Raw genomic sequence first — 144,179 nt, 5'->3', positions numbered from 1 at the left:
TACAAAACGACCTAAACAAAACTCTGGATTGCTTCAAAAACTGAAATATAGAAATTAATGGCGTTAAAACAATTCAAGTCAATTACTCGAACAGAAAGTTAACCATAGACTCATTAAAGATTGGAAACTCTGAAGCGAATACTGATACGAAAGCTAAATACTTAGGCATTACAATTGACTCAAAATTAAACTGGAAGAACCATATAATAAAAAAAAGAAATGAAATTAAAAATCGTTTTCGACAACTGTAGTGGCTGCTAGGACCTCAGTCAAAGCTCTCGCTGTAAAACAAAACTTTAATTTATAAAACGACAATTGCGCCCATTTGGAAGTATGGTATAGAAGTTTGGGGCACAGCTTCTAAATCCAATTTGACAATACTGATAGTCGAAGATAATTAGGACAATAACAAATGAACCATGGTATATACCAAATGCTGACATTCACCGCGACCTAAACATTGACACAGTTGACGAAGCCATACAAGCTGCGATCAGAAGGCACATAAGCAGACTTCTGACGCACACAAATCCGACGATGAGGAAGTTTCCTGCTGAAGAAAAATTCAAAAAGAAGAGACTTAAATGAAAAGCACCAACTGATCTTTTATAATATAATATAATAATAAGAATTAGATTTATGTACTTATCTAAATTATCGTAGCAAATATTTTACAAATGAATTATATATTCCAAAATGATCCTGAAGAGCATAGCCTTACAGTATCACTTAACTAACTAAATATCTTTAAAACAAATTACTTATTGTTAATATAGACAGGAAGCAATAAAAATAACAACAAAAAACAAAAAAAAACGTAGCAAAAAATTATTGAGCTATAAAACTGCATACTTCAAAGTTCTCCGAAAAATCTGATTAAAAAATTTTGATGAAAATTTATAATTTTTTTTTAATTTGCATAAAGTTTAAAACTTGGCTTAATGTGGTCTCAGCAGCTGAATGAAGTATATTTTTATAAAAACAATAGAGTAAAAAAAAAAACAATACAATTGTAAGAAGTTTTAACGAACGCTCGCCATTTTTCTATTTGGAGGAAAACAACCAACATCGAAAGCAAAAAACAAAACAACAAACTTGTCAAAAAATAAAACAGCTTTTAAGCTACTTGTAGCGAAAATTAATGAGCTTTAAAAAATTTTATACTCGAAATTCTTCTAAAAATTCTAAATAAAAAATTTAAAATTTCGATGAATGTTTTTGAAATTTGTTTTTTTTTTTTAATTGCACAAAGTTTGAAACTTGAATGAATGTAATATTTGAAGCGCAATAAACTATATTTTTACAAAAAAGTTATTACAATTAAAAAAAACAATAAAATTGTAAGAAATTCTAACGAACCCTCCACATTGTCTTATATATGGAAGAAAACACCCAACGTCGAAAACAAAAAAAATCGTTAAAAATTAACGCGATTTTGAAGTCACTTCAGGCTTGCTCTTTATTATAGTGAAAATTTATGGGCTTTCAAAAATTCCGTATTCGAAATTTTTCTAAGAATTACGAATAAAAAATTTTAAATTTTGATACAATTTGATTTAGTTTGCACAAAGTTTTAAACTTGAATGTATGCAGCATTTGCAGTATGATGAAATATATTTTTATAATATACTTCTACTCAAATATGAACGAGACGTTATCAATAAAACGGTCCGCGGATGACATATGGCAAAAATAAATTTTTTGTTTTTTGGTAGGACTGTTATAAGCTTACATGGCTACTGTAAACAAGTCGAGCTCGAGTGTGTTCTTCGAATTTAACGATGGAAATTCAAGTTGAACAAAGAATTTGCTTGAAATTTTGTTATTCCAACAAAACTTCGGCTTCAGACGCCTTAAAAATGTTGCAGACAACCTATGGGGACTCTGCTCTATCGCGTGCACGTGTTTTCCAGTGGTACAAATCGTTCAAAGAGGGCCGTACATCAACCCAAAAAACCACGCCAAAGTCGCTCAAAAATTAAGGTTATGCTGACTGTTTTTTTCGATTACAGCATACAAAGCATTTGAACAAAAAAAATATTACACATATTTTCTCGATATATTTCAAGCCTTTGACCGCGTTTGGCATGATGGCTTACTCTTTAAAATAAAAGACACTCTACCAATAAATGATTACAGATTTATTAATGGGCGCTTCGAAAATCGATATTTCTTTTGGCAAACGCAGAGCTGTCTGAACTATGGGAAAGTTCAGCTGGTGTACCCTAAGCCAGTAATACTGGCTACATCCCATAATGGTTATACGCATACGAACTACCAGCTTCTGAAGAAACAATAGTCGAACAGTACAATTGACCTTCACGTCCCGTGTGGCCTCCCAAAAACACCAGAAAGAACTTGATAAAATAACTCATTGGTTGAAAGAAAGTATCTTTTACACTAAATCGAAAGACTTGCCCACCCGTTAAGCTCAATAATATAATCATTCCCCAAATTAAGGTCACAAAATATCTCGACATTCGCCTTAAAAGCAAACTTACATGGAAACCCATATTTTCACCAAACGGAAGACTCAAGGAATAAAGCTCAGTGCCTCTATGTATTAGTTACTACATAGAAATTCTCAGATTTTTCTCGAAAGTAAGCTCTCACTTTACCCAGCTATCTTGAAATCGATGTGGACATTTGGCATTCAACCTTGGGGTACTGCAGCTAATTTCAATAATGAAATACTTGAATGAAGCCTCCCTTCCTCTTCCTCTACTACCACCAGCTGGTACCGCATCGAATATTTTCAGAGCCGGAGCGTTTGTATCCGTTCGGACGATATGACCCAGCCAACGAAGCCGCTGGATCTTTATTCGCTGCGCTATGTATATGTCGTCGTAAAGCTCATACAGCTCATCGTTCCATCGCCTGCGATATTGGCCGTTGCCAACGTGCAAAGGTCCAAAAATCTTGCGCAGAATCTTTCTCTCAAACACTCCAAGCGTCGCTTCATCGGATGTTGTCATCGTCCAAGCTGCTGTGACATACGTTAGGGCGGTCACTGCAAATATCTGCAGTGAGAAAAAAATTGTTTGTGCATCAATGGGCTTTAGAGCTTTAACAAGGTCGGAAAACCCCTGAACCAAGTTTCACAAAGCCTGCGTTTGCTGATATCGTAGACATCTCAGATCAACGAGCTCTCTATCTTTAACAACTCCGTATGACAAAGCTTTTCGAAAAGCTGGTGGCGCTTACGTTAACAATTCAACAAAAAGCTACGAAATAATATTTCTCAGAGCTTCTGCAAGTTTATTAAGCTGTCTGCGTCTGTTCTTACTAAAACAAAAAAAATAACAATTATTGAATTGTACTCTAAGCATGAAAAATTATGCGCGCTCTAAACCAGTGCACGATCACTAAAGCCACACAAACTCTCTTCAATACAAATTACATATTTTGTAGTGCTAAATTTAAGAGAGTCCACTGAGAGTTCCACACTCATTTCAAAATCAATGCATTCCACATTGCTAAACTTCAAGAATTTTCCTGACTGTGCGTGTGCATATGTGTGTGTGTACGTGTAAGAAGTTAGACGTTTTGCGAAACTCTTTGTTGTGAGTACAAACAATTTTTTCCATTTCCTGAGCCAGTGTTAAGCCCCCACCTGGTATCAACCAACTAGCCAAGCGTTTGTGGTAATCAGCAGCAGCAAACTACTGTACGTTGACTGATTTGTATTTTGTTTAATGATTTATTTTTGTTGTAGGTTGCTCATTTGGCTTCTGTTTTTGCTACTTACAAACACATACACACACAAACAGACATTTATACATTCATATTTGTTGCCTTGCACAATTATTGCTTTTTTAGAACTCTTATTTATTTCGCTTTTTGCTTTGTATTTAACTCTTTTTCTTTTTCTATTACATTTTTTCTCTTTCTTTTTCTTTAAATTTTATTCATTTTATTTTTTTGTTGTTTCCTTCGTAGTCTATCTCTTTGCCATCTGTGCGCTTCGATAGCCATCATCATTTACTCAGTCAACTGCTACTGAGCGTTCGACCCCACCGGCTGTGAGTGTTGGTTTGGTTGTCTGTGTGTATGTTTGTGTGCATTTCTGTTTGTTTCCTCGCGCTTGTGGTTAATTAGCCAAAGAACTTGCTACAACTTGTTGTTTGGTATTGATTTTCAGTTGGTGAGGAACATCTTCAGTGTCAAGGTCTCGCAAGTTCATAAACGGATGGCGGATTGTGCAGGCGAAATAGTCGAACTCAAAAAAAATTGAATGCCTTTTTATTGATGGGCGTTTGCAGAGAGTGCTGTGAAGTATATACAAGTAGAAAAATAGTTGAAAAATATAAAGAGAGCTGCAAAGTAATAAAACAAAGTAAAAATGCAAAACAGAATGTAGAAAGAACAAGAAACAAAAAATTGTCTGTTAAAAATAAAGAAAATTCTTTGCTGAAGACGGGCATCAGAATATACATATTTCTTAAATGTGATAAGTTCCGTGGTGTAATTTCAATAATCAATGAACACAAATGCACATTTCAAGTGCCATAATTGCTACAAAAGTTTTAATAAAGGCTCAAAAAACTGTGATAAAATTCGATAAGCGGGAAATTGGATTCTTCTAATAGCAAATATTTCATTAAATAACTTATTTTTTTTTATTTCAATGGAATCTTTAATATATATATTGAGATTGACATCAACTAATTTGAAGAACAAACGTCTGATCATCAAAAAATTCTTGAAAACCTTTTCATTTAAAGGTGGCTGCAAAATTAAAAATAGTAGGGGGGATCGAGATACAACTAACTAAAATAATTTTTTTAAGTGGAACTTCTTAGGCGTCGATGGACGAGCGAGAGTGGAGAGTAAAATTTCAAGGCCATGCAACGTTTTGGACATTTTCGTTCCGCGAGAGAGAAAAAAGATGTAACGTAGACGAAAAGGAGAGAGAGAGCTATACCTTATATATATCTTAGATACACTTTAGGCTATTTTTCCTGAGTTTTTCCTTGTGGCTGCTAATTTCTAGCGGGAAATAACACTGCCTACTTTTTGGCGCTTTTTTGTGGGTGCAAACTTGTAAGAAATATATTTTTGGTGCCTGCTTTTTGGCCTTATATTTCCTTGGTGGCTACTGTTTGGGGCGTTTTTTTATCCTAATGTTTTTGGCGCCTTTTTTGGGGCCTATTTTTTGGCGCTTATTTCCGTTTCCTGGCTAGTGCTTGTGCGTACTATAAAGTGCTATCCATTCCGGCGTCGGATTTATTGGTATTGCCTTGCGATAATTTGTGCCGCTGCTGCGGTCCTGGAATCGCTGCGTTTGTGCGGATGATAAACGCTCGGCGTAGTGCACGTTGTTGACACGGTTTGTGTCCGGCGTTTACCTACACCGGTCGGCCCTTCTTCGTTTTTTGTAAATTTTGTCTATTTGTATTCTGTGCAAACGTTGTGAATTTATTTAGATATATATTCTTTCTCTCTCTCTCTCTCTCATTCTCTCTCGGGTCTTTACCTCTTTCTTTCTCTGCCTTGAAAGTTTCGCTTCTGTTATGTGTACTAAGCTACACGCACTGTTTTTTGTTTTATTCGTGGCTGAGGTAGGCCAAATTTACAGTGGCCGTCGTTTACTTCGTTCACACCACTAAACAATCCCTTCTTTGCGAGCGACACCCTTCCCGAGACTACTTTCGGTATAACTTCAGCAAGGCCCAGAACGGCATCCATAAAGTACCAATTCTATTCACTCACTTCCCAGACGTATTTGTAGCCAGCTTTCATGCTATAGACTCGTTTTCTTGTGATCTGGCTGTTGCACTGGGGTGGATTCGAGGTGAATGTTTTTTTCCGTAGTACGTTCTCGATTTATATCTTTGCCCCATTCCAGCTGTGCTCCCGTTCGAGCATTTTGTGATTATGTTGCTCGGCGCGATGTCTGCTTCCTCATGGCATCTCATTTCGCGAGCCATCTGTCGCAACTGAAAAAAGTGCACTCAACGTCATCGATCGGTGCTTCGCATTATATGCACTTGAGTCCACTTACCTTGCCCATGCGGTACAGATATCTCCGGAAGTGTCCGTGGCCCGTGAGCAACTGAGTTAAGAAGTAATCCACTTCCCCGAGGTTCCTTTGGACCCATTTGCCTATTGATGGTATGAATTTCGCCGTCCATCTGCCCTCGGTTCAGTTTCCCATCCGCTTTTCCAGCGCAACATGGTTTGGCATCTATGTTCCTCGACACTAGTAATGACGTATTTCTTCTTAGAATTCCACGCTTTCAGCTGATCACAAAGACTGCAGGGCCAGACACAGTGCAGTAGGCTGAGGCAACTCTAAGTGCCGGTGCTCGTTGCACAGACTACGCAAGTATCTACAACTTCAAACTTTCTACAAAATTAAAGTTAAAATAATGAATATTAATACAGCTGTGAAAATAACTGACATAAATAGTTTATTGAAGTGGCAATAAGTTGCATGAAATCAAATTCCCAGGCATTGGAAACAAGATTCAATTATGCGCTTGCACGAGATATGGGAGCATTGCCACTATAAATGGTTCTGTTGAAATCCATGTTAAAGATTCAGAATGCCGAATTCAGAATTCTGGAGGGGAATTGAGAGTAATGTTATCTGAAAGGTGCACTTCCTCGGGGCATAAAACGATTAAGTGTATAAGATCAAATTCGCCTATATATAAATATGTGAGTACTGTGACACATGAGATGGGATATTTTTGGTGCTGTATTAGGTTGTTCAATAGGTTTTGCGATGAGATAACACAAACACACATTTATGGTTTGAAATGCACTTTATTATTTAGTATTGTCTCCCTGAACATCAATGATCTTGTTTCTACAAGATTCCAATTTATGAATTCCATCTCTGTAGTGAGAATATGGAAGAGGTGCAAAATACGCTTCCACAGCTGTTTTGGCCTCATCATTTGATGAAAAATGCTTTCCACGCATGCATTTTTTTGGTCTGAAAACAGATGAAAGTCACTAGCCAAAACTGGTGAACACTGAAATCTGGTGGATGCTTCAACAATTCGAACTTTCATTCATGGTCTTAAGCCATTGTCAAAATGCTCTTGTGACTCGTTATATAGTCCTGATGAAAAGTAATTTTTCTCTCTTGCAAACTGGGTCTTTTTTCACGAATTTTTTCCTTCACCTGGTCCAGGTAGGTAGGTATGTAGGGTGGCTGTCGCAATGACACACTTAGATCTTTCATGGATACATTGAGATACCACTGGAACTTATCCTTACCATATGGGTTCCTTTTCAGACCATCCGGTAGCTTTAATAAACGAGCAAAGCTTCGTTAGTTTTAGATACGCTATGCCCGCTACATCAATTAAAAATGCCATGTCAAGAGTGCGAAGCCTCCTTGTCGCTAAGCTTTCACACTCACATAAAAAGTGTCTGACTGTTTCCTCTTCTTCTGTATTAAGACAGCTTCTACAGAAATCGAAGTACGCGAGTCCTAACCTTCTAGCGTGGCTGCCTATCAGACAATGACCAGTTAATACCCTTATTATTTTTCTTGTAGTTTCTCTGTTAAATCTTAAGCAGCTTTTTGATTGACCGCTGTTCCATTTCGGCCATGTCTGTCTGCTTAGTTCGCATGTTGAGAGGTTTGGCCAACTTTTATTTATCTTATTGATGGTTTCCCTATCTATCAGTATGTAGTTTACAAGTCGCTAAAGGTATTGGTATCATCGTCTTATCTGGTTGGAGATCGAGCGTCATACCAATTCGAGCAAGTTCATCTACCTTGCAGTTCCCTGCTATATTCCTGTGGCCTGGCATGCAAATAAGCTATACTTTGTAGTATTTTGATACGTTATCTAGAAGTTTAAAATATTCTATGCCTGTTTTTGACGAATGTGTTTTAGATTCTAGCGCTTTTATTGCTGCTTGACTATCCCAGTATATGAAGACCTCATTTGTGGATAGTACTCTCGTTTTTATTACCGTAAGTCCCTCTTTTATGGCAGAGACTTCCGCTTGAAATACACTGCACTGATCAGGTAGGCGAAAAGATTGACTAACTCCGAGTTTTTCGGAGTAAACCCCTCCACCTACTTTGTTGTCTAGTTTTGAGCCATCTGTATAGATGTTTATATCATTGTCCCTAGCACCTGGTCTAAGATGTTACAATAATATTGAGAATTTATTGTTTTGCGAGTTTACAAGTAATCCACAAATAAAATTCCTTTCGCAATCCAAAAAAACTGATACTCACACTTTCTTGGCTGGTTTCTGGACGCGAACTCTTTCGCAGTTCAGGTTCACACCACTCTTTAGCTTCTTGATTTTACCTGGAATTAAGTTGGTTTACTCAAGTCTCATCCATAGCGATGAATCGATTCACAAAATCCACTTTATTCCTTCGAAAACGCTCTAAATGTTGCTGAGAAAGTCGAATTCAAATGCGTTTTTGTTTTTTATTCCATTGTTAGCGAATGCGTCCCCCAATACATCAATCAAAATATTGCTTACACTACACAACGAGATGCCTATGGCTTCTACTAAATCTCTGTCAGTCCCTCGACGATTTTCTAATACGATTTCTTGTATGTTTTCTACGATTTCCTGTATTTTCTCTACAATTTCTGGTGTTGTTGCTGTTTTTGGACGTACGTGACTTGAATCGTCTTCAAGGCTTGTACGACCAGGCTTAAATTCAGCTACCCACTTTCTACTGTACTAATTCATAGCGAAAAGTCCTTATACACTTTAACCATTCACTCCCAAATTTCCTTTGCTTTTAAACCATCCCAAAATAAAAATCCAGTCACTGCACTTTCGTTGTTTCATTTGTTTCATACTATGACACGTCGATACTAAATGGCTTGTAAAATATCATGATTTCGTAAGCTTCACTGAGGAAAATTGAAATTAATTTTCTCGGGTAGAGATAGAGAGTCAATCGCTCCACTTATCAAATCAAAAGCGAAAGTGAGGGAGAGAATAGTCCTTCTAATATCGAGAGTTTTTAGAGTAGATTTTTGATTTAGATTTTGCGCAAGCCCCGAATTTTATAGGATGGAGTTGCATCAGAGAAATTCAAAGAACGGAAATCATAACGCACAAAGGCGCACTGCCCCAGGCTGTCAAAGAAAGGAGCAACCAGTGATCTTATTCGTATAGCTGTCAAATTATAGAGAAAATGCTCAACAATCTCCTTCTCTGAAAGGTCCCCACAGCTTCATCAATGCGGGTTAAATTCCCTCAGCATTTTGCATGCTTGCAGGATCGCAAAGACTTCTGCTTGAAAAACACTAGCAGTATTCGGCAGTTTAAAGGAGATAAATTGGCTGATTTAGGGAAATCCAATGCTCCGACTCTCGATTCCATTTTGGAACTTTCAGTGAAGACAGAGGTGCAAGCTTCGGTGCAGATTTTCCCCTCGATCCAATCCTGCCTATTTGGAAAGATTGGCCTGGCACGACCCTCAAACTCTAGTTTGCGGATAGAGAGCTCTGTTCGAAGTTCGGAGAAATACGGTGTTAACTGCCCGAAAAGGCTACCATGTCCCTTGAGAGATTGACTCCAGAGGCCAACCTGATTAAACTGATTACACTTTGAGCTGCGATTCAAATAACGGAAAAGTCGATGGGAAGTAAGTGCAAAACGGCATTCAGGGCAGTACTGGGAAAAGTTTTACTTACTCCGGTGATGCCAATACATACAGTCCGTTGCACCCTCCCCAGTTTAGTGATATTATAGCCCTTACGCAGAGCTTCTCAGCAAACCATCCATACGTTCAAATTAACAAAACCACTACATTAATCATCCAAAGCACGACCTGTGGCTTGAGTTCCCATTTTTTGCAGGAGTAGAAGGCTATTCTGGCCTTCTTTACCTGATTTTCAATGTGTAGCTTCCAATGGGGCTTGGAGTCAAGTATTACTCCAAGATACCTAATTTCCGATGAAAACGTGCCAACGTGGTCATTTAATTTGGGGAGTCGAAAGGATGGAGGATTATATTTTCTGGTAAATAGCACTGGCCCCGTTTTGTAACAGAGTTGACTCGGAGGCCACAATGACACGCATATGGTGCTAGAAAGGTGATATTTTAAGCTTCATTTAACTAAAAAAAAATTAAATTCGGGGAAGATGAAAAAAAGTTATAGCTGTTCAAAAATTAGTGAAAATAATGAAGAAATTCGCTATATTTTGAAATTTTTGTATAAAAAAGCGTAGAATGCCACGCAAGCCACCAATGAAATTTGTGAAGCTTAAAGAGATGATGCTCTATCAGTTCGTGTAGCACAACAATGGTTCGCTCGCTTCCGTTCTGGAAATTTCGATGTGAAAGATGCACCTCGCTCCGGTCGACCTATCGTTGAAAAAGTCGATGAAATTATGGAAAAGATTGACCAGGACCGTCACATAAGCTGCCATGACGTCGCCGAGGCACTAAACATTCATTATCAAACGGTTTTGAACCATTTAAAAACGGCTGGTTACAAAAAGAAGCTCGATGTTTGGGACCACATGAATTGTCTGTGAAAAATTTAATGGTCCGAATTAACATCTGCGATTCTTTGCTGAAACGAAATGAAATCGAACCATTTCTGAAGCGAATGGTAACAGGAGACGAAAAGTGGATCAAATACGACTATAATGTGCGAAAAAGATCATGGTGCAAGGGTGGTGAAGCTCAACAAATGGTCGCAAAGCCAGGATTGAGGCCTCGAAAGGTTATGATGTGTGTTTGGTGGGATTGGAAAGGAATCATCCACTATGAGCTGCTTCAGCCTGCTCGAACGATTGGTTCTACACTTTACTGTCAACAACTGATGAGATTGAAGCAAGCAGTCGAAAAAAAACGGCCAGAACTGATCAGCAGAAGGGCGTCGTCTTCCATCAGGACAACGCTAGGCCACACACAGCTTTGATGACTCGGCAAAAACTGGGAGAGCTTGGTTGGGAAGTTTTGATGCATCCACCATATAGCCCTGACCTCGCACCATCGGACTACCATTTGTTTCGGTCAATGCAGAACTCCCTTAATGGAGTAAAGTGGGCTTCAAGAGAAGCCTGTGAAAATTACTTGTCGCAGTTTTTCGTCGAGAAACCACAAAAGTTTTACACTGATGGAATAATGTCTCTAGAAAAAAAATGGCAAAAGGTGGTCGACCAAAATGGTACATATTTGGTTTAATAAAGTTCATTATAAATATAAAAAAATGAGTTGAAGTTTGATTAGACATACGAAAATACTTTTTCGACCTCCCAATATAATACAGTTAGAGCAAAATTAAAAGGATATATTGACTAGCTTTGACTATTTATTTTTTTATTTCAATTATTCTTTTATAAAAGCACAGGGCTCATACTACAACAAATACCTTATAAAGCAAAATTTCAAACTGTAAACTGTAATTTGTAGAAATTCACCAAATTTTCATCAAAATTCATTAAAATCGAATTTGCGCTTCTGATACAAGGCCAGTCGAATAATGGTGATAACTGGACGTGTTTGTCTTAATTTGTAAATTAAAAATCAGCTTGCTCACTTAAAGCAATTCTTTCAGAGCCCAAGTTATCCACACAAAGAAATGGCACTCCAAGAGCTTATCAACTCGCACAAATCAACTGGAAGCAGATGTCAGATAAAAAAAATGGAATGCACCGACAGCAGGTCAATGAGCACAAATCAATTTTATTGCAAGAAAGAGAACAAAAGGAGGACACCAGTTAATAATAAAGTTTTGTGAAAGCCAACAAAAGGAAGGGGAAACAAATAATCAATAAGTATGCAACACGCTTAATAGGAAGAAGAAGAATACGAAAGAAAAAGAAATAACAGATAAAGAAACACATAATAAATTGACAGGAAAAGAATCACGGCAAAGAGAACGAAACTGCATATCCAATTACGAAAGTAGCAACATACATTTTTTTTAAAGGCACTTGCATACATGCACACACATTCCTACATACGACTTGAAGTATGTTTCCATATGTTGGCAGCACTTGTGTATGCCAGCTAGGAACGTACACGCACACATATACATATATACGCACAACAATGAGCGTATTGCATGCTGAGTTTTCGCAAGCGAAAAGTTTTGAAAAATAAAAATAAAAAAAAACAAAAATATTTGTGAAAGCGCGACTGCCGCGTTGCGCTCTCAAACGTAGCTTTGCTCGCTTACCAACCAGCGGACGACCTTAGCGTGGACAGCTGCTGAGAGCCAAGACGCTGCGACTACCCATGTGGTGAAGAAATTGTGTTTATTTAGCGAACAGCTGAGTGAGGTTTCCACTAGCAATGACAACAAGAATAAGATTTCTTTTTATTTTGTTTTTGCTTGAAAATTAGCATATTTTTTGTTATTGTTGTTGTTGTTGCAGATGTAGTTGCTGTTGTTGTCTTAGCACCGTTATATGCGCTTAGCGTCGTATGAGCGCTAGCTTATTCAGCACCTTTCATCTGCTTGCGCACAACTGTGCGTGCCGGCAGCGCTGCCTACGCCAAACTCTCATCAGCAAAATTTCTTTACTCATTCACCGCTAATAGCTTACACATATTCTCGCTACCTTAGTTGCCATTTATTACCAACATTTTCTTACATTCTGCCGCAATTGCCTTAAAACTCCCATTTGCTTGTTGCTAAACTCAAAACGCCAGCGACGAACCACCTCTCGCCCAACCCAACACGATCCACACTTCGGCTCCACACATCAGCTCCACACACAGCCTTCCACTCATTTCTCACTTTCTGCTATTCTTTCTGCTTTGGCTCTAGCGCTGTCTGTCACTTCTTCCGCGCATCTGCTTTGCCTCTTTCGCCACCTCTCGGCCTGTTTTTGTGTGCGTTTGTTACTTGGCCATGGCCGTGGCCGTGTCCGCACAAAAGAACTTGTTGCTGTCCGCCATCGACAACTACAATGCGCTGCTAACGTCAAAGGCGACGCGCACGCTGGCGCTCAGCACGTAGCCGGCTGTGAGCTGGGGCTCTTTTACAGCGCCAGCGTTGGACGCTTCGCTGCATTGCTGGCCACCGTGTTTCGACGCGAGCTTAGTTTTGGCCACTGCCTCCTTGACTTTGGTTGGCATTTAGTGCTGTGCACTTCTTGGATTCAACTTCAGTTGCTATTTTACATTCGGTTTTGACTGTCGTATTGCTGTCGCAGAATCTCAGAGACGATTAGCCGTTATCACTATTGCCCTCAGCGCGCTTATGAAAGTTGCTTCCCACAATTGGACAGTCAGTTGTTATTCAGTTGCTCGTGCGACTCTTACCCGAACTGTTGGTTGGCATTTTGTGTACGGTTAGAAAGTGATTTTTTCTTCGCTTGTGTATTTTTATAAAAATAATACTTTTCTCCAACAAATTTCGCATCCAAGTGAAAATACAAAGTGTGAGTTGCGTTTATGAATTTTGAGTACTCAAAATCAATGTTAAACGTTGTTAAAAACGGAGTGTAAAAACTCGCATAAAGAAGAATTATGTGTATCTGATAGTTTAAGGATTGTGAACAAAGCAAGGATATGCAAATGGATTTTAAGTCAATTGAACTTCGCAATTTGTTTTGTTTTAACGTGAGTTTTGCAAGTGTTCTTTTTTGTCTGGCATTATGAAATTAAAGAATGAGAATATAAAACTGATTTTCGTTTTGGGTTCGCGTCTTAAGTCTTTCGTTGATTGAATTTATCGACGGCTTAAAGGGAAAACTTGCTAATATACTTTCTTTTAACATTTTTTTTTAATGCAGGAAGTAAAAGAAATAAAAAATGTGTCGTTTCCAAAAATATCCAACTATCTCTTTTCTTTTTTTATCGTTTCTATCCAGTGGTAGGCAACTTTGCTAAGCACAAAATCTAATGAGTACCAAAAACTATTTACAAGAACTTTTCATACACATTGTGAAAATCGATTTAATTGGATTTGTTTCAACCTGGAATATGCGAAATTTTTTACTTTACTAGCAATTTTCCACTCTAAGCTATCGATTTATGGGCGCGTACCTGTTTAAGTTGCAGAACAACATATTTTCTTAGAACTATGAGTTGAATTTCCGGGAAAAAGGGACGGTATCTAATTTGTGGTTATTTTTGGAACAAATTTTCAATGCATTCCATATAATTTCTTTGTGTTTGTGTCTTTAGTTTTTCGTAGGAGGAGTTTGTGAATATTCCACGTATTAGCAAACATCACTTTTAATAAATTTCTTCTTAGCTCAATTGACTTTTATAGAAGTGGACTGCGTAAAAATATGCTTTTATTAGTTTATGCTGCAGTATTTTCATCAATTTTGAATTTAATGGTAGGCCCTTTTTACACTGTTTTTTAATACCAAAGTTCGTATTTGTAGTTTCATGGAATAACTCAGTTTCTAAGCAATTGTGACAAACTGTGCTCCCTATACTGGATTTTTAAAACGTTTTAATTAGAATGCTTTTGTGGTTTTCATGTAATATTTTATTTAGTACATTTTATTACATTTTTTTAAATATTTATTTTAGTTTCTTTTTTTTGTGTTTTTTGTTGATGATCTAATCAAGCGATTCCATAGCAACTGATCCAATTAAGTTTGATTAGATCAGATTTGTGGGGGGTTGTAAAAGTCTAATCACTCAGTCAGGAAGACCATTGCACTACACCCGGATAAATTACAATAGAAGGAATCTCTATTACTAAAATGAGTATAAAAAAAATGTAATAAAATGTACAGGATAGATACAGCTTGAATAATTAGGCGGAAAAATTGGTTTGATGCCACTCTTCCGCAAATCTTTTGGATTCATTGATGAATCTTAACCAATCCAGAAGAAAAAGAGTATGAATTTTTTGCATACTCAGTACATCGTACCCCAATAGCCTCAGACTGATTCTAGAAAACGGCGGACAGCTACAAAGAAATTCGCAGCACTATCCTCACTCTCACAACAGAACAGACATATTGGGTCGCCACTGATTCACATGGTTGCTGACCACAGACGTTGTGCAGTGTGATGACACCTACCAGTACTCTCAGGTCCTTTCTACTAAGGTATTTTCTACTAAGTTCTAAGGTCGCTAATTTCCTGTTTGGTTCTTTCGCAAAGCACTCGGCTGCCTCAGACCAACGTCTTCTAGACGTAGACCTTATGAAGTCGTCAATTCATAGTTGAATCGATGCAGAATTGGTATCTAGAAAAGCTTCAGTGCCTGGTAGTCCAATTATGCTCGATAATGAAGTCATTGCAACAAAAAAAAATTGTTTATTCATAAGCTGTGTATAATAAAAAGTAAACGGCAAACATTTTGAAAAAAGTTTTGTAATTTTGAAATTTATGCAATTTTAAACATTTTGAAGATATTTTTTAACGAAATTTTTCTAGTTTTTTTTCTTAATAAAACATGTGGTGTGTGAAATGTATTTAAAAAATTTGTTTTAAAATCTTTTGCTGTTTGTCCAAAATTTTAGAGGAAATATTTTATTTGTTATGTTTCAAACACAACCCGTTTCTCAATTTTTTGATTTTTATTTTTTATTAAAAATTGAAAAAAATGCTTAGTTTCATGATGTGATCTCCATTAATCTTCCAATTATATTCAAATGCATTCAGTAAATCAGTACAAAATACTGCTCTATAATATCGCACCTGATATAAAAAACCGTGAATGTGGAAGTTCTCCAATTTTGAGTTTATAGGTTGTTGCTATTGTAGAGAAAAGTAAAGAAGTCGAGTAAATAATGAATAACGAGAAAATATAACAGGGAAAAAACTGTCTGATATTCAAAAAGTCTCTCTTTGTTCAACCGAATGCATGAATTTCAGTCAATGACTAAATCAACTGGAATGCTGCTGTCGTGGCAGTCCCAGGCCGGATATAAATCCGGTTCGTTCCGCTACCGTGCAACCGACTGCCGTGGGAACGAGTTAATGGGTTGTCTTAATTGAGTTGTCTATGTTTTATGTTATGCCAAGACTTAGAATACTGAGCATGAAAAGAAATCACAAATCACCAGCTTTTCTAAGTTTGATTTCATTTAAATTTCCACACATTTTCATTTCTACACATCCAACTTTCTGGCATAGCGAGAAAATATGGCAGTTTTTCTCACTGCATGTCAATCTCTCTGCGGAGAATTTAGCTAAACCAGGCTTAGTCAGAAAAAAACCGTCATCTTTGACTGCGCAATATGTACGAGGGAGTAACAAAAATTTAGTCAGTTCACTACAAAGAAAAAGCGAAAAATATCTACGCGTTATGACGCTTAAATAATTCTGATAATTCCAAGGCAATCTTAACACGAATTAACAATAATGGTAATGACTCATGTTAATTAATTTAAGACTACAACAGAGTCTCATTTACTTCGTTAATAGAAGATTTCGGGCAACCTTTACAAGACCTGCTTAGCACAGAAATATGTTCAGTCTGGAATCTCGAAAACAACTTCGAGACGGAGAAAAAATTGTGCATTCTCGCTCCATCTGCTCTTTGGCACTCATTAAATAGTTTCACAAACCTAAGGCTAATCGCATACTTTTCTGCGAAAGTGGGGGAGTTTGAATAGACATTTTCCCTGTTGCATTTTCTTGCATATTTTTGTGTCCGTTGTGACTGTTTGCTGCGAAACTTAAATGAGATATGAAATCTACATATATCTACATTTTGCAAGATTTCCGTCTTTTTTCTGCAATTTCAAAAGGCCATATGAATTTTCGCTACCGTATGAGGTACTTTTCCGTAAACCTAGACTCTAATAAAAATTGTCTAATTCATCCACTAGTATCTCAGCACGTTTTTCAAGCTTTTGTTTTACATAACCTCAGCGTTTTATCACATTTAATAATTCAGATATATCAGTTATGTGTTATTCTAAACAAACATTTATTTAAGATCGTATTCTTACTATTTTGAAAAATGTTTTTAAGTAAAGCGAAAACATCTGAGGTTCAGTAATAAGCTCAGTGGATGACCCATTCAAATTTGTGTGCCATCAAGATTGGACGAGAGTGATCCTGTAAATCGCACGTAAACCAAAAATTGATCCATAGTGATACCAAATGTTTGTCTGTAGAATTTAAGAACTTTATATTTTGCATTCAATACACAGTTTAGAATAAAGACAAAATATAATCAAAAAAGATAAGCAAGAAGAAAAGTTTAGGTAACACAAGTACGTCGGGATCCAGCAGGTCTCTCCGTATCACAACCATAACATTAAGTGAACCTTCGGACCATCCAAATTTTCAGGGAAGGCAAACAAGAATCTTTGCATCTATTGTAATGTCCCTAACACTCAATGTGCTCTGGATCACCCAATTTGTTATTCTTGTTTAATTTATTGTGGATCCTATTAGCCGTATTATAAAAATTCAAAAAATAATAATATATACAGATTCAACCTGGCTAGTCACTTATACAAAATATGCTGAGATGTCCCATCGGTCTACAGCTGTAATCAGCATTCTGCTTCAGTAGACAGAGTCATCAGGTGCAGTTGCAAAAGTAGTCGATAACGATAAAGTGAAGTAATTTATCGACAACCTCACATAGGCTTTTTGATTTAATGCGCACTAAAGGGATGTCCAAAATATTTAACTTGAATCAGGCATGCAAGATATCTTAAGGCCTCTTCTTTTGGCCAAGCGTTAGCAAGTGGCGAATAGATCAAGCAACTGGTATAAATAAACATATCTTGGAAGCGCTGCCCAAGAGCTGCCTAAAATGGCATTTATTTGTAAAATAGTGAATTATATCAGTTCTCGTACTCGCTAGTGGCGAATCTTATTCAATAACTTTGTTGTTGCTTTCACATGGAAACTTGTCGTCAAGTGAGCCGTGCAGAGGGATAATGAGGAGAGAATTGGCGAATAGAAGAGGCCTTTAGCATTCGCCACATATTTGAAGTTCGTGCCTTAAGTCTTTAGAATAAAATGAGTTTTCGAATGCAATGAAGTTTTTAAAACTGAATTCACTTTACGAATTATGGCTAAGTATAACAAATAAAGCTATATGAGCAGCCTAAAGCTCGTGAAAAAATTTTGCCTCGTTATTTAAAACATACTTTGTGCGAAAAATTTTTTTTAATTCGAATTAGTGCTTTTCCAAAGCACTAGAAAGCAATTTTAGGACGAATAAATGTAAGGAATGTTTTTAATTTTTATTTTATAATTGAAAAAAATCATAGTTTTTATTTTAATTTTAAAAAAATGTGTTTTTAATTTTTTCTGTTTTTCAATTTTCTTTTATGAAATGAAAATTTACCAAAAAAAAAATTTTTAATTAAAAAAAAATTTTAATAAATATAAAAAATAATGAAAAAAAATTAAAAAACATTTCTTTTGGTAAAATTTCATTTTATAAAGAAATAAAAAAAAATGTTTTTTGGCAAAATTTCGTTTTATAAAAAAAAAAAAATAAAAAAATTTTTTTTTTGTCAAATTTCATAAAACCTTAAAAAAGGAAATATAACAAATTTTTTGTGGTCAAATTTCATACTATCTACAAAAATTGAACAATTTTTTATGAAATGAAATTTTACCAAAAAAAAATTTTTATTTAAAAAAAATTAAAAAAAAATAAAAAAAATTAAAAAACATTTTTTTTTGGTAAAATTTTTTTCATTTCATTTTCATTTTATAAAAAAAAATATAAAAAACATTTTTTTGGTCAAATTTCATAGTATCTAAAAAAGTTAAAAAACAAAATAAAACAAATTTTTTTTTGGTCAAATTTCATAGTATCTAAAGAAATTAAAAAACAATTTTTTTTAATTCAACAAAAAACTATTTATGATTTTTTTCAATTAAAATTAAAATTTAAAAAATATATAAGTATTCCTTACATTAATTCGACCTAAAATTGCATTCTAGTGCTTAGCAAAAGCTCAAAAATAGCACTAATTCGACCAAACAAAAACTTTTTTTTTTAATTTTTTGTTTTTTCTTTTTTTGGTAAAATTTCATTTTATTGCTTATAAAAGGAAAGGGATGAGTATCAACATATTTGGGCTACTGTTATGGGAAAAATTGGCTTTTTTTAGAAAAACTTAGTATTATTTCTTATTAAAGGAAAAGGAGGAGTTCTTCGGGTTACATCTACTTGTTTTTATTGAGATCTGAGGTTCATATGTTTATATCATAGGATTGGTAGCTAATACAGCATTTTATGTAGCAAAACTTCTCAAGACAATTCGCTGCATTTTCCTGGTTTTTATAATTAGAAGATTTGAAGGTTGGTGCATAGCTTTGAGCGAACATTTCCTTCAAAACTAGTTTACTTTACTATTAGAGCCTACTTTTCTATTTTTGGTAACAGCGAGCAAGAGCTATTTTGACATTATTTAATTTAGATTAACCTCTTTGAGTATTGAGTCACTCATCCACCCAATCCCAAAATCTCTGGAATGTAACGAAATATTTTGATGAAGAGTTTTAGTAGGTTTTGAGACTTTGCGAGTACACACAATCGATATGATAGCAGAGCTAATTTTTTGAAATATTCTCTTTTCATTTCGAGCAATAAACTAATATTTAATTTCCACATTTTTCTGAAGTAAACATTTTATAGTTTCCATATGCCTCAAAAAAAGTCTGAATTTTCAAAAGCAGGCTCTCGAAAAAATTTCACATTCACTGTGGCTGTACAAATGCAACATCAAAGTAAGAATCACTCGAATAAAGGCAAATAATAATACATAAATATTGTAATAAAGAACTAGCGGAAACCGCAGTAATCACTTTACACTGCTACTGAGTAGCAATAAAACAACAATAACAAAAACATGAAATTTCATACCAACTAACATTAGCAACAAAGTAGCAAAGAAAGCCAACCAACGAGTCAGGCTGACTTAGAAAATTGGCTAACTGGCTAAGTGAGTGCGCCGAAAGAAACTAAGGGCAAGAACAACAAAAACAATAACAGAAACAGCAGCGAAAACTTGTAACAACAAACACGTAATTATAAGAAGCAATAACTTTCCGCAAAACCATACAAAGTAACAGTGGCAGTGGAAAAACTCATTTGTATAACAGTGAATGCAAAATTACAAAAAAAGAAAACAGAAAAAAATAGAAACCCAATACAAACAAAACGCGGAATATATAAAGAAATTAAATAAAAAAAGTGAAATGTAAGGAAGCCAAAGCAACGTAGAGAAAAGTTTAAGAAACTCATTAAATTATGACAAAAAATGTATTTATGCATCACTAAGGCACGAATAAGCATATGCAGGCATACATACGAAAGCATATTCTCGTTACAAATTATGTGTGTGTGTATGTGTATGTGTACATAAATTAGAAAATAAATTAAAGAACAAAGTGTGTGTGCAGTCGCAGTGAAGTGAGTTTTGTGTAAATAAATTTAATTTAATTTATTACACAAATGAATGCAGAATACCCGTAAATAAAATGAAAAACAACAAATGTAAAGAATGAACCCAAAAGCAATGACCTAAAATAACCAACGGAAGTTTGAAGTGCTGCCATACAAAATTGGTTTGAGGGAACAGTAAATAAGCAAGAAGGCAAAAAATTCAAAAAAAAGAATAGAAAGCATGAAAAATGTATTTTGCAACCAAATAATCAACAATATTATGGCACTATTTCATAGTTAAATTTAAAGAAAAACAAAAAAAAAAAAAATGCTCTATAGTCTGTCCCTGTGCTGGGGTATAGCAGTCTGCTGAGTTATTATTAAGAATTCAATCGTGTTCACCTTACTAAAGCGATTTTCTTCCTGTATTCCATATCTTTGCCTTCAGTACTTTCTTGCGCACTTTCTAGGCTCAAAAAGGATACTCTTCCCCCAAATATCGTTGAAAAGAAGTTACACTAGGTTGCTACACAAAAACTAAACAGCAAACATTCTCAAAAAGCTTCCAACCATGGGCCCAAAACCCAAAACCGAAAATTCCTTCAAATGGAAATACTTACTTGCTTAGCTGGCAACTTCAATCTATGGCCAGTTTTGGCCGGTACCGAAATGTTGCGCCAAACGCCTCTGATTGTGCGCGTTGACGCCCGTCAGAAACCCCAAGAGCGGACAGCTCGTCATCGAATTGGTCTTTCCAACGGTAAATAGAAACACCTTTCTTCTGTTCAAAATACTCACTTAAGGTTGTCCAGCTCTACATTACTACATTTTATTCACGAAAGAGTGAAAGTTTAGCTGCCATAGCTTTAGAACTCTTAAATCTTAACTGATAAACAATCATATAACCCAATAATTATCAGCAACTCTTCGCCAACACTTTCTTTATCATCAACAAAGCAAAGTTTGCTCAGTGTTTCTTAAATTTTCGCCTGATTTTGGGTCCTCATACATTTTTGATTGAAGTACACGAGCAGCATTGATTCAAAAATACTATTTCTCTACAGACATGAAGAAGTTGGAAAAACTCGACTTCTAGCATCTAACCTTAAGCTGCTCTAATTTACAATCACGTAGGAGACATCCTCCCGCCGTAGCCGAATGGGTTGGTGCGTGACTACCATTCGGAATTCACAGAGAGAACGTAGGTTCGAATCTCGGTGAAACACAGAAATTAACAAAAAACATATTTCTAATAATGGTCGCTCCTCGGAGTTCGGAAACGGCTTGAAACTGTAGGCCCTTCCATTTGTGGAACAACATCAAGACGCACACCACAATAGCTCGGCTAAACACCCAAAAAGGGCGAGCGAGCCAATTATATATATATTAGGCCGGGTCGATTTGTGGGGAGGCAAAAAATCGCCCATTGCTATGTGAAAATCATATTCTAGGGATCAAAATAAGAAACTTTGCCGAAGGAACCATACCTCTAAAACGAATTCTGATGTCCCCCAATTTGGGTCGAACTTTTTAGTTTCTTTTCTATAACTCACTTAAATTAATTTTTTCATTTACATATGTTCTGACTAAATAAATTTCTTAAGAGAAAAAATAGATATTATTATAAATAAATAATAAATATTATTATAAATAAATAAAAATAAAGAAAAAATATTTAGTTGATTTTTTCATGTAAAGGCCAAAAATGGTGATATTTTGAAATTGGGGGACATCAGAATTCGTTTTAGAGGTATGGTTGCTTCGGCAAAGTTTCTTATTTTGATCCCTAGAATATGATTTTCACAGAGCAATGAGCGATTTTTAAATCGACCCGCCCTAATATATATAGAAGACACAGGATCCAAAAAGGCGCCGGAACCGGGCGAAACAGCTTTTTTTTCTCTCTCCACCATTAGCAAATGGGTAGTAGACCAGATCCGTCGACATTGAGAAAAAAATGCATTGAAAAAGTTCACCCTGTATTTAGAGCTTATGTTGAAGAGATTTCGGTACCATAAAACGAATTTCAGTAAACTTAGAAAGCCGCGAAAATTAAGATTACCTTGGCTTGCAGCAAAATTTAATTTGGTAATTTTCCAAATGCTTAATTTTTTCGTATGAGATGGTAAATATTTTAAGTGTTCTTTTTGGTTATGAACTTTCCAACCCAGTGTTAAAGCGAACTTTTAACGAATTGTAGAGTACTTCATTTTGGTAAAGCAAAAATGATATTTAAATGAGATACAACCATCTGCGCAATTTCTAATAAGACACATTTTTTTGTTCTTCTTCTTCTTCTTCTTTTTCTGCTCCTTCTTCTTTTTGTTCTTCTTCTTCCTTTTCTTCTTCTTCTTCTTCTTCTTATTCTTCTTCTTCTTCTTAGCGTCACAATCCTTGGTGAACCACTACTTCCTTCATAGTTTCTTGCCATCGATTTCGATTTACAGCCACTTCCCTCCAACATTGCACGCGCATTTTCCTAAGAATAGCTTCCACATCTTCTAGTCACCTTTTAATCGGGCGTCCTCTTTTTCTTTCTCCAATTGGGCGAAGATCGAGCACCTTTCTCGTTGATCGCTTCCTTGGCATTCTAGCCACATGTCCCAGCCATTTAAGTCATTGAGACTTCATAAGTCTTATTATAGTTTCTTTCTTAACTATGTCTTCCAGTTCGGCATTGTGCCTAATGCGATAAGTGCCATTTGCAAGTCTAAGCGGACCGTAGATCTTCGGAGCACTCTTATTCTTTTAAGGTCCAGAGATCCTTCATTTTTTTAACCTTTTAACCCAGTCGCAGCTGAATAGGTTGACACTGGCTTACAAGGGATATAACATTAAACAATAGGAATATTGTTTTTGTAATAGTGAACGTCTATCGGTATTATATGGCAAGCCGCCGAATGACTTTATTCCACGAAAAAACTTCTCATAAAACTACATATACATATTTCAATTCAAGCCTTCATAAAACTGTTTTGTCCTGGATTTGTTGTTGTACAAAATCAAATTGCACATACGCTTGAAACTACCTTACAATGAGTGAGTCGAATTGCTAAATATTTATTGTGATATCTCACAAAATCATTCTTTAATGAAAGAGAAAACTCATATCTTCCCTTTCCGCTATATAGCCAACCTCACTGCTGTCATCTACAACCTAACCCTATACCGGCTGAAAATTCTGGATTAATTTAAATATTTTTTGAGGTCTATTGAATGTGCTGAACCATATTTGCTATCAATATAGATAAGCTATAAGTGCCGGATATAATGCGACGAAATTTTTTTTAATAAGGCCAAATATGCATTATTGAATTTTTTTTTGTTATATGAGTGAAATTTTTTTTATTTTTTATTTATTTATTGAAAAGAGTAATAATTATAAATAATTATTCCACTTAAAAGGTAAGAGAAAAGGAACCAGCACTGGATGCGGGCTGTACATCACATTTGGACATTTGCCAATTTTGTCCACTTATTTAGATTAAAGTACTCTAAAAATTTCGTATATCAAATTAAATTTTTGGCTGGAAAGAAGTCAAGGCTTGTAGAAAAATCCCAATTTTTCATCTTTGCATCTAATAAATATAAATATAAAAAATAAACTAATAAATAAATAGCAGTATTTAAACAAATTTTCCGTGTTTCTAGAGTCGTCCGAAAAAATTTAAACTACGATGGAAATCCGCAGTAGCAAATATTAGTCATTATTTTTGTATAGAGAAAAGAGACAAAAGCACCATCAAAAATTAATTAAAAATCGACAAAACTTTTTAAGCTTTTTAAACTTATATTATACTTTATTAAACCACTGCATACTAAACATTCTGATTGAAAATTGTTTTAAATTTTTACTGAAAATTTGTTCAATGTTTTTATATTTTGCAAAAAGTTAGATTCTCAGAGGCCCGAAAAAAGTGATGATATTCAATAACTTTTTTTTTTGGTAGCTAATTTCATTATTATTATTAAGCTAAATTATTTTTCAAAAAAAAGCATTAATATCATGTTTCGACTTGACTTTAGCCAAAGTTCAAAAAACAAACAAAAAACTAATAATTGTAAAAGTTATCGCTGTTTGTGTGGAGCCCATTTCTCCAGAAGTCCCTTGCGGTGATCATCACATGTCCTTGGAGATGCATCTAAAATCAATCGGACAAGAGATATTAGTTTTATGAATGGATAATCTTGTGCCTGATCAAAGGTTTTTCTTCAAAATTAACAATATGGCGGCCTCAGGAAATAGTTTTCAGATTTTCGAGAAAAAATCGACAATTAGTTGTTTAAAAAAAAATCGAAATTCTTTAAAAAAAGAAATCCTTCCATCAGGCACGAGATTTTTATATTTTTTAATAGCAGTATACATTTTCTTGAAATCTACCAATCGGTTTTTAAGTTACAGTGATCACCAGTTCAAAAAACATAGTTTTCAGAAAAACGAATTTAAGGGGACAGATACCTGTAAACGGCCATATTTTCCCCGATTTTCATTAAAATTATTTAAAATAAAGAAGTCAATATATTTTTTTCAAAATTGGCATACAGTTTATCTATACATTAAAGTAGTATACATTTTTTTTTTATTTTAATCATTTAAAATGGCGGATGTACACTCAATTCTTTCAGGAAGGTCGCAGCGGGGCTTCTCAATCGGCGGGCATTGTAGCATCGGTGTCAGTGACCTGAATACAAAAATGCAAAACAATTTTGTATGTATTAATGTCATAATTTCTATTTGAATTTAAAAAAAAATGGGGAAAAAAATTCACGCAATAAAATGCTTAAAAAATGAATTTTGGGAAGAATTTTCCTACCACTTTTGCTTGGAAAAATTTTTCGAAAAATTGTAAATTCACATAGAAAGTAATATCATAAGAAAGATGTGTGCAAAATTTCAGAGAGATCGGCCAAGAACTTTTCGAGTTATCGAGTTCGCGAATTCGATAAATATAGTTTTGAGAAAAAGTTTGAATACATGAAAATTCTACCTCTCCCAGGGCTCGAGCGCAAAGAATAGAGTCGTCACGGTTGACGATCTATAATATAAGAAATATTTAAATTTATGGTCTAAAAATATTTTGACATGTTCTTAAAGGATTAGACTAACATTTTACGAAAAACAAATTTTTTTTTTCGAAATTTTACAGCTATATTTGTCCCTTTAAAGTTTTGCAAACGCACCGGAGCGTCCGAGCGCACTTTGTTAATTGTTGAACAACTCGAAAAGTATTTGTCGGATTCACTTCAAATTTTCACGCAATATTTCTAAGATATTATACTTTAATATAATGCCAAAAAAATCCAATTTTTTGAAAATAACCCCTTAAGTTATATGGTTTTTGTTATAGTATGTATTGTAGTATGAACTAAATTAAGAAGAGAAAAATATATAAATATCCAAACCATTCAAATATACCGCACTACCATTATTGCGAACACATTTGTGTGTCCCAGAGCTGTCAAGGGGTTAAAGTATGCAAACTATTCCTAACTATTTCAAGTTTTTTTGTTTCATACCAGTTTCTCATTCTCTTACTCGGGATAGACCTGTACTCGGCCTGTTAACTACTAACCAATTCTCCACTTCTCTTGTCAACTACAAACCACCTCACGCACTTCTAGCCAATTGATCAGCAGATTTCCCAGCTATCGCGGGTATTGCAGAAACTTAGCGATGCCCATTAATGTAAACTATTTACTTCACAGCACTTCATTGTTGGGGCAGAGTTGAACTTATTGATCAACTTTTGGGTGATTGATAGATCTTCTCTTCCATGGGTCCTCTTGTTCGTTTTATTACTTTTGGATAACAAAATCAGCTTCCAATATCGGTTTTAAGCCTTATTCAGAGAAACATTTTTGTAATTAATAGTTGATGAAGTCATTTTTCCAGAAGCACTGAACCATCTGTTCTTTAGAAGAAGTGGGCTTTGGTTATGCACACCATTGTCTACTCTAAGTGATATTTTCTGCTTGTGTGGCAGTTTTGTATTTCCGATAAGAAAAAGACTTTTTTACTGTATTGGAGTGACTACAAAGCATTGAAAGTCTGAAAGCGTGGGATTTGGCTTTTATCTCAATGCACTAAAAATCCACACCGGCTCCGTTTATCTCCTTCCATGGAACGCAGGTGTTACTTAGTTTAAATGAAAGCAGCCTATTGCCTTTCTATGCGCGACAAAAAGAAGGATGTTTGTTTTGAAATAGTAAAAAAAATCTTTAAGTTAAATATTTGTGGAGCGAGTTACAGAAGAAAGAACTTTTTTTGACTGACTTCATTGAAATTTAACAAAGTCATGCAAATTTCAATATGAAGCGGAAGCTTGTAACTTACTACTAATATTATATAATTTAAACTATTAAAACAGATGGTCTTTTTAACCGATAGCAAAGCAAATTAGTATAATAAACAAACTTGCATTTAAAGTTATTTATATAGCAATAGTGTTGCCAGAGCAAAAACAAGCCCGTACACGCAAAAAAGTAAAAAGAAAATCAAAGAAGTGAAAAAACTGAAAAATACCTCACCAACAAATTCTTCTATGTACAACGCCAGCTGAGCAACACATCCGCATATTTTCAATCGATTTCTCATCTCTCAACCATTACGCCTCCTCTGCATTCGCCCGCACACTCTGCATTCCACCCCACAGCTACTTCCCAAACAGAGCAAAGTGGTCCAGTTCTGGCAAAGAGCATCTCGCAGTCAGTCAGCAAAGCAATGACTTTGAGCAACTTTACGCGCATTGCTTCACACTAAAGTTTCGCTGCATAATTGCAGTAACCAGCAGCAATATAAGAAAATAAAAAGGAGAAAACAATAACAACAACAGCAAAAATTATCAGCAAGCAGTTAAGGCGGCCAACCAGTCAGTCAGTGGCAAGGAACTTACGACCAACTAACTGCATTTGAGGCCACAATATTTTGCGCCTCACTACAGGCAGGCAAGCAGGCACGCAAGCAGACTATCAAAAGATAGCCCGTGGCAAAATTGAAAACACAAACAAATAGTTGGCAGGGAAAACGTTAAGCAAACTGGCGCGCATGCGTTGTAAATTGTATATTTAAATTGCCAGCCAACACAAATGCACACACACACACAGGTGCAACGCATTTCATATATCGCCGCATTGAAGGCGCAAACAGCGAGTGCGGCCTCAGCATCACCTGCGTCAGCTGCATTTGCCAGTAAACCAACAACAACTACTACAACAGCAGCAACAACAACAACGCGCATAGCTTAGCACTTTGTCGTATGCCACAAGTGCCAACACACAGTTACCCGCAGAGCTTTGTGGCACAAGTGAAGTTCTCCACATTGGATCGCATCTTCTACGACTTTTGTTGCTACCAACGCTGCCGCTTTATCTTCCTCTTGACCTGCATGGTAAGTGTTCAAAGACTGTAAAATTTTTGCATGGCATTTACTACCATCATTTTGTTTTCCATTTTTTATTTGTATTCTTCTTATATTGCCTTGACTTTGGCCTATAGTCAAATGCATGCATGCATGCATGCGCACACACTCGCACATACTCGTACATGCATGTGCAGGTAAAAACAAAAAACTTTAGAAAACAAGCACGCAAGAAATGTGGCAGAAATGCAACGCAGGAAATTGCAAAGAATTGCCATTATAAGCCGCATTTGCATAGCTGCATTTACTGCTGCCGGTTTTCTTCATATTTTTTTTTTTTTTTTTTGTTTTTGTGTTGCTTCCAAACACGTTTCTTTGGTAGGTCGACTGAGCTTTGCTGGAGACCAAATGCGGTTTGGTAAAGCAGCAAATGCTGGGCTGTAAAGCAGAAGAGTAACAAACTGGGCAGCTGGTTTTTATATTTATTCGATTAGTTCGTGTTATTCGGTTGCACAGAAATGTTTTCAGTTATTTAGTCATATATTCCAAGAATATTTTCAATTTAAAATATATTTTATTGTACTAAAATAAAAAAAAAATATTATAAAATTTTAATATGCAAACTGTGCAAACAGCTGGCGCCGAAATCGGCACTTAAGTTAAAAGAATATTCTAACCTATTCACTAACAGGCGGGGTCATGCAAGAATTCTACATGAATACTCCTTCTTACCTGTACATCAAACGACTGACTTTTGTAACATCCTTTACCACAACTTTCCCAACGAGAGAAGATTGGGAAAATGGGGTAGTGGACAATAGAAGTGGAATCAGTGTCTATACGGATGGTTCCAAACTAAATGAGCAAGTAAGCGGAGGCCTTCACTCTGAAAAAATGAGTGCCAACATTTCATTCCGGTTACCGGATCACTGTAGTGTATTTCAAGCTGAAATTCTTGCTATCAGCGAGAGCCTGCTAGCCCTAAATAAAACTTTCCTCACCAAAAGAGATATAAACATATATTCAGATAGCCAATTGTCCCTGAAAGCTTTAAAATCGGCAAATATTAACTCGAAGACAGTAAAAAAATGTGTCGACGTTTTTTTTTTTAATTTTTTTTCTGCTCTGGGTGCCTGGTCATAGAGACATAGAAAGCAACTGCAAAGCAGATGAACTAGCGAGGTTGAGTACCACATTACCAATCTAACCAGACAAAGCGAACTATACCTTTAGCAACTTGTAAGATGCTTGTAGATAAACACGCTATCAGAGCTGCCAACAGGCTATGGACTCAGTCTCTGACCTGTGCAACAAGTAGAATGACGTGGCCAGAATGGAACATGGATCGCAAAAATCAACTGTTGAAACTGATCAAGAAGAGTCTGCTTGGCAGGCATTCCAGTAGATTGGGAGCACCCTATAACGACTATTGCCGAAACTGTAACGACATTGAAGAAGAAGAGACTATAGAACACTTTCTATGCGGGTGCATGGCTCTGGATAGAAGAAGGTTCAATATTTTACGGAAAAAAGTTCCTTGAATAACTTGGCAGATATCTTGTTAGATATATTGAAGCCAGGTGGGTTCAATGAGGACAATGTAGGTGTGTCAATCGACAACCACTATACCTACCTATCTAACTAAGTACAAATTAATTTTTCTATGCCAAACTTACGAAACAAGCTGACAAACAATTATGCAGCTGCAGTTTAGTAAACGGCTTGTGTCTGCACGAGAGCTGCTCTAATTTCATACATGCAGCAATTTTAGGAAACGTGTTTAAGCTGTCACATAAGTCATTCTTTAAAGCAATTCTTTTTATAAAAAAAAATTTCATATACAAGGCGGCGCAAAAGTAACCTTGCGATATTTTTTGGCTGTAATTTAAAAAATAAATGAAAAACTTTGATTCTTCTTGTGGATTATTTTTATTTGGTCTTTTAATTTTTTTTACATCAAGTCGAGAATATGATGTCATGTAAATGGCCGCCGCCACAGTTGATTGCCATTTGAGCCCTTTTTATGGCATTTTCCATCACTTTGGCCAAAACATCCGGCGATAGGTCCTCACATTCTTGACGGATATTGTCTTTAAGAGCTGCAAGAGTCTGAGGCTTGTTGACATAAACCCGCGATTTCAAAAAGCCTCACAAAAAGAAGTCTGGAGCGGTCAAATCAGGCGATCTTGCTGGCCAGTGCAAATCGCCAAAACGGGAGATTAGGCACCCGGGAAATGCATCCTCCAGCATATCGGTTGTGGCACGTGCAGTGTGTGCCGTTGCACCGTCCTGTGAGGACCACATGTTTTCCAATCCCAATTCATCAAGTTGCGGCAAAAAGAACTCGTTGATCATTACTCTGTAGAGCTCACCATTCACAGTAACCGTTTGGCCCGCGACGTCTTCGAAGAGAAAAGGTCCGATGACTCCTCCAGCGAAAACAGCACACCATACATTGACTTTGAGCGGGTGTAATGGCTTTTAGTGGATTATACGCGGATTTTCAGTGCCCCAGAAGCGTAAATTTTGCTTATTTACGTACCCGCTAAGATGGAAATGGGCCTCACCACTCATGATTATTTTTGATGAAAAATCATCTTCCTCTTGGTGGTGATTAAGGATGGCTTGAGCGTATGTTAGACGCGATTGGCGGTCAGCAGCTAACAGCTGATGCACCGTCTGGACTTTGTACGGAAACATCTTCAAATTTTGTACCAAAATTGGTTGTAAAGACCGTCGACTGATACCCATTTGCGTGGCACGTCGTCTGGTCGATGTCGACGGCGCTTCCATGACATCCTCGGCTACAGCAGCAATATTCTCTGCAGAACGGCTACTCCGGAGTCTGCCACGCCTGGCAGCATCTCGTGTTGTGCCAGTCTCTTCGAGGCAAGAGGCGAGAGGCTAAACGGCGCAGTGTTTCACCAGTAGGCGTTGGACGGCGAGGAAATCTGCGACGGAATTCACGTTGTGCCAAAGTCACCGACCGATTATTGGTCAAATAAATAGTCAACAATATTCCGCGTTCTGGAGCAGTGTAGCGTAACATTGTTTATTAACGTGTATTTCGCATGTGTTTACTACACAAATGTAAAAACAGAACTGACATTAGGGCCAATCGCAAAATTTATAGCATTTTCTGATAGGAGGATTACTTTAGCGCCACCTGTTATAATAGTATTTTCAAGCGCTCGTGATGTGTAAATATATTAAATCAAAAAGAGTAAAAGAAGTATTCACACTAAATCAATACCAATGACAGTGAGAAATTAATTAAGGAAATATTATTTATTCTTTTTATCATTTGATTTATTCTACTTCCATTTTTACTCTACGATCTTATTGCTCATTTCAATCTTATCGTGCGCTTTATGATCTTCCAATGAACTCTTTTCCTTTGTGGAATGTTTTCAGTATTTTAAATAGAAAAGGAAATGTGTTATTTTACGCCAGGCTTAACAGTAATTACTAAATGCTCATACCCGTTACTACACATCTCAGTGAAGCATACATGAATATATGTAAATGTATGCTCATGCCCAGGTACATCACTCATTTACAAGCAATTGAGCAAATTTCTTTGCTACTTCATTTAAATATTTGAAATTATATTGGAAGCTCACTTAGGAACACTGCTCATGTGCGTTTATTTGAAGCTGGTGTGTTATTTCACACTTAAGTAAACTTCGCAAGCCAACAGGAGGTAAGAAATTGGTTCTTCGTTAATTTCCTTCTACTGAGTTTGCGAACATTTCACAAGCAGGCAGATGTAAATAAAGCGCTAAGAACAATAAGACTATTACTATCTACTGGAGCATCGTCCTTATAAGCTTTTGGTAGGAAATACTCGTCCCTCCCCTCTATTTAATTAGAAATACACTAACGAGCAAAACAGAGCGAATAATGGTTTTTTTAACCTTCCACAGATACGCCTATTTTTTTGACGTAAACAACATAATGGGGTAAGTTTCCCCCCAATTCATAAACTTGTTTCCCTAAACAGAGTTAAAGTTTTTATTTACACTTTTGATTCTATAAAGATTTAGATAAAAAATGTATGAAACTTTTTATCAGTAACAGGCTTTGCGTTCTAAAGGAAAAAAATGTATCGGAAAATTATCTTAGACTTCAGAAAACTACAATACAAAGTGCGTTACATAATCACAAGACAACTTAGGTATACAATTTCTGAACTACCATAAGCTCGCTTTTACTTTCCAGAGAAGTTTTTATTTCTATTTCGCAGAACTGTTATCCTTTTCCAAGAAGCTGCACTTTTCCTAGTCTTTTCGGCGTTTCATAATGATAAGACAGTTGTCAAAACTAAGCTTCTGAAGAGATAGAAAGTGCTGATTGTTATTCTGGATGACTTTAATTATAATTTAATTCAATTTAACCTAAAATGCCGTGGGGTTCAATATTGTCAGAAGATGAGCGTCGGCAAATATTGGCCTACAACGATTCAGGCTTGTCAATCAAATTAGTTGCAAAAAACATGCAGAAGTCGTTGTGTTATCCGGAATTTTTTACGGAGTCCTTAGAATTACAACATTTTGAAGCCCTTTGGAAGAAAATTATTACTATCAAGTCGAGAACAGCGAGCAATCATAAGAAAAGCTTCTAACTCGATTAAGTCTAGCGCCAACTTGGCCGCTGTTGTTCAAAATAAGGTTTCAAAAACAACATTTAAAATTATCAAAAATAAGTGGTGGTAGCAAAAAATCAGCCCACTTTCTTATAACTGCTTGGGTGCACCAGGCCTTTTCACTTTCAATGACATAAATTCCTGAAATACGTTGAATCTGGTCTTTTTTACCTTTAGTGATTAAAAATGTCGTTACTTTCTTGCCATCTAGACAAATCGCCAAAATACAGGTAGCACGTGCACCATCGTAACCGATAGAAAGAACGTAAATTGAATTGAAGAAGCCTTGTCGTGAACTGTCGTTTGCGCTTCTTGGCCTAGTAATACCGCGGTCTCATCCATAGTGATCAATTTGGAGAGTTGGTATTTCGAAGAATCGATGTCATCAACAAAAAACTTAAACGCAAGTGTACGCTCAACAATTGCATTGTCTTCCAGCTTAAACAATGTTGCTGATCTCCTTAGAGGCAGTTCATATCATTTATGGAAGTTTTCCAATCAGTGTGACATTGCTTTAAATTCTTCTGTGTGGGTATATCAAATTCAATTGCTGTTTCATGGGCAAATTTATGAATATCAGCCCGCGGGCGAACAAAGTCATTGCTCTGCTGCCTGTAATCCATTCGCAGATGCAATCTTATAACTCAGAAAATAACGGCTGCCGACCTGATCTAACTCTGCGTTTTTTCTCGTTTCCTTCGACCACCAGTTGACACAGATAATCGTAGTCTGCACGCCATTTTTGAACCATACGGGGATCCATCATCTTCTCTTTACAGAATACTACAATATCTGTACCCCTGGAGTCTTCCACGATTCCCTTTTTATACTCGATGGAATATGTCCTTCGTTTTTTACTCATTTTTAACGAATTCTTTTTATCACATTATTCTAACTAGGGCTTAACTTCTGCTCAAATATGAATGAGACGGTATCAATTTAAAATTTCAATTTCAAACAAATTCTTTGTTCAACTTGAATTTCCATCGTTAAATTCGAAGAACACACTCGAGCTTGACTTGTTTACAGTAGCACAGAAAACAAACTATGTGACATATCACGCTGAAATTTGTCATGTAAGCTTATAACAGTCCTACCAAAAAACAAAAAATTTATTTTGGCCATATGTCATCCGCGGACCGTTTTATTGATACCGTCTCGTTCATATTTGAGTAGAAGATATTTTTGAAGAATGTCTTACTTTCGGAAAAAGGCCCAACTACCGATATGCCCCCACTACCGAGGATTTGTATTAAGAATTCGTAGAGTAAAATCGGCGTTCCTAAAATAAAGCCAAAGGTATAGTTCCTGATGATAGAAATCAACAAACTACAAACCCTCAGTTTAAATCTTGGTATAAAAAATACCTGCTTGAAGTGGCTCAAAAATTGCGCTGATTAAACTGCATACTTGAAAATTTTCTAAAATTAATTCTGATTAAAAAAAATTGAAAATTTTTGATAAAAAGTTTGTCGAATTTTTACTTAATTTGGAACTTAAATTTATCTAATTTTTGCAGGAGTATGAACTAAACTGGTATAAAAAGACTATGCAAACTTAAGGGGTTAGGGGTGATCGGAGGCACGAATAAATGATGATTTAAAAAACAAAAAACATAAAAACATAGCATTAATAAATGAGGTTTCGACTTGACTTTAGCAAAAATAAAAAAAAATTATAATTGTAAAACTTATCGCTGTTTGTGTGGAGTCCGTTTCTGCAGAATTCTCTTGCAGTGATCATCACAAGTCCTGGGAGATTCATCTAAAATCAATCGACCAACAGAAATTAGTTTTATTAATCGATAATCATGTGCCTGATCAAAGCTATTTTTTGTTTTTCAAAATTAACAATATGGCAGCCTCAGTTAGGAAATATTTTTCAGAATTTCGAGAAAAAAACCGACAATTCATTGTTTAACAAAATCGAAATTTTTGGAAAAAAATTCTTCAATCAGGCACAATTTTTTTATATTTTTCGAAAGCGGTATAAATTTTATTGAAATCTTCCAAGCGGTTTTTAAGAACAGTAATCTCCAATTCAAAGAACATAATTTTGGGAAAAATGCACTAAAAGTTTTTGTTTTTGGTCGCGCGTCCTATGTTAATTGTTGAATAACTCGAAAAGTATTTGCCAGATTCACTTCAAATTTTCACACAATGTTTTGAAGAAAATCCTAAAAAATCAATTTTTTTGAAAATTCTGACTACACCTGACCCCCTCTTTAATTTTGCAGTGAAGTTTACATTAAATTATTTAATTTGAATATTTGCAATCACTTTTGCTCTCACCAAACACTTTTTCCACTGTTTTTACTTTTTACATTTTTTCACTTTTTTCGCTTTTTATACTTTTTCAACTTTCTTTACTTGCTTTACATAAAAAATAGTTTCTTCCTTTGTTTGCATATACAAATTAATAACTGTTTTAATGGTTATTTGTGGTCAGCCTTTCCGTCTGTCTGCAATTTGTCTTTTCCATTTTTTAATGGCATTGCTCGCGTTTTGTCTAGTTGGTGCATTTACAATAATTGTTTACACCCTTGTTGTTATTTTTGCACCGTTTTGTTATAGTTTTCACTTTCTATCAACGCCAACACACACACACTCGCGCGCACACAAACAAGGGTGCCACAATCAAAGATGGTATCTAAGAAAAAATAGGAAAGCAAAAATCACTGCCAAACAAAAATATGAGAAAAATATTCAAAGTACAAAAAAATATGGAAAAAAATAAAACTAATAAAAAAATAGAAAAGTGCAGGTCATAATGACCGCTCTGGTAAACCAGCAGGCGAACGTAAAATAACATAAATAACATTTATGTATGCACGCATATATTTGCTGTATATATGTAAAATGTTGTACGTTCGTAAGTATAGCAACTCCGGTTATTCATTCATCATAATGGAACTTTCGCTTTTCGCGTTTGTGCGTTGTTCTTGTTTATTGAAATTTCATTGGAGACCACAGGGGAAAAGCTCGCTATACCAACCATTGAAAATGAAAGACACTTATAGAGTATAAGCCCAAAAGAAAAAATTAGACGCATAAATACTGTGGCAAAAGTTGCAACACACTGAATAATAACGAATAGAGAAGAATCGAACTACAGAGAATTTCATGAACAAATTTCTTTCGAATTTGTTTTTGTTTTTGGTTAGCTCACAAACAGTGCGACAAAGAGACATATTTAATATATTTTATTATTTAATGTTTTATTGCTTAGTTAGCAGAATTCATGAACACGTTTTGAACACTTTTTTTTTATTACCTAATTTGACATAAAAGTAAAATGTAAGAGGTAAAGTGGAAAAATGCTTCAATTTCTCTGCTAATTTATTTTTAATTATTTTTTAAGTATGAAAGTGAAATTAATATATTGTAAAGAGTTTTATATTTTTTTCTTAAGTGTTCAATTTTTAATGTTTAGTGTTCATTTTTCCCCAAATTTTCTTGAGCAAAGTTATTCGATATTATTAATTACATTTTTTTCTCAATTTAAGCTCTAAATATATATTATTTTAATTTTCTGGTATTTTACTGGCAGGTAGATACCTATAAAATGAGACTTTTTTTCAATTTCAAACGTTTATTAACAAAATCTTCAAAATAATAGCCATTGCTAGCGACACATTTTTCCCATCTCTCAGGCAATTTGTGCATGCCGCGCCAAAAAAATTGGCCGTCTTTGGCCGCAAACCAATCCTCGAGCCATTTTTTGGCTTCTGAGTGAGAATTGAAGCGCAGCTCGGAAAGTGCGAGGCCCATCGATGCAAACAAATGATAATCGGAAGGCGCCAAGTCTGGGGAGTAAGCCGCATGCACCAGCGGTTCCCAATTGTACGTCTCCACCAATTCCCGGGTCGCTCTTCTTCGATGTGGCGGTGCATTGTCATCAAGAAAAATTAGTTTGCGTTAATCGACAGGTTAGCCAAACAGCTAATTATGGTTTTTCGATTATCGTTATGACATGGATTACCGAAAAACAAAATCGTTAAAATAGTGGTTAAGGAAGCAAAAAACAACGTCAATATCGGTAAAATGTGAGACTGAGACCAAAATGATCTATTTTGCGCCCCTAAGTGCCTAATTTTCATTATTTAGTGTGGCGAGGAATCGAATCGGCTCCTTAGGAGAGAGATTTAGTAAGTCTTCATCCTGGTTTTTGTTGTTGAAATGGTTGAGTGACTCCACTGAAATAATCCTAATTAGTGATCAGCACCGTTTTACTACCACCGTCCTCGTATAACGATGTTTCTTTTTTTTGTTTTTTTTTTTTTGTTCTAAGTCAGATCTATTCAGTGAGGTCCAAGTATAGCAGCAAATTCTTTATCTCGATGTCTGAGATCTCATTAGTTTGCTGCAAGAAAGGCTTACCAAAGGAGTAGAGTCGTACCCTAGCTAGCCCTGCACATTCACATAAGTAGTGGAAAAGACTTTCCTTCACCCCTTCCGCTTGACGGCTTCTGCAGATGAGATTGAAGGGGAGGTTGAGTCTAGCTGCATGATCCCCTACTTTCCAATGGCCTGTAAGGGTGGCAGTGATGCGTGAAATATTTGGTCGAGAGCATCCTAACAGATTATTCGTACTTTAGATTTTGTATGACGACCATCTGTTTTTTGTTGTAATGCATGTAACTAGTTATTTGCTTCCATCTTCTTTCGGCTAAGACATGATAATGTGAAGCAATGGATGATTTTAATGTGTTCAGTGGGATGGAGACTGCCACTGACACTGCTAAGTCCTTGTGTCGAATTTTTTCTTGCTAGTTCATCCGCTATCTCATTGCCCCGTATGTTCCTGTGACCGGGAACCCATATCAGAGTGATTTCAAGCCAATGACTAAGCAATTCCAGCTCCTCTCTACACTATAAGACTTGTTCGAATGAAATGGAGTTGGAGTCAAAGGTCTTTATAGCTGCTTGACTGTCTGAGGAGATAGCTATTCTTGCACCAAGTTCCTTGTAGAGTTTTAGAGATTTGCATGCTTCTCTGAACGCTAACAATTCTGCCTGGAACACGCTGGCATAGTCAGGAAGACGAAATGACTGAGATAGGTTGAGTGGCTCCGAATGGAAGCCAGCTCGCATACCACCATCCAGGTAAGTACGAATCCAGGATTTCATAGTTAATGTTTAGTTATCTATCTAAATTGAATAAAAAGTATTTTAATTTTGTTATAAACTTTTTCTGAGTAGTGTAATTATTTGTTTTTTTAGTATTTTTTTTTCTTTTTTTTTTAGTTATCAAGTTTTCTAGTTTCCTTCAACTTTACTGCTGGCATAATTTGTTTACCTACCTTTATTGGTACCTTCACTTTTTTTGCGTTAAAATTTTCACTTTCCATCGAAAACGTCACTTTAATTTCCTTTCGAACAAATATTTCTGCAATTCCACTTAGTCATGTCGTCATACCTCGAGCAAGTGTACGGCTAACGACTCTTTGGCAGAATTGAAATTCGTTTCGAATTTGTTTCAACTTTTGTTTTCAGAGCTGTTCTTTCATTGAACCCATCATATATTTCGCCATTAACCAGAAAAAAATGCTTTCTTCTTGGCATTCACTTAATTTGGTTAAAATGATGCGTGAAATTTTCAAGCCAACACACCCAAATGAGGAATGCCCACTCAGCTTTCAGACGCCGCGCTCAACAGCAGCAGCAGAGCAGCAGCTAGCGTGGTTTATGTGTAACACTTGCGAGCGGCGATGCAGCGGAGTCGAAAATGCTAAGTGTTTACTTATACAAATAGATGTAGATGGGCCTGTGAACGCGTGTGTGTGTAAGTGCTAGTGAGTGACCTAAATAGCGCGTAGTTTTACTTTTTTATTCTTCCACGAATTGCTAGCTGGGCGGGTATACAAATGCAAGCACAAACACTTACACACGGCTTTTGTAAGTCGACATAAGTTAGACATGCGAGTAAATACATATAAACATATGTGCACATGTGTACAGCAGCAAGTGCTTAATGCTGCTTATTTTTTTAATTTTATTTTTTTATTTTTTTTTATTGCCAGTAACTCCAGCACGCACCCTAAAACATGCAAATTTCCCATATAAATTAGAATCGGCAAAAAATTACTACAACAAACCATTTGTCGAGTAGTGTTCGATTAAGAAAGAATCAGAGAGTAAAAAAAAAACATACCACAATCCAACAACAACCAGGCAACAGGCGCTGAGGAGTGTGCCTGGCAGCGTCAACTGGCTGTCACAGAATTTGTGTTAATTTGCAAACATCAATTGTGGCTTGTGCTAATTTCTGTCCTAACTGCTGTCTTTCACTCTGCACACTAACACACACACACACAGACATACGCTTCAACGCAGTCACACATAAACAGGCACTCTTCGATTTCTACCATTTCTTTCGATTTCTATGTCGTGTTCCAGAACGTGACCTAAATGCCAAGAATGCAAATACGAGTACATACATTTCGTTGTATGCCTAATGCATGTAAGTATGCGCTATTTATTTAGTAAATATATATATATTTTTTGTGGTTGCTATCAACTTAAACAAATTGACATGAAATCTACACATCCATTTGGGATGAAAGTGTTTGGCTGATTTGGCGATTAACCGATTAACCGATTAAGACTAAAGACTTAAGCAACAAACTTGAATCAGTGCTATACTTATGTATATGCTATATAATATATGTATGTATGTACATACTCGTGCCGCACTAAAATGGACTACTTCTTCAAATTTGGGACGCAACGCCACTTAATTTTTAGTTTTTAACCCAAATTTGCCATCTCTGGTAAATACTTTCACCGCTGCTTCTTCTACGCAGGTTGCTTGATGCGACTTTTTCGATTCGATTTCTGTTTATCTTCTTGTAAAGATTTTTACTTTTGCCATAAAATCGGCAATACTTTATTAACTCGAGTGTAATGACTATGAGCAGTAAACCAATTATACAATTTCAATGTCATACGTGTGAGCATTTAGTGTGGAAAAGTGGCACAGTATGTCGTGAAAAGTTTTGTTGTGCAATCAAATTGGGTTGCTTGCATAAATTATTGATGGTTATTCAGTTTTCAATGCAGGCTCTTTATATAGAGAAAACAATTGTTTCCCATATTCCACTGAAGAATATTATTTTTTCTTTTTCTATATTTTACTCCCAACATTTGCCCCCAAATGCGATTTTCTGGTATTTGAACTGAATAAATGATTAGCAGAAAAAATTTACTTTGCATAATACACTCCACTAGTGAACTCCAGGATTGTACCTCGCACTGGTACACACACGATTCAAAGACGGCAGAAGGCATAAGCGCTAGAATATATGGCCCGAAAACCAAGCATTCTCTGCTGATGAGTAGTTTTCCATGCAGTTTTCAAGCGGAGATGAATGCCATTTGTCTATGTGCAGAGATTAACTTAAAAAATTGTTAGTGCAATATTTTATATTTCTCTAATAAATAATAATAATAATAATAATAACTTAAAAAAGAACTTACGAAATAAGCGATTTGCCACTCGGAGCGACTGAAACTGGAGCGAGAAACTGAATCTGGACTAATTTAGGTCCCAGGACACAAGGCTATAACTGGAAAGGAAGTAGCGGTCGAATTGGCAAGAGAGGATGCGACCTCGTCATCAACACAACATTACGCTTACGAGTAAAGAGCATCACGCTTAGCTCTTTACTAAGGCTAAGTGAGGCAGCAAATATATATTTGCAATGAGGATACGTCAGGCGAAATCTTTACTGGAGGTGGCCGCGTCATTTGCAAGCAGAAGAAAAGCACATACGCTCAGTCGAATCCAGCTCTATCTAAAGCTTAATATGAGATGTAAATCAGATTGAACTACTGTGATGAGTAGAGGGCACAAAAAGCCATGCGTAATGCCTGAAAGAAAAAATTTGTAATTGCTTTTTTCAATAAATGGTTTTATTTCTTTTTTATAATTATCTATGAAATATTTTTTTTCGTAATCAATTTTTTTTTCTTATTAAAAATAAAAAAAAAATATTTATTTTTAATTAGCACTTTTTTATTCAGAAAAATACCCCTCTTCTAGTTTCTTTAAAAAAAAGTATTTTAATTCTTTTCTTTAGTGAAAAATTATTTTTTACAATTCAACTTTTTAAAAGTTTTGGTGTTTTGTTGAATCTTGTTTCCATAATATTTTTTTAATAAAATTGATTTCCATATAATTATTTTGAAATAATGCCGAATTTTTTTTTTTAATTTTAGATATTTGTTTTTAAATTCATATTTGTTTTTATTCAGAAATTGAGGTCTTTTTTGATTTTAAATAAATATTATAATTTTTTTCTTGTAATTGTTTTTTTTTTCTAACTAATTTGTTCGTTTCTAATTTAGGAAAGGAGTTATTTTTCTTATTTTAAAATAAAAAAATATTTTTTAGTCAGTTCTCTTATTATTCAGAAAATAAGGTATTTTTTATTTCTTTTTCTAAAATTGTTTTATTTTAATTTTTATCTTATTAAAAAAAATTTTTTTTTTCAATTGAATTTTTAAAAGTTGTGTTGTCTTGTTGAATCTCGTTCCCATAATATTTTTTTTAAGTTTATTTATTTTTTAAAATCGATTTCCATATGTTTTGAAACAGTGCCGGTTTTTTTTCAATTTCAAATATTTGTTCATCAATTCATATTTGTTTTTATTCATAAATTGAGCTATTTTTTGATTTTGAATAAATTTTATTTTATTTTTTTAATATAGTTTGATTTGAAGAAGGAGGTATTTTTCTTATTATAAAATTAAAAAATAAAACTTAATATAAAAAAAGTATTTTTTCAATCCTCTTTTTATTCGGAAAATGAGGTACCTTTCTAATTTCTTTTTAAAGTTTTTTTTACTTTAATTGTTATCTTCACTAAAAAAAATATTTTTTTTTTTCAACTCAATTTTTAAATTTGGAATTCAAGTTTAATTCCAATTTAAATTTTTGGTTGGCTTATTAAATCTTGCTTCCACACATTTGTTTTAATAAAATTGTTTTCTGTTTGTACTGAAGTAATGCCGGATTTTTTTTTTTATTCTATTTTTTTATTGAAAACTTAATATTATTTTTTTAATTCAGAAGTTGAGGTATGGTTTTTTTAATATTTTTTTATTGTTTTTTTTAATTAATTGTTTTTTCGAAAATTTGATGGTGTTGAACTACCATGCTTTAAATAGTGAATGAATCAAACGAATTTTAAATGACAATTTACAGTATGCCTGAAGTGAATGTTGTGGCAACTACCTGAGACGGCACCAAACTTCGGCTAAGCTAGGCCTACTTTTACTTTTACGCACAGTAAAGCATCGAAAAGAAGAAAAATGGTAAATTGCTGCAATGAGCTATGTTAGAATAAGAATTCGAAATATTAAATTAGAGTGGCCAGGTAATAAAAAGGAATAATATCAATTTTCAAAGTACAAAAATCAACGCGATTTTGAAGCGAATATTAATTTTGCGAATATTACAAAAAGATAAGATGACTTAATTATGTGAGCACAAGTGTATACTCGACTTAACCACCCATAATTCAAACCTTTACGAGTTTTTCTCATATACATCCGCTACAAAATTATTAACACAACGCTATTTTTTTATAAAAACATAGTTCACACTACAAGAAAACCCATTGAGCGCAAGTTTTCAAACTTTACATCAAATATTTCAAAAATTCATCACCACTTTGAAATTTTTAACCAGAATTTTTATGTGTAGGTTTTAATCCAGAATTATAAAACTTTCTGATAACGAAATGAAAGTTTCAGATGATTTTAAAATAGGGTTGATTTTTGCAAATTTTTTTCACTGAGGTGTTACGACTTTTCTTCCATACAAAGTGAAGGAATATTTACATTTATATTTAGGCACCGTAACATTAGGGTTGGTTCATTCTATTGCGCCACAGTGTTTTTAGCTGCATGAGAACTATCGATATCTACAAGTATGACCTAACAGCTGCGAATGGCAAACTGTATTGACGTTGCTATTCAGTACAGATTGGCAAGACACCAAATTGTGAAAATTTACTTTGAAAAAAGTTTATCTGTTCGCGAAGTTCTTAGTGCACTGGCGACATCATTAATACTTATTTCTTTCGAAATGAAGAACGAGCTGGCGTTACCGTGCTTGGCTAGCGCTATCGAGCCATGCAGACTGAGCTTTTGTTTCCAAAAATTAATCAGCTAAACATCGACGACATTTGGTTTGCACAAGACTGTGCAACCTGATAGAGAGAAAGTGAACTACAAGAGAATGGTTCCCCCCGCAGGCTACGAAATAAAGAAAAAGCAGAAGATCTGTAAATTTACTCAAAATTATCGTTAAGTTTTGACAAGTTTGCTGCATAGTTAAATAAAAATAGGTTAGTGTTTCTTTAAGGGGGGAAGCTGGTCTAGAATTTTGAAAAAATCGAAAAATTTTTTTTTGTCTTAAAAGGTGCTTTAGGGTCTTAGAAATAATATACCAAATGAGGGATGCCAGCAAAAATGTCTAAATGCCCAAATTTTTCATTCGACGGCAGTGCCTCGCAGGTATGCCCCGAACGCTATTTACAACTTTAAACGCGTTTTTCTCGAAATCACTTTTTTTAAACTGGCCGAAGACATAACTCGAACAAATCTTTACCGATTCTTACGAAATTTTGACAATACATTAGAAATACCTTTCTCCGGAGACGTACGTAGGATTTTTTATTTATATTACATAGTTTTTTTTTAATCAACAATTTTATGTCGTTCTTTATAGTGAAAATTGTAACTTTTTGTTCAAACGTGCACCATTTCGCGAAAAAACAAAATATCGAAAAAATCCTACGTACGTCTCTTTCTGTTATTATATAGAAACTAAAAAAATTTTATTTTTTGATCCAGGACAAAAATTAAGGAGTTTACGTCTTCGGCAATGGACCCACTAGAAAAAAAGGCGCCTTAGGAGAACTGCTGGACAGCGGCCATTTTGAAATTAATTCAGACGAAAAATTTTGTATTTGTACCATGAAAGCTATATTATTAAACCTATTTCACAGATTTTCGATTGATTCCTTTGTTGAGTCAAAATAAATTCATAAAATATGCCCATTTTTTGCGCTCTAGACCAGCTTCCCCCCTTAATTTAATGTAAGTTGCTGCGCTCTTGCAACAGTCTTTTAATCTGTGGACGAAGATGGTATAATTATCCGGAAGCGGATATTTTTCTAATTTTCTACTTACAAATCTTTGAAGGTGAACTAAGTAAAAAAAACAATTCTTATTACTCGAATATCCACTAAATATAGGCAGAAAAATGTTTGAAATTTCACAAATGAACGACGTGAAACCAAATATGAAACATTATACACGAAATGTCAAACGGCGGAAATAGGAAATGCCAGAAAGTACTTTTCCTGACTACAAAGAGCCTGCAAACTGCTTACATATACAGCGAATATTCAAGTTAACGCCGTTCACTTGAAACAGAATGAGGGAGCAAATATGCAGCCAAAACGAATGCTGGTAATGCTGCTGAGAAAAAAGAGATAATAAACCACTGCCACGACAAGAAACCGTAAGATGGGCAACTGAATGGATGGCTGACAAAACCAGCAATCGCCATACCTAAAGGTGAGGAAATAGAAGAGCAGCAGCCGCGACTCATTTCCGTTGCAATTGTTCTATAAATCAAAGGAAACAACAACAGCACAGCACAACAGCGGGCCTCATCAAGCGGTCAGTTAGAACAACAACATGGGCGTATACACCATACATACATACATACATACACACATGTGTCGGAAAGAAGCGTGATTGCAAGAATAGCAACAACAGCCAAAGCAATAGCAACAACTATTGCTAACAGCAACAGTTGACAATGTCAATGACCGTATTACGCAAGTGGCTTTCACAAAGGCATATAAAGGCAAAATATATATTTACACAAGCCCAGCAGTGAGCAACACGTGCAACGTAATAGGGATGCTGCTGATATTACACACACACACACACACAGACCAGCACGCCAATACGAGGTGACATTCTCGTTTGCGGCAAAAGAAATTCTATACAGAATACAATTTTTTTTTATTATTATTATTTTCTTTTTTTGTACTTTTTCTCTTTGTTGCTCATTGCTGTGCTGCTACCTCTTAGCCATGGCACCGCCGCAGTCGCAGCATCTCGCGTTCAGTTATATATATAAAGTACAACAAAACCATTGCGGTGGATGTGCTTTTATAAAAACTTGTGGATAAGTGGATGTTGTTTAGCACAGCTGCATATTTGTGAAAGAACAACAACATAATAAAATGCTGCAATAAATACAGAACATTTTTAGAACGAACGACCGCAAATCATCAATGAAAACCATCATTAGTTGTTGTGGTTGAATGCCATTAGAAGAGCAGGCATTTAAATAAACTTCTAGTATAATCACTTGGAAAAAACAAAAACAGTTACAAAAGCAATAACAACAGCTAAAAGAGCCAAGCTATCAAAACAATCAAGGCAGAGCACACATCTTCTCGTATCTGCAAGCAGACGCTCAAAGGCAGATGTGTAGATAAGAACTAAGTAATACGAGCACCACAACAATAGAAATAACAACATAAACAACATAACAACAATAAAATAGAACAACACTAAAATAACTGATCATGTAAAGCGCTTGTTCTGCTTCTTGTAAACACACACTCGCCAATACAAACAAGCGTACATTTGTGCTCTCTTTGCTTTCAACACTTTTCCAGTATTCTCACGCCGCTTTTATTCTACACTTAAATAAAGTGTTTGTCTTCTTCATGATTCAGTATTCACTATTGTTGCTTCTCTTATTGTCTTCTAATGTATCAGTGTGAGCGGCACCCGCTCCTGAAGTTCATTTTTGTTTTCTTTCATAAAAGCGACCTCCCGCCGCGCATTTTTACCTGTAACGGTTTCTTTTGTATACAAATGGATGCGTAATTCTTGTTTTGTTTTGTGAGATTAAAGAATAAAAATTACATAAAATCTTTTCCTCTGTAATTTAACTTATTTACATTTGAATGCAACTGACATAATTTTTTTAGGTGCATTCCAAAAAAAAATCAACTTATTTGCCGATGATTTTGAAATTGAAGTATATTACATATATACAAGAGAGGTTCAAAACGTACCCGTGTTGGAAAAGAAGACACCATTTAGAAAGATACACTTCTCCCAACGCTTCGGCCATTCTTTTAACGATTCCAAAAACTAAAATTTGTTGAACTCTCCAAAATACGCATCTGTCTCGGCGATGCCTTCCTCGGTTGAACTAAATTTTTTCCCCGCAAGAAAAAATCGAAGTTAGCCACATCGAGTGAATATGGGAGGTGCGGCAGCAATTCATAACGCAATTCATGCAGTTTGGCGGCGACAACTCCGGATAAGATGATGTGCTGGAGCGTTATCGTGGTGAAACAGCACCTAGTTTTTAGCCAAAGTCGGTGGTGTCTCCTTTAATATTTTGTGAAAGCGGCCCAATAACTTACTTTAGTTTTGCCCAGTAATCGTTCTTCCTTTTTCTAAACTATCCATGAGGATGTCGCCATTTGCATCCCGAAAAATCGTCTCCATATTTATCCATATGCATATTTAAGTAAAAAATACATAAGATTAACCGATTAACTACTTTTGTCGGTTTTTTATTTTTGTTATCGATTTATTTTTTTTCAATATTTTCATCAGTTATTCTGATCTCAAAAAATTGAATTAAATACATTTACAAACCACTTTTTTATGATAAAATTTTTGTTCCTTTTTTATTGAAACGTAACAAAAAGTAGCTTAACATTTCATTGTATTACACCTAGAAATACTAACCAGTAATATTTTTCAGTATAACCAATTGATAACATGCAAACAATTAAAATTTTACAACATTAACTATGACTCTTGGGCCACTAAGTTTCGAGGCTTGGTTCTTCATAATCTTCTCATATATTTATATGGCTTCGCTAAGTGCTGAAGTGCTTCTGGATTTATGTGCTATTCTAGCCTTTTTTCAAGCTTTGCGGCAAAGATAGGTAGGGATAAGGGTTGTCAGCACCCTTTCCACTGACAAATCGTTGTGCAGATCGGTATTCCTTATATACCAAGAAGCATTGACCTTGCCTCTGAGCACCTTATTTTGTTGGCGTTGAATGATTTCGATGGTTGATGCAGCGGTGCATCTCGACAATTGAACACTGCATGTCCATATTGGCTTTAAAACTTGATTGTAAAGAAGTAATTTGTTTCATATTAACAGTTTAGAGTTTCTGCCAATCAACCATTTAAGCTTTTTTGAGGATATGAAGATTATATAATTTCAGAAGTATTCCAAAACGGCTGTCAGAGCAATTAATTGGTTTGTCGTCATGAACTATGTTTTTTAATATTAACTTCCTTAAATACATTAAAATTTTGCATTCAAAGCGATACTTTATATGAGTTTTCAATTTTATCTTATTTGTTTTATTTCTAATATCGCTTCCTTAGTTCGGTTATTGGAGTTTGAACAATTTTTTTTTTTTCAAGTCCGCGCCAATGTGGCTAGAAAATTATGACTATAAAACTAACTGAAATTCGCATGCTTTTTTGCATAAAAGTTATCTATGCATGTATGTGCATTCGATTTGACCAAGCAATACAATTTTTAATGTATTTATTTTTTATCGACTTTTTTATTTTATTATCGATATTTTAACCGAAGAAAAAATTGTCGTAATATACCAACCTTGCCAAATAAATAAATTTTTAGCTGACTACTAATTTTTATCGACATATTAATTGTGTTCTCGATTTTTAATTTCTGTTATCGATTTTTTAATAGATAAAAAGTTCTCCTAATAAGCAAGCATAACCAAATAAATATTTTTTTAACTGACTACTAGCTTTTATCAACATATTAATTGTGTTATCGATTTTTTTATTTTTGTTATCGATATGTTAATCGATAAAAAAGTTCTCCGAATATACCAAACTTAACCAAATAAACATATATTTTTACTGACTACTTATTTTTATCGATATATTAATTGTTTTATCCGTTTTTTAATCGGTTCTTTAGAGTCCAAAGGATTTCGTTATACTGCTTGCATATATTTATAATTCCTATCTGCAACCAGTCCGCTACCGAAACGCAGATACGCTTTCTGAGAAGCCTTTTCATGAATGCACTCAGAGGTCTGCCATTGCTAACAGAGGAGTGACCGAAAAAAATGTATCATTCAAGGTTCAATTAATGGTTCATGTCTACCTTAAGCAAACCATCTTTACCAACTGAATAATAGTACATCATAAGCCCACTAAGCTCAGGAGGCCAACCATATCAATTAGACTATATTATACAAAATTGTGGCCTTTTGTTCCTCCCTGGAACCATAGGAAATAATAATAAAAATAATACAATGCATAATTTTATGTGTTTTACTAAATGTGCGTCAAACAAACTGTAATTATATAACACCGAACTTAAAAAAAAATTTAAAAAAAGTACCGCCAAAAGCTGAGGAAATTAACAAAACCCCAAATTGACTACCAAAAAGCACTTCTATTTAGGCCTCATATAACCATATAACTAAACAAACTGTGGGCAGTCAAACCCCACAACTAACAAAAATATCCAAAACAGCACAAAAACTTTCTTTTACACAACCAAATAAGGTGACACATTTTTGCCAAATACACACACAATGAAAGAGTAGAAACATATGACACACTTGCATATAAAATTTGAAAAGCAGCAACACTCTTAGAGACCAAATCAGAAAGCAACAACAAATATTGTAGACCAAATGAACTAAAACGAAAGAAAATGGAAAAAAATTCGATGTGAAAGGTGAAGGTGTGTTGACTAGGCTGTCGACCACTGAAATGAACGAAGTGAATAGCTGATGACTCAAATTAATGGCGCAAAGCAACCGATGAAGTGATAAAACACTTTTGATTTTCAAGTGTGAAATTCCTGATGCGTCAGCAAATGAGAAAGGGCAGCCTGTGTTTATGTATTTATTTAAATTTTTTAAATATTAAAATCTGATGGACGCAGATGCACAATGGGGAGATGAAATATCAGCTACATTGCTCAGTAGCAGTGGCTCCAATATCTGATACGGAGGTGGCATGCAAATGCAGGGCTCTGTAATTTGTAAGTCAGCTTTTAGACGAACACCCAATATTGGAAGAAAGCTTAATCATGCACTTGGCAAAGGACTCACGCGTCGATTGGCCATACATACTCGTGCATAGAACAAAAAAATATATACAGAATGATTATCTTAGCGATTAGTTACCAGTTTTAAGAAAAACTAAATGTAGTTGTACTGTACAAAGAAATTTCAACCAAGCCATGCAGCTTTCTGCTTGCTACAATCTTGAAATATTTTATCTTAAATTCCTCTATTATATGTACTTACAACCACATCAAATTTTTATTTCTGTTTTTTTTTTATTTCATTTTCCATTACTTATCACTTAACTTTTTAATATCATTCGAATACATTTTTAACTTCACATAAATGTCTGCAAATTCCTTTTTTATGACCTATCAAATTTGCAAAGTATATTCATATGGAAAGCAAAACAATACAAAAATATGCCCGGCAAGACTTCCGAGATTTCAACGTAAAACATGCCGCTCGTTTGCATTAACGCCAATAACTTTCACCTACTCGCAGTGCTAAGGCAATACAACAGCAAGAGGCATACGCATACACATACGTACTTACGTCTGTGGTATAGATGCGTGCGCGTGTGTGTAGAAACTGCTGCGCTTGCTCACGTAAAATTTATTCGTGTGCTTTTGTTTGGGTGTTTTGCAAGAATTTTGCTAAAAAGAAACAAGCATTCAAAAATATTTAAACATTTTTACAATTTCACTGAAGTCAACTTTTACAGTGGCTCTCGTGGGCGTTAAATTATATTTCTTAAAGCGAAAGTAATGAATTCCTTCTAAAGGAGATAAAGAGCAAGATAACAAGCACCAGTAAGCAATAGAGCTGGATATAGAGATTTTTCATAACATAAAAGCAAAGGAAAATTTGAATGCTGCACTGTTACTATTTTTGCTAAATTTGTGTACTAAAATTATGGCTAAAATTGTCTGAATGGTGGCATTTTTCTTTAGAATTCCTCAGATTTAATTTTAAGATTTCAACACTGATCACAATTGCTGATGCTGCTATAAAAACAGTGATTTTACCCATAAAAGTGATTTTGTGTGGCATTGTGAAATCACATCGCCCATTCGCTGCAAGTGTGCCATAATCCAAAGAAGCAAAATTTCGAGAAAAACGGCTTCAAAACTTTGAAATTAATTTGTTTTGCTTAGTAATAATAGCTAATGACACGATAACGCCATGAATTTTGTACATAGCACAAAGAAATAGCTGGTGATTATTTCTGCATACTTTCCTAAAAAAATTTAGTTTTTTGTATTCTGGCGCTCTTGCAATAAATGAGCAGGTTGTGGCTGTGGCTCAACATTTGAGCGGCCCGGTGATTGGTCTCTGCGTTTAGTATTAAAGCTAAGTGAGAAAACACTTTCGGTATAGGTAAAATAAATAACAAATGACCTTTATAGAGTTTTATTAGAGAAATATTGTTGAATAGGGTTGCCAACCCATTTTTTTATAAAAAGCAGGTGTTAACCCCTCATAGAGCTTTATTAAAGAAATATTGTAAAATTATTTCAAATTATTCAATTTATTCAATTATTTAAATTATTAAAAAAAAATTTAACTTCCAGTAGAGGTGAGCAATTTCAATTTAAAAGTTCGAAAACTTATTAGGGTTGCCACCTATTTTCATTGTAAAATCGAGGTGGCAGCCCTAATAAATTTTCAATTTGAATTTAGAAGTTTGAAAATTTATTAGGGTTGCCACCTATTTTTATAATAAAAATTTCAATTTTCAAATTTCTAAATTCAAATTTCACACCTCTACTCGAAACTAAGTTTAATGTTTTAGTTAAATAATTTGGTTTAAGTGGCACTTTATCGAATACTCTCAGAAATTATGCCTTTGCCGATAAGCTTTTTCCAATACCGTTTGTTTGGTGTGTACTGCTTTTAGTTGAACTTTTTAAATACTTAACCAAATAAAAGGTTGGAGTGAACATTACCTGGCAACCCTATACAATTATAGTGTACGTCGATAAGCCATCAACAATTCAAGAGCTAAAGAATGAGATAATTCGGCACATTAACGGCATAGAACCTCAATTATGCCTCAGCGTCATCGAAAATTTGGACCATCGGTTGGAGGTGTGCCGTCGAGGCCATTTGGCCGATATTTTGTTTCATGCGTAATTGAGCCGTACTAATATTATCATAATAAAGAGAAATGACAATAATTTCCTAAAAAAATTTATTTTATTCAAAATCAACACCTGCCCTTGAAACTTAACCACCCTTTATGAGGAATAGCTCTCTCTCTCCTTTTCCTCTACGTTATATCTTTTTTCTCCCTCGCGGAACAAAAATGTTCAAAACGTTGCATGTCCTTGAAATTATACTCTCCATTCTCGCTCGTACATCGACATCTAAGAAGTTTCACTTCAAAAATCTGATTGCCTCCGTAGAAAATGTTCGTCAAATCTCTTTAGGATACAAACTATTTGCTAAAACATGTGACCAGATAAACTGGGAAGGTCAAATAATATATAGATACAAAAGTGCTTCAAAATTGTTTGAACGGAATTAATCGCCAGAGTTGCACTGTATGAAGAGATATCAGATTTGCAGGTCTCTCACTTCGTTTGATGGATCACTATTCCGTCTAATAATTCCCCGATGCCAGTAGGGACTGAATTCTGGATATGCATATTTCGAAAATGTTGCTGAATATTTCACCAGTTTTCATCGACTTATGACATTATAATAAATTACTACGTTCAAAAAACATTTCTATATACTCTACTAATTAGAATTCAACATCATCATTCTCAAACCATAATTACCTAAAGGCAAGCCTATCAGCCCCTAAAACTCATTAATAATCACTTCACTTTCTCATAGCATTCGGTTCACTGGGTTCACACAAAAACAAGATCTTATCTTCATCTCCGGCAGGTAAACAAATTGTGCCACTGCTGATTGCGCTGTTTCTTCTGCCGCCGCTGCTGTTGCTGCTCTGGTTGCTGCTACTCTTATTGCCAGTCACTACCGGCGACAGCAACATTGAGGCCAATGCCTGCCAACTGACACCGGCTGTATGGTGACGAGCACGACCTAAACACGCAGTTAGCTACAATCAGCGCCAGCTGTAGTCGATCAGCGAGCGTGTGTGCCGTTTTGTGGATTTTTTGTTGTTGTTAATTTATACAATATTGGGTCAGAATGAAAGTTTTTTGCATTTCGCGAGTTGTTTCTATCCGTTGGGTATGTTTTCATAAATTTTTACTTTTTCAGTTAAGTAGCGTTGGTATGCTTTTGTTATTGGCATATTGTTGTGGTTTTATTAACACATTTTACTCGGATTAAAGAAATTGTTACTACATTAACGCAACTTTCGCTTTTCACTCAGGAACGAAAATATCCAAAAAGGGGGTGCCTGTGAATTTCAAGCGTGATTAATTCTTCATTTACGGCCTGTGCCGGAATATTTTGGCATACATTTCTAAGACTTTTATTTATATTTTTTTTTTTTGTTTTTTGAGCAAAAAAGAGTTTTAAAAAATTTCCTTTGGAACTCTTTTGTGTGTATATATGAGTATGCATGCATATATGAGAATGTATGAGCACCCTAAAACTTTTGTTAATTTTAGTTTTAGTTACCTTTTTAAGGTTGGGGACTTTCCATTAAAAAGGTATACTCGTATAAACATTTTATTACAAAAACATTTCCCACTAATTGGACTCCTCACCATTCAATTTCCAAACTCGTATCTGTGTTTACCGGTCACTGGACGATCGGCAGATACGCGCAAAAGCTACGTTTACCATTTAACCCCCATTGCAGAGGCTGTGGGGACCTTTCAGAGAAGGAGACTCTAGAGCATTTTCTCTGTAAATGTCCGGGTTTGGCAGCTAGACGATTAAAGTCACTGGGCGCTCTTTTCTTCGACAGCCTAGGGCAGTGCGCCAACCTAAATCCAATCAATATCCTCTATTATATCAACAGCTCTGGCTTAATCAACTGGCTGGCTATAGATATCTGCCTATTTTAGGTCTCATAATGCTAACAAAACGGCGCTTTAGTGCTACTTGAGGAGTGCCAGACCGACACCTCAACCATTTTACCTACCTCCCTACCTGGCTATTTAAGCTGGATACTTAAATGAAGCATTTTCTTAATATTTTGCTAGAACCGTATTTACCTCAACTCTTAATAAGAATGTTGGGATATGTACGATCAGCAGGCCGACTGTGACAATTTTTCGAAAAAAATTCTAGAAAAAATGTTTTAATTTATTTACATAAAAGCTTACATAATTAACTTTGTGTTATAAAGCCAATCCCCAGTAGTTCATGTAAATATTTATTATATTCATATTTTTTTTCTAAAAAAAATTTTTTTTAAATAAAAAAAAATTTAAATAGTTAAAAAAATATTTTTTTTCTATAAAAAAAATTGATTTTTGGTAATCAATAAATAAATACAAATATTTTTGTGTTAAAAGAAAAAACTCTACCAATACTGGAAATAAAAAAAATATAAATAAATAATTGGTGCGTGCACTTCTGTTAAGTGCTTAGCCAAGCTTCTCCTCCTGTTTGTGGCGTGCGTCTTCATGTTGTCCCACAAATCGAAAGACCTAAAATTTTAAACTGACTTTGAACGGCAAATGGTTTTTTATGAGAAACTTTTTCATGGCAGAGATACACGCGAAGGTTTGCCATTGCCTGTAGTAGGAGGCAGAGACGGCAAGGTTAAAGAAATTTCACTTTTGATGCTTTTTCTGGTTACCATAGACCAGTACAGTGGTTGGTAGCTATTATTATTATTTCTGCCATGAAAAAGCTCCTCATAAAAAATATCTGCCGTTCGGAGTCGGTTTGAAACTGTAGGTCCCTCCATTTGTGGAACAACATCAACACGCACGCCACAAACAGGAGGAGGAGCTCGGTCAAATAGGGTGTACGCGCCAATTATATATATATATAGCTATTATTAATTGCTCTTTGGAAATTGAGGACGAATTCTAAAATAATTTTCGAAACTACATTTCACTTAGAATATTATTTCTTTTTTTTCTTTAATTCGTTTATACCTCAGCAACCAAATACTGGTGCCGAAAAATTTGAGCAACTTTGACTAATTCTTTTTTATTTTTTTTCTTTTTCAATAGTCCTTAATTTTGTTAAAAATTATAGCTCATTACTCGTACCTAAGAAAAATTATGTAATTCCAATTTTCAAAAATTTTATATAAAAAATTAAAGAAAAAACACACACCATATTTCACAACTGTTAATTAGAATTTCTTATTACTATTTCCCAATTAGAATTTCTAGACAGATTTTTTGTGTGCGGCTGTATATCTTAATCAATTTTAGTACAACAAAAAGCAAGTTTGATATTGGGGTTATACGCTGTTCGAAGAAGTAAAAAAACTTCAGCTTTATTTTATTAAAAGAATTTTCAAATTACCTGACTTCACCCCGAATTATGCAATAACGCTAGAAACTAACCTAGAAGATAGCTACTTATATTCGTTAGAACTACATATAAAATACATTAGGAAAACTATCTATAAATACAACAGCAGTAGACTCCCGCACAAACATACACAGTGCATATTACGAAAAAACGTGCTTTGGCTCAAACAACTCAATGACTTAGGTATGGATTTCGGCCTAAAGCTTGAGGAAAATATAACTGCTACGGACTGGCAAGATCGTTGTACCCAGCTTTTATCAAACATTAAACTACACAATTTAAACATAGCAAAATAAATAGCAATGTCAAGCACCACACGAATATATAAAGGCTTAGATCACTCAAAAGCAGAATCATACTTTAGAGAAGATATGCGGTTAGATGACATATTTAAAGCAAGATGTGGATTGTTAAAACTGAATGCAATAGCTTATAGAAACGCGGTAAAAATTTGCACACTATGCAACTCGAACGAAGAAGAAGATATGTATCATTTCCTAGGAATGTGCCCTGTACTGAAGGAAATCAGAAAAATTTACTTAAATACGGAGAAGCTAAACAACGCTGAAGTAATATAAAGGGTGGTTAAGTTTCAAGGGCCGGTATTGATTTTGAATAAAATACAATTTTTTAAAGAACTTATTCTTACTTCTCTTTATTATGATAATATAGGTATGGTTCAATTACGCATGGAATAAAAGATCGGCAAAATGGCTACTGCGGTCTCAGCGGCACACCTCCATCCGATCGTCCAAATTCCCGATGACGCTGAGGCATAATTGAGGTTCTATGCCGTTAATGTGCCGAAGTATCTCATCCTTTAGCTCTTGAATTGTTGCTGGCTTATCGACGTACACCTTTTCTTTCAAATAATCCCAAAGAAATAAGTCCAGCGGTGTCAAATCACATGATTTTGGCGGCCAATTGACATCGTCGCGCTACTATATAGAGAAAATTATGAAAAAAAGTTATAAAAAAGTAACGGAATTTTTTAGCAACTACGAATCTGCACTTTATTCTACTAACATTTAGTACGTGGTAAAACTGCATATCTAAAATTATTCTAGAAATTTTAAGTCAAAAATAGCATTGATATGAAAACTTTGTGAAATTTTCATAATTTTTGCATAAAAATCTGAAATTGGATTTATTTATAATATGTGTTTTTTTTAGAGGTTAGGTTTTCAAGATGAAATAAAACGTATATAATTTAATGTTATGACCAAGAATTTAGCTTTATTATAAAGATAAGGGTTTGCCATTATGTTTTAAAAATGATTTCGGGCAAGTGGCCGCCGCGGCTGGCTCGAATAAATTCCAGCCGAGAGGCCCTATTTTCGACCACTTTTTGCAGCAATTGGGGCCGTATGTCAGCAATAACGCGCCGAATATTCTCTTCCAAGATGTCAATCGTCTCGGGCTTATCTGCGTAGACAAGCGACTTCACATAGCCCCACAAGAAATAGTCCAGCGGTGTTATATCGCACGATCCTTCAATAAATCGATTGTTGCGTTGGCTGTATGGCATGTAGCGCCGTTTTGTTGGAACCAAAGGTCGTCCACATCAACATCGTCCAATTCAGGCACGAAAAAGTCATTAATCATGGCTCTATAGCGCTCTCTTTAAAGAAATATGGGCCAATGATTCCCTCTGCCCATAGAGCACACCAAACAGTGACTTTTTGAGGATGTAACGGCGTCTCAGCAATGGCTTGTGGATTATGTTTACTCCAAATGCGACAATTTTGCTTATTGACATACCCATTCAACCAAAAGTGAGCTTCATCGCTGAACAAAATTTTCTTGGGATGCGTCGCGCGAACCGAACCATTATTTTCGTAATAAATTTGCACGATTTGCAAACGTTGTTCAGGCCATTTATAAATGGCAAACCAAACTGAGCATAAATCAAGTGACAGCTGTCAAAAAGATCATCTACGAAAAAAGTAGTGCCAACTTGAAAACCTAACCTCTAAAAAAACACCCTTTATATGGTTTTAGCTGGGCTATGATACATATATATATTATATATACTTTAAATCATACTTACGTACACGAATACTTAACATTCATTAAAAAAAAACAGTCAAACTTAGAGAAGATATTTATTCGCTTGAATTTTTTTGTGGGATGTGCATTTCTATATAAATATTTTTCTACTTCCCTTTACATCCCAACAACTAATTAAATGTGCTATTTTTTAACTCTTTCAGATGTCCACAATACGACAAATAAAACCGGCTGCATTTCCACCGCCTGCCTCTAACACAACTTTGCACGCCGCCGCAGCGCTCACCACAACAGTAGCAACTGCAATGAGTGCGTCAAACAGGAATTCAGCTTCGAATACGTCAAGTAAATATAGTGCAAATAATTCAAGCAAAACAGCAACAACAACTACAACAGCAAGCACATACAGCGCAAAAAGAACAGAAACAAATAAAAGAGATGCCTTAAGCAACACGTCGCAGCAAAAATATCAAGAACACTTACATTCCGCCAACAACAACAACAACAACATGCCACTATGGCAAACATTAAAAGTTGATGCTGCAACACTTTTGCCTCTACTGGCATTTCTGCTGCTGCTCAGTTGCACAGCAACACCAACACTAGCGACGCCCGTCTTTGTCGACAATCCCAGTTTAGCGCAATGTGAGTAAGAAATCAAATTATTCCGTTATCTGCTAGTATGTATGCAAATATCTATATCTAATTTATAGAATATTTATATACACATTCCTCACATTAAAAAGAAAATTTGACAAAACCGAAAACTGGGTGAACAAACTTTTCAAATTCTTCTGTTATTCTTATTTGTTTTACTTAATAGATAAAATTCATCTCTTCAACCTAGAGTTTGCCTTTTTTTCGGAATGTAAATTTTATTTATATTTGCTTAGCATAGCTAAGATAGTCTAAGCAATGGGTGGAAGATAAAAACAAGTTTTCGGTATAAACAATTAAAGCTCTGATGCCAAGTGGTTGCTTGCACATCTGTTCATTGTTGAGAAGGCAATGAACCAAGCGTCTCTTCCGCTGCTACAGGCAGATTTAGTTTATCTGTAAAGATGAGAATGTATGTCTGTGTGTAACGCTCATACTCGTACGTATGTACATGAAATATATATATAAATATATATATATATATATATATATATATATGCATGTAAGTAATGAGAGCTATCCAACTAGGCAGCAACTGGACTATGTGCCAACTCGTCATTCATCTGCTCTTAGAAAAGCTGCCAGCGCAAAGTCAGCAGAATTTAAATTCCATACTCTGACATTTATTGCTGGTAGTAGATTTTCTTAGTGCGTACTTTTAGAACTTGTTTGCACCAGTGATTTCACACAGCTATATCTTATAAATTTTTCTTATTAAGCTATAAGATATTTTTATATGGAAACAAATGAATATCCGATTATGGTATACAATTTTGATTGCTCCAGCCTGATCAAATTTTTAAAATATCTGAAAATAAATTACACATAAAGGGAAGTCATCAGTAAACAAGACTGAGCTAAAATAGAAACGACAGTAGCCTTGTTCTCATTACTTGGAGTCTATTTATTCAAAATAGTCCCCTCTGGCCTCGATACACTGTTTTGGGCGATCTTAAAACGTTTGGAAATATTGTTTCAGGTCATTGACAGGAACCCGGAATGTCCTTCAGGATGTCGCCACAAGTCTTTTAGATGGCCCTACGGACGTAAAACGTTTTCCTTTCATGGCCAAATGCAATTGGTCCAAATCCGAATAGGTAGAAGTCACAGAGAGCCATATCAGATGAATACGGTGAGGGAATGATGGTTAAGTGCGATTTCTAGTAAAAAAATTAGTCACAAGAGTGGATCGATGAGATGCTGTATTATCGTGCAAGAAAAGCCAGCTTCCTCCTTCGCGGTATTCAGGGCGACTTCGACGAATGCGATGCAAATGTAACAAACGCATCAAAACGCCAAGATAAAAAACTACGTTGATAGTTTGGCCCATTGGCACGAACGCCTTGTGGAAAATTCCCTTGGAATCGTAAAATCAAATGAGCATTGACTCGATTTTTCAATTCTTCAAACGCAATTTTGTGGGTGGCCATTCGGCGTTTTGACGCTTAGTTTCAAGTTAATGTTCGAAACACCACCTTTCATCACCAGTTATATTACAATGTTGTAAAAGAAGTTCTCGTCGTTTCATGCCTCTTTAATGAGGCCTTTTGAATGTTGAATTCTGAGCATTTTTGGTGCACAGACCTTTCTTAAGCCCAAATGATCAGTTATAATGTGATAAATCGATATTTTGGAGATATTCGACTTCGATTCCATGAATTTCAACTATGACTTCAGTTCATTTTTGATAAGTTTGCAAACAATTCCGGTGGAGTTTTCGGTGATTACTGATTACTGATTTTGGATGGCCTCTATGTTCATTGACATTTGTGTCCTCACAACCATCTTTGAAACGTGTAAACCACTCATAAACTCTGGCACGAGATAACAATCATCGCCATAAACTTTTTTCCATCAATTTAAATGTTTCAGTAAAGGTTCTACCGATTTTGAAACAAAATTTGATATTAGCTCTTTGTTCGAAACTCATTTTTGTACCGATGACGCAAATATACTGACACTTTAGACGCAGTAATTTCGCTAGCACTGAACCGAACGTCACCAAGCTTTCGCTGGAAGTCAGCTATGGATATAACTTCCAACGCACTAACTCATTAAAAAGATGGCGCCACCAAAAACATTTTTACGATGCCAGTTTTTTTTATTTCGGACTTCACTTTGTATTATCTTAAAATAAATTGATTTAAAGTATTCATGCTTAAAAGAATATACAAAATTTTATTCGAAATAAAAAAAAAGAAATGACGGCCTCTTGTAATCAACTGAAATCAACCAGACACAAATTTTTCATTAAATAAATGTTTTCGCTTTGCACATATTTTTAAGGAAAAAAATGAAAATTTGAAGTCAAAAACAAAACAAATACAGGTCTTTTCATAAACAAATTGATCAAAACAATATTATTAGTGTTAATTAGTATAAAATTGGAAGTACATGCAAAGGCCAATATGTTACAGAATATCCCTGTAAAGTTTTAAGTTGATATCCTGATTACTTTTTTAGTCATATTCGACAGTGCGGAAAAAAACCCGTATTTCGAGAAAAACGCGGTTAAAGTTTTCGTTCCTATGAAGTAGAATTAAAAGCAATTTATAGTCACCCAAGCTTAATCTGCGTTGCCAGGACCATAAACTAAGCCTTTTTTTCGAAAAAATAATTCATAATATCTGTCTGCTTTTTCTTCTATGCAATTCTTGCCTCTTTTGTTGAATTTCATGAACGCCGCTCCTGTCTCTTCACTCGATATCCATAGTACGTGTCTACGAAAGTTTTGCTTATATTCGAAATCTGTTGTTAAATTCAGGTCACTCATTATTTTGAGTACGAATGAGTAGCTGTCGTTAAATATTCCTGCAGCTAAAAATGCTGCAAATTCAAAAATTGTTGCACCACAATCCAAGTGCTTGGTAGCTAAACGTCAAACCGTTGAATTAAAAGATTCATTTACGTTTTGGGTAAAATCGCTAAAGCAACGCCAATCATTCTGTGACAAATCTTCATATATTGGCAATATGCTTTTTGCGCGTCTTTGTGCAGTGGCGCTGGATGTTCATGAGAAATATTTTTGACTTATGCAGGGAGTATTTACACCACGACTCGACGCCAGTGGGACAGAACTGATGTTGTCGCTTTTTAACACTCAATTCAATTGATCAATTGATGATAAGTGGCCATAATCTCTTTTTTCATATCATCTTTCGACTGCGCACGATTTCGTATCGCAAGGCCATATTATTTTCTTAATTTTTAATCAAAAAACAGTGATTAATTTGCCCCTTTCACCGAGTTTTGCAGTCTATTTTAAATTTAGAAGACAGCTTTCCATACGTTTTTCGATATGACCTACGCACTCACTTTTCTTAACGTCAATGTCGCCGTAAGGACTAGCATCTAAGTTTTTTTTCCTTGTTCACTCCTCTTGGAAGCATAGGGCCTGAACAAGACGTCTTGCGTTAATCTATTTAATTTCTGACAGGGTATGTAATTGTAAAGAATGTATTGATTTAAAGAAAGTATTGTTTATTATTTGAAATATATTTATTAATTTTATCGTTTCAAGCTAGACATCCAGCTTGTAAAACGATTGTTTTCTTTCTTGTGTCTTACATACTACGTACAAGCGTTTTTATAGTAATTTTTGTCAATGCAAGCCAATAACAATTTTTCGGTGTTTACTTATGTTTATGTTATGTTTGCGTTTAGTTTCAAGTGTAATGGACCTTTTAAGAAATATGATACTCTATTTAAAACGGCACAGCAAAGTGAATGCATAAGTGGACAATAAAATAAAAACCAAAACAAAATGTTTATGAATATTAATGTTAAGGCATATCCGACTTATAATCATACTACATAATTAGCCTGCCGCTACCAGTCCTAAATAGTGGAATGCCCACCTGTTGTTGCTTAGGAACAACGCCTTCTGACTGTTTGGAGTGCCATCTGTGTTTCACATTTTTTTGCCAGAAGGATCGCACAGCATCTAATATAGCTTTGATTGTTTTTTACCCCCCTCTCCAACATAATTAGTGTAACGTACACCCAATGACGGAATATCTCGAAAATCGCATGTATTTGAATCTGGCCTGAGGAGCCTTTATGATTGATGGTACAGTTTCCTTCGTGGTCAGCACATCCTGGTTTATTAGGATTATTATTGGCAGTAGCTGCTTTTCATAACTAAATCAGTTACTTTTCCCATATTATTGGCTATTGGAATAGCAAACAGGCGTCCCTTCCTTTCATGTTTAACAATATTGACGATTGTTTGAGGTTGTAGGTGGGCCATAACGTCCTGCTAATTTTGCATGTAGTGTGGTCATTCCATCTACAATCCACGATTCAGAGGTACTTTAGGAAAATTATATTCTTGACTGCTCCTAATGGTGTAAATACTGGTACTGCAAGAACGCTATTCATGGCAGATCCCCCCTTTGCCACTTCATCTGCTTTTTCGTTACCTTCTATCTTCCGAAGTCTCGGGATCCAGATGAAGGTAACTTTAAGGTTTTCACTCATGGGTGTAAGGCTATTCCTGCTTTCTTCCATCACGTTAGAGGTTGTTGTAGCCCAACCCAGTGCCTGGATTGCAGCTTGGCTATCCGAAAGAATAGCGATATTGCCCTTAAAAGAGGGATCTGCGATTAGTAGCCTACAAGCTTCTCCAATTGCCAGTACTTCCGCCTGAAAGACACTGCAGGCATTAGGGAAATGCACAGACTTTTAAGTTCTTAGTCTGTGAGAATATATACCAGGTCCAACGCCACAATCCATTTTCAAGCCATCTACAGTCTATAGTGTCGAAGCTGTTTAGTGAGAGTACCTTATTCCATTCCTCCTTAGATGGAAAGCGGGTGGCAAAATTCCTATTCAATGTTACTGTCGGGACCATGTAGTCAGCCCTCACCGATGTTAACTGAGTTTGTCGGAATAATTGACTGGCATAAACATAAGTTTTAGTTTCCAGCGACCCGCTTCATTTAACCCAAATGCACTCGTGAAGAGTGTACCAACGTAACAAAAACAAAACTTAGGCAACGCCCTCTCTTTTCGAACCGCAAAACATATTGAAAACCCATCAGTTCATTTTCCTACGAAAATCTTATAAATTCAAGTTTCGAACTATATATAAAAAATTCAGTAAACGTACATAATTTTTAATCAGACATTTCAAGTATGCAGTTTCATAGCGCATTGAATTTTAATACAATATAATAGAATGCACGTTTCTAGTAGCTCAAAAACGGCGTTGGTTTTTGACGTTTTTTGTTTTGATTTTTTGGTGCATCTTTGCACAATAAACCTCACGCGAAGGTTGTGAAAACAAGCTGGTCAAGTGTTTTGCCAAAGGAAATGTGCACGTTTCCAACCAGGGAACTTTGAACTTGTTTTTAAAATTTTGAACAGTTATCAAGCAAACCAACGAATATTTTATCTGAATCGAATAATCCCAACTATAAAAATTGCATAGTTGAAATACGAGTACAAAGAAAATATCATCAGAACCAGAATCACTTAACCTAATATCCTGATCCGTGCTAATCTCTTCTCTGCGTAACTATTTAATAAATTATATATCAATAATCTGGAACATCTGATAATAAATGCCTCAATATCAGCACCACTTCGGCAATCGGCTTTTAGTCTATGGTAGGTTTATCAGAGCAAAATGTCTAAGCCATCAACTTAACAATTCTGATAGGAATCGATGCAATAGCTTTTGGAATATTCATTAATAAATTATAGAAATTCTGATATCAAGCGTTCGAGCTGTTTTTCAAGAATTTTTGAAAGAAACCCACTTCAAATAACAAATTAAAATAAATTTATGTACTTTTTACGTACAATATGCGGCATACAAAAACTTGCCCTTTTTGGATTTTCACTTTCGTCGTTGCCGTTGTTTTTAAGAGCGTGGGAACACTGATTTCTTCCTCACTACAATAAATATTACCCATACACCAACATACATACATACATACATACATACGATTACATATGCCTGTAAGCCCGCAGGTGAACACATCCGGCTACACCCGCATTTCCCAGAAATCATTTATTTTATTTAAAAGTTGACGTCGACCGGTAGCAGTAGCAAAATGCATTTCTTTGTAATCAAAACGTGCAAGAGACGCTTCCAGGAGTAAAAGTTGGTATAACCAGTCTATTCGATTTTCATTTAATACCGTAGATCAACCAAATTTAGTAGTTAAAAGACAAAAAGATAAATGAAAAACTAAAACAAAAAGCACACGGATGCTTGAAGACTTACTCAAGTTCTTCATAGCGGCAATGCAGGCGCTAAAGCAGAGTGTTGTATTGTGTGCTACGCAAGTTAAATGGTTATGTTTGTTGTAGTTGTTTTTGTTTGTGGCTAGTGCTTATCTTAATGAGGTAGTTGACATCAGCAACAGCAAATGATTTATGTGAGTGTGTAGTGGTGTGTGTATGTATATCCTCATTTGTATGGGTTAGTAAGGCCATGAGTAAGAAAATAGCGATTTGATGAAATGTCACTTGACTTCGGCATACAGCAGAAGTGTAGTAGAAGGTTTGCGTGTTTGAAGCCAAAGATAGTTGCTTTACTTTCTCTCACGTACGTGCAAGCGTAAGTAGGTGTGCATATGTATGATTCCAAGTGATAATTTACTTTCAAAGACTTACACAACGGATATAGTTTCTTAACAAATGACATGAAATGAACAAATGAAGCAAAATATTCACTCTGCGAGTTCAGTTGAAGAGCTAATAAAGGGTGGTTAAATTTCAAGGGCCAATGTTGATTGTGAGCCACACCTAAGCGTCAACGACACCGTTGGACTTCTTTCTTTGGGGTTATTTGAAAGAATCGGTGTACGTCGATAAGCCAGCAACAATTCAAGAGCTAAAGAATGAGATAATTCGGCACATTAACGGCATAGAACCTCAATTATGCCTCAGTGTCATCGAAAATTTTGAGCATCGGATGGAGGTGTGCCTCCGAGGCTATTTGGTCAATATTTTGTTCTATACGTAATTGAGCTATACCAGTATTATCATAATAAAGAAAAATGATAATTTTTTTTTTAATTCTATTTTATTCAAAATCAACACCGGCCCTTAAAACTTAACCACCTTTTAGATAAGGAACTATTTGCAATATTTTGTTCTACATGCAATTGAGCTATACCAATATTATCATAATGAAAAGAAATAACAATAATTTCTTTAAAAAATTGTATTTTATTCTAAATCAACACCGGCCTTTAAACCTTAACAACCCTTTACAATGAGGCAGCTGGGAAGCGAGAGTTGCAGGCCTGCATGTACTCGTTTGGCTTTCCACCGCTAGACAAATACTCTTTTCACTTTCCTTAAGCTATTGGAGAACTGAAGACAATACACTTGTCGCACAAAGGCATTGCGATCACTGTCAAGTAGTTTTAACAATAATTTTAGCTAGAAAAGATTAATAATTTGCTATATCTTAAGGCAACCATGAAGCAAAACGCAGCAGCAAACCACAAAACTTACATTTATTTCACATTAGAGAATCATGTCAAAAACTCTGGCAGGAACAATTTTTAAATACTAACAGCTTTTCTATTTTGTATGCAAACTTTCATTTCGTGCTGCGGGCATCAATCACAAAGCCCCCAAAGACTTGTGATGAGTGAACGAACGCGAGCTGACATCAAATCATCGTCAAGTGTATGCAGAGCGAGACGTAAAAGTGTTGGCAAGTCTGAATGAAAGTGATGATAAGGATACACAATTAAGTAGAATGATGAATAAAGCCACAAAAAAACCACACGCATACAAGTTCTCGCCCACATTAAAGCAATTGAAAGACTTAAGACACGAACTCGTGAGATGATACAGCAAATTAATACCAATTTTATGAGAGTGAGCGGATGCGTTCGCATAGAATGAACGGCGAATATAGGTCAAGCAGCTCGTAAAAAAGTAATTAATTTACATGCAATTAACACTTCCTCTCTACTAGTGGCTTCTCGCTCCAATAAAATTGTTTTTTCTATATATCTGATGCGTAACTATAATTTGGCATCACGGCGACGATAGAAATACCATTGTATACGACTAAACAAATATTTGGTGGCGGAAGGCAGAGAACTTGCTGACAAATTACACTACAGCTGAATATTTAGACTCATAATCGGCACAAAGCCATAGCATGAAAATAAATTAGAAGCCCGGCAACTTAATATTTCCGCACTGTTCCCAGAGTCATTTACCGCAAATAAAAACAAATAAAAATTACCACAAACACACATTGCAAGTAGAAGCAGAAATGGACAACTAAGTTGGTGGCAACATAAAACAAAGGCAAATATGTGTAGAGGCAACAACGTTAAGCGGGAAACTGCTGTGGCCGGGTAGTATTAGCAAATACTTTCTTATTAGACGCTCAAAAGCAATTGAGGTCAGCAGTAGCAACAGCTGCAAATGCAGAGAATGTTGCCATAAAAATAGGCAATACTACAAACAAACCACCAAACAGCAAACACAAATACAACATTAATGATACGGGCTTTAATGCTCCTCTACAGCTACAGTTAACAGCCACACTACAACACAATAAAACCAACAGGCTTCAAGCTACGTTCTATTATTTTATTTCCTTTTTTGTGAGTTTTTTTTTCATTATTGCCTCTTTTCGCTCGACCTCGTGGCCAGCGTCCAACTCAAATCACGATTATCGCAGCGTATGCGGACAAAAACAAAGAAAAATGCAGAAATACTGAAAATCTAAAGGAAATCAATTGATGGAAAATCTTTCACGAAAGTGATCAGCCGTTGCAAGAGTTGCAAGCAAGAATTTCTTTTCATACAGAAATCAAGCGCACTAAATTAACAGCCACAACACCAATTTAAGTTGGTGAATGGTGATGGTAGTCGCATGCGCCACTTTGGCTAAGAAATGAGAAAAATGGGCTGGCAACTAGCAACAAAGTGAAAGGGAAACAAATGTTTTCACCTATTTTATTCGTAATTTAATTGCTTTGTCGAAACCAAATTTGAATCAATGGCAAAACGATGCTTATAAAATAATACACTGCGCCTCGATAATTCGAATAGCAGCGATCAAAAGAGTCATTAGTCATAACACCATTGGACAGCTGCATTTGCTTATAAGAAAATTTACCTCAATTATTGTGGCATGAAAATCGCATTAGTTAAAGAGTAAAGAATTTCTATAATGCACACGCGCATATTAATTATGAGAGGTAGTAAAAAGGCGCGAATGCACTTAGGCTACAGTCACTTTTTAAAATTACTTTTAAAAATCAAATAAAAAATTATTAAGTGCGCAACTAAGTACCCGCTGTTTGTCAATAGATGCAGCCAGTAGGGTGTGCTTGTCGATTCTAACATAACCTAAACGTCATAAACCAAGCTTAGACACATGGTAAACAAACTGCTTCGACACATTAGTGATTTAGTTTTGGTTTCATATACTTTTGGTTTTGTGAAAATGTCTGATTTTGTGCCGAATAATCGTCATTTGCGGGAAATGTTGATTTTCCTCTTTCATTCGAAAAAACGGCGCCTGAAGCTCATCGAGAGCTACAAAAAGTTTATAGAGATGCTGCTTTAAGTGAAACAACGTGCCGAGATTTGTTCTCTCGCTTCAAAGATGGTGATTTTAATGTTGACGACCGTCCGCGTGCCGCGTGGAGGAAGGCCAAAAACCTTCGAAGACGCTGAATTGGAGGCATTGTTCAATGAGGATCCGTGTCAAACGCAAGAAGAGCTTGCTTCAGTATTAGGAGTTACCCGCCAATCCATTTCCAAGCGATTGCATGCTTTGGGAATGATTCAGAAACAGGGGACTTTGGTTGCTTATGAGTTTAAACCAAGGGATGTTGAACGTCGTTTTTTCGCCTGTGAACAACTGCTCCAGCGGCAAAAAGGAAGGGTTTTCTTCATCGCATCGTGACGGGTGATGAAAAATTGATTCACTACAGCAATCCAAAGAAAGTCATGGGGACTGCCCGGTCCTGCTTCTACGTCGTCGCCTCGGAATATTCACGCTGCGAAGGTTATGCTATGTGTTTGGTGGGACCAAGTTGGTGTTATTTATTATGAACTGTTAAAACCAAGGGAAACCATCACTGGGGATCGGTATCGACTTCAGTTGATGCGATTGAGCCGAGCACTGCGCGGGAAGCGTGCGCAATACGCGGAGAGGCATGAAAAAGTGATTCTACAGCATGACAACGCTCGGTCTAACGTTGCCAAACCCGTTTAAACCCACCTGGAAACACTGAATTGGGGAATCCTCCCCCACCCGCCATATTCTCCAAAAATTGCGCCGTCCGATTATCACCTGTTCCGATGGATGGCACATGGTCTAGCTGACCAGAAGTTCCATGCATATGAAGACATCAAAAAATGGCTTGATCCGTGGATAGCCTCTAAAGATGAACAGTTTTACCGCAACGGTATACGAGATCTACCAGAAAGGTGGGAAAAAATAGTAGCCAGCGATGAGCAATACTTTCAATTATTCACTTGTAACCATTTCTTCCGAATAAAGTTGTATTTTCATAAAAAAAATAACGATAACTTAGTTGCGCACCTAATAATTAATTAGACTTTGCAGCAGCCAAAAAAAAAACCAGAATGTGATAGAGCAATTATGAAAAAGGAAGAGCTGGGGAATATTGAGTCCTAAAGGAATATTGGACCTGTAGAATATAGTCCCCAAGCATCACAATTTTCTTTACGGGTTGTTCCTGAGTTGGGTTTTCCTGGCTTTCCTGACCTCTGGTGTATATAAATTAGTAGAAACCTCGCTTGTTGAACTAATGATTTGTGTGTGTGTGTCCTTTTTTTATATCCGAAGGGGAAATCTTACATAGACACCGTCAACATAGACAGTATTCACGATTCATACTGAAGGTGCACACCTCATTCGGAACCACGCACAGTCAGTATTAACCTACTGAACTGGACTTACAAAACAGTACTCCCACGTACTAAACGCTAACTGCAACCTCTGTGGCTTCAGTTTGCCCTGCAGTCCCGCCCTTTAAGGGGGTATTCTATTTTAGAATTTCATAAATATCGAAAAAATTGTTTTTCCAAAATTCGATAGTTTAAGTATTCAAAAATATCTCCCTAAACGGATTTTTGAAAATTCGAATTATTTTCGAAGTTACAACTATTTTAGTGACGCGACAGCTAACTGGTTTGAGCGGACGGCGAACTTTAAACGTGATTTTCTCGAAACTACTTTTTTCGATACGGTTGGCACGATATCTCAAGTTCCAATCAACCGATTTGCTTGAAGTTTATCATGAATATTCTTTAAATATATCTCTATCGCATGAAGTACGAAAAACTGGAAATTAAATTTTTTTAATATGTCTAAACAATTCGAGAAAGCTTAAAAATTAGGAATAACTCGAGCTGAATTTTTGAGTAGCCGCCATTTTATGAAACAATTTTTTCCTTTTTGTTTCCGCGTCATTCGATAATGACATTAATATTAATTAAGAATTTGTCATCGTTTTTTTTTCAGATGGGTAGAAAAATTTTCAAGGGTAGAAATCGTTTTGTTTTCCCTTTCCACTTCAAGGACGCATAATTCCATGAATTTTTTTTTTAATTCATTTTGTGTGCTCTTAATATATAAATAAATAAATGATAAAAAATGGATGAAGTAAAAATATCAATAGCTTTTTTTTATTCACCGTCAAAAAATGCTCGAAGTTCGGGCCTCTAGACTAGAATACCCCTTAAGCATTGCATCGCAGAGCCAAGCTGGCCAGTATGGCTCTTCATCCTATATTTCTGTCGTCACTTGTGTGTCGTCTTTCTTTACTGCGTTTCCATTCTTTTTTCCGCAGTTCCTGTAACGCATTTGCGGACCATTCTCTTGTCATGGCCCACATCAACTTCGATTGCAGCTTGTGATTTACAATGTTGCCTGGGGTTACTCTTTCTTTTATCGTTTCTTCGATCGATGTTCATTTAGAAGCGTATCTTGGACACGAGAAGAAGATATGTTCCGCGTTCTCACTACCGTTGCCGCAGAACGAGCAGTCTGCTGCGTCCTCGTGGCCGAGTCTTTGATTCATTCATGTCCCGTCAGGAACTGTATCAGGTAGTAATTTGTGTCACTATGTCTTCTCTCAACCGATGTCTGCACGCTTCTGATAAGTTTATGCGTCCACCTCCCTTTTGTCACTAAGTCCCAGCGATTTGTCACTCATTCATGCTCCCCTGTCTTTCCTTCTTACGGTCTTCCGCCGTTAGTTGCCTGTTTAGGCTTTTGCCTTTGTCTACCCAGTTCAGAGGCCATTGCATCTGGTGACATGATACCCGATATGACACACACCGCTTCATACGACGCTGCCGAAAGAACAGGCAACTCTAAGGGCAGTTAGTCTAAAAACTATTTCCGCCTTCTTCGCGTATGTTTTTTGCATCAGGGGTATTGAAAACATGAGTGTGTACTTTAGCTAGGAGCGCTGTTCTACTTTGAGTGGGACCACCAATGTTGGCCATAATTCTTGACAGTGCCGCCGTCACCATGGCTGCCTTTCCGCATGCTTTTTTAATGTGCTCCTTGAAGCTAAGTCGAGCATCGATCATTACACCCAAATATCTTAGTGCTACTTGTGTCGTGACGTTAAACCCATCAATGTTTAGTGTGGTCGTTTCTAACTCTTTTCTACTCGTAATGAGAACTGCTTCTATTTTTTGTCCTGCTAGCTGGAGTTTAACCGCCGTTAGCCCAAGTTTGACCTTTGTTGTTGCCTCGCTGCAGATGCTCTGAATCTGAGGAATCGTGTTGGCCTATTATTTGCACTTCCCTCGGCATTGGGAGTTGCCGTACCCCATCATATAGTAGATTCCATAGGATCGGGCCCAATACAGGTCTCTGCGGTACTCCGCCCGCCAATGCATATCTCTTAAGACTTTCATCCGTGTAGTATAGAAGTACTATTTCCGACAGATAACTGTTTATAACCCGTACTAAGCATGCTGGCATTTTTTTCTCTTCCGGGCCCTTTTAATATGGGGCCAGTATGCCGAGTTGAAGGCGTTCTTGACATCCAGAGCGCCAACTGCACAGTATTCTCTATCACCATGCATCCGCCTGTCACCCTCAATAGCCTTGCTTACAATGTTTGTCACCTTCCTGAAGGCATCAATGGTCGAACGACCTATACGGAAACCTAACTGATGTTCGGATAGTTCAGCCAGCACTTTCTCCAGATGCTGTTCCAGGCGCGCTCAGATTAGTTTCGCCAAGATTTTACCCATAGTATCTATCATGCAGAGTGGTTGATAAGAACTTGGGTCACCCGCTGGCTTATTTGGTTTCTGAAGTAGGACTGGTTGTTGCTTCTTCCATACTTTCGGAAACATGCCTTCATTTATACACTTGGTGAAATGTTCTGCAAAAGGCTTTGCGTTGCGCCTGATAGCGATCTTCAGCGCTTTGTTTGGAGTGCCGTCAGATCCTGGTGCCTTGGCAGTGCCGAAACCTTCCGTTGCCAAAATCATCTCTGCTTCACTGATTATGACACTACTTTCTGCTGCGTGGAACTGGGTCCGGCTTGGTTGCATGTCTTACTTTGGAAAGAGTGTCTGTGTCTTCTTTTCTAAATGAATGGGGCAATTTGGTACCTGTCCTCTACCTCCTTTGACCTTGGCCATAACGAGTTTGTAGCCATCACCCCACGGGGTTTCGACCACATTCTGGCACCACGCTGGTCATGTGTGTGTCTGTGATTGCTTACCAAAGAAAATACAATACTTTGAAAAGCACAAATTAAATAGCTATAAAACTGTTGAACTGCACCTAACACCACTAGGGATTGCTGGAGGGCAGAGAATATGAATATGAGCAAGTTTCTTAACTATTTCTATTTTTCCCCCAATTTTCACTAACTAACAGTCGAGCTCAATTACGACTTTTATATACGTATAAGTATACAAAATTCTTTTTTTTTTTCTCATAAATGTTTCCTTTGAAGTTTTCTGTGAACTCTTCTAGGGAACATCAAATCAGCGATGCGTGAGCTTTCTTATGACAGTCAACTATTCACCTTTTTACATAACACGAAAGCCGCATAAAATTTGATTCCCAAATTGTGCTTAAATAACCAGATAAAGAAATAATGATAAAACTAAAGCAATTATATCATTATTCTCCTAAAAATATTTACTCAGGCAAAGTGTTATATAAAAGTACCGTAAATGTTGGAAAAGCGAAATATAAAAAAATATTTCTTTTCTACTCTCTTCAAATCTCCCAGCATGGAGTAATAACCACTTTGATGCGCATGTCGTTGACATTTAATCCACTTGTAATCCACAGCTGAGCTGACACAAACGTCGGTGTACACGAACACACGTAGGGATTAACCTAAATTTCGTGGGCAGCATTAGAATAACGATGTTATGTCATGGTGATGCTACCCGGTTTAATGCACGGCTTTGTTTACTTAGAATTTTTTAGTTTTTTTTTAAATAGTTTTTTTTTTATGGCTGATGTGTAACAAGAAAAAGCTGTTAAAATTGACTGGTTTAGATGGATGACTATGTAAGCGTCATTTAGGTGAGAAATATTAGGTGGAACGAGCGCTGCTTGTTTAGGCATTGGTTGATTTTCCACTAGTGATTATTAATGGAATGGTGATATTTTTGTTAAAAATCTGGATATATTTTCTGCTTAGCTGCTACCTGTTTTTGGTTAGTACAATAATATCGCCCATGAATGAAATTGTTAAACAGTCTACCGAATTGCTAGAGTATGGACCTTCGAACAGTAGATGAAGGCTACAGAGAACGCTGCTTAATTTATTGAAAAGGAAAAAAGTAAGCCGAAGCCACATACTCGTACAAAGCCATGAATGTGGTGGTTAATAATATCAGATCAGTCCATACGTTCGTGCGTTCTTTAAAAGTGGTTTTAAAATTAATAAAAAAGATGTTTAAAGTATTTATTATCAATACTATATTTTCCTTCATTATTTAAAATGTCTTTCCAACGTTTAGGCAAATTTTTAATTCCCTGCTCAAAAATTCTTTGGAGCCAAAATACGCTTCGATATCCCTTTCTATAGCTTCTTTCGAGGAGTAGTTCTTGTTACTCATATGGGATTGAAGTCCACGGAAAAGGTGACAATCACAAGGTGCAACATCCGGAGAGTGTGGTGGATGCGGCAATTGCTCCCATCCGAGCTCGTTCAGCTTGCCTAATGTTTGCCTTGCGACATGAGGTCTTGCGTTGTCGACGCGAAACAAAACTTTGCGTTTATTCACTAAAGACGTTCGATTTTTGTTAAGAGCCTCATTCAGGTTTGATAGTTGATGGGAATAATAATCAGCAGTTATCGCCTGGTTTGGTTCCAGAAGTTCATAATAAACAATACTGGCCATATCCCACCAAATAGACAGGAGAATCTTCTTGGGGTGAAGGCCATCTCTATGGGTCGGTTCTGGTGTTTCATTTTTATCTAACCATTAGCGTTTACGAACATGATTATTGTAAAGGACCCATTTTTCATCACCAGTAACGATACGGTTCAAAAAACTTTCATTTTCTACCCGTTGCAGCAACTGAGATCACACATTCACTCTCTGCTGAAGGTTGGCGACGGAAAGTCTATGCGGAACCCATTTTCCCAGCTTTGAAACCTTTCCCAACTGCACCAGATGCCTGTGAACTGTTCCATGCGATGAATTTAACCTTTGAGCTATCATATCGACTGTCAAACTTGGCTCAGCTCCTACGAGTTCGAGCAAGGCGTCGGAGTTAAACACTTCAGGACGACCAGCGCGCGGGGCATCCTCCATGTCGCAGTTACCACTTCGGAATTTGGAAACCCACTTTTGTGCAGTCCTTACACTCACGGTATCCTCTCCGTGAACAGTGTATATTTCTGCAGCAGCAGTTGTTGCATTTTTACCACTTTTATTTAAAAAATACAAAATATGCCTCTTATACGCGTTCGAAGATTCCATTTTATTTTTTAACAACAGGTACTTCTATCCGCGATTAAAATCACTTGATGAATGCACAATATTTCAAAGAAAATATAAATAGTTCCGTTATATTCTGCGAATAATTTTTTGTATGCAAAAATCGTACAAAAGTGAAATTATGGGTAAAATACGCACGAAGTTATGGACTGACCTGATAGTTTAGAAATCTTTGGCCAGAAATTCATTAAGGCCTCATTTGAACTAGTGTTATTTAGGTATTTCTTGAAAAGTGTGTAAACGTAAATACAATTTTTTTTTAATTTTTTTTTAATTTTTTTATCAAAATTTGACAAAATGGTGGACGTTCTAAGATGAAAAACCGTTCTTTGACCCTTTTTTTGACTTTCGAGTTTCGAGTTTCGAAAAAAACTGCCAAATTTTTTTCCCCCCGAATGACCGTAGTTCACACGGTAACGACATTAATTTTACGTCATCTAAGTTTACCTTCATTAAATCGGTTCAGTAGAACTGACTATATCTGTGCCCATTATCCATGTGAGGACCACTTTTCGAAGGCTGACAACTTTTCGAACAAACCGCGCATGTCCAATCGCATGCATTTCTCAGTTGAGGAATAAAATTGTGAATTACATAATTTTATTATCCCTATCAGATGTTTATACTGTTCAAAAAGTAACATTAGAAGAACATCCAGATATTGGTGCCCCATATGCAAGGTAGTTAGATGCTGCACCTTACTTTAAAAACTAACATTACCCTTAATTTTAATTTTTGTTTTGTAACTTAGATTTTTCGATATTCATGTGACTGTTGTTGTTATAGCAGTAATACTGAAACCTGTCTGTGCAATGTAAATCACCGGACGTCTTCGTCTACTTCATCTAACGGTAGGCCCAGGAAACCTGCTGTTTCGACAGGTCGGGTCTAGATGGAGAGGGGTGTTAGATGAATATTTTTGATGGGGCGTGTGAAAATGTGGTTAGTGTCGCCGGTGTGTGTGGTGTTAGCGCCATATAACTTTACGGAATTAAAAATGCTATAAAAAAGAAACTACTCAATATTTTTCCAAACTGTGTTTTTTATTTTGAAGTACAATCCTTCCGGTTAATGATGGAACACAACTTCATTCATATGGCTGCCTCGGCTAGCCATGCACCATCCCATACGATCGGTCCAATTTTTCAACACATTTTCGATTGTATGCGGCGATTGTATGGGTGGTGAACTGATGTTCCTGGTGACTCACGAACACTCTCGGCCACAACAGCAATATTTTCGGGTGTACGCACGGTTTTTGGTCGGTCACGCGTTGGTTTGTCAATAAGCAACCCAGTTTCTCTTACTTTTTTCGCAAAGTAACGCACATACGCTTCTTTCGGTGTTTTTCTTCTTCCCATTGCCGTACGTAATTTTCATACACATTTTGCAACATTACCATGATTTTCAAAGTAATGTCGCAATATTTCCCAGCATTCTTTGAGCGTATACACAACCATTTTCGTTCAGCGGAAGAATAAAACTAATTTTCTGTCAAATCAGATGACAGCTAAGTGTTACCATTCTTTAAATAATATTGTACCTAGTTCAAATCCGTAACGATAGATGGCGGGCCCTATAGAAAGAAAGAAGTGTTCGATAGTCCAGTAGCCCTGTATAGGTTATGTTGATATGGTTGCCCAAGGAATGAGCACACTTGGACGATGAATAAGTGTTTTTTTCAATTTTCTGTACCTCCCTCCCCTCCTGATGAGATGTCGTGAGATTTTATTCAACCCCCTCCCCCATCCCCCAATCTCTGCGATTAAAAACAGAATATCTACTCTAATTCAGTCTATGGAGAATCATGCGCGGTTTCAAGAGAGACTATTGGGACCAACATGTCCATATGATTTTCAGTAAAATCATCTCCTCCTTTAACTTCGTTCTGATCTAGCCACTCTAAGCCGTTGACGCTTGCGCACAGTAGCTCATTAGCTCGTCTTGTGACAATCCGTGAGGGTCGCACTTTGCGGTACATACGCGTTTGCTTAGCTGGTGCAATGTGAGCTGCTCGCCTGTGCTCTTGTGATAGATGCGAAGTAAATACCGCATGTACTGCAGCATCTTTTCTCTAAATCATCACGTATACTTGGGCAATAGAGATCATAAGGCGTGCTGATGAAGGCATTCAGCGGTTGAATCGGTAAGCGTATTAGAAATGGAGCAAATGACCTTCCGTCATGTTCTTTAAAGTCCGGAATTATCAAACGTCAATCAACCTAAGTGATGGGGTATGCAGGTGGCAGAAAACGGTCGTGAAGAATCATATACAGATCACTCCGGCGTGGGCTGCAGCAGTTCTGATCATCGCATTTCACAACCTAAAAAAAATTAAAAGTAATTTCCTTTGGTAACTCTTAATAAAAATTTATTGACATTCGCATTCGTTAAAAAACTAAAACAAAAAAATAAAATAGGCACGCATAAAAATTTGATATGAAGCAACTGCAATGTACCTGGAGTCAATATTGGCTCTCTCTAAACAAAGAAGGTTGGAGCCTGTCCGTGTTTCGCTGCCACTCAGCTCGTATGCTCTTGTTCATCGAGTCGCGCGTTCGGCTGATAGTGGCGCGAAAACAAACGACGGGCTACACTGTACCGTAAATTCAGATTAAATTGAGCTATTTGGTATAAAACAAATATGGTGGTTTGACAGTAGTAATGTATAACGTCGAAGTATGAATGAAATTATTTTCTTTCGAACGAATTAGGGAATGATCTTAATCATACTACGATTACGATTAAGATTAAATCTTAAGCATGTACAATCTGGATAATGGACCAAAATAGTATAATTTTTTTTGCTTCAATCAGAAAACAAATTGCGTGATATTTGCCGAGACCGCCCCCTCTCTCCAACGTAAGATTAGATGAGATTTGACTCGAACGCCTCCCCCCTTAAACATCACACGTAATTTATGGACGCCCCCTAATGGATTCATCCTTTGTGATACCATTATGAATGAGGTGAGGTGAAATAGAAAGACCGATGGGATACAGGGAGAGGTAGTGCTGGGGTGGTTAGGAGCGTGTGGCTTTACGAACGATGACTATGCTGCGTTTGCGTCAACCGCTTTGTGCTGCTAATGAAATTCATCAGATTTTTAATGTCAACGCCAGCTATATCAGCAAACGCAGCAAAGAAGTAAGAGCCAAGATACCTGGGTCTTAGCCCCACCAGAGCAGGGCAACTAAGGAGAAGATTCTGAGATGATTCCACAACATCCTCCATACATCCAGCGCAAAAAGGACTCGAGGTGATTCCAAGTCTCACAGCATGCATCCTTCGCGCATAGTGACCTGTGAGAAAACCCACGAGATTCGAGAGCTGATATTTTGTCAACCTCAGAAACTCGCCCGAGCGACCGAGCTTACGACCTTTGTGTACTTATCCAACGCTCGTTGAGTTGGCGCGATGCCCATCTTTCCAGGAGCAGACCACAGGTAGTCAGCGGGATCACAATTCTCTTCCTTCGCGGAGGAATCTCCTCACATGTCCTTTGTCTGGCCAGCTCACAGTTTCCCGTAATAGCGCTGTGACCAGGAACCCAGATGAGTCTTATGTGAAAGAATGCGGACGCAGTCGAAAGTGAGGTCAAGCATTCCTTAACCAGTTTCGAATGCACCGTCACTGACCCGAGGTCCCTTATTGCTGCTTGGCTGCCGGAGTAAATATTTACTTTCTTGACTGTTCGTACGCATGTGAGCAACCAATCAGCTGCCTCCTTGATTGCGGCTACCACTGCAGTGGTCCGATAACCTGAATTTGAGTTTGAAGGGGAGCTCCTCGCAAAAGACTCCTCCGCCAACCTTTCCTTCCAACTGCGATCCATTCGTGAACAAGTTCACCAGGCCCTGCCCCCAAGTGTCCACTCTTCCCTTGACGGAATATGAGTGGAGAAGGTTACGGTTGGACTAAACGGCGGTATACACTGATCCGTTGACAGAGGGTTGAACTCGAAGTTTCTAAGGTAGCCCTGTATAAATTATCACACATTTCATTCTCTCAGTTATATATTCTTTAGTTTTCTAAATAGGAAAGGACTTTTTTTTCTTCAATTAATAATTAACTCAAATCAAATGTTAACCCTCCCATTTAATAATCCCCCCTTGCTTCCCATTCTTTTATGACTCGCATGCTCAAATTGCGTTTCTTCAGATCAGATTATTGTAGTGGCCAGTATTATTTACAAGTCTTATACAAATACTCGGTTTTGCTGTCGCATCAACAGCACTGTCACCTATGTGGCCAACTGCATTGTTGCAGCATAGCAGAGTCTTTCAATTTGTTTGTATTTTAGAATATTTATTTAGGTCAACGCTTCATTGAATGAATGTTGTTGCTGTCTGCGACCACCAGCTTATTTGACCGCCTTGTCAGCGCTGCACACCAACCAGGCTGCTGATGCAAAGCGGCTCTAGCCAATGTTTAGTTTTTCAGAGAACGGGCAGAGGACGTAACTTTTGGTGCATTATGCTAAGATCTTCATCATTATTCATATTGGTAGTCCATTTTGTTCAGTATTTTAAAAGACATACATCTCCCGAATGAATGATTTCCTCTTTTTTTCTTTTTGTCTCTTCTCAAGTGCACATATTGGAGTAAAAAACTAGTTTATTTTCCTTTTATCTGGCCAAGCCATTAATTTCGACTTGTTGCCTATGAGCCACATGTTTTGTGTATTTTGTTGGTGTAAAAAAGTGAAGAAGATAACCAACTGCAAAGCCAGCTGAAAAACAAACACATTTGTGGGTGAGCTGGAAAGTAGGTCAATGCGGTAGACAGTGAAAATTAGTCAAATGCCGTGCATTACTTGGTTCCAGGTGAATCATTTTTATTAAACCAAGCAGTTGCGTTAGCATTTTAACACTTTTACCAGCGATTTTTGTTGCCTGAAAGGTAGTAGTGACTGGTGTTTTATTTCAGAGTTATCGTAAATATTCTCCCACTTTCTTTTTAGGAAACTAGAAATTATGAAACCTATATTATTTTACACATTTTGGCAAGATACATACAATACATAATATCATCAAATCTTGGAGCTGTTGAAGCTTGGAGGGCTTGGAGAGTAGTGTTATACACTCAGGTTGCCATTACTTGACATATTTGGACAGTTGTTCACTAAGCGGGAAAAAAGAACTTCATAATTTGTCTTCTAAAATAACTGCATAATATTTTCTTCAAAAGCCTTATAATGAAAAGGGTTTTCCAATATCAGGTGTTATTTAGATTAGATTAGATATGATTAACAATATTTTATGGCCGGAGTTGGATGGTATTGATCTGGACCACGTTTATTTTCAACAAGACGGCGCTACTTGCCCCACAAGCAACGAAACCATTGATATTTTACGAGAAAAGTTTCCGGACCGCGTTATCCCTCGAAGGGGTGATCAGAATTGGCTACCGAGATCTTGTGATTTAACACCTTGTGACTTTTTCTTTGGGGCCACGTGAAAGAGAAAATCTACGCCAACAGCCCAGGGTCGATTCAAGACCTCAAAGGTGGAATTCGTGAGGCTATCGAGGACATAGGGAAGCCACTTTGCAATTCGGTTATGGAAAATTTCATGAAAAGGATATTGTCCTGAAAGCGTGGTCGTGGTGGTCATTTACCTGATGTTATTTTCCACTATTAACGGCATACCTCCCTCTTTATAATGAAATAAATATCCGATAATTTATATATTAAAAAAATAGCATTTTTCTTTGAACATAAAACTAACACCTCTTATTAAAAACTCTTTAATTTTCATGCGAAGAAAATAACTTTTTCGAGCACTAAGCCGAAAGAAACGGAGCTATCTACCGAAGAGCGCGCTAGTATTCCAGCTGGAAGTGAATCGGGAGTCTCAGTTAGAGTCAAAATAGTGCTAAGAGTAATTCGAAATAGAAATACCATCCAAAGCTTTTTGAAATATCCTTATGAATATGGAAAAATTAAGAGAACTGGTTCGAGGCCTAACACCGCCGACAAGATTGTCAATACGAATACCTGCCCAAGTCAAATTACATTATGTCAAAAAAGTACCGAAAATTGTTCAATAAAACGAAAAATAATTGTATAGTCATCAAAATTTATTTTCTCCCCTTCAAAATAAGCTTCATTCGAAGCAATACACACAAGCTAGTGATGAGTCCAGTCATCAAAGCCCTTTAAACGCATTTGAAGAGATCTTCTTCAGCTCCTTCAGCGAATTCTCCTTAATAGCCTTTTTCGGCTCAATGCGGCGTCTGTGGAGTGGCAATTTAAGTTTTTGGAAAAGGGAAAAGTCACAGGAGGCTAAATCCGGTGAATACGGTGGTTTTTCGAAGATATTTCATACAAAATGTAGCGAAATGTATAAAAAATTTCAGCTACTTCTAAATTTTTAATCTGAATTTCTAGAGAAATTTCGAGTAGTACTGAATTTATTTAATTGTAAGTTTTAAGCTGTGAGCTGCTTCGCGCTGATATTTAGAACTTTTTTTCATATGTGCCATTTATGAAAACTGTAGTTTTTAATTTTCTTTGCAAGCGCTGCTTCACATTTTTTTCCATCACTTGAGTTTTATATGGAAAAAAGGTACAAAAAGTCGTAAGAAAAAATTTATTGTAAATCTAATCGATTTTTAAACCTTTGAAACGTGCCTTTATTTACCAAAATTGTAGCAGCCATTTTACTGCGTACCAAAAAATGTTCTATGAATCCAGGATAAAAAGTTCCAAATTTATATGAACATTTTTAAAATTCTTTTAAACACTTAATAAACTCTAAAAGTTTAATTTATACCATTTTTGGAAAGAACAATAAACAGTAAAAAAATTACAAAAAAAAATGTATCTCGAAAAACGTGGTAACTATTAAAAAGAAAAAAGTCAGAATACACTCAGTTATGCTCGCCACTGCATATTTATATTGCACCTACTTCATGTAGACTTGGTAGGTTAGGTAGCGCTGGTAGATCTGGGAAAAAATCTGATATAGACCTCACATGGGGTACATTATGTTACCAGTGTTATTTATTTGCTATCGAGTGTATTATTTTAGATAATTCTTAATGCATGTCATCGCTAGTTTTAACAAGCCTTTCAGCCTTTTTTCAGCAATATTCTTCAAGGTTGAAAAATACGCTGATCATAGTCTCATTTATCGAGTCTTACAATGCGCAATACAGTGGCAAAGTAGGTGTTCCAAAGTACCCCTAGCATTCGCTTCGTTGCATGTGTTGCACGCATCGCTCTCGACTAATCCACTTTTGGCTGCATGATGTGGGGAGAGACAGTGTCCTGTCAGTACTTCAACAAATACTTTGCAGTCTTTCCTAGACAGTGATAAGTGTAGACTTGCTTATTTAGACCACTTTCTCACTGAACTCGTCTTTTAATCTTTACTGAAATTCATTTCGTCAAAAAGTGGAAAAAACTGAAATTCTTGAACTCTTAGTCGAAAAAAATATTATGTAATTATGAGGTGAATCGGCTTATATGAGTTCCACGCTACACCCAAAAACAAGAGCAAAAACAAAACGAAAAGTTCTGTAATCATGTGACAGCTGACCACGATAATGGCGACAACTGACACTGCACAAAATTTTAAAGTGATCGGCAAATAGAGAGAAAAACGGCGCTACGAAATTTAAATTCTTTTCGTCAAATCGACCAGTATTCGTACTCTAGCATTAAAAATTCACATCTGCTACTCACGTCTTGAAAGATTTCTCTCAAACAATGTTTAATTACAAATTTATTTCGTTCATCAGTCAGACTAACAAATTCTCAGTGCTCACTTCATTTCACCAGTTTATCATTCCGTCATTCCCCCATTTGGAAAAGATCAGCATGCATTTTTAACTTTTGTTTTTTCTTTAACATCTAAAAGCATTCTTCGTGCTAATTGTGAAAATTCTCAAGTCCTACTTAGATTATAATTATCAATCAGTTCACTTATTCGTATTTATATGCCAGCAAATTGCACCCGTTCGTAGGCCATATAAGCTTCACTGCTGTTTATTAGCAGTATCTGTATGTGCACATTACGTTTGGTGGGTCTCGAGTGACCCGGTGTATGTACTTTTAAATGACCCGTTTACCGTTCTCTGACCACATTTTTTTGATAGATATGCACCTGTTGCCGCTCTTGCACAAATATATGCCATGCTGCAAGATGCAGAGCAACACTATTCAGGTGAATGTGCAAAGTATGTAGATATCCTATAAATTCTGCATATCTTTGTAAGCGAACAAGTACGCGAGAGTTTTGCTGCGGCGGCAAAGCGCGTAATCTTCAAATAAGCCAAAGTTTCTGAGTAAAGTAAAGTTGATTTACCCACAATTAATATGAGTCGAATGGGGGTAATGGATTTCAGGTTATAATTAAATTCCTTACGATAGAAGAGAGAAATTTAGAGAAAAGAAGTGATGGATTTTATGTAGATAGTTGCGTTTTTATAGGTTAACTGAAAGCATAAATTTAAGTAACGGTTTAAAAATATTTTATGGTCAATCTTTAACTCCGGAGCAATGCTACGACTACAAAAATCCTGGTCCACTACGATTATTTCTGTGATTTTAACGACATTTTCGACATTACCGACATTTTCTCTTAATCAACCTTTTCGCCTGCTTGAATGGATTCGTTGGCACCACCGCTTTTTTGCTGCATTCGCCACTGTGTTGAGTCTATTAAGAGCAAAGATGATTTTTACTGCCCTCAACGAATTACCTTTTCGGTCGTAGTGGCAGTCAAGAAAGTATCGAAATTTCGATACTATTTTTTCCGCCCAACACGCAACTGCCTTTACCTTCTTCTTTTTCTAAATCGTAATTCCATATTTAAAGGGAAAAAATAAAAAACTTTGTTCTTCGCCTAATATGACTTCTTTTATTTAATTAATTTCGTTTTATTATGTGTACATAATTTTTTTGAAGTGAAAACTTCTTTAGAATCGTTGGGAGTGATTTGAGACTCGATGAAACGAAAAAGCGACACCAAAAAGAAGAAGAAAAAAGATATACGTATATATATGTATGTATAGAAAATGCTTCATTACCAGGCACACAGAAGGATGGCAAAGCAAATTTAAATTTGTGAATTTATATATGTATGTATATATGCGGATATATGTATATATGTTGTGTGTATGTACATATGTGCCTCGCCACAGCAAAACATACGGTAAAATTTCTCAAGAAATCCAGCGCGCATTCATAGGCACAGCACACATTCATAGGCACCGCATTGCATGTACAGTAGGGCGGGTCGATTTAAAAATCGCTCATTGCTCTATGAAAATCGTATTCTAGGGATCAAAATAAGAAACTTTGCCGAAGGAACCATACCTCTAAAACGAATTCTGATGTCCCCCAATTTCAAAATATCACCATTTTTGGCCTTTACATGAAAAAATCAGCTAAATGGCTATATTTTTTCTTTATTTTTATTTGAAAAGAATGAATGTGAGTTATAGAAAAGAAACTAAAAAAGTTCGACCCATATTGGGGGACATCAGAAATCGTTTTAGAGGTATGGTTCCTTCGGCAAAATTTCTTATTCTGATCCCTAGAATATGATTTTCACAGAGCAATGGGCGATTTTTTTGCCTTCCCACAAATCGACCCGGCCTAATGTACAGTAACCTTGAACAGGCAGCTGCGGTTGTCGAGCATTTAGAAACATATATTTACATACATATATGGGTGCAAACATATTTACGGAGCCGCGGGCACTCGACTTGACAAAAATTGAATATTGGCAAATAATTCTCCGCGAAATATTCCAATATTGACTATTTTCGAATTGTCGAGAAAATTAGCATATGGGCGGCTCGTTTTATGAATGAAAGTACTTGCTCTTAGAACTATGAGCTCGAATTTATAAATCAATTTTTTGATGATGAGTTTTTGTTGCACAGTACAATAGTTGAAACTGTTCGGCGCCGCCGCGACTGTTTAGCGCAATGGCAACTAGGATGATGGCCGCTACGCCTGCGCCTATTAATGCATTTTGTTCTTGTAGTCGCTAGGCATAGAATTTTAGCTTTGGATGACATACGCATTTACAGGAATAAAGTGAGTCGCCTGTGTGTGCGGTTGTATGTAGATGCATATGTGTATATTAATAAGCATTGTTTTGCTGGAAGTTCAGAACACAAATATGTATGTACGTACATAGGCTAGGCCATAGTATAGCATGCATACATATGTATAAAAAATTCAAACCAAGCGTCCTACGAATGTTTGCGTGTATGTTAATACGTCTGTGTAATATACGCGTTACGACGCTCATAATAGCAACCGCGTGTGCTGTATTGCGTCCGTATTTTTATATTCGTAAATATTTTCATTTTTAAATATTTACCGCAATTATGCCGAAAAATAATGCAGAAAAGTGTCGTGAATATCGACAGAAAAAAAAAACAAAAAGAAAAAAAAACTAAAAAACCAGATTGAGCAATGGAAAAACAGTTTTAATTGTGGCAATGCATATTTCACCGAATCAATCAATAAATAGCATCACGGAATTCATTCACGAAAATTTAATAAAGTATACACCAGAAGTATCGCGGATACTTAGAAAAGATTACGATAAAGTTCCAATGATTTTAAATGGCGATTTTAACGTAAATTTTGCATTGGACACAGCGGTTCCTTTAATTGACAATTTAAAAATGTGTAACAATCGAACTGAATCGACAACACGATCAAAAACAACAATTGACGCGGTGTTTCAAAGATATGTTGACAAAATCGAAACCAAAGCATTTGTATCATATTTTATCTATCATAAGCCACTCATATCATTTGTTGAAATTGAAAACATTGAGGATGAATAAAATATGAACTTTTTGGCAATATTATAATGAACCTATAATTATCCCGCTCCTAATGCTGCTTTCGTCTCATTCTCTCTCAGTTTGTTTTACGGACGGTTTCACTTCTATCGCGTCTAACCGTTAGACTGGTATTTTTTTATTTTCATTTCTTTTATTTGATAAAACATTTTTTACCAGAAATAAAATTATATAATTAATAACTTCATAATGTTATGAACCACTTTCAATTTATTCCGCTTTTAATTAATAGGTCTATGAATAAGTTCGTGCGGTTTTTTTTCGAAATTTGAATTTCGGATCATTCCCATAGCTTTTAAACGTTTGGAAATGGTTGATTGATCAACTCCCAAAGTTTTTGCAACCTCTTCTTGCGTTTGAGCCGGATCTTGATCGAGCAATTCCTCCAATTCGGTATCCATGAACTTTGGCGGCGCACCCTCGCGTTCTTCGTCTTCCAAGCCAAAATCACCACTTTTAAAGCGTGCAAACCACTTCTGGCACGTTCGCTCAGCTAGAGCATGCTCACCATAAACTTCCACCAAGATACGATGACTTTCGGCTGCTTTTTTCTTCATATTAAAATAATGAAGAAGAATTCCCCGCAAAAACACATTATTTGGCACGAAATTCGACATTTTCAAGTGTGGTAAAAATATTGTTGTTTACGCTTCAAATAAAAAACTTATACTGACGTTTGTGCCTTACGACAGTAGCTCTCCAATGAATGTTTGGAAATGTGGATCGATGGAATAATAATCAAGTTACGCCATCTGTTGTAAAACCGCACGAACTTATCCATATACCTATTATGTTACCTTCAAATGGAAACTTTTACTTCTTCTAGTATTAATTTCTTTATTTAATTATTAATATGTTTATTTCATATTTATAATAATGTGATTATATAATTTTTTATAATTGTTTTATTATAGTTGCGTAAACATAGACGTATCATTATTATAAAAATGTTTTTTTTTTGGCTGACTTTGAATACATACATTTTTTTTCTTATTACTAATATTAATTACACTGATTTATTTATTTATAAAAATATATTTAATTTTTTTAACTCTTCTTGCAGCATAGGGCGTTTTTATTTAATTCTTATTATCTTATTTTTAATATGTTTTTGTTATTTTTCCCCTTTTACACTCCTTTTTTAATATCTATTCTTCTTTCTTATTCCTTCTTTTATATATATATATTTTTGTTATATTTTTATTTTTTAATTTTAATTTGTAATTCACTAATTACATAATAAAATTTAATTGAGTATTTTTTTTTAGTTTAATTAAATTAAAATACTATTTTTTTTTTTGTTATTTAACACGATATTATTTTATTTATTTTGTTTTTGTTTTTATTGTATTTTTCCCTTTTACACTCTGTTTTATTTTATCATTTATTCTTTGTGATTAAATTTTTTATATTTTTTTTAGGATAACGTTTTTTTTTATTTTAGTTTATATTAAATTAATTAAACACTAAAATTTAATTGAATATTTGTTTAGTTTAATATATTTAAAATATTTTATTTAATATTATATTATTTCATTAATTTTTTATTTGTCTTTCCGTTGTGCACTCTCCTTTATTTTATTTCTTCCTTTATTTCTTATTATTCCTTTTTTAATATTTTTTTGTTCAATTTTTAAGTTTTTAATTTGAGTTTGTAAGAAATTAATTTAATAATAAATAATTTAGATTAATTTAATTAAACTAAGATTTGTTTTTTTTGTTTTTTAATATAATATTACATTATTTCTTTCATATGTTTTTGTTTTCTTTTTTGCACTCTGTTTTTCCTGTTTAAATACAGTTTTTTATTTTTGTTGTGAATTTAGTTAAAAAATAACTTTTATTCATTGTTGAATATTGTATCGGCCACCGTAGCCGAATGGGTTGGAGCGTGGTAACCATTCGGAATTCGGAGAACGTTGGTCCGAATTTCCCTGAAAATGAATCTCCCTAATAGCGGTCGACCCTCGGGCGGCAATGGTAAACCTCCAAGTATATTACTGCCATGAAAAAGTTCCTCATAAAAAACCATTTGCCGTTAGGAGTCGGCTTAAAACTGTAGGTCCCTCCATTTATGGAAAAATATCAAAACGCACACCATAAATTGGAGGTGGAACTGGACCAAACACCCAGAAAAGGTTGCCCCTTCATATGTATAGTATTTTATTTATTTTTATTTGTGTTTAATTTATTTTTTTTACGCTTTTTTTGTTTTATTTTATCTTATAATTTTCTTTTATTTTTTTTTTTGTTTTGTTTTTTAGCTTTTTTTTAATTCTTTTTTTTTAATTTTTTTTTTAAATTTAATTTATTTGTTTATAATACATTTAAAAATTTTTGTTTCTTTATTTTGTTGTTATTGTTGTTGTTGTAACAGCATAAAATTCCCCATACATGAACGGAGAATGCTGCTGGAGTGTCAGTCCTTGGCCGCATATAAATCCGGGTCGTTCCGGTAACGTAGTACCGACTGTCATGGGAACAATTTAAATTTTTTTTTGTTTATTTTGTCTTCATTTTCTCTCATTTTTGTTTTTAATTTAATTTAATTTCAAGTAGTTTTCTTAATCCCCCTTTAGTATTTAGAATTTATTAGTTAATTTAATTTTACTTTATTATTCTAATTTAATAATCAAAATTATATTAATAATAATTACATTACATTATTTACCACTCTCAATTCATGCCTCATTCAGTAAATCTTCAAAATCCCATTAACTCATATTTGCCCAAATATAATTGCCTCCTTACTCATTACCGCATACGGGCTTTCATTTTTCGCGCTCATAACTTTAAAACCATTTCGTAATATGAACTGGTACTTCCTTTGAAATGCCTCGTCATCATCATTATCAAGTTTGTTGCTTAAGTCTTTTGTTCTGTTAGAAAAATACGTACAACTAAGAAACGTTAGAGAAAAGTTACATCAGAAGCAGACAATCACTCAACGTGAATTATTATTTTCAATACTTTTTTCTAGTGACATATTTTCTTTACTTACCCATTTCGTGTGTTGTGTTTACCCACCAGCAGTTTACCGTTGGACTGCCAGCCAAATAGAACTGAACACAAAATTCTTACTCATCAACTTTTATGAGCCGAGTTTGAACAACTCAATTTATTAGTGATTACCAACGGAAGAAAAGTAAGTTACCACCATTAACTTTCTCTCCGCTCCCTGCTACTCTGTGTCACGTCAATTTCATGTTTTGCGTGTCTCTAACGAATTAGGTGTATATATAAATGTTTGTCTGTGTATGCATGTAAGGTATATCCCTGCAGAGAAAATCTATACTAGTGAAACAACTATCTCATTCCCAACTAAGGCTTGCACGATAACTGCGAACCACTTCGTTATTTACTGGCACACTACTGGAGTAGTGGCATGTGTCTTCAAGGTATTTTAGAGAGAAAGCAATGAAGTACGGCACCTGGTGCAAAGTTGATGGGTCGAGTCGAGGACTCAAAATTGTTTAACCCAATAATAATTAATTATTGAGTCGCGTTTGAATTTTGATCAAATTTTTGAAAGTTGAAATGAAAAAAAGTTTCCTGCTTGCTCCAAGAACCAAATTTGAGATCCTCTCTGTTGCACCTTATTGAGATCTTCTCTACCTTGTTGTCCATTGGAATATTGACAATAATACGTACTCTCATATATAAGCGCTCGAACTGAAGAAAGGTTAGGTACTATCGAAAATGAGATGTAGAGCGTACTAGATCGAAACTACCAAATTCTTTACTAGTCCCAGTAAATCGAGAAAAGGTATTATTTGCCCCATTTGACATTTCTTAGAACATTTCCTTCTAAAACTCAACACTTGTTTACATGAGAAACAGAAAAAAGCGAACTATTTATGGGCAAAAATTCAATTAAAGCACACTGGTTTACCACTAGTGAATTTTCCTACAGGTATATTTGTGAACTCTTAAGCCTTTACTAATATTATTTCATTACATACACGCAGGCGAATTTGTCATGTAGATGGCCAAAGCAAACAAACCAACAGTAGTAAAATGTGAAGTGACACAGAAGAACTTTATTCCTCCAACTTAACTACAATTACACAAGTCTACAAACTCAAATCATAAATTTAACCCAAACATTTCAGAAAAATTCTTATTTTTAATTTGCCGCTGCATTAAAAGGTTAAGGCACCCGAAAGATGACCGATTTACGGTGTTAACCGCTTCGTATTACTGATGAAATTCATCAGGATTTTAGTATCAATATCTGCTATAATAGCGGGCGTAGCAAAGAGAAAAGAGCTAAGATACTTAAATCTTAGTCCTGAAAAAGCAAGGCAGTTAAGAAGAAAGCTCTCACCTGACTCCACCTCATCGGTCATGCAACTGACACAAAAAGGACTCTCACAGCATATATACCTCGCAGCCACTGTTCTGTAAGAACTTTAACAAAATACGAGAGCTGAGATTTTGTTAACCGCAGGAAATCTTTCGACCGCCTCCGATCCACTCGTGGCCAGAAAGATTTCGCGACCTTACAAGTTTGTGTACTTGCCCAAGTAAATGATGAGTACTCATGTTGGAATCTATTACATAAGTATTTATGTTCTATACTTTTTCTAGCTAAACATCTTTCTTACCGACGGAAGTTTTGAAAATTTCGTGACGTTTAAGTTTAGGTTTCGGTTATTCTGGCTGGCCGAGGCCACGCACAAACCATTTTGCTCCATAGCGATAGCATATCAGAGTCTTTTTTAGCGAAAATATGCTTCGCTCAAGATGAGCGTACTGTTCGCGAATTTTAAGAGTCGCTCAAGCTCCAGTTCAGGGATAGCTTCTAGCCTTTCAAAACTGAGAGCACCCAGGTAGCATAGTCTAGTTTTCGAGAGAGCCGGGCAGTAGCATAGAAAATGATCCAGAGTTTCTCTTGTACCCGGCTCAATACATTTTCTGTAAACATTTTTAAGGGTTAGATTTAGCTTGTAAGCGTGGGCTGCAACTAGACAATGCATTGTAGGGTATACCAACTAAAGTTCTGCAGTTTCTTCTATGCAACGGTATAACCAATTTAGTATATTTGTCATCATATATACGTGTTTAAACATGATCTTAACAACTTAGCAATTGGTTAAGTTAAGCCATCTGCCTTTTGCTTTTCTTAGCATGCATTCCTCTAGTTCTTTTTTGAACTGTGCGCAGTGGTTTAAGTATTTGACTTGTTTGATCTCCTGTAAGTTTCGCACCTTTTTTAGCTATTCCATCCACTGTCTCATTTTCCTCTTTGCTTTTATGTCCGGGAACTCGTGACGTTTAACTTCGAGCTAAATTTTCTTAAATTTATAACACCCGCTTCAGAAAAAATTTATTTATCCAGCGCGCACGTCAAGTTGGCAGAAGAGTTCCATAAAAATTGCCCTTATACAACTTGTGTTAAAACTTTAGTCTTACCGATCTAGTCGTATTTGATAAATCTCATTCACAGGCTTTCAAACTTGCATGTAAATGGAAACAAAGACTCCGCGATTTCATCAAAAGAATGGGCGTAAAAGTGTTGAATAATTAGAGGGCAGTTCTAAGATTTCAAAATAAGTTCATATTAAATTTCAAGTAGCAAATAAAAAAATAAAAAATAAATAATTTGCGCGTACACTTCTGTTAGGTGTTTGGCCGAGCTCCTCCTCCTATTTGTGGTATGCGTCTTGATGTTGTTCCACAAATGGAGGGACCTACAGTTTCAAGCCGACTCCGAACGGCAGATATTTTTATGAGGAGCTTTTTCATGGCAGAAATACACTCGGAGGTTTGCCATTGTCTGCCGAGGGGCGACCGCTATTAGAAAAATGTTTTTATTAATTTTGCTTTCACCGAGATTCGAACCAACGACCTCTCTGTGAATTCCGAATGGTAATCACGCACCAACCCATTCGGCTACGGCGGCCGCCCAGCAAGTAGCAAATGACTTACCTATAAATCCAATTGATTATTGATCGACTCAAAACAGCTTCACCAAATTTTACTATTTCTTATGCTACTGGACCTGACCCTCATTATGTGAAAAACATTTTCGAAGTTGCTTTGATTAGGAAGGAACAAAATGGCACATTTGCTGTACACCACACATTCTACTTATAAAGGGTGGTTAAGTTTCAAAGGCCGGTGTTGATTTTGAATAAAATGAAATTTTTTTAGGAAATTATTGTCATTTTTCTTCATTATATAATATTGGTATAGCTCAATTACGCAGAAAATAAAATATTGTCCAAATAGCCGCCGCGGCCAAGCCAGTTCCACTACTTACACACTGACATTTTTGTGCCTCCCATTCACATAAAACTAACTCTTGCTAAGAACTTCATTGCAGTACCCAGCCGTAAAAGACCGCCTGTTAAGTACTTATTCAAATAGTATCCCAAATTGTTCTACTATATACAAATATCAAATCAAGAATAGTCTTCGGTTCGAATACTTAAAAACTAAGTTGATTGAAAAATTTAGCAAAATCTAGTATCAACAAACACCCAGTTTTTAAGAATATAATCGGAAAAATTTATAAAAGATATTTTCCCTGCTTTTGAATGGGGCATTCCATGCAACGAGTGTAGAGATGGCAACACCAAGATTTGATGAAAAACCGTTTCCAAGTAATTTTAGAATGACCTCATAATGAGCCATTACTGCTGAAGCAAAACACGCTCCCACGACAGTCGGAGCTCGGCACTCGAATTGTAACTAATTAAAAACCCATAAATTTAGTTTGGAAAATTACTTTTATTCAAGTCAAAGTAAAAATATGTGAAAATAATACAAAATTAAGAATCAATTTTTTTTTGCTCGATATGACCAACTTTTGCCTTGACTATGGGCTTAAGGCGGTCCAGAAACGAAACGCAAGCTGCCCGAATGTGACTTGAAGGTATTTTGACCCCCTCACGATCAATGGCTTTTTTCAGCACCTCGAGACTGGTGAATCTTTTACAAGTAGTTCGGACCTTGCGCTCCAAAATGGCCCAAAGAGAATAATCCATCGGATTCACATCTGATGAACCTGAGAGCCATTGTGTAAACTTTATGAAGTTCGGAACGTTGTTTTTTAGCTATACTTGGTTCACTTGAGCTTTATGAGATGGTGCCGAGTCCCGTTGAAATGTCCATGGCCTGCTCCTACATTAGCTGCGTGAGTGGTCTGTAGTTGATTACACTTTGATTGCCTTGTGTTCGTGTACGTACAAGCAATAACCCGGACTTACAGTCTGTGTCAGAAAAAAGGAACCGCGATTATTCATGAAGTATAATACAGGTATATAATATATTCAAAATTACGAGTCAATAAGCTGTGTAGTCTTCTTCGCTGTCGAGTATAGCCTGGCATCTTCTTCATGCTTTGAACCAGCTTTTCTGCGTCGCTCGTCGACAAAGAGTACCAGATTTTGCGAACGTGACGCACGAGTTGCTTTAGATCATGGACTGACCTTCCGGCAAATGCCTTTTCATAGTTTCCCACACATTTTGAATGGGGTTGGCGTCTGGGGAGTCCAATACTGGGACGCCATTTTCTTCATTTCTCAATGTGTTTTTATGAGAGCAGTGGTTTTGATGATGTGGGAAGGAAGGATATGTTCGCCTTCTTCAGTCGACATTCGATCGGGTTGATACTGAAATCTATTCCTTTTTTAGCAAGAATTGTGCGTGCTTGGCGTAGTCACAAAGAAGGGTCCCGCTTAAAAAGTTGGACGATCTCTTTATCCTGCTTTTTTGTCGTCACTCGCTTTAAGCTGCGTTCGGAAAAGCCAACAACATTTTTGTACACCTTATACCGCTGATTCCACATCACAACAAACTTTTTGATTTTTTAATCACTTTTGCAGCCGCGGCGTTAGATAATTTCGGCCCTTAGGAATGCGATTCGCGTACTTCTCACTAATTTTTTGTTTGGTTGCGTTTACGGGAAAGTTTCGAACGACACTAACCTGAGTTAGCACTGGCATCGTAGCCCTTGAGTGGGACTATTACGCAGCGAAAAGCAGAACGAAATATATCTTAAAGTTATAAGCAAAAAACCGGTTCTTTTTTTCTGACACAGACTGTATATCTTTCCAAGCACTGCAACTTCAGCAGCATTCCAGGTATATTTATGGGGAATGCTTATGCTGTTAAAACAAAAAAGAACCAATGCAAACACGATTTAGTAAAGCCACACTTAATTTTTCTCTCATCATTTATTAATTTTTTGGGTTTTTCTTGTAATAAATAGTAAAAGAACTATTTATTTCTTTTAATTTATAGAAATCTCGAAAACTAAGACCAAATTTAAAAAACTTATTAAGCATTTCAATTCAGCGTTTCGAATTACCTTAGTAGCCACTTTTGGTTGCCCAGGTCCAAAAGGGTGTAAATGTGTGTAATGCTTCGCACTGACGCTCACACTTGCACACACAGACATCGAAAACCAATAACGTTAAAAATTTCGACAGCAGAAAACCAATAAACAATATTTTTGCAACAACAACAAAGAAAACCAATATACCATATTTTTGGCAAGAACAACAAGAGCCAAATGACATTCCCTGCTATTGAATCTTCTGCTTTCGCAAAGTTTTCGTGCCAGTCATTCCAACTAAACTGGCCAACAATTGATCGGCTGGTGAGTCGTCTGTTCGTTTATTCTCCATGGTTTTTGTTTTTTTTTTTTTTTGTTCATTTTCACTTACGCTAACGGTTATGCACACCTAACGGTTTTCGACCGATACTCATATTGGCATTAAAAAATAAAGGCGTTAAAAAGCGGCGCGAAGCAGCGGAAATTGTGAAGTCGCAAATTGGAAAGACAACAAAAACATACTAAAATAGAATTAATGTAAATATGAGAATATTACACAAATGGCAACTAGAGTGTGTGTGCGAGTGTGCGCGAGTGCGCGCGAGTGTAGAAATGCGTGGCTTTTTGGCTTTGTTTGGAATTAAGTAGGTTATGTTTGGGTTTTGGCGAGAAAAAAAAATTAGAAACGAAAACGGTTCATCACTTAACAATTTAATTTACATATTTACATACATATTAGCAGAAAAAAGTGAAGAAATAAAAAATGTTGTGCCCGTCTCTACTCATTTCAACTTTTATTTTAATTCGAATTAAATATTTTTGTTTCAATAAATTTTTTACTGTGCAATTTCTTTGTTAAAATACTTTTTTTGTAATTTCTTTATTTTTATTTTATTCTTTTGCAATTCTAAGATTGAAACTATTTTTATTTTATTTTGTTTTTTTTTTTTAATTTTTGTCTTCTTGCAGTTCAATCGGGCAGAAATATACGGCATTTACCTTGCATTGTACGCAAATCGGGGCGCTCTGGCGTTTGTATGTTCGCCATCGATTGTATCAAACAGAATGGCACACATTTGGGCACGTGCATTGATCGCTTCTACTTCGGTTCGTGTTGTCAACTGAAGGTAAGTGAATTTAGAAAAGACTTAACCTCTTCAGGGACGAATTTTTTTAAGTGAAAAAACGTTAATTTTATTTTTAATTGTATTACGAGTTATTCAGCTTACATTTATAACAATTCAGTAAGATAAGAAAAAAATAGAAAATAGTAATTTTTACAAAAAAAAAATCCACATATGTGGCCATTTAGCGTAGAGTTCATCTATGAATGGCAAAATTTCATGCACTCAGGGCATATGGATTCTTTACATTTTTCACATATATAGCGAGTTCGTCTCGTACAATTTTTATGCTCAACTTTTAAGGGAAAGTGTCCTATAGAATCTAGTCTAATCTCTGTAATAACTTTAATCCTACTTTTGGACTTTATAGAGGATTTAGAAATTGTACAGGGTCTACTTCGTTTTTTGTTACGTTCACCTATCTGTTTTAGTGCGTTCGCCAGTGAGGCTTTGAATTCTAGAAGAGGCATCTTGTTTTTTTTTTGTCATAGTTGAAAAGAATCCATAAATTAGTAATTGATATATTGAGAAATTGGAATGCAATCCTGTGATAAAACTTTTTGTTTTTCAAAGAGTGGGGATAGTGTGCCACCATACGGTAAGACATATCCACACCACCCATTAACTTATTATATTCGATTACGGTAAAAGGCCTCGTTATTGTTATATATTCTTTAGTTTTACAACTCCACCTCTGAATAATGGGTTTTTCAATAAGGGCGGGTAGATGTTGAAATGGAATAAAACAAGCTGTGTGTGAGTTATTGACAAAATTATTTTTTTTATTTGAAAGGCGCATATATACCATTAAGTGTGGAATATGACATCATTCAAATGCCCGCCTCGGCTTCTTATGGTGGAACGGATCCGAGTGATCCAATTTTCAATGACTCTTCCGCATAGATCCGGCTGAATTTGAGCGATGGCCTGTGTTATGTTCACCTTTAGAGCATCGGTCGATTGTGGTTTATTTGCATAGACCTGAGACTTCAAGAAACCCCACAGGAAAAAGTCTAGCGGGGTCAAATCGCATGGCCTTGGTGGCCAATTCACATCACCCCTGCGAGAGATAACCTTACCCTCAAATCGTTCATGCAGAATGTCAATCGTGGCGTTTGCTGTGTGGCACGTAGCGTCGTCCTGCTGGAACCAAATGTCGTCTAAGTCCATATGATTCAATATGGGCCATAAGAAATTGGTTACCATCGTTGTGTAGCGCTCGCTGTTGACGGTGACCGCCTCACCAACGTCGTTTTCAAAAAAGTACGGACCAATGACGCCGCCGGCCCGAAATCCACACCAAACGGTAACTTTTTGAGGATGCATTATCACCTGGTGAACTTCGTGTGGATTGGTGTCGTCCCATATACGGCAATTTTGTTTGTTAACACAGCCATTCATCCAAAAATCGTCACTAAAGATGATTTTTCGCCCAAAAATGGGGTTCTCTTCCAAACGATTCGAAGCCCAGTCAGCGAACAAACGGCGTTGTCTATGGTCATCAACTTTGAGCTCCTGGGTCAGTTGGATCTTGTACGGGTGTAAGCCTAAGTCCTGACGCAAAATTCGCCAAGTTGAAGTCTGCGAAAGACCAAGTTCTTGTGCACGGCGAGGAATAGACTGCCTCGGGTTCTGCTGTACACTTTCACGGACCGCGGCAATGTTCTCGGCTGATCTTGCGTTCCTTGAACGTACGGGTGTTGGCTGATTGTTTACTGACCCGGTCGTCTCAAATTTGGCCACCAAACGTTGAAGAGTCGACTCTACCGAAAAATGGGCGCAATGCGCGCAACGTTTGCGTTAATGAACACTCATATTGATAATAAAGTTTTATCATTTGAACGTGCTGTTCAATCGTGTAACTTGCCATGATGATTTGGCATAAACAACTGAATAATAAACAAAAGATTTGACAGATATCACCAAAACAAAATGCCACAGGGCGCCAAAATCGACCCGCGCCAATTGAAAAACCCTTTATAATCTTGAGGTTCTACACCAGCAGATGTTGATATGATGTGGACGACATTATTATCATTACATCTTAGAATTGATATGTTATCCGAAGATGCAACGATAGAAACCGAACCTCTTTCACGCTTTTTTAGAATCTTTTCAGAAATGAGCTTTGTTGAAGCCTCACCAGGTACTCTGTTCTTTCTGATAGTTATATGAAGGGAATGTTTTCCGCAATCGACGGCATAGCGAATCGTTTCCCGCACTATATATTCAAAGATTTCGTTGGTATATATATTTTTGAAATATTCGTATGGAGTTTCATCGGTCATTTTAATTTCAAAGGGAGTCACAAAAGGTGGTAGCGTACTAGAAAATTCATTATCCTTCTCAGTGTACCAAATCGGAGACCGTTGGTGCTGTCTAATATCTAATAGGTCTTCCTCGTCACTAGTCTCACTTTCTAAAATACGTCTACGTTTTCTGGAGTTGCGAAAATAAATACTTCCATTGGAGTCGGTATAGTCTTCCTCATTCATAAAAGGTATTTCTGGGTTCTGGGGCTCAATCGTCAAATCTTCTTCTAACTTTTCAACATCTGAGCTAACATTATTTTGTCTTTCTGCAATGATTTGCTCCTTATTGTATCCTCTTTTTACCTTCATTGTAACCTGGGTATAAAATTGAATCCATCAGAACAAGAATTTTTTGTTTATAATAGACTTTCACAAATATAATCACGATTTTGAGAGAAATGTTACTCGAAACGATTTTCACAAGAAATACTATGTACTTCAACCGATAATTGTACACATATGTGTACGTTTATAATTGGCTATAAAATGCGACTTATAATACAAATTGCGATTTTTAAACTTATACAATCATTGAAAAGGATTATATTTTACTTAACTGATATTTTATTTGGGAAGCAATAATGATAGTTTTTGAATAAATTGAAACACTTTACGCACAAGAAGTTATCGCTGCAATGCTATAAAAACACCATGAATAAAGCAGAATATTCCGTTATCCGTTCCGTTATACTTAACGATTTATATTTCTATAGTTGAGGGATTCTATAGTGAAATATTCTCTAATCAAATTTTACTTCATTTCTCTTGAAATAACTAAAATAAAAAAAAACCTAAACGTAGACATATGTGCCGATGCCCCTGAAGAGGTTAAGCAAAGTTCAATATGATTTTTAATAATTCAGAAAATTTGCAGAAAATTTTCTGCATAAAATAACTAAATCACTAGCATTTATTCACTCGTTTTGTCAATTCAATGCTTTTTTAATTTAATTTTGATCAATTTTTATGGAAATAGAATTCATTTTCTCACAAAAACCATATAAGTCCAAGTTTCAAACAAAATTAAAAAATAAAACAAATTTTTATATAAATTTCACAATAAATTTTATAAAATAAAGGAATATGCAGTTTTATAGTGCATTCTGGAACAGTGGCTCAAAAATCTCATTGCTTTAATTTATTTTTTTTATTTATTGGCAGTATTGTGCATTTGCTCCCTTTAAGGAATGCTCGACATTTTTTATTTTGTTGTGAAAACTTTTATTGAATTAATGTAGTATTTATCGTAAAAGACTCATGAACTGTTGCAATTACCAAGGCGCAATCATATAAGGTAATTTCAGTAGAGCAGCTGATTTGTTTTCTTCTTCTTACCACTTGACAGTTTCAATGGCAAAGTCACATATTTTTTTGTTGCTGCTTCATTTGTTGATTGAAGTTTTGACATTCAAACCACAAAATAACAAAAACTAAATATATTTAAATTTGGTTTTCCTACTACTGCTATCACCTTGTATTTACCTATATATTTGAACTAATAAAGGGTGGTTAAGTTTTAAGGGCCGGTGTTGATTTTGAATAAAATACAACTTTTTTAGAAAATTGTTCTCATTTCTCTATATTGTGATAATATTGGTATGGCTTAATTACGTGTGGTACAAAATATCGGCGGCACACCTCCATCCGATGGTCCAAATATTCGATGATGCTGAGGCATAATTAAGGTTCTATGTCGTTAATGTGACGAATTATCTCATCCTTTTCTTTCAAATAACCCCAAAGAAAGAAGTCCAACGGTGTCAAATCACATGATCTTGGCAGCCAATTGACATCGCCGCGACGTGAGATTATTCGGCCATCAAATTTTTCGCGCAAAAGAGCCATTGTTTCGTTAGCTGTGTGACAAGTGGCACCGTCCTGTTGAAACCATATATCGTCCACATCCATACAGGTATCTTCCAATTCGGTCGATAGAAAGTTCGTTATCATCTCACGATAGCGAACACTATTCACAGTAACTGCCTGACCGGCCTCATTTTGGAAAAAATACGGCCCAATGATTCCGCAGGCCCATATACCGCACCAACTAGTCACTCTTTGTGGGTGCATTGGTTTTTCGGCAATCACTCTTGGATTATCATTCGCCCAAGCGACGAATCCACTGAGGTGAAAATGTGTCTCACCACTGAAGATGATTTTCTTCGAAAATTGGTCATTCACTGTTGCCATTTCCTACCACCATTCTGACCATTGACGACGCTTGAAATAGTCAAGAGGCTTTAGTTCTTCTTGGAAGCGTGTAAATGCAAGTCTTTATGCATAATGTTCATCAATGACGAGCGTGAGAGGTGCAGTTTTTGGGCACGACGACGAGTTGAGGTGGACGGCTCTTCAACCACACTATGGCGAACAGCAACAATATTTTCTGCAGTACGAGCTGTGCGAGCCTGCACTGGTGTTTTCACATCTCCTACTGACCCGATTTGCTCAAACTTTTGCACAATTTTTCCGATTGTACGCACATTTGGACGATTAAATTGAACGAAAATATCACGAAGTGCGCGATATGCATATTGATTTGAACGCCCGTTTTCATAATAAGCCTGAATAACTTTAACGGGTTGCACGATTGTGTATCTTTCAATGGTTGAAATTGAGATAGTCTGAAATTGAAAAATGTCTAATGAAATGCAGAACAAGACTTGAGGCTTAGGTTTGGTTGACATTCAATATCGGCCCTTGAAATTTGACCACTCTTTATAAGGTAATATCAGTTAAGCAGCTGAAGGAGAAAAAACGCTCTCTAACTTGAAGTTGCCTGAATATCCTCTTTCAGTAAAAATGCCATAACTCCCTCGTCTTTGCTCAGATTGCTTTGAAGTTTTGTACTATAGCTAAGGCTACAGGCTTTCCAACCGTGTACAAGTTTTGAAAATCGGTTGTAAATTTGCTTCGATTTTTTCTTCTCGCCACTTGACAGTTTCAATGTCAAAGTGATCGGTTTGTTTTTTTTTTTTTTGTTGCTTTTTCATTTGTTGATTGAAGTTTTGACATTCAAACCACAATATTACAAAATATGCCTATGTAAATTTGGTTTCCCTACTACTGCTATCACCTTGTATTTACCAATATATGTTCACTAATAGATATTCAATTCTCATTTCCTACTATTCTTCTTGCATTCGCACAGGACGACGCGGCGCTTTTCGCTCCTGAAATCAGTGATAATAGCATCGACCAAAACACAATTTCACATTTTCCACACGAGTCGACTACACTGCCCACCAGCACGTTATTCAAACTCACCACTGCCGATCCACATCACACAGTACAAAGTAGCAGCAACAGCATTAGCGAAACGGTGCGAAATGTCACACAGAGCTACTTACAACAAAACAGCCACATTCACAGCGAAAGTAGTAGTAGTAGTAGTAGCAGTAGTAATACCAATAAAATTGACACGACGCCGCTCATCACGACTAGCAGTCCAAAGCCAGTTAAATTGAGCACAACATCGGCACCGAAGCGTCCACCAGCACACACCACTCATAAAAGTTCTCAATTTGTTGTGCGTACCACTGCCAAGCCCACTGTTGCACCTACAACAATTAAGCCACCACGACGCAAAACTACCATAGCACGGCCAGTACTCACCACAACATCTAGACCCCAAGCCGATACGCGCGAAGAGGTGACTACAGAACCAACGAAATTCGTTACATTTCAAATAGTTGAGACCACTACACCAACACCTACGGAAATCAATTTTAAATTAGATGAAGTTTCTACTACAAAGCGACCGTTACTCACCACGCACCGTTATCGGCCACGGCCAACTACCACCGAAGTGCCCACGCAGTTCATAACTACAACAATAAAGCCAGCTGAGCCAGCTAGAACGACGACTCGACCGAGACCTTTGATTACACGCCGACCTACCACCGCAAGTAAGAAACCCTCACAGACGAGGCCACGTCCAACGGGTACGGTTAAACCAACCAGACGTCCGGTGGATAATAATGCCAATGAAGCAGTTAAGCCAGCTTTCACAAACATAACCTCAGCGCCCAGTGGTACGGGTGCAACAGTACATCGTCGACCAGCACCTACGACGGTAGCAACAACAACACTGAATAATGATGAGTTACTCACCACAATGCAGGAAACAAAGGTGCCCACACTTGTCGAAACAGTGCCACAAACGACACGTGCGCCCAGACCTCGACCCAAGCCCACAGCTGAGGTGGTGAAAGTGCCCAATCTAACAGTGGGTGCAAGCACTACAACATTTGCACCGGCGACAACAACAAAAACAACAGTAACTACTACAACTACCACCAGTGCACCGATTTTCAATAGAACTACTGCCAAGCGACCAACCACTACAACCGGGCCCACAAGAACGAAACCAACGGCGGCGAGCACGAGCACAAGCACTACAACAACAACGACAAAGCCAACCACGCCGAAACCGCACAAGACAACCACTACCACTACAACTACAAAAGCGCCCATTAGCAGCACCACACCACAGTCGGCAACACTTACCACAGAGGCCGCTAAAATAGAGCCACCACAGGTTGAGATGACAACAACAACTCCCGGTTTGATAACGTGGACGAATGTTGATAACGAACCGACGACTATAAACGCCACCATTGAATGGGGACCAGGGCCAACTACTTCGGAACTGGACATTAGCAATAAAACTGCAGGAACTATAACCGCAGGCAACGGCACATGTAAGTGGTAAAAGTGGTGAATTAGGTGAGTGATTCTAGTATTTTGGTCAGTGTCTTCAACTTTTCTGAAAACTGGTTTATTTGTGGGCTTGATTATAATAAGAAGCAAACTGAAGAAAATTTGAAAAAAATTTAATAATTTTGAGATTTCTTCAATATTGAAATTTCTTCAATATTTGATATGAGATATCTCTTTAACATTTTTACAATTTTTTTTAGTATTCTATTTTTTTGGATAGAGAATAACTTAGAAATAAATTCTTTTGAGGGCGAATTTTTTTTTTTTTTATTCTAAATCATTGGGGAAAAATGTTGTTTTGGTAATCTTCTAAAACCCCTAGAAGATTTTTCATACTTGTTTTTAATAATAGTTTTCGAGTTCCAATTATGTAGCTCTGAGAAGTGAAAAATACCGCCCTAACAAAGCACTTTTTCCAGTTTACTTCTTATTAAAGTCAAACCTGCAAATAAACCAGTTTTTGGAAGAGTTAACAACACTGACCAAAATGTTTGAATCACTTGACATGGTATCGCTCAGGTATTTCCCCCCATTATCTTAGGTCTAAGCCACTTTACAGTTATGTATATAAGGAATTCCATAGTAATTAAAATAAACTTAAAAAAAAAATTAAAAAAAAAATATAAAATAAATAAAAAAAATTAAATAAAAATTAAAACAAAAAATTACAACAAAAAATTAAAAAAAAAATAATTGAAAAAAAACATTATTTTCAAATAATCGAATATATTTTTCCGACAGTTTTCACCACAGCATCGCCCGCAACCAGTACCCTCATATCCGTTTCAACCAGTATTAGTGAAATATTGAGCAACATAACCTCAATAATGCCCAAGCCTGAGCGTCCCTCATCGGTAGTGAGTACACGTCCACCAAAACCAAAGCCAACCAAAACAACAGAGAGTCCTACGCCCAGCACAACACCTACTCCTAGCACTACCAGTAGTTCTACAACAACAACTACAACTACAACAACTGCCAAACCTAAACCAAAACCAACCATTCCTTTTACAACAACGACGTCCACTTCTACTACAACAAGAGCACCCAGCACCACCACGACAACAACTGAGCCGTCTATTGAATTGGAGGAATCCTCATCGACGACGAGCGCCGAATATAGCACAGAAGGTTTCTCAACAACAGGCGGTGGTATCTTTGGCACCACTGAATACAGCACCGAGGATTTTAATGGCACTCTGACGTCATCCACATCTGCGCCAGTAAACACACTGGAAGGCATGGACTACAGGCAAAGTGAGTGATTTAAAAAAAGTTTTAAATATTTATAAATCAGGTTACTAATTGGAAGTTACTAATCATATAATTTGAAGCTCTTAAAACTCTATCGAGGATATTTGAGAATATATGTATGTTCTATAAAAAAAAATTCCTCCAACTCCATTCCTCAGCCCCAAAAACTTGTCCTTTCCATCCTTAGTCTCGCACAATAAGTTACGCATTATTTACATTGTGGCTGCTAAAACAAACAAAAAACAAAGAAACACACACAGCAAGAGGAAGCGGGCGACCGCGGTAATAGCGTAGACACAGGAAATTTAGCGAAGTACTCAACCATCTGTGGGATCCTTCTGCCAGAAGAATGTAAAACACAGATTACGCTCCAAGCAGTAAGAAGGGTAGTTCCTAAGCAACGACAGGTGGGAATCTCCACAACTTAGGACTGATAGCGGCAGGCTAATCACCTACCCTGTCAGAAATCAAATATATTAACGAAACCAACGCAAGACAAGTCTAGTCGAGGCCCTATGCTCCTGAGAGGAGTGAACAAGGAAAAACAAAAACAAAAAAAATGTTCTATTTTATTAATCGTCATTTATCAGAACTCGCTGCATCACGAACACGTCCCATTGTGGACCCGGGTTAGCGCACAGAGCATATTAGCATTTATCATACTCTGGACCTATGCTCCAATAGAAATTAACAATGGTAATCGGTGAGTGCAAGGTCCGGAGAATACGGTGGATGCTGAAGGACCTCCCATTCGAGTTCTTGGAGTACGGCTTTGACAACTTGTGCAACATGGGAAATGGCGTTGTCGTGAAAGAGTATGGTTTGACTATGTTGATCAGGCCTTTTCGGTTGAATAGCCTAATTCACGCGGTGTAGCTGGGCAATGTAGAGCTCCTAGTTGACCGTGGCATTCTTTTCGAGCATTTCCCAGTGCACCATATCCTCCCAGTCACACGACACACATATCATGACCTTCTTTGCATGAAGATCCGACTTGACTCTCGGCTTTGAGGTATCTCATCGAGTCACCCACTCCTTTCCTAGCTTTATATTGATGTACTCGTATAGACGCCATTTATCATCTCCCATGACGATTCGGTACAAAAAGCGCTGTTTATGACCGGGTGTTGCTCTATGGCAACTTGAAGGCGACTTTCTTTGTTTTTTTCGTTCAGCTCGTGAGGCACTTAGGCTACCAATTTTTCGGTACATCCCAATGAATGAAGGTGATTGCGAGTCGATTACTGGTCGCAGTTCATTTTTTTCGCCAATTAACGACTGGTTTGGCGACCATTCTCCTTCAAAAATGATTTTAGTTGTTCTTCATCGAATTCAGAATGCCTTCCGCTGCGGGACGAGTCAACGACGTCAAAGCCGTCATTTTTGAACTTTGCAACCCATTTCCATGCTGTAGACTCGCCTATGACACTTGCTCCATAAACGTCGCAAATGTCCCGAGGTGCTTCGGCAGCTTTTTGACTTCGACGAAAAGCAAAGAAGAGCAGATGTCGAGAATGTAGATTTTTGCCTTGTGGGTATTCCATTTCTAAGCCTCAAAACTAATAAAAAATTAAATAACTCAAAAATACAATTAACACAGTTTTGTAGAGCAGAAAGAGTTCTATCGCATGAATACTTACCCTTTGCCAAACAGCAAACAAAATAAAAGAAAATATAAAAACGCTATGACCTCATTCCCCAATCTAATATATATTTAATAACACCATCAGGAAAAAAATTAGGCGAAGCAAATTCAAACGACTTGACGGGTAAAGTCGGACGAATAATTCTTATCACTCGTAACAAAATTGGACCTGGAAAAATCCGCACACTAGTTGTCATCATCTGTAGTACTACCAAACTTGCCATTATTAAAAACGGTTGAAGGTATAGAAGAGTTAGATTTTTTTAGACTTAATAAAATGGCGAAAGGCCTTTGGATTTTATTTGTTTCATTCGCATGCCTGATTCACATGCGATATTTCCGGGCTCTTTTTTAGCTAAGTTTCGTAATGCCTACGGACTAAACCACCCCATCGGCCCGCTGTTCCCCTTTTTCCCCTCGGTATTACCAGTTAAGATATTCCATCGAAGGGGCGGGATGTATTTAACCTTCGCATAATTGTTGAGGCTTCGTTACAACCATAGTTCCACGTTTCTTCAGATTCTAGCATATATTGTATTAGGCTAGCTGCTGTCACGCTCTCGCCGATATTTGAGCGCCACATGCTTCGTTTTCCATCAAATCTAGAATATTCTACTAGGGCATGCTCGGGAGTTAAAAACTATGTCAGCATGAAATTAACATTTCCATGTGTTCTTCGAACCCATTTCTGTATGTCGGGGGTCATAGTAAAAGTAGTTCTTCCCTTGCCACTATCGTTCCATTTGATCTGCCAATTTTGCAGAGCGATATCATCGATCCTTTGTAGGGCGTCCCTCAGTAAGGCTTTGTTACCAGATATCTGCGCGTTTTGTTTTATACATTTAACTTTTATATCGAGGAGATTCTGCCTGCTATTACCTCTGCTGCTTCGTCAGATATGGCCCTGTAGCCTCTACTGATTCTAACATTGCATAATCTGTACACTCGTTTAGCCTGTCTCATGTAGCTGGGATATTTCACAACGTCGCCCCACACTTCCACAGCGTAAAACTGGAGGTTGCAGACGCTTTCTCAGAATGCTCTCATTTGTTGTCTTGGTCCACCCACATTGGGCATCAGTCGCGATAAAGCCACGCAGGATTTTGCAGCTTTCGAGCTTGCGCATTCCAGATGCTTTTTAAAATGGAGTCTTCAGTCGATTGTCATCCCTAAATATTTTATGGTATCTGTTGATGTTATATTGTGACCACCAACCTTTATTTGAACGTTTTCAACTTTTTGTCGAGAACTTATGAGAACCAGTTCGGTCTTATGGTCTGCTAATCTTAGCCCAGACGATTGTAGCCTTTGCTTAATTTTATTAATGGTATCCTCTACCCTTCGTAAGACCTCTTCTATCGCTTTTTCTAGGACTATCACAGCTAGATCATCTTTTATTCCACAGAGCCGGGTCTAGTAGAGAGGTTTAGGAACTCCTCCAGTTACCTTATAGCTTCTGGGACCTACGTCTGTATTATACCATAGGGTATGTTATCAAAGTCTGAAGCAATTAACTTTATCAGATAGTTCGGCACATTCATACTCCCAAGTGCCATCAGTATTTGGTTCCATTTGGCCGTATTGATCGCGTTTTTGACGTCCAGAGTCACGACTGCGCAATATTTTTGGTTCCTCCTAGCCATATTCTCTATTATTTCATCTACTGCACTGCGATGCTTTTTGAAGCCGTATTGGCGAGCTGATAGACCTGTATGGCCATAAATTTTTCAAATGGCGTCGTACAATAATCACAGATAATACTTGTGAACTAAAAAGCTGCAGTATACCAACAGACAAATAATGGCGCGCGTAAAGGCCGAAATAAAGATTTTTATTCACTTTTTATCACTTGTCTTATTTAGACAAAAAATTACTCAAAAACCAAAATTGTATAAGTATGATTTCTTTTTGTCCAAGCGGCCCTCTTTTTGAACAAACCTTTCGCCTAAACTAACTTAACCATAGAAAGAAATTGCTACTTATTTCTGATGTTTCATTACGATACCATTTTTGATAAAAATTAACAATAAAATGTATTAGCTGATATTATAATTATGAAGCTAAAAAATACAAGGAGCTTCCTGTATGAAAAGCCGATTCTGAAAGCAAGAATTACAAATCAAAGTAAGATAAAAGACATTGAAATTACTTTACGCCTTTACAAATGCGAATAATTCGAGCTGACATTTGAGTGAGTCAAACACTCAAACACTGCGACAAGAAAATCGTGCGATGAGTAGTGGGCTTTCGAAAACTCACCGCACAGCTGCAATTGGTGCTACATTCGTGTATACACACAGCCATGCACACATACATGCATGAATGCATTTTTTTGATGAGCTTAAGACAGAAAGGTCACTGACTTCTTTGTCAGCCTTGATTTTCTACGCCATGGAACGGTTTGAAGGTCTACATCAAGGTCGAGCCAACCAATCCTGTTGCTCTTTACTCTATTTACAGCCAATTCTTGCAACAGCACTTGCGGCACGTATTACAAGAACACAAGAACGAAATAAGCGACGATTCTACTAAGCTTTTGTTTTTTCTTTTTTTTTTCTTTTTTTTTTTTTTTCTTTTTTGATTTGCCTTTTTGGTTTTGGTGCAAATCGTGCCCTGCTTTTGTATTTTTTTGACTTATCATTTCAGCCGCCGCTTCCGCTTCAGCCCTTAGGAGTTCACTATTTAGCTGCACTTTGGTACTTTTGCGTTGCAGCGCCACTTTGTTGCAAGAACTTGTTGCGATTGTAATGGGTATTCTTAAGGTGCAGTCGTAACGTTGATTGTCGCTGCTATTTGTTGTTGTTGGCTTTGTTGGTAGCAAGTTGCTAGTTTCATTTACTTAAGCACTCCTTTTTTTATTGTTCTCCTTTCTTCTTTGTTTCTGCTCTTCTTTGTTGTTGTTGTCTAACTTTTTTTTAGCTAGGCATTGCTGTTATCGTTTAAGCAGCATTTGGCATTGCAAGTGGAACAAGTTTTTGCTGCCACACGCTAGCAGAAAGCAACAAATTGGCACAGAATAAAAAATACTAGAATTCGTGCTGAGACTGACTTAATTTTTATTTGTAGTTAATTGGGCAAAGAATAAGATTTGTAGTGTAATGCATAGGGGAATTGGTCGATGAAGACATGAATCAGTTAACCCTCTTAGCGCCAGCAAGATTTATTTTAATGTTGCTTTCTGAGCAGGGTAATGACAAAATTGATGACCCTCTTTCTATGGAAGCAGCAGACAAAGCATTAAGGCATCAGTCGATAAAAACTGCCAGTTCTTGCAAATTATTCTCAAAGTGGGGTGATAGTTTTTTCTCTCATCGACATCATGAGCAGTGAAAGTATAATCTATTTATTCGGTTTGAACTGTATTCTCTCTGCTGGTAGTTATTTACAAGTATAGTAAAACGGAGGATGCAAATATTTTTACAATTACTCTGTTATGGGCCTTAAGGTGCCGCAGGAAATTGAGTTTTTTGTGGGAAATAACTTTTATTCGAGTTTTTCTAGTCGATAAAAATATATAAAAAAGATCATTAATATGGGAGCTTCGAGAACCGCAGTAAAGAATTACACACTCGATATACATTGACTTCTACATGGACAAACCTGGGTTTTCCGCACACCAAATATCTGGACTCTGGCTGCTAACGTAACAGCCGAGATGAAAATGCGCCACGTAACTTTTTTGTAAAACTTTTTTGTAAGATAAGAAAAAAATTGTGTGGAAAGGTACACATTTTGACCCTAGCGTATATTTTGGTCTCTAACACTCACAATATCTCTCCCAAACCCAGTTGATCTAAAAAAAAACTAAGATGGTACTGGACTAGCCCGCGCGTATGCACTTCACTTTGAACCGAAATGTTTACTTCTTTTTGTCGATATGACGTCCATTCGATCTCAAGCGGATATGCTCAGCTCAGCTCAAATGATAAAAATAGTTTTTCTCAAAGCGGTCGCCTCTCGCAGGCAATGCCAAGCCTCCGAGTGTTTTTCTGCCATGAAAAATCTCCTCATAAAGGACCATTTGCCGTACGAAGTCGGCGTAAAGCAAAGTTGACGAGTCGGCTTGTTAAACAAGATCAAGATTCACACCACAAATAGGAGGAGGAGCTCAATCAAACAGCCGAAAAGGGTGTAAGCGCCAAATATATTGGGTAGACGAAAAAGTCTTTTCGTATTTCTAATCAAACTTCAACTCATTTTTTTTTTATATTTATAATGAACTTTATTAAACCAAATATGTACCATTTTGGTCGACCACCTTTTGCCACTTTTCTTTTAGAGACATTATTCCATCAGTGTAAAACTTTTGTGGTTTCTCGGCGAAAAACTGCGACAAGTAATTTTCACAGGCTTCTCTTGAAACCAAGTTTACTCCATTAAGTGAGTCTTGCATTGACCGAAACAAATGGTAGTCCGATGGTGCAAGGTCAGGGCTATATTGTGGATGTATCAAAACTTCCCAGCTAAGCTCTCCCAGTTTTTTTTCGGGTCATCAAAGATGTGTGTGGCCTAGCGTTGTCCTGATGGAAGACGACGCCCTTTCTGCTGATCAGTTCTGGCCGTTTTTTTTCGATTGCTTGCTTCAATCTCATCAGTTGTTGACAGTAAAGTATAGGATCAATCGTTCGAGCAGGCTGGAGCAGCTCATAGTGGATGATTCCTTTCCAATCCCACCAAACACACATCATAACCTTTCGAGGCCTCAATCCTGGCTTTGCGACCATTTGTTGAGCTTCACCACCCTTGCACCATGATCTTTTTCGCACATTATCGTCGTATTTGATCCACTTTTCGTCTCCTGTTACCATTCGCTTCAGAAATGGTTCGATTTCATTTCGTTTCAGCAAAGAATCGCAGATGTTAATTCTGTCCATTAAATTTTTCACAGACAATTCATGTGGTATCAAACATCGAGCTTCTTTTTGTAACCAGCCTTTTTTAAATGGTTCAAAGCCGTTTGATGATGCATGTTTAGTGCCTTGGTGATGTCATGGCAGCTTTTTTGACGGTCCTGGTCAATCTTTTCCATAATTTCATCGACTTTTTCAACGATAGGTCAACCGGAGCGAGGTGCATCTTTCACATCGAAATTTCCAGAACGGAAGTGAGCGAACCATTGTTGTCCTACACGAACTGATACAGCATCGTCTCTGTAAACTTCAGAAATTTCATTGGTGGCTTGCGTGGCATTCTACGCTTTTTTATAAAAACATTTCAAAATATAGCGAATTCTTCATTATTTTCACTCATTTTTGAACAGCTATAACTTTTTCCAACTTCTCCGAATTTACTTTTTTTTAGTTAAATGAAGCTTAAAATGTCACCTTTCTAACACCATATGATATGTATGAAACAATGTGTTTGGTAGCACTGGAGATAGATGACTCCAAAGACATCTATTGACAAAATACGAAAAGACTTTTTCGACTACCCAATATATAGCTTCGCAAAAAAATATATAAATACATATTTGCAAAATAAGACATTTCCAAGAGCAAAATGCAGTTTTGTCCCGCTGGATTCCACGTAGACCTTAGAGCCGGAACCATGCTCGGTTCTGGAGCAATCCGTGAAAATACGAAAACAGTGTTTGCCGGGCTCATTTTCATAGTTTGACCACAATGAGCGTCTTCACACTGTATCTCTTTTCAAGTACGACTCTTGATGTCATGGAGTTAAGTGGCATGGAGAGAATCGTTGGATCGAAGTTCATGCCTTCTCTGTTGTGCAATGCCGGATAGGGTCTGCACGAATTCCCATTGAGTTTCAGTCTGCAGATGACCTTTAAGGCATCTCCTTGGATGAAAGCATCAAATGGTGGTTGACTAACTAGAGCATCTAATGCCGGGCCTGAAGTAGTCGGAAAAGCTCCGGTGCAATAGATGGCTACAGAGCGTTGTAGTCTCGATAAGGTTCTCCTGACTTACAGGAGAGAGAGAGTCTACTCATCCAGACCATTGATTTATAGATGATAATAGGTCTTATCCTAGTTGAGTAGATCCATAGGATCTTGCGAGGAGAAAGACCCCATGTTTTCCCAAAGACACCCGTGTACCACCAGAAAGCTGTCTTTGGATATCTTTGTTTCAACGTGTGTCTTCCCAAAAAGCTTACTATCTAGGATTACTCCAAGATGTTTGCTTTCTTTGGATAGCTGGATTATGACTCCTTATAGCTTAGGCAGAATGAGTATATCAAGCTTCCTCTTTCTGGCAAAGATGACAATACCAGTTTTGGTGGGGTTTTCCTATAGCCCATTAGCCCAGCACCGAGTGTCAATCATATCCGTAGTTTTCTGTACTTTTCTACAGATGTTCGTAAGCGAAGGGTCCGTTATCAGACAGGCAACGTCGTCCGCATATGCTTGATGTGCTGTCTCCATTGCTCTGGTCAATGGTGATCGATCCTCTACTCACCACCTTAAATGAAGCAATGGCGACAGCACATTACCTTGGGCACAGCCTCTATTAAACCCGGATGACACTAGCAGATCCTCCTCCGCCCGCACCCTGACGATTTTTTGGGCTAGCATTGAATGAATCCAATTCACTAGCACCTGGTCTACGCCAGGGCAGAGTTGCATAACCTGTCGAAAGTGGCATTATCAAACGCCTCCTCTAAATCCAAAAAGATGCCCATAGCGGAGTCCCTCCTGTCGATGGCCTGCTCTACCCTAGCAACAAGGTTTTGCAGTGCCGAATCACAGGATTTTCTACTTTGATAGGCATGTTGATATTATTAGCTTACACAAATAGTTTAGAACTTTATTTTATACAAGGGAGAGATATTTTGAAAGCAAGATTTTCTACTTGTTCTGTTTTACCCAGGATACACGCGTTGTCAGAAGTCATTTGGAATGTATTTTGTTACTCATCTTAAAGTGGGACCAAAAATCGAGTATCGCACAGGAATGTAAGCTAATGATGGCTACCCAACGTAACATAAAAGAAATACAAAAACTACAAAAGCTTTACAAATCCATATGAATACATAAAATTGGCCCAATAAACCTGACTTTGGCCGGCTATGCCTGGGTGCAGGCAGTGCACTGCACTGCGGGCTACTGACGCACAGTCAACTTTTCGCGGTACGGGTACGCCTGCCAGCGGCATTTACTCGTACGTCTGCTGGTCTGCCTTACTGAACGCATGCAACATGCCACATTGATGGTGTTTTATGTGCCGGTCGCAACTATTAAATCAACTAACCAGCACCGTGAGCGACCGTCTATTTGCGTGCCTTTGACTGTCCACCACAAAGATTACACGCTTGTCTCGCTTTGCGTCGTTTGTCTTGCGCTCGGCAAATAAGTCATAGTAGTATCTCTGTTCATTCAGCATCCTCAGCTGGCGGTCCTCATGCAACGCAATAATTGCCTCAAAACAAAAATCGGTCAGTCAGGCGCTCGTTATTTGTTTGGTTGTTGGTTGGTTGGTTGGTTGGTTGGTTGGTTGGTTGGTTGGTTGATTGCTTGATGGGTTGACGATGGCGCATGCTTATGGCAACTTTAAAAGAGGCGACAGCCAACGCTCGGTACATTGACTTAAATTTTATGTGCGAATGCAAGGCGCACAGATGTGCTTACATACATAAATACGCTGTTATATGGAGAAAAAGTATAGTTTGTATTATACGCACATTTGACCTGTATGGCTTACCATTTATGGCACACAGATCACTGGCACGCACTCACGCACTCACGCACGCACAACGAAGAAATCTTTGGCGAAAATGCAGAACGCCAAAGCACCACTGACTGGCATATTTGCCAGTCAAATTAAAAAAAAATCTCTTATTTTCTTATCTGGTACTACTTTTTTCTGCATTTATTTTTATTTTTGCCGCACTTTTTCCACACCGCTCCTTTGCATTAACTGTAAACCAGGCTACGGTGCTCTGTTGCGATCGTTAATGCCGCAGATAAGGTTAATTGATTATGAACCTGGCAACGGTCTGCCGTGCGGCCTCTTCAACGATATATTGCTGCACGCAGGCATATGAAGGAAACGGGCATGTAGCATGCCACATGCAGCCCGAAACGCATTGTACATATGTGCGCATATACTCAGCAAAACCATTAGCATATTAATATTTCCATATGTATAAGTAAGTGTGAGTGTATATTTTTGTATGTTTGTGCATAAGTATACAAGGCGTGTTGAAAAGTGAGGAGTATGAAGGATGCTCGCTGGAGTGTTTGTGGAAACAGGTCAAATTGGAAGTGTTGCAAATTGGATTTATATAAGCCATGCAGAGAAATAGAATCATTCTGAAATGATGCGACGCTTATTTATTTCAAACCTCACGCATGACTTCATTGCTCTGTTCCTATGTGTCCCATAGGTTGTAGGTGGATAGATTAGAGGTTTGCACTTCGACCTCATGATCTTTTGTGCCCTCTACTCATCACAGTACCTCATCCAGACCCAGTTCCCTTATTAAACTTAAGATAGAGCTGGGTTGGACTAAGCGTATGTGCCTTTCTTCTGGTTAAAAATGGCGAAGATGTCTCAATCTTCTCGGCGCTGCAGCGCTGCAAGTGCATTGGAGTCTCCTGAGATTGGAAGCAGGAACGATAAGAGTCCATAGACCAAATCCCGATCATGTGCAGACTGCGTAGTTTGCAATGGCTTGTGAGACTGCCCGTGACCATTTTCAATTTATTCTTAGGGAGGGTTATGAGTTTTTTAAACCTCTTTTTGATGCTCCCTCCCAGTAAAGATTTCGCCTGGCGTAGCCTCATAGTTTGGTGCCTGCAAGCCTTCCTTAGCCCTAGCTCTTCACTCTTGAGCTTCTCCTTGATGGAGTGTTATCCCATAGCAATGAAGGGCTCGGGTCGTATTAAAGGCGAGACCGCACAGGACGATAAGGCCATGAGTGCCATCTGATTGTCATTCAGAGTGGTAAATCGCTCATTCTTGACATTTCTGTCTATGTTAATCTCTGCATATAGACTAATATCATATATCTCCGCTTGGAAGATGCTTGTAGATCTACCCATTGGCACAGAGCGCTTCATTCTGGAGCCGCAAATTCCAGTGCCTTTGCCTTCTGTGTTCTGTGTACCAGTGTAGAGTACACTCCTAGAATTTCTTTTCAAATACAGGTTTACTCCAGTTTAGCTCAGAGTTCAGTTCAATTCTGAACTTCTTTTCGAATTCGACCACCTTAGTGATATCATCTCAGTGTAAGTAGAAGCCGCAGCCTTCGTACTTCCATGTTTTTAGATGACATCACTTTTCCTCTCCTGAAGCCTTCCCTGGTAATATTAAGCATGGTACGCTTGACTGATTGTTAAATAACTTTAACTAAACTATATGGAGCGGTGGCGGTGGGTAGGTAGGTCTGGCGACAGCCAATAGGCCTAGGACCTCTAGCGCTTTTATTACTGTCTGTCTATCTGAATAAATGACTTTCCTGGTGAATAATACTCTTGTATTTAACGCTGTAAGTCCTTCCTTAATAGCAGTGACTTCCGCTTGAAATACACTACAGTGCTCGGGTAGATGGAGTGATTGCTTTAGATCCAATTTTTCGAAGTAAAGCCCTCCACCTACTTTGTTATCTAATTTTTAGCCAACTGTGTAGATATTTATTTCATTTTTATTTACAATAAAGAAAGAGATTTCCTTCGAAGAAAATATTATGATAAAGGATTTATGTAAATTAATATCCTTGATAGTACGAAAGTCGCAAGGAATGCAGCAGAATTTCTCTAATATGGTCGAGTGACCGTTATGGCTAGAAACTAAACTCACTCTATTTCCCTTAAACTAAGAGCTGTATTGGCAGCTACTTGCTTACCGCATAGCTCGATTGGTAGTAAGTTTAGCATAATATTTAATGCATCTGCATGGTAATATTATTTGTCTCCCTTCACTTTCTCAGCTTCAAATTATCTGCATGGTTAACTACTTGTAGCGTGGGGGAAACGGTGCCTATACTAACATTTAATCTGACTAGCGCAATAATTTTCTTGCAGGGATTGTATAACAAATTTGCGAAAGCTCAGAGGTATATCTCTTTTGGGAAGATGATTTTATTTACTCTCAAAGGCAAGGCACATTGAAAAGATAGATTTTGTTTTTGCTTTTCGTGCTGAGAATACCAAAGTGTATAAACAAAGATTAACAGGTATCAAAAATCTACTTAAATTTCACACGACTTCCAACTTAAACTTTATTATAAAGAGTGATCAATTTAGAGGTATAGAATTTTAAATTGAAATAAAATAATGAAAATTGATTGGGCAATTTTTATTATTTTTGCATAGAACTATTCATGACATTTATTTTTTAAAGACCATCCTTTTCAAATGTTGACCGCAACTGCGCCGCAACTCGGCCATCCGTAAACACCAATTTTGAATGACTCACTGGAAGACTTCGGTCGGCATCTCGTGAATAACTTTAGTAATATTAGCTTTGAATGCCTAAATCGAAGCGAGTTTATCCACAAAGCATGTAGATTTTACATATCTCCACAAATGAAAGTCCAAAGGTGTGATATCACACGATCTTGGTGGCCAACCCACAGGTCCGAGATGAGAGAAAAATTGCTCAGCGAAACGACGACGCTGTAAATCCATTTATTCACGAGCTATATGGCAAGTAGTGCCATTTTGTTGAAACCAAATATTGTGGAGATCACGGGCTTCAATTTCCGGCATCAAAAACTAATTCATCATAGCGCGATAACATTCGCCATTCACTGTTACATGGGCACCAGCTTCGGCTTGGAAGACGTATGAGCTGATGATTCTTCCAGCCCATAGGCCACATCAAACGATTGTTTTCAATGAATGTAATCGCTATTCTTGAATGGCTTCGGGTTGCTCTTCAGCCGCAATACGGCAATTATGCTTGGTGACGTACCCATTAAGGCGAAATGGGGCTTCATCACCACACACAATAAGTTGACCGTAGCGCGGGATGAAAACTTTTCACAGAGCATCGATTTTCGTAATATATTTGCACGATTTGTAAACGTTGTGGAGGCGTAAGTCTTCCATGATGCAGTGTCAATGAATACTGAAAAAATTATGTTTTTAATTTGACTCGACTGATCATGAGTGATCTGTCAAAAAAACCAGTGTTCAACGAATATCTTTCCTCCAACCACTCGTGAAGCACGTTAATGTATATCTTTGTAAGTCCATAGAAAGACTCGGAACTAATTGGGGCATATTTGCCCTTTTTAACTAGATGGTCCGCTATTTTATTTCCATCATGTTCTTCGTGTACAGGAACCCAACCTAATTATACTATGTTGAAGTTCGCTAACGTCTTAAGGTAGTAGTCCGGTGTAACGACTGAAATTTCGACGTTTTTCATGAATCTTTTTCAAAAAGAAAATAAAATGCGATCGTTTTAAAGTTTTTTCATGTTTTTATTGGTGTTTTGAAGTATACAAAAAAAATGTTTAAAGTTAATTTTATATTAATTTGTTTAAAATGTTTGACGTCAAAGTGGAGTCCTTAAAAAAAGATGAGTTGGTTCGGGGAAACACAAAGCCTTCCAAAGTCACCTTAAATAAAAAATTCAAAGAGATTATTATTCTGTAGACTTTATTTTAGGTCCCGAACCTAAAATATACATAAAAATTAAAAAAAAAAAAACAAAAACGAAATGGCGGACTTGTGAAAAAAGTTCTCAAAACTAATTTTTTTTTTCTTCAAAAATTGTTTAAATTAAATAGCTTATTATTAAAAAATTAAATATTTTAAAGGTCCGGGATCTAGATATGTGTGTCTAGTATAACGGGTTAAATTTTTAGCCAAATCGATTGAATAGTTCTGAGTCAGTAATTCCCCGAAATTTCGAAAGCATGGTTTTGAGAAAAACGCGTTTAAAGTTTCGACAACAGCTGCTGCTGCCGTGTCACACGCTTTCATACACACTACGGCGCGCTCTCTTATTTTAGCTATAACTTTAAAAATAATTAAAATTTGTTTCTGAAATTTTTAAGATGTTTTTCTTCCGAAAAAAATCGATTTTTTGAACCCGTCACACCGGGCTACTACCTTAAGAAGGCTCAGGCAGTCATTTATTATTTTTGAAGTAATTACGGTTGATAGAAGGGCTTTTAAAGCCACAAACTATCTAAAAATATGTAGATATTGGGTTTCAAGCAATTTTTTTAAGAAACGTTGCACTGTTGACAAACATTGTAAGATTTTCGGCCAAAAAAGTGAGTTGCAAAAATGCTTCTATTCAATAACTCGTAAGTACTTTAAAAGAAGAGAAACTAAGACTACAGAACTCACGCTGGTATCGCACAGTGGAACCACGCCGAACTAATTTCTTACTGAGAGACTGAAAGAGTACAATCCGAAGAGACCCAAGAATATCATAAACTTCTCTAAGAGCGTATTGAGAACAGTGTAAGGCATTCTTTTCGGTTATAGGCGACTACGAAGTCATCTGCACAGTCTCGGGATATTATCCAATGGTTACTGACGATTCTGCGAACCGTCTCCAGAAACACAATTACAGCTGTTTCCTGAATGCGATACCATTATTGAGAAGTAGAAGTAAGACTATTGGTCTGGTGCGGCCGGAAAAGAGGTGCACTCGCTTAAACCTGCCCAATAACAACTTGGGTTTACCAAAAGAACTTAGTTTGGATGAGGTATTTTGTAGAATAGAGAGCGCAGTAGATCTTAAGGCCTTAGCGCTAACCCCCAGATATATATGTATGCATCTATGCATAATGACAATGAAATGTATTTCGGCGGCTACTTAAGAAGCTTTATATCAATCCTAGTAATAGCGTTCAAGTAATCTCCGCCCAGTCGGGAAATAGGAAAAGAGGAAAAGCGAGGCAACTCTTCTTAGAATTTCAGGAATAGTAAATTTTGTCCAATACAGTGCAAAGCATAGTTATGAAAAATCAAAATAATTTAAACCATTTTTCCTTTTTGTAAATTTTTAGTACCACTTTTATAACCTTAGTGAAATTCATCTCAAAAAAATTTGTTGACATTAAATTAAAAAAATATTTATATTTATATTTACGATTGTTTCCATTTTCAGTTTGCGGTCGCCCCATGTTCCCCGTACCACGCGTTGTGGGCGGTTCGAATGCCGCCTTTGGACGTTGGCCGTGGCAAATATCTCTGCGCCAGTGGCGCACGTCAACCTATTTACACAAATGCGGCGCTGCGTTGTTGAATGAGAATTGGGCCATCACGGCGGCGCATTGTGTGGAAAAGTAATGATTGCTTAATTCACTTACAAACAATTCGAATTGCTTACAAATATTTAATTGCTTTCAGTGTGCCACCATCCGATCTGTTGCTACGCATGGGCGAATACGATTTGGCAGAGGAGGAGGAGCCGTACGGCTACCAGGAACGACGCGTACAAATTGTGGCTTCGCATCCGCAATTCGATGCGAGAACTTTTGAATACGACTTGGCGTTACTGAGGTTAGTGATTTGAAATATCTGTACTACGCACCTGTCTTCTGAGGCCTATTAAAAAAACTAACAAGCTTCAACTTAAGTGTGTCTTAAAGAGAGTTAAGATACTTATGGAATTTTGCGGTAAACCCCGTTTTTGCAGTATTCAAATATGATCTGCTAGCTTTCAGTAGGTTTCAGCCTGGTTTATAAGGTCAAAAAAATCAATTTTTTTTTTTACGTTTTAAGCGATTCCTAATATATTTCAGAATATTCACACAAAGTTACAGAGCCACATTCTCAATATTTCCGTAGATACAAGGCCAAAGGTAGGCGAGCTTTAGGTAGTTACGCTGTGACCGGACAGCTATAGTACAAACTTTATCTTCTTTTCTCGACTTTTCATTTTTATCATTTCTTTGAATTGAATCATACCTTGTTCCCTTCAGTATTAAATTCTCTTCTATTTCAACTAACAAAATAGATAAAAAAAAAATTTTCAAGATTTTTATACCAAGTTGAAGTGAAGTTTTTTTTATAGAAAGGCATTTTTTTCTTTAAAACCTCCAAAAAGTTGAAATTTTGGAATTTCTCTCAGTTTTCCTAGTTCATCTAGAATAGAAAATCATGATAATTAGAAATCCATTTGAATTTTTTGCTTTAGATAATAATTACGAGCTGTATCTTGTACCCCAGTTGGAAACTCCAGCGTTGCAGCGCTCTACTAATTTCTATGCTAAACATTTTTTTAAACTTATTTTAACCAGTACAAAAATTTTTTATACTTTTTAAATGTTCATTAAAAGATAGAAAAAACTTTGCAGTGATAAATTAATTTGTTCCTTAAAAAAAATCGCAAAGAGATGCAATTTTTAGACCTCATAAACCAGGCGCCCCCCTAAAACCATCTCAGGTAGCAGCTAGTGGGCTAAAATGTTCCACAAAAGAAATACATTTGAAGTTTTACTATAAGACTCTGAAAACGACCTATTCAAGGAAATGTGAAACAGTGTGTCGTTTCCATCAGAATGGAGCCACGGTATTTTAATTTATGTATCGAAAAAAGGAGATCCACCTCTATGCGGAAACTGGCGCGGTGTAATGCTTTTGAGAGCGATGAGAGGTTCTCTGTAGGGTAATTTTACACAGAAGTAGTACAACACTTGATGGCTATTTACGGAAACAGCAAGCTGCCTTTCATCCAAACAAGGCGAATGTAGATCAAATAGCACCGCTTAGAATACTAATAGAATAAACCGATGAACTGCAAGAGCCGCTGCATCTAGTCTTTGTAGGTTTTGAAAACGCAAAAGCACTTTATAGTCTCAGTCGTCAAAGCACACGAGACTCAGTTGAACCCAGAGGTACGCCGGTTAAAATATGGAACCTAATTAAAACACAATACTTGGAGCTCAAGAGGTTGTGGGTTTGAATCCCACGTACAGCACGGACCTCGCACATTTTCAAACAAAAAAATTTCATTCCTCAACCCCAACTACTTTTCCTTCCTTCCGCGGGCGACCTCGGTAATAGCGCAGACACACCGAATTTAGCGAAGTCCTCAACCATCTGAGCCATCCTTCTGCCAGAAAAATGTGACACACAGATGGCGCTTCAAGCAGTCAAGTAGTAAGAAGGCGTTATTGCTAAGCAGCGACAGGTGGGCATTCCCACTACTTAGGATTGGTAGCGGCAGGCTAATCACCTACCCTGTCAGAAATCAATAAAGATAAAGAACCAAAAAGAAGTATACTTTGCCACGCTATCGACGAGGAATATATAAATGATCTAGACTATGCTGATGACTTAGCTCTGCTGTCTAAAACCCAGAGCAATCATGCAGAAGCAGGTCGATGAGCTGATCACTGAATTAAAAATAAACGTTTCTAAAACAAAATCTATGAAACTGAATACTCAGCAGCACATAGACTGTGCCATATCTGAGCAAACCTGTTGAAAAAGTAGACGTGTTCTCATATCTAGGAAGCCAGTTTACGCTAGACGGCAGTGCAAATCAACGTTGAGATTAGAATAGGAAAAGCAAAGCGCACTTTTACCTCCCAAAATAAAATATGGTAAGCTATGAATATTTGAAAGTAGACCAAACTTTGTTTTTTCAATTCAAATGAGAAATCGATTTGGTTTATGGAAGCAAAACATGTCACATGTCAGGGGAAAGTGCCAGAAAACTTCAAACATTCGTCAATCGATGTCTCAGAGTAATTCATCGCATATCGCGGCCAGACAGAAGAATTCTTGGTAAACAACAGCCGATGCGTTTGGAAATCCGGGAGCGGAAATGTAGTTGGAGAGTCCATAAACTACGGAAATCTGCTTCCGAAATAAGCAGATTGACTATCGATTGAAACCCAAGCGGACCGCGCAAAAGTGGATGATTCCGGAGCTCACAGAAACGCAATCTTAATGACGAAATCAGCGCCACCAAACTTAATGAGTCAAACCACGTCAAGTGGGCCCCGAATTTTCCATCAAATTCCCGATTTTAAAATCAAATGCATTTTTGGATAGAGAATTTGTCACATAATAATTGCTGTGAATAGTTTTTTTTTTATTTCGCTTTTTGTTTATGTTATTAACAATTGAATTTTTTTGCATGATATTGTTGTAAAATCAATATCTCAGAAACTACAATTGATAATTTGATGAAATTTATTTCGGTTACCGAAAAATGTTTACTCTACCGATTTAACGTTCAAAGACTGTGTATTTGTTGAAACAATAATTTTTAACAACAATTTTTATGAAAAATCGCAATTATTTTTGCGTTCTTCACGCTCTAAATGGACAATATTACAGTCAGATTAAGCGCACAATGCTCACCTTTAATAATCTGTAAAAAAAACTTTGTTCATCCAGTCCGTTCTGAAGATATCGAATTTTTTGTCAAACTGTGTAAAGATTTGATGTGCAGTATAGTCTGGTGCAATACGACGCGCTTCGCAGTTGGCCTTGCATTGTCCCATGGTATCATACGCTAAAACGTATAGCACTTAAAAAAGACATACGAAAAGATTAAGGATTCAAAAATGAGGTGTTTCATTACTAGCATTTTTTTTACATACATCCATATCTACATGAAAACATACAAAATTTAATTAGTAATAATAGTCTCAAAACAAAATGCGTCCTCGGAGAAGATTTTACTTCGAATCTTTTTGTTACTTGGAGGTTCGAAGTCATGAAATTGTCGCGATTTTTTGATAGCTACTGCCTCATTGAAGTGTTTGGAGATTTTTTTTCATGTGCATCATGATCTTTTTGCGAACAAAAAACAAAATCTATCGATTTAAACGCACCTTTGGCCTACTCGAAAAGAGCTTTAGCATCGCGAATATGATTTCCAGCAACACGCTGCATACTTGCTTTTCGGGCTAGCCTTTTAACTGGTCCGCCGACCCATCGCATGCTCCCTTGCCATGGGAATTCGCGAAGAAATTCCATTCGGCTTCGATTCCGAAATCTTTTTTTAGGTAATATAGGTTCAAAAAGTTAGATTTATTCTTGTACTGCGATGCAGCTCCATCAGAAAAATAAAAGAACTTTTTTATATTTCTGGATCCAAATTTGCCTAAATAATAACTATTCAATGCACAATATATGTATATAAATATCAAGATTATACCCACTGTGGACTTGGACGTATATACGCTGCACTTTCGGTAACACTTCCATCTCTATATATCTTCATACGACATGATTTGCAAACGTATTTACCGATATATTGTTTGCCCAGTGAGCGGTTATTTGGAATAAATTATGACGTACGCAATTATGACCTTTTTTCCCCAACGGATTGCAACACTCATCAGGTCGAACCATTTTCATAACAATACATAATAATTTTTTTCTAACCTCAAATCTATGCAACATACTAGGAATCACAGCACCCTGACACTAGAAATTGCGGCGACTGTACGACTCTACAAAGCCATGTTCATGCAAGTTCGTTTTCGTGCGTAGTGCTTAGACAGACAAAAAATTCGATATCTTCAGAACGGACTGGATGAACAAAGTTTTTTTTACAGATTATTAAAGGTGAGCATTGTGCGCTTAATCTGACTGTAATATTGTCCATTTAGAGCGTGAAGAACGCAAAAATAATTGCGATTTTTCATAAAAATTGTTGTTAAAAATTATTGTTTCAACAAATACACAGTCTTTGAACGTTAAATCGGTAGAGTAAACATTTTTCGGTAACCGAAATAAATTTCATCAAATTATCAATTGTAGTTTCTGAGATATTGATTTTACAACAATATCATGCAAAAAAATTCAATTGTTAATAACATAAACAAAAAGCGAAATAAAAAAAAAAACTATTCACAGCAATTATTATGTGACAAATTCTCTATCCAAAAATGCATTTGATTTTAAAATCGGGAATTTGATGGAAAATTCGGGGCCCACTTGACGTGGTTTGACTCTAATACGACGTGGTCTCATCTCCAGGCAAAAGCTGAATACCGAAGCGATTTTAAAACATTTGTGAAGGCACTATGCGTCCACCTGGTGACGCTATGGCAACTAATTATTTTTATTATTATAAGTCTTTGAAGGCTACATCCTCCGTATTACACCGTATGACAGCAAAAGCTATTACGTGCATTAGGATATTAAGCTTTGTTCGTCGCGAGAACACTTTACTATTCAGTTGCCTGCTTTGTCCAAAGTAGCACTTGTTGGTAAGAAAGATTCCCCGTTGGATTTCAAGGTTGACATGATTATCGGTGTTAGTACTGGTTCCTGTGAACAAACGAAATAAACAACTCCCGTAAAACTTTAACATCTTAACTGTAAACAGTGACGTGGGCGCCGATAAGCGTGTACGCCGATAAGCGTGTACGCCGTCTGTTTGCTTGGCGACAGGAGGTACTTTGTCTCGTCCTCGTTCACCACCAGACCTATTCGCAGGATGGCTCCGTGTGTAAAAGTCCACGCAAGTGGGAAAGTCTCTGATCGCAAATAGCCAGGACGATCTTCTGCATGCGGTTCAAGCAGCATAGAACTGTCCAGGATATGGAGTTATGCGTTTCTTAATAACTAATATTTCCTTTACATCGGCTTTCAATGTCTCAATCGAAGCTGGTTTATCCACAAAACATTTAGACCTTACATCCCCCCACGAATAAAAGTTCAAAGGTCTGATATCACACGATCTTGGTGGCCAATCCACTGGTCCAAGACGAGAGATAAATAGCTCACCGAAACAACGGCGCAGTAAATCCATTGTTTCACTGGCTGTATGACAAGTAGCGCTATCCGCTGCCTTATTGAGACCAAATGTTGTGAAGAATGAATGCGTGGGCTTCAATTTCCGGCATCCGCGATAGCGTACGCTATTCGCTGTTACATTCACACCAACCTCGGCTTTGAAAAAGTATGGGCTCATGATTCTTCCGGTCCATAGGCCGCACTAAATGGTTGTTTTAAATGGATGTAATGGGGTTGCTCTACAGCCCGAATGCGGCAATTTTGCTTATGGAGGTAACCATTAAGCCAAAAATGGGTATCATCGCTTTGGACTGAGCGCACGATGAACACTTTTCATAGAGCGTCGATTTTCGTAAAACAATTGCACGATTGGTAAACGTAGTTGAGGCCACCGTAGCCGAATGGGTTGGTGCGTGACTACCATTCGGAATTCACAGAGAGAACGTAGATTCGAATCTCGGTGAAACACCAAAAAATTAAGAAAAACATTTTTCTAATAACAGTCGCCCATCGGCAGGCAATGGCAAACCTCCGAGTGTATTTCTGCCATGAAAAGCTCCTCATAAAAAATATCTGCCGTTCGAAGTCGGCTTGAACTTTAGGTCCCTTCATACGTAGTTGAGTTGAATACTGAAAAAAAAGTATTTATTTAGTTTGACAGTCACATCAGACGCGTCACGTCACGCGTGATCTGTCAAAAAAGACCTCTTGGAAAACGTACCTTCAGTCTGATCACCCTTTACTTGCATAAAAATATTATAAAATCAACAGTAAATATTTGCAAACATAACGAAATTCGAGTGCCCCCTGCATTTCTAATTACTTCCTACACTGCTTTTTTCACTTTCAGATTCTATGAGCCAGTGGTCTTCCAACCCAACATCATACCCGTTTGTGTGCCCAACAGTGATATTGACTTTGTCGGCCAGACGGCCTTCGTCACCGGTTGGGGACGTCTCTACGAGAATGGACCGCTGCCAAGCGTGCTGCAAGAGGTTGCTGTGCCAGTCATCAACAACACCATCTGCGAATCCATGTATCGGGCGGCCGGCTTCATTGAACACATACCACACATCTTTATCTGTGCTGGATGGAAGAAAGGTGGCTACGATTCCTGTGAAGGTGCGTATATATACGGGCATGTCTAGTAATAGGCACAATTATGAGTAAAAATCACAATTAATTATTTTTTTCAATTACATTTTCCGCGCATGCTAAGGTGACTCTGGCGGTCCAATGGTGCTGCAGCGCGAGGAGGATAAACGTTTCCAATTGGGTGGCGTCATTTCGTGGGGTATCGGCTGTGCGGAAGCCAATCAGCCAGGCGTCTACACGCGCATCTCTGAATTTAGAGACTGGATAAATCAAATTCTGCAATTCTAAACTAAAACCAGGATAGAGCAAAATTCAATAACGTACATAGAAAACTCAAACTCAAACTCAAACATACATACATACACACATACCTACTTGGGTATCTGTATTTATAGAGTAAAAATGATTTTTGTATTATTTAATAATTTTAATTATGTAATGTAGTTCAACTGCCCACACACTTTACTTTATCGCTCATCTACATAACTCTCCCTTGCACACACACACACACACACGCACACAAACAATTATTTGCTGCTTCCATTCAAGCATTTAAATTACAAAAAGTTGTAAAAGGTTATTGTAGAGCAATGCAGTTAGTAAATACGAATTCTTTATAATTAGCGGAACATACTTATGTGTGTATGTGTGCGGAAAAGCATAACAACAAAAATAACAAAACTCGTGCTTTGGTTATAGTCGCAGCCGTTGGTGTGCGCTTTTATAGCCACTTGGGCGCAGTTTTATAATCAAAGCAACGACTTATAGCAACTTCCGCCCCTCTCCTCCTCGAATTAAATCTATAGGCTCGATTCAGAATAAACAAAGGCATTTAAATGAATAGTTTTAGTTACATATAATTAAATAAATAAATAAATGCAAATGTGATGTGGATGCGAAATGTTCATTAAATCATAATTTATGTCATTCACAAAAAAAAAACCAGAACAAAAAAAAAATTTTTAACAAGCACATAAATTTTTAAAATATTTACGAGTAAAAATGAATCAGTCTATCAACCAATCAGTGGGCTTTTTAGCCTGAGGGTTTTAGGAGCCACCAAATCTCTTGGTGCTCCTTGGCTCGCCCAATTTAACCAATCAACACTTGCATGCATTTGTTGGCATTTTGCGTTTTTTTCGGGCTTGACCCAAATTATATTAGTTGATATTTCATAGCTTTTACATCCATATTTTTTATTTAATTATTATATTTTACGTAAGTTATTCTTGGTCGCAACCGAAAATGCACGAAAAATGTTCATAAAGCAAACAAAAAAAGACATTTAGAAGCACCTTTATTGTATATATTTAAATATAAATAAAAATAGTTGTTAATTAGTATCCGAATGCTGTATTTAAATAAATTAATTTAGTTCTAATGCGATATTAAAATATTTAGTAATTTTATAAATTTAGTTATTAATATCTCTATACATACATACATAAATCTTGCAATAATGTACTTTGTACTTAGTATTTTTTTTTTATTTTTTTTTTTTTGATTTGCATTTTTGGAAAATGTTTTCTAAAAACATATTTCAGTCATAATTCACCTTCGTGTTATTTATTAATTAAAATCAAAAAAACAAAAAAAAAAACACAAAAAAAGAAACACAAATCATTAGCTTATAAGTTGAAAGGCTAATTTTAAATGCATTTACTCATCAACGAATATTGACTAAATTATTGCAAATAAAGTGTAAAACAAAATTTTAACACAGATATTGCCTTTCACTTTCTTGACTTTGAAGGGTTTTCAAAACAGTTCAGAAATAACAAATAAGACTAGGTAATAACCCGGTTTTAAACTATGCTGCACCTGTCTAATCGCCTGGAACCAGTGACACGCAGTGGATAAAGCTACAGACATGCCAAAATACTGCCATTCGGACAGCGACGGGTAGCCCACAGATGTCCCTTCTTCAACACCTTCACAATGCGGCACAGATGCTCCCTGCAATGGAGCACAACAAACTGCTCAGCAAGCAGTTCCTGTTATGGTGCTACCGCAGGTTTCACCCTTGTAGACACCTGCATGAGCCAGAGCCGCCTCCCACGCACGCCGGGAGACAACTTTTAAACTACGCCGACGAGATGCAGGACAAAACTGACAGAAATCTACTGGACCAGACAAGTGTTTGAGGGAAAGATTCTGCGGAAGATTTTTGGCGTCCAGTGTTTAGACAGACATTAAACGACATTCACCGGGACACCGTCACCACCTTCTTAAGCTCACGTCCACTGAATGCCGTAATCGGAGTCCAACCACCACCCATCGCAGACGCAGATCTCCAACTTCCCCGAGAATCCCCGTAACCTTGGCCCAACTAGGTTCTGGATGCTGTAGCAGGTTAAACTCCTACCTATCCAGAATTCACGCCGACATACCAAACATATGTCCGGAATGTGAAGGCACCCCTCACGACACTAGCCACCTTTTCACATGCCCTTTAAACCCTACTCATCTAGCACCCCTCTTCCTCTGGACCCAACCAGTCGAAGCAGCAAGTTTCTTGGGTCTACCTTTAGATGAGCCAGACGAAGACGACCGGTGATATACCCTACACTGATGGGGCTTCTATTACTGTTAAAACAACAACAACACCTAGGTAATATACGAGGGGAGGGTTCAATAAGTACTCGTGTTAGAAATGAAGACACCATTAAAAAAAAAAATTTATTTATTGGGTTGGCAACTAAGTAATTGAGGTCTTTTTTTAGAAAATCAATGGCAATTTCATCGAGGAACTAAATAACTTTATTCTGTAATGTAGTGCCCATTTTGATCAATGACCTTTTGCCATCTTTCCATCCCACGCCCATAAAACTTCTGGTTTTTATTAGAAAAAAACTGAATCAGGTACGATTTGACATCATCATCATTATTGAAATTTTTACCATTCAAGGAGTTTTGTAAGGATCGGAACAACAAATAATCAGATGGTGGAAGGTCAGAACTATATATATGGTGGATGTGGCAAAACATCCCTACCAAGCGCCAATAATTTTTGCCGAGTGGACAAAGATGTGTGTGGCCTTGCATTGTCATGATGGAAAGCAATACTTTTTCGATTTGTCAACTCGGGCCACTTTTTTTCAACTGTATTGTTTAATTTCGTTAGTTGTTCAATGTAGACATCAGAATTGACCGTTCGGTTGCGTGCTAAGAGTTCAAAGTAGACAATTCCTTTGTAATCCCGCCAAACTGATAAAAAACCTTCTTTTGATGAATATCAGCTTTTGATATTGTTTGAGTTGGTTCACCTGGCCTGCTCCACGATCTTTTCCGCTTGATATTGTTTTAAACAAACCATTTCTTCTAGCCAGTTATCAGTCGTTTTAAAAATGGTCGAGAGATCGTTCTTCTTTTTTCTAAAAAATCCATGCAGATGACGCCGTTCGTATCCCAAAAAATCGTCGCCCTGACCTTTCCGGCCATGGGACTGCCTATACCGTCTTTGGAGCAGATTCACCTGGAGAAATTCATTGTTTTGATTGCTACTTAGTTTCTGGTGGGTAATGATGAATCCAGGTTTCATCGGCGCAAAAATTCCTTCGGAGCTCGCTTAAATTACTCCAAACACTGCTTCGAAGTTAACAGCCACATCCGCTTGTTGTCAATCGTAACCAATCGCGACAACCATCGGTCGTCACACCTATTACCTCTATTACTTAGTGCTCTTTCGTTCGTCGATCAGCGAGAATCATACCGTGGACTTCTTGAATGATGTCTTCAGCAACCACATCTGCCGGGCGTCCTGGTCGCTCCTGATCAAAAACGGATGTTCGCCACGGTTAAATTCGATGAGCCAATATCTAACTGTGGTCATAGATGGCAAACTGACCCCTTACACAGCATCTAACTTTGCTTTTATCTCCTCGCATTTTTCCCATCCAAAACCAAAAAGCAAATTACCGAACAATGCAGCTCTTTTTCCAATTTAGCGAAAATCTCGAAACACGTCTTACTCGAATAGCTGCCAAATCCAAATTTTAACCTATCAATCAGTCTGAAATTTCTTTTACCGTCATTTAATAGATGGCAGCACACGATGCTAATACAAACTTCCCTTAGGAACGCCCTCTATTATCAAACTAGGGTACTTTTTGAACCGCCCTCGTACATTTTCATTCATATATAAAACAATAGTGAGATCCATTGCTGCATGTGACCCTGGTGATATCGAAAAGGAGCAATGGACTTCACAGTGAAGTTACAGAAATCTGCTTGGTTAAGTACTCCAACAATTGAACGAAGATATCAGGTTGTTCAATAAGTTTTGCCGTTCGATAAGAGAGGGCATTGCTGTTAGCCAAATTTTTTTTTTTTATGTTATGTTGGTACACTCTTCTTGTAAACGCATGTGAAGTTTCATTTCAATCTGTCAGTTCATTCTTCAATTACAAGCCATTTAGTGCTGACATGTCGCAGTACTTGATACTCTGGAAAAAATCAAGTATCGTGCGATGATTGATTTTTCATTTTTTGAAAGCTTAAAAGCAATTGAAATTTATGAATGGATTGTGTGAAAAAATGTTACATCTAAGATTGAAACAATCACTGATGACCGTGCGAAAATAGTCAATATTGAAATATTTCGTGCAACATCTTTCTCTTTCTCTCTCTACATACATATGTGTACGTATGAATGTATGCCGAAGTGTTTACCCATATCAAAGCACCTCACATTCCAACAAAAAATCAAATATACTCGTACATTCGCACTAGTGAGCGAATTTCTTCCTAATAAATGCACAGGAACGAATGGGCAGGTTAAATGTCAAATGCCAATCAAACGCGGCTAAGAAATTTTTATTATTCCAACACGCCTGGGGAAAAGTTAACATACGAGTTCATTAACATTCTCTGATAGAAGTGGGGAAGTCAGGTATATGTGGCGGGTGCTGCTTCCTGGTGGCCAATCGATGACTCAAATTCTCCTATGAACGGTCGGTCAAAAACTCTATAGGTTGGGAGTTTGCGAATTACTCAATTTGAAAAATTTTCTCGACAGAAAACACAATTTTTGTAAACTAACCGTTTTCGGTCAAACGAAGCAACTCCTCTCAAGTCTGACATGTTGCTGCTTTGTTGTGAGATCATGCGCCTTTTGGATCTTGTAAGTCTTGACCTTGAGATCATTTTACAGTATGCGGCAGATGCTACGGTCAGATATTTGCAGTCCTTTCGTCTTTTGATTGGCACTGCGTCGGTGATTTCGCTCAAGTCGCTTCTTCACTTTTTGAACCATTGCACGTGACGTTGGAGTCTGTTCATGACCACCTCTATCGCCATGCTACCAGTATCATTGTAACGAGTAATGGTGCGATGAACAAACACTTTATTTACTTTAAGGTGCTCGAGCTCACGAACAATCGCTGGTTGTGACATCAATGCAATCACACTATTACGTTTGAAATCCATTACTGATTTTCATTTTTCGCGTTTACTTTCAGCAAAAAGCTGCCGTTTGCTTGTAAACAATACTCTGGACTGTCATTTAGTCAACTAACAGATAGCGCGGGTTGGTTGCACTTCGAGTGCCGGACCCTGCAGAAAAAAAGTATTCTGCTATTAAAATCGTTTTCACAAATAAATAGATTAAAAAAATGTATACAATGTAATTTTGATCATTCCCTGCCACTTAATTGCTTTCGTTTGTCAACCGCCACTGTAAGTCTTCTGTATAACACTTTCTTGCCTACTTTTAGGCTGAGCCTTTCTTTCGAGCCAACTGCTAATAGCCACGTTTGAAACCGACTCATTCAAAATTTTGAGAGCTGTAGTTGCAGTTGTACTTACCACTAAAGTAGAGAAGTTCAGATTCAACACATGTTCATGGCGAATTGAATAAATGAGCTGTTTATAAAGAGCGGTAAGAAATTTGGCATTAGCACAGATGCATGGTGGAAAGAATAATGAGATAGCGTCTATCGTGGTACCGGTACTTTACACCCAGCGAATTTGACAATGAGTGACGTCATATTAGCAAAATTGGTGACCAATATGTCCAGATTACCATTTTCGGAACTCGATTTAGCATTTCTTTTGTTCTAATTAAAATGTAATGTTTATGATTTTGTAAAATATACATTTTGCAAAAATTTGTTCAATAATTCACTCAGTTTTATTTAGCTTTACTTGTTTTTTAACATCTGGTCACATTGCCCTCGATTGCGGTTATTATTGGTGTTCTTCTCCTTTCAGCAGTCAAATCTCTCTCGATACTGCAGTGTTGCTTAGCTTTGGATATAACAACGCACTAAAATGTCCATTTAGCGAAAATAAAATAGCAAATTTTTATTGAATTACTTAAAGGACTTTGTAAGCGAGACAAATTGTCTCTACAATGTGCGTTTTTTTTTAATATGTAAATGTGTTATGGGTATGTACAATTTAATTTATGAGTTTTTTGTTACTCTTTTGGTAAGATAACGACTTTTTTTGCTATATTTGAGGTTATGTAACAAGATAAGGTACTCTTTTTGCGAAAATGTCGTTATGGTTTCTTCAGTACTTTGTTCTATTTTTTTTGTTTTTTGTTGTTTTTGCTTATTTTCACCTATTTTTACTATGTTCTCTTGATACCTTATGTCCCACTAAGGATTGAGGACCGGAAGAAACGATTACCCCTCTATGGTTTTAATTCGCATTCAGTAAGTTCAAACACTTTTTAAATGTGTAAAAAGGTTTCCAATCTTAAGAAGAGTTGAGAGAGGGACATATAATATTCTTGCATTACCTTAAAAGCAGCCAAAAATTAAATTTGCGCTTTCAAAATATCAAATTTTATAAGAATCAACAAATTTTCATTAGCACTAAAAGCTTCTCAGAGTGACCTTTTTAACCCTTTTTTGGTTTAATAACACATTTTTTTTTTTATTTACAGTTTCGGTACTTTACATTAAAAACAAAATAAAGGCAATGCCTATGTACTCGTATATGCATTCGTGTATTTAATATCTTCTGACAAATCTTATATCTTATCTTATCTTAAATCTACTACTTATATTGATGAGAATTTAAAGTCACCTAAGGAGGTTGCGATCCATTTCTCTTGGACACAAAATTCTTATACAAATTTTTATAACTTTAAAAATCTATAAAATAGGAATTTTAATTTCTGAAAATATTTTACATCAATCACATTTGCTTAAGTGGCCTAGAGCACGAAAATTTCACCTTTTTTCACGATTTTGTTTTTTTTTTTTTTGTCATTAAAAATTAAAAAATTGATATTTAAACTTTTTGTATTTATACTACATCTATTGAGCATACAAAAAAAATTGTATCATCGAAAAATCGGACCCGAACGGCATAGGTGATTTCGAGACTTCTACTCATCTGAAACACACAATTCAAGAAGATTCTTATTCAAATTAAAAATTGACAAAATGACGCGCTTTTGAAAAAAAGCTCGTAAAATCGGTTATTTTTTCACTAGTTTTTTAGTGTAAAAAATAAGAAATTATTTAAATAAAATTATGATTCTAGTTCCGACGTTAATCGTACATGCTGTGAACAACATATTCACATTTCAAGTTGCTTCGAGTTAAATAAGTTGAGGTACAGGAGCGCGCGGACCGCTCTCTACCTAGTTAATGGGCTGGAGAAGCTATAATATTGTGAGTTTCCGCATGAAAATTTCACAGTATATTCTTAAGATACCACACTTTCGAAATATCGAAAAAACAAAAAAACGATTATTGGAAATTTCTAGACCACCGGATCCCCTTAAGGTTTGCTTGTAAAATTCAAGCTTCAATATAAGCAGTGCCATATCTGTAACTATTTCATACCTGACCCTAAGAGCTCAATACCTTAACTCGCAAACTCACCCCAAAGGTTACATTCATCTTTCACAACTCACTCACCCACCGCTGTTTCTCCATTTTATTAATAGTTTTTAAAGTGAGTTAAATTTTTCAATAATAATTTGTATTTTATCAAGCAACAAGCATCAATTTATCATTCACAAAATACTTTGTCTTTATATTGTATCAGCTATGAAAATTTCCACAATACCACCATAGCAGCAACCCAACCGCAGAGTGCAACAAAGCAATAACATACGAGCATTTGTCCGAGTCACAACATTTGTACGGCAAATCATAATAAGCACCTCCACTTGAACAACAAAAACATTACAACGCGATTATGTATAAATAATCATCATCGACTTAATCAGCGACGGCGTCATCGTGATGAATTGTATTGGTCAAAGTGCGACCAAACGAAAATCGAAACGACTCAAAGCGGCTTGGACGCGGGCCTCAAAAATCAAATGGCTAAGAAATGCAGTTTTGGCATCTCAATTCCGGCACTTGAGCCATCACTTATTTTTATTATGTGCACACACACACACATGCTTACATATGAGCGAAGTGTGTGCATATGTGCGGCGCGAACACTTTCTCATGATTATCGATAAGTTGCCACAGGTACGTGTGAATTTTTCGTGCCTCATTATTGTTCCGTGCCGACGCACACACACATAGCAACATATGAGTTCATGTATGCGTTATGAATGAGCGTTTTAATGTAATTTCCAATTTTACTTTGCTTCTATTTTTCGCTATTTTATTAGTTAATATTATTTATTATTAATATTTTTTTTGTTTTTGTTTGGTTTATGTTTTCATTACTCATTATTTTGTTTTTATTGATTGCATTGATAAGCAGAATTGTTTGGCAATGTAGCGGCACTTATTTTCCTAGTGAAATGCTGCATAACTCGTATAAATATTTGTAAGTGCGCTCATGCATACCTATCTTGAGTTACGAATAATAAAAAAGCGCGCTTGTGTGTGTGTCTGAGAGGCGTGTAGGACTTTTTCGATGTCTCAGAAGAAAGGTGAAAGTGTGAAAAGCAAGAGTTTTTCTACACTGAGGTCAGTGCCTATGCCTGTGTTTTGAATATTTATTGATTTTCTATTCCATTTCTATTAATTTGGATTTGGCAGCTATTCGAGTAAGAGGTGTTTCGAGATTTTCGCTAAAATGGAAGAAGTGCAGTATCGTTCGGTAATTTGATTTTTGTTTTTGGATGGGAAAGAATGGGAGAAGATAAAAGCAAAGTTGGATGCTGTGTAAGGGGTCACTTCGCCATCTATGACAACAGTTCGATAATGGTTCAACGAATTTAAACGTGGGCGAACATCCGTTTTTGACGAGGAGCGACCAGGGCCCTCGGCGGACGTGGTTACCGAGGAAATCTTTCAAAAAGTCCACGACGTAATTCCCGCTGATAAACGAACGAAAGTGTGCGAAGTAACACAGGTCATAGATGTGTTGACCGGAGTGGCAATTAATATTTTACATGATAAGTTGGCGATGAAAAAATTGTCGACCCAATGGGTGCCGCCATTGCTCACGGTGAACAACAAGCGGATGCGGCCGTTCACTTCAAAACAGTGTTTGGAGTAATTTAAGCGAGATCGGAAAGAATTTTTACATTGAATTGTCAACGCTGGTGAAGCCTGGGTTCATCATTACACACCAGAAACTAAGCAACAATCAAAACAATGGATTTCTCACGGTGAATCTGCTCCAAAGAAGGCGCGGCAGTCCCATCGGCCGAAAAGGTCATGGTGACGATGTTTTGGGATGCGAACGGAGTCATCCTTATGGATTTTTAGACAAAGGAAGAACGATCACTGGTCAATGCTACGGTGAGTTATTGGACCGCTTTCACAAAAAATTGGAGGAGAGACTGCCAAATTTGGCGAAAAAGATAACGCTCCAGCACATTATCTCATCCGGAGTTGTCGCCGCCAAACTGTATGAATTGACTTATGAATTGCTGCCTCACCCCCCGTATTCACCAGATCTGGCTCCCTGCGGCTTTTTCTTGTTCCCTAACATGAGCACGCGGGTAAAAAATTTAGTTCAAACGAGGAAGTCATCGTCGAGACAGAGGCGTATTTTGGAAAGCTCGACAAATCCTATTTTTTGGAGGGGTTAAACAAATAGGCGGATCGTTGGGAGAAGGTTATTTTTCCAAACAGGAACTACAAAAAAAACAACAAAAATTTTTTGGAAAAATTGTCTCTTCTTTTCTAACATGGGTACTTATTGAAACCCCTCGTACATTCAGACTTCGTATGAAGCCCAAAGTGCCAAACATTTAATATTGAAGAAAACACTGAAGCTTCTGTCAGTTTTGTTGATGTCCAGTATTATATATAACAATAGAGACCAAAGCCTCAAATTGTTTAACTAAAATTTTGCAATCAATATGCACTTTTTATTAATTTAATAGATATATTTCGCCTTTAATACAATATAATAATTAATATACCGAATAGTAATGTTGAACTTCATATTAAAGGCCTAAAAAGGAGTCTAAGTGTATTGAGAAGTCTAAGTATACGAAGCAGTTTTGTTGATGCTTTATAATTCATAATTGTCGGCAATCAAAAATAATGAGAAGAATTCAATGTTCTATAAAATTATTGCCAATATGGGACACTCCGTTTATAATTTGTAAAAGCAACAAATGCATCAGCATTAATATTTATTATTTATTTATTACCTCCTGTAAGCGCCGTGTCATACTTTCAATGAATTTTTATCAATAACTGCGCTCGATTTTTACCCATTCCTGCAATAATGCTTGTTTTAAATCTGACTTACTGCTCACGCATCTTGTAGCAAGTCTTTTTTTTTAGTTCTCCCCAGAAATGTTCAATGGGGTTCATGCCGGGAGATTGAGCACGCGTAGCCGGAACCTTTGGACAGTTGTACAATGTACAATAACGAATTCCAAGCATTCCACGACGTGTCCTTAGGATCATTGTTTCGATAAAATACAAAGTTTTCAGGAATACCAAGTTTTCTGCACTGCTGAGAACATTTTGGCATTTAAAATATCAATATGCCCTTTACCATCCAAAATCCCAACAATAACGTGTACTTTTCCGACGCCAGCCTATATCTGCAACCCTACATCTCTATTGAGCCGCCACCATACTTCAATGTATTTTTAATATTTTTGTCCTCCAATTGTTTTCCAGTCTTTGACACAAAACGCTTGCCGCCCGATCCAATATTAATTTTGGTTTCATCCGTAAATAAAACCTGTAATGCAGATAAATTCTGGTGAGATTTTGAATGCTGTATTGTTATTATTTAATGAATACCTTACACCAAAAGGCCACATTCTCATTTTGGAACTTATTCGCAAACTCCAACCTGGACTTTTAATTTTTCGATATAAGTTGCTTACGTCGTGGCACCCGTGCATAATTTTTTTTTAAATAGTCGGCGAATCATTTCTGCACAAACTTGTACATTTTTCCCCCTCTTTTAATTGTTTTTTCAAATCTACAGCAGATAACTTTGGATTTTGTTATGTTAAGCGGAGTATAAACATACAGCTCTGGCCATTGATTTTCGTTCTGTTTGTTTAGTTACGTTTTTTATCACGCACGTTGCCGCTTTTCTTATACATCTCAATAACAAATGTAGACTGTAGACTAAATAAATATGTATATGAATAAATAATAAATAAATAAATGAATTTTACGAATGTACTTCTTGTCTTCGTAGTTTTTTATAATAATTTCAATTGTTGTTTGACACATTTTCGAAAAATGATGTTTATTCGTCGATAGTCACTGAAATATTACTGGAAATAAACAATTTGCGATTTGATCTCAACATATAATGGCACCCAACTGACGAATTCCAACTATCCCATATTAGGTGTGAATGGCATTAATTGCATCAAATTTGGTTTCTGCTTATTTTTTTTATATTTTCAATGAAGTTAATTCTTAATAATTGCACTTCTTTCGCGATGTACTTAAATAAATTGAAACAAATTTAAATCAAAATATTATTTCTTATTCAAGTTAATTCCGTCCAATTTTGAATGTGGCTCACTGTAGAAGACTTATGTGGCTCCGTATGGGTGCAAACATATTTACGGAGCCGCGACCATCCGGCATGACAAAAATTCACGATTCAACAAATATTGGCACGTATTTCTGTAAGAAATACCTATTTCAGTATTGACTATTTTCGAACGGTCGTCAGTTATTTTTTAAATCTTAGATGTAGATTTAGGGACCAAATACCATATACCATATACCATACACCATATATTAATCATAAATCAAAAAATAAAATACGCGAAACAAAAATAAAAAATCTTTTTCCATTTCCGTTTTACACGCTTTTAAAGAAACCCCCAAAAAACACCAATTCAAATGAGGAGAGGGCCTTAATTCGTACCACTACTATTTCTTCTCAAACACAGGCGATACGCATTTTCTGCCATGCTCGATTTTTTGTAGGATAGACCTAACATATAGCATTGTGCTGTACTTTAGCTTGAAATACTTTTAGTTGAAATTGACCAGAAAAAAATACTTAAGTTAATTTGAAAAACAAACCGATGAACAAATATTTTTTAAAACTCTCATAGCCGGGAGCCTCATTTGAGCTAAGAGAAACAACCGCGTTTGATTTGAAATAAATTAAGACAGCAAATAAATCCAGCAAACTTTTGATTTCTGCAAATTCACAAAAATTCCATTGCAGCGCTCGGCCATTCTTTAATTAATCAAGCTGTGGCACGTTTGCCGAAAATACTTTCTTTTTCACTGCAAATTTTAATTGGAAAGTGAAACAAATTTTTTCTTGTAATTTTTATTACATTACTTTACCGAAAATACATAAAAAAAAATACTGAAACTGCAGTTGAAAAGAATTCAAATGAAGATGAGAGTGAACAAATTACAAAATATAAAGAATTCACACAATAACCAGCTTACAGTTTGTGGGCATGCGCGCACACAGCAAACCACCACCATCCAACATCTCTAAATGGCTGAATGAAGAGGAGCAAATAAAACTAAAAAACCGCATATACGAGTATGTAGGTAATTGTAAAATTGTTAACACAAAAAGAGGTGCTTAGAAAAACGAGAGTTTTTGAACTGCGCTTGATGGGCCACCTTTTACTTTGTGTGTTTATTATAATAAAAGTAGTAATAATAGTCATAATTCATGCTTTTAAAAAGCCGCGCTGTTAACTCACCTGTTGTAATGGCAGCAATTTTTGTTATTTTTAAATTTTATTTGAATTAGTTTATGACTTTATGGCCATCAAGTATTGCAATTTATGCACTCCATATTATTTAATTTATATTATACTTAGATAATGAAAGAAAAAGTGAAAAGGTATGAAAGGAGATTTTTTGCCAATACCGACTTACAGGTGCTTCCAAACGCCGACTTGAATCTCTTATAAGGGAACAAAAAGCTTTTGAATGATATTACAAGGCCACAAAGAAATGCTTGAATGAGCTTATGGATCATTATCGTAGACGTGTGAAGACCGGAAGGTAGACTAATCAACTAACTTTTCGCCATATCTTGCGTGTGGCATTGGTAAATGCGTATGTCTTCAGTCACCGCCTCCACACGCGGGAGAACACACGTTGCCTAACTTGCATAGTGAAGTGGCTGAATCAATGTGTTTGTTTCGTTCTGTCCAATCTCGTGGCAGAGGTCCACGTCCTGCTTCACTGCAGTAATTATTTATTTCATTTCGCCACTAACGATGTGCGGAAGGACCAGGTTGGTCATTGGTGTAATATATTGGACGGATTTGTCAAAATAATGTGGAAATTGATCTGTTTTTAGACTGAAACACAACTTGAAAGCTTTTTCCTTTGATTTTATAAAGTATAAAAATGAAACAATACCCGATATCAAACAAATGTTTCATTAAAAGAAAGTACACAGCCTAAATATTTTCATCTATATCAGGTACTCTAAAGTTCTAATAAAAAACGGGCTTTAGATTTGTTTATTTTGGCTACGCATTAGTCTTACATGACCTTTTTAACTACGATAGAAAAATTAGACATTTGGGTCAAGGTGCAGTGAGGTTCGAGTGCCGTGAAGACTTTTGCCAATCTTTCGCGTGTCAGCTCATCGACGACCTCATACTCTCTCTTAATGGTCAAATCTTCGGTCACAATGGAGTAAGCCGAAAAAGTGCTGTTATCTACCTCTTCTGCAATTTCTCGGATTGTCACACCACAGCGTTCACTTTGGCAATGACATGCTCATTTCGGCATGTTGATGGCCGACCAGAGCGTGGCTCGCTCTCCGCCAATGTGCGACCGTTTTTAAACCACTCCTTAATCTGTGTGATGCCCATAGCATCGTCACCGAAAGCCGTCCGAATCTTTCGAAATTTTTCCACCTGGCTATCGCCCAGTTTCTGGCAAAATTTGATGCACTAACGCTGCTCCAATCATTCCGTCATTTTGCTTGTATTCAAAAACCGTCGAGAGCACTAAATACCATGTTACGTTCACACTGCTTGAAAGCAATTGACGCTAGCGACAGGCGAGAAAAAATTCACATATGTGCAAGAAGGTTACAGGTCTGCTTATACAAGCGCGCGTAATTCAAATTTGTCAGGTGTTACAAATAAAAAACAAAGTCGGATTCTTTTCTAGCAGACCTCGTAAATATATAATTCAGTTAACTGTGCAATGCAATGAAAATAAATGTTTTTCTTATGATTATTTATTTTTAAATTTTTTTTTAATTTCAATATTAATCTTGTATTTATGGTTTTTGTAAAGAGCTCTTCGATTACCACCATCCTCTTGGATGCCAATATTATTTATTCTCGCCACCAGCCATAACTTGGATTTATACTCGTATGCATTGCCGCGTGAATTACCATAGTAAAACCAATATAAATACAATAGTAAAATCACTAACTTTGGAATATCTTATCTTATTACCACACATTTTTGTTAATTTCCTTTCGTTGATTACTTTGTTTTCACTGTTTTGTTTTTTCTCTTTAACTTTCATTGACAAATCTCAATACATTGGCCACCTCTCATTCAGTGATTCATTACTACGTGCTGACAATTGGGTAAATGGCAAAAATCGTGATATATTAAACTACCGCAAACCATCACATTGCTACCTACATACTTAAAGACATACATATGAGCTAGTGATGTATTTAGGTCCCGAAAATTCCGGGATTAATAGTGACACTGTAACGCCAAGAAAGTTGAAATATCTCGGCCGCCACAATAAAGGCACTTACACTCGGCCCAACCCAGCCGTATCTTAGGTTTATTAAGTTAACTGGGTTTGGATGAGACACTGTGATGGGTAAAGGGCACAAAAGGCCAAGAGGTCAAAGTGCAAGCTTCATTTTCAGTCATTCATTCAAAGTAGAGAAATAATCTCGTCGTTTAAATTTATCTATGATAGTCTTAATAGTAGCACTAATTACCCTATTTTGTTGGAGTTAACAAATTTTATGTTAATGCGAAAAACATGACTTCGCTAGTAAGCCTATCCCTGTCGCTGAGATCTATTGCAAAGTGCTCGTATAAGAGAAAGCGTCTGATTTATTCAGAGTTGAAAGCAGTGTAAAGCAGGGATCTATTCCTAGACTATGCAATTAAAGATGTTAATACGTCAGATACTATATTCTTCAAAACTTCCCAAATATATGGCTTTTCTGATGACCTGGTCATCCTCGCGAGAAATATGAATGTGGACCACGTTGAGGAGATGCATGGAGAAAAATTGTGGAGGATGTTAAGACCAACTATGTCTTGAACGAACCTATCACGAGATCTTTAATTGAGTTTAGTATAAAAGAAATGAATAGCTGTGTTGATTTTGCTTTTAGTCGCTTCTATTTTCAAAATCTATTGTTCCATCTATTGTTTTCTTGTCTTGAGTATTAATGGATTTTACTCATTAAGTGCTTGCTGGCGTCAATTGGTCAATTGGTGACACTTGATCTCCCCAATGGAGATTGGCATGGCTAAGCCAGCGTAGCCGCTGTATTTTAATACCCCTCACTATGTTCAGATCTCGGTATAACTCATACAGCTCGCTGTTTCATCGGATATGGAACTCATTATTGCCTACGGACCCAAAGATTTTTCGAAAAATTATTACAAAGCATAACATAGCATAACATAACATAACAGAATATAACACAGCATAGCATACCATATGATAACACCAAATAATATGTTATAACATAACATAGCACAGCCTCACATAACAAAACTTAACTTAAAAATATTATATATAAAATTAAGCTACTTAGGATAAAAATTAATATAAAATTGTAACATAACACAACATAACATTACATAATATAGCATAACTAACGTAACATAATGGCAGGCATGCTTTCATCCGACCATATTTTGCATCGAAGCTGATGCAAGCACCTTACCAGCTCCTCGCCGCCATGTTTGAATATCTTAGCCGGCAGTCCGTTGGCGCCCGCGGCTTTGTTGTTCTTTAGCCGCGTTATCGCTATTCTCACCTCGTCATGGTCGGGTAGCGGAACGAAAATTCCGTCGTCGACAATTGGGGTATCGGGATCTTCACATTCTCTGTGACATGTGCAGCTATCACTGTTTAATAGGTTCGAGAAGTGTTCCCTCCATAATCTAAGATTGCTCTGTACGTCAGTCACCAGTTCGCCGTCTTTGTTCTTACAGGAAAACGCCCCGGTCTTAAAACCTTCTGTAAGCCGCCGAACTTTCTGGTAGAATTTTCGGGCGTTGTTCCTGTTGGCCAGCATCTCAAGCTCTTCGCACTCACGTATTTCGGCCTCTCGTTTCTTCTTTCGGATAATACGTCTCTCTTCCTTTTTTAGCTCTCTGTAGTGGTCCCACATGCCTCGTGTTGCGCCCGATCGCAGCGTGGCTCTATAGGCGTCATCCTTTCTTTCGGCGGCAGCATTACATTGCTGGTCATACCAACTGTTTTTTCGGTCTAGTCGGAATCCGATTTGTTCTTCGGCGGCGGGTCGTAGAGAACGAAAAATGTTGCTCCATTGCTCGTGCATGCCGGTTTGTTAGGCAGTACTCTATGAGAGCAGTTGTCTGGTTGTCTGTTGCGATTGCAGTTTTTCGATGTTGGACATTCTTTGCGTAGGTATATGTACGTTTTTTGCTGCACAGAGGCGTGTGCGCAGTTTGGCTGCAACAAGGTAATGATCCGAGTTGATCTATCACAACATGATCGATCTGGTTTCGCGTTTTTCGATCAAGAGAAAGCCAGGTGGCTTGGTGTATCTTTTTATGCTGGAATCTGGTGCTGCAGCCTACCATGTTTCAGGCCCCGGCGAAGTCGATCAGCCTCTGTCCGTTACCGGATGTTTCGTTGTGCAGGCTGAGTTTCCCGACTGTGGGACCAAAAATTCCCTCCTTGCCTACCCTGGCGTTCAAGTCGCCAAACACTATTTTTATGTCGTGGCGGGGGCAGCGCTCATAGGAACGTTCCAAGCGCTCATAGAAGGAATCTTTGGTCACATCGTGCTTCTCTTCTGTCGGGACGTGGGCGCAAATTAGCGAAATTTAAAAAAAACGGGCTTTGATGCGGATTATTGCGAGACGCTCGTCCACCGGAGTGAACGGCAGTACTTGGCGACGAAGTCCCTCTCCCACAATAAATCCGACACCGAGTTTGCGCTACTTTACATGGCAGCTGTAGTAGACTCGCAAGGTCCTATGTTTTTCTTGCCTTGCCCCGTTCATCGCATCACTTGAATAGCAGTGATGCCAGCCTTTATTCTCCCGATGGCAACAACCAGTCGGGCAGTGGGACCTTCCCCACTAAGGGACCGGACATTCCAGGTGCATGCCCTCAAATCGTAATCCTTATTTCGTTTGCAGTGGTCGTCATCAGTATAGGGAGGTCTCATCCAAGGCTCTTTTAATCTTTTCATTGGAGGGGATTTTTGAGTGGCGGGTCCCAAACCCAGCGCACAACCAGCTATCCAGGAAGGCTTCGCCTTCTCACGTTAGCTCACTCCCGAACGGGTGTTCGGAAGCTACCCAGAGGATACGTAAGCTAATCCCGGACGTAGTGAGCTGCTTGAACCATATGTAGAAGAATCGTCCTGGTCGCTCCCAAGTGAATGGCGATCAATAACTTTCCCCACTTGCGTGGACTTCTACACATGGAACCATCCTCCACATAACTAACATTACATTACTTAAAAATAAGTAAAATTAAATTAGGATAAAATAAATTGCAATAAAATTTTAAGAAACTAAGGTGAACAAGATACAAAGAACAGCGAGTATCTTAACTACAGGAGCGCTTAGCATCAGTCCTACTGAAGCACTCAATGTACTAACACATCTATTTCCATTAGATTTACACATTGAAACAATAGCTACTTGCAGCGCGGTGAGACTCAGAGACATAGGAAGCCTACAGGGATCCTCGCTGCTCAAAAACATATCAGACTACATAGTCCCCGACCTCAACTTCAAGAAAGACTTTATGGTACGTTTTCCACCGAGAACCGAATGGAGCAAAGGAGAGGTGATTGGAAGACACGATATCGAAATTTATACCGATGGTTCTAAGATGAACTGTGGTGTGGGAACATACGGAGCAATGAGACAGCGGATGAGCTAGCAAGAAAATGTTCGACACTAGACATAGCAGAGGCGGTGGCAGTCTCCACTCCACTGAACACATTAAAAGCATCCATTGCTTCACACTATCATGCTTTAGCCGAAAGAAGATGGAAGCAAATAACTACATGTACTACAACAAAAAACACATGGCCGTCATACAAAATCCAAAGGACGAATGACCTGCTTGGATGTTCTCGGCCAAACATTTCCCGTATGACTGCAACCCTTACAGGACATTGGAAAGTAGGAGATCATGCAGCTAGACTCAATCTACCCTTCAATCCTATCAAGCGGAAGGGGCGAAGGAAAGTCTTTTCCACTATTTATGTGAATGTCCGAGACTAGCCAGGGCATGACTCCGATCCTTCGGTAAGCCTTTCCTACAGCAAATTAAGGAGATCTCAGACATCGAGATAAAGGATTTGCTATTATACTTGGACCTCACCAAATGGATCAGAAAAAAAAGACATCATCAGACGAGATGGTGGCAGTAAAACGGTGCTGGTCACTAATTAGGAGTATTTCAGTGGAAATGTTCAACCACCTCAACAACAACATACATATCACAACTTTATAGTACTTGAACAGGTTATTCAAAATACGAAATAAAGTATTATTCAATGCGTGTAATAATTATCTATTCTTTTTGTTAATTACTAATGAAATAATTTTCACTTCAAATAGGAAGGTATAATACAACCCATTTATTTATTATTTATTTAGCGGTAAGGCAGCTCCTCAAACGTCTTGCTGCAATTTTTTCGAGTTCAATTCCGAAAATCTGGCGATCGTAAAAACCGAAAAGTTGGTACATCGCTATGATGTACATGAAAGTATGCTGCCGCCTTGTGGCATGCAACGTCATGTCTAACTACCTATCCAAGTAATTGAAGTAATTGAACATACATGATTGTTACTGGTGTGGCGGTGACTGCACTGCGCATGCGCATACGTGCTCTGCTCGCTGAAAGTGTAAGTGTGCAATTATTACGCAGGCTTTTTTATACCATCCGCGCTGGACAATGCGCTTACATATTTACAAATTATGTCCATATAATTGGCTTTGCCAAATGTAAGCAATTAATAGACAACACTTTCATTTATGGCTTACCAATTTCCTTCGCCAAAAAGCAAAAGTTAATTGTATGTTTTTTTCCCCTTAGTTAACAACGCAAATAAATTCGACATTTTTTAGATTGTTTTTTGTTTGTTTTTCGCGTGTTTTACCTTTTTTGACTAAAACAAGTTGCGGTCTTGTCACAAATTTATTGTCGTGCAGGTTTTTCTCTTTTGCTTACACATTTAACACTTTTCTCCACTTCTTGTTGGCTACTGCAATGGAACTTTCTTTTAAACATTTTTTTTTTCATGTCCACTAACTTGGCTTTTATTGGTTAAACATAAAAAAGTGCGTATATAAATATGTCTGTAATTGTACATTATGAAAAGAAATTTCTAGTTTATTATCTAATTTACTTACCTAATTTAATTGTTTACATTTTACCTAAACATGTTTATTGAATAAGCAATACGTCTTCATTGTACAATGGGCACTTCAATGGAAATATATTAAAAGTGAAATTATTACACATTTTTCGGGTAATTAACACTTCGAGTTAAAAAAAAGTTAGAAGAAAAACGTCACCCATGGTGAACTTACAAATATACTACATACAAAGAGAAATAATTAATGTATTTAACATCTATAAAACACTTAGCAGCAATAAATTTTTGAAAGGGAAGAGCTTTTAATTGATTTTTTTTTTCAGGATATTTAACAACTCGAGTGGATAAACAGTTGGCTCATTTACCAAAGTATAGGCCACTTCATGCCCGTTTATATGTTCCTCAATTATGGAGTTTCTTACAGCTAAGTGCTCACTTATCGGCGTTGATACTTAATTGCAACTAAATAAAGCTTCTTTTTACATTCTTGAACAATCTTTGAGGTTTGCTTCGCATTCTCCAGGGCCTTAAGTGTAGCCTGGCTGTCATTAACGACTATAATCTGTTTACCCCTCCTTCTACTTTGAATTGTTCGTTCTGCTACTTTCAGAATGGCAAATATTTGTCGTTTGGAAAACAATTGCCATTCCTTTCATAGCGTAATCGTTTAAGTACCATCCGCCTCCAGAACCTACTTCAGTCTTGGACCCATCGGTAAAAAAAATATTCAACAAATTTCTTTGAATGTTAGGTTAGGTTAGGTTGGTATGGTTGCCCAGGGAATGGGCACAATTGGATGAAGAAAGATTCGTCCTTTGTGATACCATTATGAAGGGGGTGATATGAGAGAGAATATGCAGGGAGAGGGCGGGGAGAGGTGGTGCTGGGATGGTTAGGAGCGTGTGGATTACGAACGATGACTATGTTTGCGTCAACCGCTTTATGCTGCTGATGAAATTCATCAGATTTTTAATGTCAGCGCCAGCTATATCAGCAGGCGTGGCAAAGAAGTAGGAGCTAAGATGACTAGATCTTAGCCCCGCCAGAGCAGGGCAGCTAAGGAGAAGGTGCTGAGATGAGTCCACCTCATCCTCCATACATCCTGCGCAAAAAGGACTCGAGGTGATTCCAAGTCTCACAGCATGCACTCCTCGCGCATTGTGTCCTGTGAGAGAACACACGAGATTCGAGAGCTGATATTTTGTCAGCCTCAGAAGCTCGCCCGAGCGCATCCGATCCACACGTGGCCAGAAGGATTTCGCGACCTTACACGTTTGTGTACTTGCCCAGCGCTCGCTGAGTTGGTGCGATGCCCATCTTTCCAGGGGCAGACCGCAGGTAGATACCAATTCTCTCCCTTCGCGGGGAAATCCCCTCACATGTCCCTTGTCTGGCCAGCTCATCCACCTCACAGTTTCCCGCAATGTCGCTGTGACCGGGAACCCCGATGAGGCTTATGTCAAAGAATTCGGACGCAGTCGAAAGTGAGGTCAAGCATTCCTTGACCAGCTTCGAATGCATCGTCACTGACCCGAGGGCCCTTATTGCCGCTTGGCTGTCGGCGTAAATATTTACTTTCTTTCAATCATCTGCCTCCTTGATTGCAGCTACCTCTGCCTGGAACACACTGCAGTGGTCAGGTAACCTGAATTTAAGTCTGATGGGGAGCTCCTCGCAAAAGACTCCTCCGTCAACTTTTCCTTCCAACTTCTATCCATCCGTGAAAAAGTTTACCAGGCCTTGTCCCTAAGTGTAGCTCCCCGTCCACTCTTCCCTTAACGGAATATAAGTGGAGAAGGTTCCGGTTGGACTAAACAAAGGTATACACTGATCCGTGCCCATAGGTGAGGTTGACAGGCCGCAATCCGTTGCCCATCTAACAACCCCGTTAAGATATCCTGCATCAGGTTGTACAGAGTATC

The 144,179-nt window shown here is 36.9% G+C and overlaps 1 protein-coding gene across 1 annotated transcript; it reads left to right on the top strand.

Annotated features, from left to right (window-relative positions):
* Positions 1–56,113: 56,113 nt before the first annotated feature.
* Positions 56,114–122,641, top strand: LOC129245693 (mucin-5AC). Its single transcript, XM_054884033.1, has 8 exons — positions 56,114–56,468; positions 92,537–92,694; positions 98,155–99,706; positions 100,467–100,982; positions 115,659–115,836; positions 115,901–116,053; positions 122,109–122,380; positions 122,478–122,641. Exons 1-8 carry the CDS (start codon positions 56,129–56,131, stop codon positions 122,639–122,641), a joined length of 3,333 nt encoding a protein of 1,110 aa, XP_054740008.1. The 5' UTR covers positions 56,114–56,128.
* The last annotated feature ends 21,538 nt before the right edge of the window (positions 122,642–144,179 follow it).

This window comes from Anastrepha obliqua, chromosome 4, assembly GCF_027943255.1.
Source record: "Anastrepha obliqua isolate idAnaObli1 chromosome 4, idAnaObli1_1.0, whole genome shotgun sequence".
Taxonomy (NCBI): Eukaryota; Metazoa; Arthropoda; class Insecta; order Diptera; family Tephritidae; genus Anastrepha; species Anastrepha obliqua.
Note: the sequence above shows the minus strand (reverse complement) of the source record. Positions and strands in the feature narration are given on the sequence as shown.

Coding starts and splice junctions, on each gene's coding strand:
- LOC129245693 (XM_054884033.1), top strand. CDS start 56,129: ATGAGTGCGTCAAACAGGAATTCAGCTTCGAATACGTCAAGTAAATAT. Junction 99,707..100,466: donor AACCGCAGGCAACGGCACAT/GTAAGTGGTAAA, acceptor TTTTTCCGACAG/TTTTCACCACAGCATCGCCC. Junction 100,983..115,658: donor AGGCATGGACTACAGGCAAA/GTGAGTGATTTA, acceptor TTCCATTTTCAG/TTTGCGGTCGCCCCATGTTC.